This window comes from Anoplopoma fimbria, chromosome 8 (assembly GCF_027596085.1).
Source record: "Anoplopoma fimbria isolate UVic2021 breed Golden Eagle Sablefish chromosome 8, Afim_UVic_2022, whole genome shotgun sequence".
Classification (NCBI taxonomy): Eukaryota; Metazoa; Chordata; class Actinopteri; order Perciformes; family Anoplopomatidae; genus Anoplopoma; species Anoplopoma fimbria.
This window is the reverse complement of record NC_072456.1, coordinates 12,499,156-12,642,816: the sequence shown is the minus strand read 5'-3', so window position 1 is coordinate 12,642,816 and position 143,661 is coordinate 12,499,156. Positions and strand designations below refer to the sequence as shown.

The 143,661-nt window shown below is 39.6% G+C and overlaps 8 protein-coding genes across 9 annotated transcripts in view; 4 read left to right on the top strand and 4 right to left on the bottom strand.

The window, feature by feature from the left end:
* Positions 1–6,423, bottom strand: part of mknk2b (MAPK interacting serine/threonine kinase 2b) — a 13,305-nt gene extending 6,882 nt beyond the window's left edge. The window contains exons 1-10 of the mRNA XM_054602472.1: positions 6,316–6,423; positions 5,510–5,753; positions 4,886–4,976; positions 4,542–4,643; positions 4,335–4,432; positions 1,604–1,683; positions 1,321–1,394; positions 1,034–1,138; positions 756–811; positions 451–546 (exon numbers count right to left, since the gene is read on the bottom strand). Coding sequence (XP_054458447.1) covers positions 451–546; positions 756–811; positions 1,034–1,138; positions 1,321–1,394; positions 1,604–1,683; positions 4,335–4,432; positions 4,542–4,643; positions 4,886–4,976; positions 5,510–5,560 — 753 coding nt within the window. The 5' untranslated portion in view covers positions 5,561–5,753; positions 6,316–6,423. The remainder of the gene's footprint in view (positions 1–450; positions 547–755; positions 812–1,033; positions 1,139–1,320; positions 1,395–1,603; positions 1,684–4,334; positions 4,433–4,541; positions 4,644–4,885; positions 4,977–5,509; positions 5,754–6,315) is intronic.
* Positions 6,424–11,776: 5,353 nt separating this feature from the next.
* mob3a (MOB kinase activator 3A) lies at positions 11,777–17,601 on the bottom strand. The gene is made up of 4 exons (XM_054602387.1): positions 17,371–17,601; positions 15,154–15,723; positions 13,487–13,689; positions 11,777–12,481 (listed from the first exon to the last, which is right to left on the bottom strand). The coding sequence occupies exons 2-4, from the start codon at positions 15,569–15,571 to the stop codon at positions 12,452–12,454; spliced, it is 651 nt and encodes a 216-aa protein (XP_054458362.1). The 5' UTR covers positions 15,572–15,723; positions 17,371–17,601; the 3' UTR covers positions 11,777–12,451.
* A 146-nt stretch (positions 17,602–17,747) lies between these two features.
* LOC129094382 (tyrosine-protein kinase ZAP-70) lies at positions 17,748–30,969 on the bottom strand. The gene is made up of 13 exons (XM_054602533.1): positions 30,898–30,969; positions 25,932–26,358; positions 24,519–24,679; positions 24,269–24,407; positions 24,075–24,156; positions 23,918–23,940; positions 23,796–23,835; positions 22,770–22,974; positions 22,437–22,643; positions 21,670–21,862; positions 20,695–20,835; positions 20,487–20,599; positions 17,748–19,493 (listed from the first exon to the last, which is right to left on the bottom strand). The coding sequence occupies exons 2-13, from the start codon at positions 26,334–26,336 to the stop codon at positions 19,376–19,378; spliced, it is 1,827 nt and encodes a 608-aa protein (XP_054458508.1). The 5' UTR covers positions 26,337–26,358; positions 30,898–30,969; the 3' UTR covers positions 17,748–19,375.
* A 1,668-nt stretch (positions 30,970–32,637) lies between these two features.
* Positions 32,638–74,374, top strand: adamts10 (ADAM metallopeptidase with thrombospondin type 1 motif, 10). Of its 2 annotated transcripts, XM_054602391.1 has the most exons (27): positions 32,638–32,724; positions 37,871–38,272; positions 42,842–42,981; positions 43,140–43,349; positions 46,082–46,250; positions 46,659–46,861; positions 48,011–48,094; positions 50,496–50,641; positions 51,852–51,895; positions 52,442–52,547; positions 54,529–54,675; positions 54,924–55,065; positions 56,266–56,373; positions 56,513–56,658; positions 57,889–57,952; positions 58,062–58,164; positions 61,446–61,579; positions 63,809–63,932; positions 67,270–67,350; positions 68,208–68,371; positions 68,490–68,616; positions 69,136–69,265; positions 69,796–70,000; positions 70,744–70,920; positions 71,031–71,196; positions 71,628–71,687; positions 71,783–74,374. In XM_054602391.1, the coding sequence occupies exons 2-27, from the start codon at positions 38,170–38,172 to the stop codon at positions 71,890–71,892; spliced, it is 3,393 nt and encodes a 1,130-aa protein (XP_054458366.1). In that variant the 5' UTR covers positions 32,638–32,724; positions 37,871–38,169; the 3' UTR covers positions 71,893–74,374. The 2 variants fall into 2 exon arrangements, with proteins under 2 accessions (XP_054458366.1, XP_054458367.1); XM_054602392.1 differs by lacking the exon at positions 71,628–71,687.
* Positions 74,375–76,022: 1,648 nt separating this feature from the next.
* myo1f (myosin IF) lies at positions 76,023–94,625 on the top strand. Its single transcript, XM_054603046.1, has 29 exons — positions 76,023–76,153; positions 76,275–76,430; positions 80,223–80,351; positions 81,714–81,803; positions 81,917–82,011; positions 82,152–82,239; positions 82,349–82,438; positions 83,523–83,654; positions 83,770–83,904; positions 85,549–85,681; positions 86,140–86,336; positions 86,487–86,567; positions 86,718–86,804; positions 86,965–87,051; positions 87,533–87,700; positions 88,004–88,089; positions 88,581–88,662; positions 88,788–88,894; positions 88,980–89,078; positions 89,181–89,325; positions 89,886–90,000; positions 90,088–90,257; positions 90,441–90,586; positions 91,442–91,588; positions 91,665–91,813; positions 91,972–92,034; positions 92,213–92,420; positions 93,344–93,504; positions 93,620–94,625. The coding sequence occupies exons 2-29, from the start codon at positions 76,428–76,430 to the stop codon at positions 93,694–93,696; spliced, it is 3,270 nt and encodes a 1,089-aa protein (XP_054459021.1). The 5' UTR covers positions 76,023–76,153; positions 76,275–76,427; the 3' UTR covers positions 93,697–94,625.
* Positions 94,626–96,363: 1,738 nt separating this feature from the next.
* On the top strand, positions 96,364–99,129 carry acer1 (alkaline ceramidase 1). The gene is made up of 6 exons (XM_054603520.1): positions 96,364–96,477; positions 96,665–96,779; positions 97,141–97,279; positions 98,362–98,499; positions 98,589–98,726; positions 98,952–99,129. Exons 1-6 carry the CDS (start codon positions 96,385–96,387, stop codon positions 99,127–99,129), a joined length of 801 nt encoding a protein of 266 aa, XP_054459495.1. The 5' UTR covers positions 96,364–96,384.
* Positions 99,130–103,478: 4,349 nt separating this feature from the next.
* On the top strand, positions 103,479–118,678 carry mllt1a (MLLT1 super elongation complex subunit a). The gene is made up of 13 exons (XM_054603094.1): positions 103,479–103,569; positions 108,001–108,181; positions 108,957–109,039; positions 110,221–110,364; positions 111,470–111,595; positions 112,759–113,048; positions 113,192–113,519; positions 114,093–114,183; positions 114,298–114,409; positions 114,828–114,927; positions 115,449–115,517; positions 116,457–116,528; positions 117,560–118,678. Exons 1-13 carry the CDS (start codon positions 103,558–103,560, stop codon positions 117,686–117,688), a joined length of 1,737 nt encoding a protein of 578 aa, XP_054459069.1. The 5' UTR covers positions 103,479–103,557; the 3' UTR covers positions 117,689–118,678.
* Positions 118,679–126,244: 7,566 nt separating this feature from the next.
* acsbg2 (acyl-CoA synthetase bubblegum family member 2) lies at positions 126,245–142,392 on the bottom strand. The gene is made up of 15 exons (XM_054602463.1): positions 142,233–142,392; positions 138,398–138,533; positions 137,710–137,828; positions 136,007–136,278; positions 135,027–135,115; positions 133,660–133,780; positions 133,026–133,106; positions 132,787–132,936; positions 131,953–132,129; positions 130,937–131,118; positions 130,139–130,381; positions 129,806–130,023; positions 129,475–129,614; positions 128,641–128,887; positions 126,245–127,786 (listed from the first exon to the last, which is right to left on the bottom strand). Exons 1-15 carry the CDS (start codon positions 142,237–142,239, stop codon positions 127,668–127,670), a joined length of 2,301 nt encoding a protein of 766 aa, XP_054458438.1. The 5' UTR covers positions 142,240–142,392; the 3' UTR covers positions 126,245–127,667.
* Positions 142,393–143,661: the final 1,269 nt, after the last annotated feature.

Here is a 143,661-nt window from a genome sequence, read left to right as displayed (position 1 = left end):
GCCCTTAACTCAGTCCACAATATTTGCAACTGATAAGCAACAGGACGTTGACGTTTAACTGAGGGATATCTATCCCAGTGTTGCTGATACCTCAGCACGATAAGGGAAGGTAAGCTGACGGTGAAAGCTGCCTGATTGGGACATTCAGGAAGCAATCCATGACAGTTCAGAGAAAACTCCCAACACTGAACTACTGTAACCTCAACTGAACACAACATATTCCATCTTCCAATCGGTGAGCTGCCCTGCAGTTAACGCCACTGAGGACTGCCCAATAGGCAACCAGCCAGTAGGACCTGATTAAGTAATTGTTTTTCAATCTGTATCTACCGTCTTAGCTACACTCCTACATTGTTTGCATGCTTTTCACTTCCTTAGCACTGTCCCATTCATAAAAGCACCTCAAACTGTTTGGCAAACCAGACAAGAATAATATGCAGGTGGACTTACAGGAGTGAGGAGCTCAGGGGTGGAGATGGGTGAGCTGTCGCTGTTCAGCTTGATCCCACTGCCCAGGTCAAAGTCACAGATCTTGACCGGGGAAATCTGACAGAGAGATACAAGTTCAGAATCATTCAGTTTAATCTACATTTTGATAAATTCATATAATATCTACTTGTGGGGCCAAAGATTTATACAGTTATTTATCATTAACAGGGTTCATATCTGCATGATTTTAGAGCCCCTCATCGCACTTATCTTATTAGTTGCCATTTGAACTGAATTTGGCTTAAAAATGTTTGTGGTAAACTCACCTTATCTGCACTCTTACAGAGAATGTTTTCAGGTTTCAGGTCTCTATGTGCCATTCCTAAAAAAAAAAAAGATAGGAAACCAATCAGTCAGTTTCAAAAGCAAGGATTTTTTTTTCAGTGCCAACAAATGGGGCCTTGTGTCCCATGGTCAGTTTGAACAAGAAAGAATGAAATGTTCTGTAACTACAGCATTAAAATCCATTTCATGGTTGTTGAGCCTTTTTGGTGATCATGAGGAGCAATAACATTTTTACGCCATTTTGTACTCGTGGTCTTACCCTTATTATGCAGGAAATCTAGTGCGCTGGCAATGTCCTGCACAACAACACTGGCTTCCTGCTCACTGAAGTACCGTCTCTTGTGAATGTGTGCCAAGATCGACCCTAATGGGGACAAAATGATGTGACCATATCAGCTCTCTGTACAAGTAAAAAGCATAGAATTACTGCTTTTTGACACACTGACACAAACAATGGTCTAAAGACTGCGCGCATGCATTACAGTGATGTTTCAAAATAAACAAAGATCTGATGCAGGCATCCTGCAGCAGCTATAATTCACAAACCTCCTCTAAGCTTCTCAAACACCAGGTAGAATTTGTCTTCCTCTTCAAAGAACTCCACCAGCTCCAGGATATTACTACAGAAAAGAAGAGAGCAGTATGAGCGTCTGTCAACAGTCATCTAGTGAGCATTTAAGTTGATTTATGCACTCTAATAAAGTAAGAGGACTAAGAGGCTTTAACAGACTAAGATTCAGCCCAAATTGGGTCGGTCAGTCAGTCTGTGGTACCGTCTCCATACATTCATCAGATAATACTTTGGTTGGTCATGACAAAAGGACATTACCTGTGGCCCTGGCACTGATAGAGCATCTCAACCTCACGGAAGACACGGCTGCGGCTGTGACCCGGTCTCTTCTCAATGATCTGTAACAGAACACAAGTTCAGTCACATTATCTAAATATATATATGGACAATGTTGGCAACGAATCTGACTTCCATATTTTCCACAACAGTAGGATGGAAATCATGACCGATACCGATTAAAAAGCTGGCTTGATATCAGTGACAATGGGGTATATCTTTTCAATTTACTTCTGTTTATATACTATATATACACACACACGACCTAATGGAATTTCATTTTCCGTTCAAGTTTTGAACACGTTTCTGCATTTAAAAGGTTTACAATTTTTTTTACCAATTGCTGGTGCACAATTTATTATTTTAATAAAACTTTTTTTTTTGTAATTTATATCTATGTATTTGTTAAATTCATAAAAAAAATGCTCTGCTGGCTAAAAACAGAGCCAGTCTGTGGTTGGTTGAAGGCCATCCACTCTTCACCACAAAACCCCACCCGTGGTTGTGTTTACTGTATAGCACAGGGTGTACATTCCATATACCGAGCTCTGGAGCTCGTTTCCTTCCAGACCAGAACAGCATGTTCCTCCCTTTATCCCACCCTGTGACACAGCTGTAAAGATAGTTTAACCTACTTTCAGTGCTGCCTGCCAAAGCAGAGACAACAGAATGCAACAAGCCACGGCATCTCTATATTTAGCACTTCATGTGTGACCCACATTTAAATCTTAAATGCTCTTAAGGAGCCTTGCGTGTTCTTTGAAACACCTCATAGGCTAATCCAAAACCGTTTACGATAAACAAAAAATTATCACTAAATATAACTTTGTGCTGCCTTGAACTAAACCACCATGGGCCCACCAGCTGCACGATGCCCTGCCAAGAGAGACAGAAAGATAGACTGCTGACACAGAAGCAAAAGGCCTGAATTTTCCAGCCCTAGCTGGTTATTGTCTGCCAGGAGGCTGTGTATGTTTCTCTTTCCTGGTAGCTGGATTACAGCTGCTATTGAAGCCCAGTGGGGCCAGAGTTGCAGTGTGTATGTCTAGGATTAATAGACAGACAAGAGGCCTGTGAGCAGTCCAAAGCCTCTGCACTATTCCAGTCTGAGTCAGCAGCACAAACAGCCCCCCCAATCAGCTCCCTGATAATGACACGCAGATAAAAAAAAAAGTAACTGCACAACATAGCTGACAAGTGCATTATCAACACGATAAAAGATCAGAATTACATAAACCTGCTGCAAAACAAGGCCCACGCCAAGTCATGCTGCATGTTCAATCAACAACCAAGTGTTGGGAAATGCTAACTTTAAGGAGAAGGACTTGTGGGCGAACAAGAGCTTCATATAGGCATGCACTGCACAGACCTCTGCTCACCCTTGGTGCTCTGAGGCTTTTGTTGCAATTGCAACACAGGGAGCTCACACATACTACTCACCCCAGACTGAAGGGGGAGGGGAGAGACAGGACATCTGGCAGTAGCCCCCTCAGACTCCTAAATGACCTCCAATAACTGCCGTCCCTCCTCCCCCAGAGCTCTAAAGTCCCAAGGGATCTATCAAACCATCCCCAGGTAAACTACGCTAACAGAACACAGTCGCATGACAGAACGTGTGCTCCGATTCCTCGGAAATATTAATTAGTACGATATAAACACTTGCCCTAATGGGAACAAGTCTTAACCTGTCAACGCCTATTCTCAAACTTTAACAAAACTCAAGTGCAAATAGGAAATAATTAGAAATTTAAAAAGAAATGCTTGTCGCTTATGCCCACTGTGGGATGAGTAGGTTAGGGGCAAACATTTTACAAAAAAGAAAAACAAGACAAAGTTCAACTTTCAAAGAAAAATCTTTCACAATGTTTTGTTTCTAAAATTGAGGAAATGAGCAGTATATATAAGAAGTGGAAAAAAAAGGAAGTCCCCAGGAGTCAAGACACGTATTCACAAGGCAACAGCCCAATTGGATGCAAAAAAAACCTGCACAGAGTAAGGAGAACAAAGCAGTGTAAACACCCTGGGTCACAACCCTCACCAAGCGCCCCTCCTTCCGCTCTATGTGAGTTTTGTTTTGGCACAGTAACCAGTACATTATGTTCTCACAACGAGCGTCCTCTGTAGGCAATAGGAGTAAAGCAAAAGGGGTGGGTGTAACCCTCCCAGCTCTGTGATAGGCTGGCCATCTGTAAAAACATTGAGGGGGAAGTGTATAACAGCAACTAGTGTTGCACACTCAGAAAAGAAAAAAAAAAAAAAAAAAAAAAAAGAAAAAGAAGGAAAGAGTGCAGCAGTAGCACAACACAGATGAGAGCCTGCAGACATCCACTTTAGAAAGCTGAACTAAGAAGAAATAGGAACAGAAATATCCTTCCCCTCAACAACATTTCTAAAGAACGACCAGAGCAAATATGTCAACATAGACACACATCCCGCAGCAGGGATTTCTTACATTTAGCACTTAAACCGCATGTAATGGCACGGGGCTCCTTTCTGTGCAAAGGCATTTCATCATTCTACTCGTGTCTCAAATTTAATCAAGCGCAGCCTTAGAAATGTAACGCCTCCATATTGATCACTAGCCATGGTACCCCTCATATACAACAGGCAAGTGCTATGTGGCAACCACGACATTCACAGACTCGTGAGACAGAAGCACTGACTTGCTGAAATCAAGATGTCATACATTAAGTGTGTGAGAATGTCCGTTTACCTTGACAGCATACTCCTTGTTGGTGATGAGGTTGAAGCATGTCTGCACTCTGGCATAAGCCCCCTCTCCAAGCAACTCTTCATGGAGCCTGTAGACATCTGTAGCAGAGTTTCACGTGTCAGCAGAAGCTCTCTAAATGCACTATACAATGTTTTGTGAAGTGGTTTTTTTTTTCTACATAATGATACTGGAAATAAAAGCTCATACCCTCGAATCGTCCAGAGAAACTGTCAGTTGCCCGGCAACGCTTTTTCTTCTTGTTTCTCTTCTTGGCATCGGGGATGTCAATAGGCTGGCTGGAGGGTATGTCTGTCAAAATAGGAGAGCCTACATTATCATGTGCTAGCAAAAATCTACCCAAAGAAAGCACCAAAAGGGAAAATTTTATATGTAAGGGCAATCAGGGTGTTGAGAACAATGATGCCAAATTGGCAAAACAAGCCTCAATTAATGAACAGCGCAATTCTTGCAACTAAAGCATTATCGATTACACTGACAAAGTTCACAGATAACAGTTACAGTTTAAAAAACATTTAAGTTAAAATACTCACCATGTCTTGGGGATGAATCAAAATTAAATGACGAATCTATAAGATGGGATCCATTTTTGGTGAAGTCGTCCGACTCAAAGGGATTCTGGCCCTAGAGAATAATGATTTGAAAAATATGCTTGTTAAGGTATGCAATCTTATCAATTTATATATTTAGCTGAGCGGATCAATTGTTAGTCATAACTGAAAAGAGCCCTTGTTATCTCTCATCCTTAAATCATAAAGTAGATAGGGGTTGGAAACTTTTAAAACTATTATGAATGCTTGATGCAAAGCCACCAGATAATGCCAAGGCCTACAGCAGTGCACCATAACATAACACAAACATAGATATTGCTTAATGTGAAAGCAAGCGCAACAATTCCTGCAACAGTTTTAAAAACTCTTAGCTGCCCCCCCCCCAAACTCATGTAACACTTCCATTACTGAGCATACACTGCAGCCAGGCCACACAGCATATTTGATAGCCATAAGATGTGGGAGACCAACAGATGTGTTTATATATAGCGAGGTGAGGGCCTCCCATACATGCTGACAAATGTGCTGTGATTATAGAGACTTTCCAAAAAGGCATGATGATGATGATGATAGAAGCTCTTCATCCTCATCAGATCTCACACTCACCTTGAAGGAGCGGTGGAACCCAGTCACCTCGGTGATCTTGTTTTGCACCATATTTGCTTCGATTTGGGGATAATTTCTTTTTTGGCGGATTCGGCGGCAGCAGTGGTTCTTTGGGAGGATGGTGGGTGGTGGTGGGGGGAGATCAATTTACACTTCTCCAAAACAGAAAGACGTTTCAGAGAGAGGCGTAAGTGATCACACTGCGCTGTCTGCTCAGGTTGCTGCGGCGTTTTATACGGGAGCCCTGTGGACAATAAAACACAAAACACAGCGTTACAACCACCATCATCATCATCATCATCATCATACACCACAACGTACAGAAAAATCAGCAGAGTAGTTTTAATACATGCTTTGCTGTATGAACTTGAACACTCGCTGTGTTCGTCACGTGTTCATCACAGAGTGCAACAACAGTACCAGCTGACGTCACAGCGCCACCATGTTTTGCGAAACCGTTCAATCGGTTACAGCCGCTTAACTCAGCCGCGTTAAGAGGACATGACACACACACACACACACACAACTCACGTACACACTAAAGTAATAGCAGCAACGACATCGTAAAGCCATGCCGTTCTCAGGTTAACAGTGACGTGTGCGTGCTCTCCGTTGGCCGCTGCCGACGTGACGCGAACATTAAAGAGCTCACGAGCTGCGACGGGTTTAACTGTAACGTCAAGAACCAGCCGTTAGCGTGCATTGATGCCGTGACGTCACAGTGTTCCGAGAAAAAAAAAAAACGGTTACATTTTAAATTGTCAATACAACGGTCTGTGCGTTCTATATTTTTTCTTGGTACTCACCCCGTTGTTAATTTTATAGCTCCAGCGTTAGCGTCGTTGTTTGACCCGCTGCTTCAAAAGCCGCAAAGGACGGTCGACGGGGGGGGAGTGAGTGGTCGCCTGATTGTGAGTGCGTGGAAGGTGGTGAAGGAGAAACGACGCAGGTGCTTTTATAACCTCCCCGCTCGACTCCTCCTCGTCTCCTCCTCGTCTCCTCCCTCCTCAGGAGCTGCAGCGACACGCTGGACGCGTCACGTGCTTTCTGGAAACGGATATGCCCGGGCTGGGTTCCGTTTCGTTTTCTCCGCAACCATTTTCACCACTTCGCGATGGTTAAGAAGCATAAATAGCTGCTGGACGTGGTGCAGAAGTCATACAATAAGACATACCTTCATGGAGTATGTCATTTTAATTGTTTAATATCGACTGGGGTGAATATTTGACCGTAAATCGGGAATAAGTGTGGGACCATAAATGGTAACACACACGAAATGGTACGCATCCAGTGAGCTCTGTTTTGTCCTAGGGGCCTTACCACGGGACGTGTTGGGGAAAAACACGGCGTGTACGTGCACGTCAACATGGTCCACCCCCCCCCCCCCGTCCCCCCCACGGCTGATCCGAGAAAATAGATGTCAATGGAGGAGGAGGGGAGAGACGGGACGACTCGTAGACAGACCAGATCCACCAGTTTAAGACTAGTCGGCGTTCAAAACATAATAATTATGCTTCTGTCAAAGGAGGTCAAGGCCGTGATGTAGTATGATGAAAGAACTGATTTTTTTTTCTGTTTTAAATATATAAACAAGGAGCGCGTTTTAGTATCACATACACAGTCACACACACACATACACAGTCACACACACACATACACAGTCACACACACACACACACACACACACACACACACACACACACACACACACACACACACACACACACACACACGAGGTCTCTTCAAGTAAAAGTCCTGCACTATAAATGTTTCCTGAAGTACAAGAAGCATCAAAATGTACAAGTATTACTCCAACCAGTCATTCTTCCTTGCAATGTAAAATGACTCCCATTGCAAGGAAGAATGACTGTTCTAATACTGAATTGTTATTACCGATTACTGTGAATGCAGCATTTTTGATGTGGCTGCTTTAAGTAAAGTTACATTTATAGTGTTACATACCGTTTGGTAGTTAGATGACCATCAGATTTTATAAGCTGAACATCTGTTTGATATGTTACATCTACAAATATATACAGAATAATCAGTAACTACAGGTGTCAAATAAGGTCTGGTAAAAAGTACAATATTTCCCAATATTGTTGAACTATGAAGTCCCTTAAAACTGCAACTTCAGTGCACTAATTACTTTCCACCACAGGATGCAACTAGAAAATATTTTACAATATTTGAATTTCATCGGACTAACTTTAATGGATTTTATGTCTATTTTCCCAACAAGCAAACACACACAGGCAACTTTTGTGATGTGTGGGAAGATGCAGACAAAGCATGTTTTGGAGTCATGAGGAGGCTTTTCAGACGAGGGTGAAGATGAAGATCATGGTTATGATAAAGAAAGAAATCCAAGAACTCTGATGATGTAGAAACGTGTGCTCTCTGCATCTATCGGCTAATTGTGAGATGCCAAAGCAGTATTGGCACAGACATGACAAATCCATACAGCATTTTCAGGGATTAAAAGGCAATGGTTATTTGACAGAGGCACAGTAGTGAGATGGCAAAACCCTTTGTTATCTCTTATTAATTAGTTCATTATTTACAAGAATCCCCTAAATGAAGTGCAGATACAGATATAAGAAAAAGACTACATGTTGCAATATATGCCAAGAAGTGCAAAATATTTACTGTTCTTTATTGAGATTGATTGTTAACTATTTATTACAGCACATAATCCTGCTCTGTAAATCATGGATGTATTGTTTATCAAAGGTGTCCAAGTTTAAACCATGTACGGGTTGTTTTCAGGACTCAACTGTCTTGTGACCGGAGGCTTTCTGCCTCGCCTCCTCCTTTCACCTTCTAATCCTAAACATAAGCCCAATGGCAGCAAACATTACGCAATTTGTTAGCTCACTGTCCCTTAGCAAAGGAGCACATGGTGTAGTCGCAGGTTTAGTAGGAAAACAAGATCACACGTCGAAGCGTCGAAGTCACAATCGGTCAAAAGGAAGAGGGGTAGGCTATCATAAATAACTTCAGGTGGCAACAACTTCTTTGATGTTAATGGCACTCAGTATCAGGAGATACTTGTGGGGGGTTAGTCAGAGGTTATTCCAGTGTGAAATATGATAGAGGTGCATCTCTGTTGTTTATGAGGACACTGTAGTTCAGAGGTTATTCTTTTACGGTATTACGATGTATTGAGATAAAGCTGCAGATGTAGATACATTTGTTCAACAAATATAATGTGTTGTTGTTATCTGTCTCTGTGAGTATGTGCATCTGCATCATTTCCACTGTGTTTAATGAATAGCATTATCATATACTTAGTGTATCACTTTCCAGTACAGTAAGCTGCACTGCAATTGAATTCAACACGTTTCAAAATGTTTCACCATCCAAACCTCTGTGGGCCAGTCAGCATAAATTCATGCGGTGCATCCGAACATTGTTCAAATGAATACAACTTTATTTTTAACTCTACAGCTGTGGCCCCAGATGTTCCTGAAATACAAAATCATGAACAAGACAAGTACAGTACAATATTTCTATTTGATATAATGCTGTAGCCATAACAAATAAAGAGTCAGTGTAATCGTCATGTGGCTTTAATGAAGATCTAGAGAATATAGTATATTGTGATGCTGTCAGAAACCTTGAATCTACTTATTAATTAGAGGTGGAAAAACCATAAGAATCTACTTATTAATTAGAGGTGGAAAAACCATAAGTTTAGGGTGGTGATAATAATAACTCCTAAATGCTGCTATCCTCATATAAATAGTCAAAGCCAACAGCTATATGACCATCTCATAAAGAGTTACACCAAAAATGCTTTGTTAATGGCAAGAAATGATTTTGATTGATGTGTTGAAAAGAACTTCAGTCTTATCCAACAGGATTTGTTGTAAAAACATTGCTGTATATCCATTGTAAACAGTACAGTGCTATGCATGCTACATGCATAGCACTGTACTGTTTACATCAGTGCCTGTGAAGAAGAATCTTGTCTTAACTGCAAATCTATTCCTGAAATGCACGTCTGGCATGTCCAAATAAAACTGTCAAAGGCCAAGAAGATAAGTGTGCTAGAAGCAGCCAACCTTTTTACACAGTTAAAATGAGTTGCATACTTTTCTCCAGTAGGAAGGTTTCAGTGCCCCAGGGTGCTTATGGTACCCTTTCTAAGAAAACTTTCTAGAACAAAATTCCTAGAAACAAGTAGCCTCCAGTCTGGAAAACACTCAAACTTAACCACTAGAATAACATATTTGCTTTAAGTATTACAGTAGAAAGACATCACACTGGAGCACTGAAATGAATCCACGATTCAGCGACTCCTTTAACACAGAAGAAGATACCAAGGATTTTGCAACAGCCTTTGTTTTATTCCAACGTAGTTCCAGTTGTGCTCTGGAAAACCTTTTGCCCTCTTTTGTTTTGCACTGTGCTGTGGTGACATAACCAAACATTACACAGCATTTTCAAATGAAGATTGTTAACTTTCCAATGGTCCCCTTCTTAAATAAGTCCTTATCTTATTGTAACATTTGTGCATCATCTTCAGCAGTGGGCCCCTTAAATCATGATGACTGCCTCCTTATACTAGCTGCATCTCTACACGAGGCAGCTGACTCACAAGCCAAAAGATCGTTATGGGTGTGTGCCCATTCCAACATTTGCTGAGTCACATTATCTCTCTAACCCTTTTTCTCTACGTGTAAATGATCACACTGTTTCATCAAAACAACAGGCAGAAATTGCCGTGTAAACCCTGACAGAGTTGGGTAAGCTCCCGTCTGATTGGCTGCAGCCAGAAATCCTTCCCTCTTTGTACTCGGCCTCTTTCCAGTACTTTCCTTCTGGTCTTGCAGCCCCTTCTGGGGCAGTCCGGTACATTCCAGAAGAGGAAAACACAGCAGAGGGAGCAGGGAACAAAAGGCGGGTACACACGTAGCTCATGCTGCGGGTAGGACGGCAGAGGGGGAGTTTAGGAGGAAGTGACTCTGCTGAGGGACAATCCTGTAAGAGGATCAGGTTTCAGCAGGCAATGAGGTCGTTTCAGCGGTGGATGTTATTGGAGCAGATAGTTACATCATGTTGGTTTATCAAGATTTGTATTAACATGTCAAATATTATTGTTAATATACTGACAGTGATGGGAAGTAACTTAGTACATTAAGGCGTACTTAAGTACAATTGTGAGGTTTTTGTACTTCCCTTGACTACTTTCCTTTTATACTACTTTATACTTCTACCCCAATACATCTCATTTTTATTTGACAGGTTTAAATAACTAGTTTTTTTTGCGGAATCCCATTATAAATACAAAATATCATCAATAAAGAGTGTCTGGTGTATTATCATAGATTAAACAGCATACAAAGTTAAAGTACTTAAAAGGAGATGCATTATTAAATATTAAACAATCAAATGTGATGAAAACTCTCCACAGATGTAAATCAAAAAGCTTAAGTAACTAAAGTTTGCTGAAAATCAGTGATCATAATAGTATTCTCACTGAAAGTTGTTAGTATAAAAATATATAGCACTCTGAAAGAGGCCATGAGTACTTTAATACTTCAAGTAAATGTAGCTGGTAATACTTATGTTGCTGTTACTTAAGTAAAATTTTGAATGCAGGATTTTTTACTTGTAATGGACTATTATTATTATTATTCTGGTCAGAATACTTTTTACACATATTGGTGTTTCTTGTGTAAATGATTGCTGCACATTATTTACATGACTGCTTCTAAACCGGACCGACAATGTTAACAATGTTGTTCTGAAGCCCATTCATGACTGTTGACGCAGTCATGCGGGGCCAGGCTCATTCAAAACAAAAAGTCTCTGTGTATTCATCACAGTACGGTCTGGCCTGTTTCTTGCATAACCAGCTTAATCGTACCATTAACCCGAATCAGGTCTAGAAAGGCTTCCACTTCTCCTATTCATGACAATAACTGGGACATTGGGCAGATTGCATAAAGCCTACAACATTAAACTGTAGGATTACAGTTATGTCCTCACTACAAACGGTTTTGGGTGTCTGACGCCACCCGGTGGACAGCTTTACATTTAGTCTTTTAAACGTGCTGCCTCCAGAGTTTTGGCATGTGAGGTTCGAGTCTCGTGTGACCTTCAGCTGCCTGGCGTGTCTGCAACAAGCACTTGCAGGTTTGACATCTGAGAACCTTCCAGGTGGCCAGGGGCCCAACGTGTGCAATGACTCAGACTTGATAATGTCTGAGTCACGAGCAGGCCATTACTGTACTATTAGTTCATTTATAAATGTGTGTATAACTTTTATATAAATGGTACCAAGCACCAGGTTTATTTAAATTCATGAAATGGTCTCCAAAATATTAAAAAGACTCCTAGAAACAGAAAAAAAAATGTATTTTTCTCATTGTAACATTTGTACATAAAACCTTCTCTGCCTGATAATAATACCAAATTACTGCAATGATTGTTCAGATGTCTGTCAGTAAAACAGACTTAACTGTTTTACAGGAAACCCTGGGACAATAATCAACAGATAAGGTGGGCAGCAGTCCAGTACTATTAGCTTCAGAAAGGAAAACCATTCAGTTAATTTAAATACTGATTGCCAAATTTACTTTATAACAGAATGTAGGATCATTTTAAAATAACATTATGATTTTATAGATGGACAGTAAGAAAAATATCATACTAATTTAAGATCATTTTAGACAGACAGAAAGACCAAAGCATCCTGGAATGATTGAGATTCAAATAAAATAGAAAAACATCCACACAAACATATACCTCTTAATACTGTGATAAAATGTTTGAATGCCTCACCTGACAAGGTTAAAACCTACAGTATGTGGCTAAAATAGATTACAGTACTTAAATATAAAAATAGACTCTTTTCTGAATTTGTTTGTTCTCTTAGTCTTCTAGATGGACGGATGAGTTCGTCTGGCGTGTCGACCGGCCACCTGTGATCCCTCAGTGGCACATCCGAGAGGTCATCTCTTTCTGCAGACGCAATGAACACAGAACAATGAGTTAGAGCAGTGAAAGAAATACTAAAAGAATGATTTCTAGATATTCTGAAAACAATTCTTGTCTCGTTTGACATAAGTGATTTTGCAAGCCTTGTTTCTTACGTGAAAAACACAAATGATTGTTGCTTGCAATTTTCTGTTAATTTAAGTCCTACAGAGCTCTTGCATGGGTCACAAGTCCAGTGCTTGTTTTGATTAGATAAAAGCCTTAAAATGATTGCAAGAGGAAACAATCTAATGATACCAATCCCCACAATTATACCTTTTTATTAATAATCATTAAATATATGACAGCTTTACCCACTACTTTACTATTTACTGTCTATATGAGCTTAGAATGCCTCGCCGGCTGTACACTGTAAGTATAAGCCTGCCATTGGCCATGTATCTCATGCTGCATTTGACCCCTCTTTGGATCTACTGTGGAATGGTAGCGTCTCTTCATCCTGTGCTTAACACCACCAAAGATGACTGTAATTGGTTTAAAGAAACACAGACACACCAGAATGATCATGTGTGGAGCTAGACCATGCTTTAGCGCTGAGGGAAGGCTCTGGAGATAGGTCTGGCTATGTGAAACTGTTATTAGTTTATCAGGAATATATTAATATTGGCATATATATCGGCCGATGAGTAATTTTGTAACAGTGCCTCAATCACATTTTTTGTCCATCGGAGGATGCTGACTGAGGTTTTTTTTATCAATTGTTAGATGTACCACTAAGTACTTATCAAAAGGTTTTATGTAAAAGTTCATGTACAGTTATACAGTTCATACAGTTCCATGTCTGACACTTAATTTCTTTAGAAAAAAAGATCCATCCCCTTTGTTGGTTTGAGGACCCCTAAGAATTACAACCCTGGCTTAACTACTTTTTGGTAGAGCATTTGATATTCCATTATTTCAAAACAAATCAAAGCTTTTTTTGTTTTGCATTCAGCTCCATGTGAGATCCTACCCTGTCTTTCGACTCACCAGAGGCTCCAGTTCTTTGTGGTCCGTGAGGTTGAACTCAGTGACAAAGTAATAGAAATGCTTGTAGCAGGTGTTGACATGAGCCTCGGCCCCCATCTGGCTCACACGGTCAAAGTGGTGGATGTAGACATGGACAAACACCCGGAACAGACGAGACAAAATCTTCTTAGCGACCTGCATGAAGGTCTTAGGGAAGGGAGTACCTGGGAGTCAAACAGATGGAGACGGGAGAAAACCGCGGTCAATCCAGATGACCTTATGCTAATTGCTTCACAGAGAGGAACACATTTGAAATAATTATATATTTAATGCAACGTTTAAAGAATATTTTAACTTTTCAATGTGTTTCTTTGTCCTCTGGAGTTGCTCAGGTTGGATACCAGCATGCTAAAAGGACCCAGCCAGTATCACTTCAACCAACACAACTTGGTCTGAGGGATAAGCCTTTGCTCTCACCAAGTGATTTATCAAGTACGTCGTTTTGCTTTGACTAATTTAATAATATTTCAGGAATTTGTTCCAGAGGACACACTCGTCAGAGGTCGTTTCTATTCATAGCCTCCTGTACATTGTGTGACCCATTTTTAAATCCATTGCCTGGATGTTTCTGTAGTTAGTCAGACGAGGAGCCACAGCACAGGGCATGCTCACATGCACAGAGCTACAGACTGAGATAATAAGACACCGAGAATGCCACAGCATCAGATTAACTAGTAGGGTTTGCAATGTGCAACAATGTAGGTAATGTATTGAATGTGGCCTCGCAGATTAAATCTAAAACATATTTTGGTTACTGAAAATCCTCAGATTTTAAATGTCTTCACTCTGCATAATATGATCTGTATCTAATTTTCCTTTGTATTAATTACACTTTAATCATTTAAGTGGCTTTTGAATTTGGTCTTTCTTGTGACTGACATGATGATTCCAATGAGATAAATCAATTAAGTAATTTAATAAGTAAAAATACCCAAAATTGTATTTAATTTAAAAACTAAACAATCTCTGTTGTATATGTCGGCCAGTTGTGAACAGTTTGACCAAAGACATTTTCATGTGGGTTACTAGAATTATTTCCCCCCAAAATCAAAATAATTCAGTATTTTTGTGTGAGATAAATTCCAACAAAAAATAAGCATACCTTTGTGTAACATAAATACATTATTTTTAGCTTTCCTTTTTTGTTAAACTCCTTGCAACCCCAGGTTAGGAACCACTGGATTACAGCATCTCAACTGTCTCAATCTGAATCATTAATAATTTAACACCACTGGGGGGTTGACTGTGGTTAATCAGCAACATCCCATTGCATGGCGTTATTTTGAAATGTGCTTTATAAATAATATTGACTAGACATTGAGATTTTGTGATTTGGGATGGACACTGATTATATTTAGCTTAACTGAAAATGAAGGTAATGGCCGGTCACTGCTGTATTTGTGACGTTTGTGTGGACATTATAAATGGATGGTGGGGTTCATTTGCACACAAGCCGAGTTCACTACCTGATTTGAGCCGACCCCTCCTTTACAGTAGGATTTATTGTGTGGAGACAACTAAAATACAAAACCAAAAAGGCATGTGACCTAATCATGGATCTCTGTGTGGAGTTTCTAAGGAACCAAAGTCTTCTTAACATACATCCTGTAGCTAATCTCAACACTTACCGACGTTGGTGGGGAAGATGTTCTCATTGTTGATTTGTACCTCGATCCAATCCATGAGCAGGCTCATGTATTTGGGGGCTGACAGTGCCGTCGGCCTCTTGTACTTGTGCTCATCCTGCCAGCGGTATTCGTACTTGGGCCCGCCGGACATGACGGGGCAGGTTTGATCGGTGCAGGAGTCGCTGATGGTCCCGTAGATGAGGTTGATGCGGTTGAAGAAGTCGACAACGTGGACGGCCACCCAGTCGTTGAGGTCCTCGCCGTGGGGCAGCTGCACGGCCTGCTTCAGGTCCAGCCCTGCGTTCAGAGACGCCTGTGCCTTCTTGTGTAGGTCGAAGCGCTGTGTCCCGGGCTCAAACTTGCGCTTGGGCCGGAATGTCCTGTCTTTGTTGAAGACTTGTTTCAGAGCCATGGACATGGTTGCATGTGGTGGCACCGGCCAATTTGTTTGAATGATTCTGGTGAATTATTTACAGTTGAAATAGAAGCGGTCAAAAGGTTGAGTAAACAACCGGCAGAAATGTTGTTATGGACACTCTTTCAGTCTTTGTTTCGATTCAGTCTGTGATCCTGCATATGATTAGAGGAGGGGAGGGAAAGAAAGGGACAGAGTTCTATTAATAAATGTTCATTTTCACTTAAGTGCATACTTTCTGTCGAGCCTTATTCTAGGGTACCACTTGTTCTTTATGTTTTACAAAAAAACTGCAACATATGGCTTCAATTAACATGTTTTCTAGGGATGCACTCATCCAACTTTTTCAGTATTTATACTGATACAACACCTGGGTTTGGCTTTTGGGTATCAGCCCACACCAGTGTTATAAATACCACTGTTACATTAATAAGCTGTATGCTTCACTATATGGAAGTGACTGTGATCATTCTCTTATGTGTAAAGCAAAATCAGGCGAATAAATAAACATGTAACAAATAAATACATAAATAGAATTGCAATAAATAGATTGTCAGCATTGTCACTGATATCCGATCGAGCCGTTTGAGTCAATATCGTCCCATTAGCCGATATTGGTATTAGCATTGGTGCATCCCTACTATTTTCATCATTATTTACTTTTCTGATTATTTTATCATGTAATAATTTAATAATTTCTTCTATAAAACGCCAGAAATTTTTTATTACAACTTCCTAGAGTCCAAAACCTAAACAAAAGCAGCAAATCTGTCTGATCCAGGTAATATTTGGCATTAAAACTTAAAAAAATGTCTTAAATGATTAATTGATAAGTTCAATTGATCTAATAATCAATGAATAAAGTCTTCTTTTCAGCTTTATTACAATCTTATGAATCATGTAATACATCAGAGCTGGCTGGGAAATTGCACAACAATAGCATCTGTGTCCCAGTTTTTGCATTGTCTTGGGCCTCAAATTGCTCGTAGAGATGTGGCAGTAGCAGCAAAAGTATAAACCCATCCAATATAAATCCTAATAATCTTGAGAGGTGGCATAAAAGATGGGGGGGGGGGTATGTCAAGATGAAGCCTTACATGTATGGTACAAGAACATAAATAAGTGTGAGAGCTTATGATCGGCACCACTAAACGCAGGACATTTTACTGCATTAATATTTCATTTTCCACTACATGGTGAAAAACAAACAAAAAAAAAGGCCAAAATCATTCATGGCAACTTGAGTACATGTTTTTCTAGATAATCAAAGGTGAGCGACAAGTCTGAACAGTGTCAGCAGCCTGCATCAGAGAGGAAGCATCGCCTCAAAGTGAACATGAGTCATTTCCTATTTCAGGTACTCATTCCGCTGAGAAAAACCAAGAATCTGCGGAATGACAATAAAACCAAGTAAACCCGTGCGTCACCCACACAACAGGGCACTACCGGGTTTGTTGGTACCTTTATCTAAGCATTAGCGCCCTTATCGTCCTAACATTGCGGACTTTATGTCGGTTTTTTTCGCACACTTTCAGGGACAACGCAAAGCCCAGAGATTAACCAGCAGGGCACATGACGACTGTACGAAGTTTATCGTTACGTGACACGCTAACGCTGTCGGACTTGTTGCTTTGTAAAAAAAATATATATATAATAAATAAAATAAAAACAGCCAAAAACACAACAGAGACAGGAGCAACCCGCGTTATTCACACGTAATTCACACCACATGTTGGATAAAAACCGTGTAAAAACGACCATTATCTCGGGCGGACAGTTCAAAGCCACTTTCACCAACTTACTTGTTCCGCCTTCCTGTTCCGTCAGTTTCTCTCGATCTGTTTTTTCATTTGTCGAATTTAATCTAATTAACAAACACTAGCTTTACGTCGACAGCATGCGTAGATTACATTATGGACACGTTGAGCGGTACATGTTGTATAATTACTGTTAATTTAATAAGCATGTCACTTTAATAAAGAAACTATCGTCTGACTCCTCCCTGAGAAACGAAAAGTACACCAGCGTCGAGTTAGAGCCGCTGGCGTCAGCTTCTGGTCAGGACCTTCAAAATAGTGTTCCCCTTTGACCAGTGTGATGTAATGCCACACTCATTCAGTCACTATTAGGAAAGCACCACACTGAAATAATAACATCAAGCACAATATATGTACTGCTTTTTATTTCCCCCAAAATAGTTCACATCTTATACTAATATCCAATAAATGAAATGAAAGTTAGTTACTAAAAATGTCAGGTTTGAGGTACTGGAAGGGGTGATTATCATTTGCATTTTCTAACACAACCATTCTCTGATTGCTGTAATGATGATCTCCTGCACACGAGTTGGAGATTTCACACAGCCTGAAAGCTCACAGAATATGAGAAAAAAAAAAGAAAAAAATATTGATTAAAAAAAAGAAAAAACACAACACAGTACATTTGGGACATTTAAAGAGTATTACTGAAGTCAATATTATTATATATTTTTGTCAAATGTTAAGGATCTTTATCATGATTTAACACTAACTGTATCTGTATTTTTAAAATGTGAGTACACGTTACTGCTAGAACTTGCTTACTTTCTGACACAACTATTGAATGCATGACTTTATCTTGTTATTCATTTGAGATTCCTCTATGCCCATGAATTTACACATGCAGTTTGAAAGGCCTGATGTTTTATTCCGTAAAAACTTTACGCCATTATTTTTACTAATCCATCAACTTCCGGTGTCGTGTGCCCTTCAGTTGTCGCCCTGGCAGCTCAGAAGTACTTCCTCTGAATCAGTATGTGACTGTAAGGCAAGGGGAGCCTGGCTTTTACTAAATAACACGGTCAATACAAACCACTCTAAATTAAACCACTTTAATCAAAGGCGCTTAAATTATCCAAGATTAATATTTAATTCAAACCATATTACCCCTTTTATTTATATAGATTATATCTACTTTGTCCTACACAAAGCTATATTTCTTCTGAAACTTTAGAAAACTTTTTTCACTTGTAGCTTTAATTTTGGGAGAATCTTTTAAGTAAGGCTACATAACATCTTCCTTGTGCTTTTCCAATGCAGATGGTCCAGTTGTAGTGTTCTGCACATGTATTCAAGGCATGTTTCTAGGATGGTATTCCCCATATTCTTTTGCTACATGCTTAATATAGTTACATATTTGGTTTTATCTATTCATCTTGGGGCCTTTTGAAACATGTGGGCCATCCCTCTGTAAGTCAAAAGTAGGAGTAATAAATTATTATATTGTTACATTGTTATATGTTGGTTTGTTGTTTTCAGTCCGAGGTGTCTAAAAAACAAAACAAAAAACCCCAAATAATGCATGTATGACCCAATTATGAGCTAAACTTATAACCTGCATGTTACAGATAAACTTTGTGTTGAAGTAAACCAAATATTTACCATTGATCGCTGACTTTACAAGTAACTTATATACACTTAGATATTATTTAAGTGTACAGTTATATTAGTTTGCTTCTACATAAAAAAGATAAATTGAAGTGAAAAAAAACTTGCACATGTAACACATACTCCCATTATATATATGGAGGTTGACACTTAACATTCAAACCACGACAGTAACAAAGATTAAGATCCTCCTTACATGGCAGACACACTTAAGTCCAATTTGCACATTTAATGTCAGTGAGGCATGTTTAGCTGTATGAGAACTGTAGTCAAAGCTTGTCAGTGTGTGCCGTTCATAAAAAGCTCTTTGTTTTGTTTTTTTTAATGGCCAGTTGAAAGGATGCTTTGTGAAGCACTTGGACAGAATGTGCTCTGTTTCTGTCTACTTGATAGGCTCGTCGGTGGCTGAAGCTCCCTCAATCTTGGCCTTGTTTGATATGGAGTAATGGTAAGACCTCATGGACTCCTCAACCTTCTTGAAGTCAGGACGGTCCTCATGCCTGGTGAGAGAGGAGGGGCGGAAACAGTCATTTGAAAGGTTATGATTAAAAGGAAGAATCTTAAGAAGTCGCAGATCTGTCTTGACACTGACAGAATCTCGATTTGCCTTTCTGCTGACTAAGGAAAATAATGTCGTCCAGACACAGCAGTCAGGCTTTAGGCCTAGTACAATAGCTGCTGCAAATGCTGTTGTTGATGACACTGTTATGATAAGATCTGCCCAAAGCCTTTTTATTCTGTTGATAACATTTTGGTTAAACAAATGTCTTTCCATCCAAGTCTCAAATCTCTCTGGTAGATTTCAGACTGTTTTCAAATCAACTCCCCTGGCAGATAAATGATCAATGTTAACCCCCATGCTATTCACTCTAAATAGAAATCAATATTTATTTTCTGACGATAAAGTCTTGTACGTCATCAGCTCTACCGCAAATCTTCTCCAGGTTACAATCTGCTTTTAACAACCTCCACACCTCTTTTATTAATCTTAAAAAGAATAATGAATAAAATAATGTATGCATTTCACAAGAGAACCGAGCTTTGTTTCTCCGAGCCGTAACCTTAGTGGGAATCTATTAGATACAATACAGCATTGTAAGTAAATTGGATTCTTTTACTTGAACAGAGCATGTTTTACTTCATTTTAAAACAAAAAAAGCTTTGTTTTCATTTATAGTGCCATGCTATTTATCTTTCTGAGATATTTCACTTTCTTGGTGCAATATCCTCAGACAAACATTACACCAGAACACAGAATACATTAGTTAAACTTCTTGAACTGATAAATACTGTTTTCTAGTACAATGCTGAAGTTATAGACATTCATTCCTCTGAGGGGCTTTAAAGTTCTACTGTCTAATATATTTAATAATAACTGTTTTAATGAGTGTATGTGACTGAATTCCGTTGTTGTATGTTATATTTATGTAATTTGTGCTCAGGTCTGTCTTTTAAAAGGGATCTGGATCAAAGTCAGACGATCGGTTCCTTACTTGTATGTCCAGCATTCTTTCATTACTGTATACATTCGCTCTGGACATGCTGCTGGACATTCCATGCGGTTCCCAGCGTCAATGAAGCGCGTTACATCTTGTCCTTTCATTTTCTAGACAAAATTGGGACATCAAAAGATCTGTTATTTAAGCTAATATGTACAACTGATAGATGACTTTAAGGGTGCTCTGCAGAAATACTTGGTACCTTGTAAGGTTTCCCTCCGTAGGAAAAGGCCTCCCACATGGTGACACCAAAACTCCACACGTCACTTTTACTGGAGAATTTGTGGAAATTTATACATTCTGGAGCGTACCACTTCAGAGGCCATTTACCGGCAGTACGAGCCTGTACAACACAACATGTATGACAACAAGCAACATGTCAGCCCACTTCAGTATTAATAATTAGAGCCATCATTCTGTATTTAAAGATAAAAGGCTGTGGGTGCTTTAAGGGTGGGCAAGCGGTGCTGCAAGATTTGTTTATTTCCCTTTTTCTTAATGCAACTCATTTAACATATGAAAAATCAATCAAAACAGAAGAAATAAGCAATATATATTGTTATCACTGCATGTAGGCTAATTTTACTTTTGAAGAAACCTCATCTAAATACCATACCAAATCTGTTGTACAAAAAGTTCAATATTTATCTGTAAATCAACACTGCAAAAGCGCCGTAAACTCCTCCCTTTTTTTGGATGAGAACAGGCCTATATTATTTCACTTAATTCTATTTTGAACCATACGTTCATCTACGTCACAAGTTTGTGTTTGGTGGCGGGGGACATTGGGTGATGGGTTTGCAAAAGAGAATATTTCTCAAACAATGAAAGTCTTATTGAATTATACAGTGTTATAGTGTTCAGTTGTATATTATTTCCTTGGAGTCTGGAATTCCTGGGACTTTCTGATCCTTACACTCCCTCTAGTTGTAGATCAATAAAACAGTGAAAAGGGAATCAGTTCAGTGTTTACTTTAGTTTGCATAGAGCTGGTAACACCTTTTGGTTTGTATGTGAGCAGGGGAGTTCAGTAATTCCCAGAAAAGCAATCAATTTAAGATATGCTTTACAAGTTTGCCTAAATTGTAACGCTGATAATCCCTACGCCCACTTCCTCTAGTGGTCGTGTCACTTTATCTTGAAGTGCAACAACATGAAGAGAATCTGGTGATCATACCTTGTAATAGTTGTCATCTGCTCCGAGGGCCTTGGAGAGCCCAAAGTCACTGATTTTGGCAAACTGTTTCTTGACCAGCAGGACGTTTCGAGCTGCTAAGTCTCTGTGCACAAAGTTCTTCTCTTCCAGATACTTCATTCCCATCGACACCTGGTGCATCAGGTCGACAATGTTGTCCGCAGTTACAGTATCCCTATAGGGTCAAAAACACTGATCGTCACAGATGGAAGTCATACGACAGTGAAGGATATGTTCTCCTTTCCGTTTAGAAATTTTGTTTTTCCTTATTTAAATCAAGGGTCTGATGATAGATAGTGTTGTATGTCTCCGGTTCACAACCTTGGGGCTCTACATAAATCTGAAGAGTCACAAAATGATTGAAAAGATATGAAAGAAGAAAACTAAGAAATACAAGTTGTCATCTAAAAAACATGTTTCATTTTGTCTCTTGTGAAATACCGGATACTATCAACACATGAGGCATCCAGTAATCCTTCAAATGAAAACTATCTCAGAAAGAAAGAAATCACTCTTTTGAGCTCCTCATGAAATTAAGTAATGTTCAGAGAGGGGTCTCATGTGGACACCGCTACATTTTAAGGGGTCACATGCAAAAAAATAAAAATAAAATTGTTATTTGGGGCTATGTACACAAACTTGACTTGATTTACAGTCCTTGCTTGGTATGATATAAAGTTAGAGGAATAACTGTAACCAAAAGTATAATAATATTGACTATTTCTACATCATCAGAGGCAGTAACTCACTTATTGTTAGAGAGGAACTTGTTGAGAGGTCCGGCGGCGGCCATCTCCATGACCAGCATCAGATTCTCAGCGTTGCACAGACCCAGCATGCGGACGATGAAGGGGTTGCTCAGCTGATGCATGATCTCTGCTTCTCTCATCATCTCCTCCTTCACCAGCTTCTCGTTTTCATTCTTCAGCACTTTGATGGCCACGTCAATCTGGCCACTGAGAGAAGACAAACCAAAAACATTTTCGATGAATGTCTGCAAGACCATGTGGCATCTGGAGGCCATCGGCTTCTTTAGTAAAAACTTTGATACAGTTTATGTTTCATAATGTTTCAGTCCTCACGACTCAGTCTTGAGGACTCCTTTCTTGACGCAGCCAAAGTTCCCAGAGCCGAGCTCCACTTCGTCGATCAGCAGCTGACTCCTCTGGATGTTAAACCTCCTCATTTCATTCGGGTTGTGGTACGGGTTGAATCCATTGCAGTCCATCGGCAGAACCTCACGGTCTGCAGGCACAGTGTTGACTGGCTCTGAGGCCGCTGCAACAGCTGACAAGTGAAGGTGCAAACCACATAGAGTAAAATGCAAATGTTGAGAGGTTCGTATGTGCTGTATATGCTATTAAACAGCGGGTAGCATTTTCAGCAAGGTAGTAGGCAGTATGATGTTTGTTAATTATTGAACAGATTTTTTTTGTTTTCTTGTAAAGTTAGATATGCTGCTGCAGTAACTGTCAAATAATAGCAAGCAGTGGTGTAAAGTACTAAAGTACAGTTTTTAGGTACTTTTTTTTATGGTAGCATTTCCATTTTATGTTTCTCAATACTTTTTTAAATACATGAATCTGACACACAGTATACAAAATACGGTGCATTGTTTCGAACTAGCGAACAATATATAAAGTACTTTAAAATCAACATCACCACCAGCTACAACATTAAAATGCTGTTCATACATACAACCTTAATAACAATTTTGTATTAATATACTGTAATATACTGTACATTTACTTTTGACACTTCAAGTACATTTTGCCGATAACGACTACCTAATACTATTGTACTTTTACTTGAGTAAGATTTTGAATGCAGGCCTTCTAGTTGGCATTGCGTATTTTTACAATGTTGTATTGCTCCTTTGAGTAAAGTCAAATATCAATTATATCATTTTGTTTTGTGCTGTTGTTTGTACTTTTTTGTTCAGCTTTGTGTATTTTAAAGGTAAATCTAGGGACATCCATTGCCGATTGTTTGGGCTAATCAGTCTGTGGTATGTGTTAATCCACATACAACAAAAAATCTAAATGAAATGAAAGTTATTTTTGAGCAGCTATGTGCAGGAAGAGCTGTTTGTACTTCAGGTGTCTCACCTCGAGGTGGCGGTGTGTATCCATTTGTGCCGGCACGCCTCTGAAAGAAAAATGTTCAAATTAATCTCAGAGAAAGAAAAAAAAAGCTGATCTAAACAAAGCAGGATGTTGTCATTACTCACCGTTGCAGGAAGACTGGGTGTCTCTGAAAGATAAAAAAAAAAAATGACTTTTACAAACTATTCCAATCATAGGTGTAATGATCAACTACATTGAATGTAACAAATAACCCACAAACATGAACTGGAAACTCAAGAAAATAAATAACATGTTCAGTACTTTCAGCAGCTTTTCCGTTAACGCACGACTCCCCAAGATGAGTCACCAGGCCATCAGCTTTCATCTTCAGGTACTCAACCAGCTAGAGAGATGGAGATAACATTACATTTTAGGGGGAAAAAAGAAGGCTTTCCTTCAGCTTCAACATAATCATCACATAATGCAAGGAAGGAAGAGCATGGTGGAGGGCCGACCTGCCAGATTGTGTCAAACTTTGTTCCCTCTGGCATGGAGTATTTCCCTGATTTGTCTTGGAGGATCTGGTAATGGTACATTGTTTTACCGTATACCATGGAGAGAGCAAAACTACCCGACTCTTGTCTGTCTCTCACTCTGTCAAAACAAAAAACAGTGTTGCTGAAAAACTGCACAATGACCTTTAACCTAAGGTTGACAAAGGAAAAGACGAAAACATGTAAAAAAAAATCTCCTTGAGCAACTTACAGAAACTTGCCGTCCGGTTGAGCTCCAGAGTAAAGCCGCCTTTCACCTTCCTGCCGAGTGATTTTACCGTGATACCAGGGCATCTTCTCGTGGGCTGTGGTAGCTATCAGTTTCTCCAGCTGAGGAGCTTGGCTGATGATGGCCTGCTCCATGGCTTCTCCCTGAGCAGAAAAAAACCCAGCATGGTTCCATATCCCGATATGCACAAATTAATTCAGCAAAGCCTGTAACAGCGTTTGCCTCTGGACATATGATATCCTGCAGAGATGTAATTTTCTATGAAAGAGGTTCACATCCCTTTTTGCATGCAAAATGTACTAAAGCAAAATGTACTTAAAGCAAGTATGCAGAGAAATCGCCCCTGTGAACTATGATGAATTACATTATAACATCACTCGTACTGATGCATTGATGTATAAAAAGCACTTTACAAGGGAGGAGAAGCACCATAACAGTCATAAATGTGACATAAGTTCAAAACCACACTTTCTTTTCCGCATCTCAAGCTGTGCAATATGCTGGTAAAAAGAGCATTTTACTTTTGTAGCTGGTAGACCTGTAACTATTTTTTACTACTTTATATGCGGTCAAGTAGTTTAGTCCAGTGGTAACCTTGTGTTCAACCATCATCCAGTGGGTCACTAAATAAGTCTGACGGGTCATTTGATCATTAACAACGTAGGAAAGACAAAAAAAGTATTTATATAAATATTTGTTTACTTTTCTTTAACCTTTTATTCCTTTCTATCTTTTGTTAAATATCTGGTAATTTTACCTTTTGTGGCTTAAAACAGTTATTTAAATGAAATAATTAAATATTTAAGAAGTTTTAAGAAAAATGTTTGGGAAATGTAATTTAAGTGGAAAACAAATGGGGGGCATGTGACATCATAGACGTGATATGAAATATGTGAACTGACTTTCTTGGATATCTAAATATTTTATATTTTGACATCTGGAGGGGAAAGTTGTCTTTGGTGGAACTGCTAACTACTATTATCCATCTGAAATATGACAAAAACAAGCCAAACGGCTGGAAAAACTTTTTCAAGTTTAAACTTGATTTAATGTGTTGTATTTTAAAAGTTTATCATATTTATGTGTTTTATTTTAAATCTTAATCTGCACGGTAACTTTATCATGTCTAATGAATGAGTAAAAAGTTACATTTCCACTACATTTCCAGAGGTATAAAGTAACATTGAATGGAAATATTCAATCAAAGTGCAAGTACCTTAAACTTTTAATTAAGTATAGCAATTAAGCAGATCTAATTAGTTATGTTACACCACTAGAACCGACCTAAAATAATTACTAAATGCATGTCTTGCATATATTGATTATGGTCTTATTTGAACCTCCTAGAGACTGCAAACTGTACAACAGTACCCAACGGCCTCAGCAGAGCCTCACCTCCAGGTTCCAGGTCTGCTTCACGTACTCCCTCAGCATGTTTTCTCTCAGGTTGTCGAACACGCCGGGACGTATCGGTGTTTCAGGGGAACGCAGACAGGGTTTCTTCAGCATGCACACCAGCCCGTCAGGGTCTTTGCTGTAAAACTCACAGAGCTCTGCGGGCCCACAGTGAGACTTCCCTCCAGTTAACCAGTAAGTCCCGTTGAGCTTCTTCTCCACGGGGTAATGGTGAAACTCCAGGTTCCACACCACAGACAGAACGTAGCCTCCCAGACTGCGGAGACACTGACGCAGCAGGAAGATCCCATCGGCCATCCCGGCCAGCTTCAGGTGCTGCTCGGCATCTGAGCGACTGATGCTGCCGTAGTAGAAAGGCAGCTCGGCTGCCGGGTCGATGGACATGGTGAAACCTGGGAGAGACTAGCTGGATGTAGAGGATGGAAATTAATTAAAGAGATAGAAAGGGAAAGCATGTAACAACATCCGTATAAAAAAAACACTCTAAGTTTGTGACCTCTGACCTTTTAACCCCTACCTCCCCCCACTGTCTGCTCAAGCAAGAACAATTTCTCATCTACCAAATTACAAAATAGGATCTACATGCCAATACTGTTGACAAATACAAAGTGACAAAATAGGTTTTCTTAAAAAGCAAAAAACATCATCATCCTGTGAACCTCAACATCTTGTCTTTTCCTTCTCTTATTCAGGACTGTCAGCTCTACACAGACGAGCTGTGATGTGCCATATATGTGGATGATATTTAGCCAGAAGCACCCACACGTTGATACTGCATCAAACTTGCAGACGAACAAACTGGTGACAAAAGCCACAACAGGAAGTTGCAGTCCGCCCTCACAATCTTCTTTTCTCCAACATCATGTTCTTCCGTTGAACAGGTGCTTTTTGCTTCTAGATCATTCCTTCTGCTTAAGGGACACAAGTTTGTATGTTTCCTTTATGGGAGGAAAACTTCAAGAAGGAAATTTAACTACATCTTTAAAACAACTTAAAACTTGGTGTGTCTGTTCTGTATCTGATATAGGGCTTCAGTAGAGGTGTGTGCGCTGAGGGGAAGACATCAATATAAGATTAAAATCAAGCTGGTTTTGATTGCAGTTTGGAACAGTCATGTGATAGCAGGTGGAAAATTCAACGGTTTCTGTCGGTTCAAAACATGTCAGAGATCACAGTTCGTCAGCTCACACCACGCAGAGGGGAGATCGTCTAAATATGCAGACACGCTTGTAATATTGTCATAAGTTTTATGACAAATCACATCAAACTACAAATAAATAACAGGAAAAGATTAAAACTAAAAACATTTCAACCATAGTGTGTTGGAAACTTATCAGTCAATTATGCCAATTTGACTTAGTTAGATTTTACAATCTCCCTCAGTTTCCAGAAAATGCATGTCATACATAAATTAATGGAAAAGCTCCGACTCACATTTATTTAATTGAACCTGAACAGTTTGACATTTTTTCTGTAAGAGCCAAATACCTTTTCAATTTAACTCTTCCAGTTGTTACACAATGTAAAGTCGTAGAGAAAAAAAAGTAAGTGAGTGAAAACCTCAGCTTCCTAGCTACAAAGCTGAGTTGCTGCCCACATCCACAGTGGACACGCGATACTGTTGCCACAAGACATACAAGACCCACCACAACAAAGACCCCCAGACCCGACTATGTGGACAAACGAATACCCCGCACGTCTAGAGACCAACTGGGATATCACAAGAATGCATGAGTACCTCATAACCTTTTTATTTCTTTAGGATATTTCAATAAATATAGTTCAGTTTGAATGACTCTTACTTAACTTTGTCGTTGTTATGTTAAGGTCATAGTGTGCTGTACTACAATATATTTATTGGTGTTTAATTGATAAATATTGACTTAATAACTTAACTTAATATATATATTAAATTCATTTATAGAGCCAACACTTGGTTCCAACGTCTCAAATGATAGATTTTGAGTATTTTTATGATTAGACATTTCATTTATTTTAGACTGATCAGCTTGAACTCCAAGAACTGTGATTGGCCTTTTTAACTAATGTATAAACAATTAATCGATAACAGATTAATCAATAATGAGAATCATCCAATAATTATTTGCAAACCTTATGTCCTGTACACCATTTATTTTACACACTGCTGTAAAAGGACACGACCAAACCAACCAAAACATTGATCGTTTTCCAACAAGACATGAAAACTTCCACTTATGACAGCAGCAGAGTCTTTGCTCAGCCTGTGTTATTTTCAAAATGTCATTCATATGGCTTTTCCACTTAACTTATATATCATCAAACCACAAAAGCAAAGGTTGGAGAGTGATGAGGTGACACATGACAGCTTTAAACCCAGTGTTGCATCATATCTTTCTTTTTGTTTCGACACAAAAGATAATCTAAATGACAGCTAGCTAAATCTAACAAACAACTTTATTAACAAACTTTATTGTGCATGAAAACATACTTTTGTAAATGAGGTGTTGCAGAGTGAGCAGATGGTGACCCAGTGAGCAGTGGAAAAAGTAATGTGAGTCACTGTTTTCAACAAGCAGAGGATAAGTGACACACGCCAAAATCTACAGGCCTGAGTGTTTGTTTTCCAGAGAAGGGAGGGTGAACATTTTCTGGCATGATTTAGGTCAACTGAGACCCCTCACGCACAAAGTAAATGTGATTAAATGTTATTAAATACTGAACCACAACCAACCAAACAAAAGTAATCAAGTCAAAGTATCAGTTTTTTTTGTAGAGACGTGACTGTTCCAGGTCGATCAATCTTGATTAAAACCTCAGGCACACATTTTTTCTTACCAAGTAAAATAGTTATTGTGATAAAGCACAGCTAAAATTGGGGTGTCCAGCATGCAAATTGTAGTCGGGGAAACATAACTATAAGTAAAGTATTAGCAACTAAATGTACTTAAAGCATAACACAAGCATAACTCTCCATCCATGCTAGCAGCTATGAGAGACTGCACTTTGGTGCAGCTGTGTTTCGAGCTAAACGCTAACATCATGATAACATGCTCACAATCAAATGCTGACATGATGATGTTAGTAGCTATAAGGTTTACCATGTTAGTTTAGTGCATTTAAACATTTCATGGCAACCATAGTGGACCTGTTGACCAGCAGACATTGCCCTCCATAGAGCCAATGTCAGAAACAGCCTTAAAAAACAACATGTGTGGCATTTATGTAGAGGATCATTAACCCCATCTAATTATAAATATTACAGAGCGGATGATCTACTGTCTTTCAGTGTAACATGACACCCAAACCTCTCAAAAATGTCAAGACTTCAGTAGCACGCTAGCGTTAACGTTACAGGATCAATTAGGGGTCATGTAAATAGTGACCTCTTTATGCCAACACAAAACACAAAAAGCAAAGCTTCCCAACAGCGTCAAGACTCAGCAGCTCATCGTGAGACATTTCAACTCTTTAACTCTTGTTTATTATACATGTAAATACCACCATGAGGTCAGTGATTTAATTTGCTTCTAACCACTAAAAGCTGTTTTTCTTTTGTAGATTACGTGGTTCATATTGAATCCAGAGCCTTCCAGTGATACCTATTCAGCTATTAAGGTAATTTTAGTTCATGATTATTTTGGTTGCGTTATCAGGAAGTAAGCTTGTTTTTATGTTAGTCACGGCATTCCTACTTACATACATCATTATTTGAGACTGTGTAGGCATCCTCCACATACAGATATTGTGCCCTTTAAAACCTCATACATGAACAGATTTCCCCCCAAACTGCCCTTTGTTTCATTGATGATTAAAAAACAACTAAAGACATAGGCAGGCTTGGATAAGAGGCTCATCTTAGTATCAGATTAGGGGCCACATTTCCCTACACTGAAGCATAACTTCCTGCGTTTATGGAAACAAATGACATGCAAACTGTTAGTTTGAATGTCATTTATTTCCATGATTCAGATTATAATACTCCAAAAACAAAATGAGCATGTTGAGATTCATAGCACTCAAACAAGTGTCATTTTCTTAACATTTAATATCGAAATATTTCATCGTACAAACACAAGCACCTGCACGGTTGTTTCATTTCTGTTAATAAAAAACAATACATAAAACCCCTGCAGCAATCTTTTAGTGGGACCTCATTGTAACGCGGCATCTAATCTGAAATCTGAAATGCAATGTTCAAATTGTCCGTAAACTCTCTAACACTTAAACTGTTAATTCACAAGCACATTTTGAGCATAAATCCCTCTCTCAGCCGTCCAGACCAATATCGTCAGACTGCGGCTGGGACATTTTGCAGATATGCTTCAGTCCAGGACCAAAAATACATCCAGTAATTTCAAGAAAAGTTACAGGCGATAAAAGACACACGCACAGACCTCTTTACCCATTTTTGGTTTTCTATTTCAAGGCACAATGAAAGCAGCTATTTATATTTCTGAACATTTAATCTTAACTTTTGTAAGCCAGCGCAACAATGCCTCAATCCAACTGTGGTGCACACACACTTTTATTTTATTTTTACAGCTCAGACACAGCTGTGGAAATAAAAAACACCCATTTTAACAGTTTCTTTGCTTAAATTCAAAGGAGAAATAAGAATATAAATATCATAGATTATTGTAGGTTTACAGACTCAATTTGGAGAAAATGACTGTGTTAAGTTAGGTCACTTTCAACACAGCCAGCTGCTGCTACTAAACTACTGTATACTGAAACTTGTAGTTTCACGTATGTGGCATTTAATAGAGAAAAAAAAAAACAAGTTAGATTTCAACATGTACTTTAGGTTTTTGTTGATATATTGCATTATTTCAATATAACTTTTCCCCAGGCCTAGTCTTAACTTCCTGAAATCATCACCTTCTGTATTATCTTTTTGTTTTTAACATAAAAAATACAAAACACGTCTGCTGTTAAATCAAATATAACAATAAAACCTACTTACAGAACGTTTCACTGCTACACAGCTAAGTAGAGCGATGTTGTTGCTTTAGAGACAAAGATATATCTGTTGATCTGACAGCAGTGTAGGTAGGCGCTGTGAACATGTGGGGGTTAGAGACAATGACACACACACACACACACACACACACACACACACACACACACACACACACACACACACACACAGATACATACACACACATACATACATACACACATACAAAGACAAATGCACAAACCAAGTTTTTACTTTCTAATTTATTGTGTTGATAAAACAAACCAGATATAACTTGCTTAACCTGGTCGGTGGATGTTTATCTTTGGTTTCCAGTCTTTATGCTAAATTAAGATAACTTCTGTCCTTGTTAGTTTTACTTGATGTGAGCTAGTGACGCACAATGACCATATAGTGACATTAAAATAATTGTACTCTTCCTTATTTGTTTAAGAAGTTTGTTGTACTTTCATCACAGAATAACCATTATGGCACGTACACACACTACTCTAGCACCTGTGCATTAACCACAGTATCAATAGCAGAGAAACTATGAGTAACCCCCCTAACCCCCCATACCCATACACTCTGAAACCCCCCACCTCTCCAGCTGCAGCTGCTTCCTCTGAGTCGTGGATCAGGCAGCCAATCAGCAGGATCCCTCTGAGTCAAGTCTGAAAGCAACAGACAGGACAGGAAAAAGTGTCCCTCCAAAATAAAAGCAGCAGTGTTTACTGATAGTTCGGCGGTGGGCTTTCTTTCAATTTCTCAGTCAGACATTAAGGATTTTTTAATGGGTTAACGTCTCTGCAAAAGAGCTTCTCTACCAAGAGAACAATGTGTAAGTTTTGACATCAGTTGTGTTTGCATTTGGATTGTATGTGTCTCCTTTTTACATTAACTTTCAATCATCTCAGCACAACATTTAGAAAAATGATTAACTGGTAAATTTCACTAATAACCATACATAGGTTTGAGTTGGTGCCATTTGGTGCCATCCATTCTGTTTCCTGGGCGTCACTTGGATGATTTTTAATCCCATATAAAATGGATTTATGGCTCTGTTTGCTCCTCTGTTGTGGAATTAATACAATGTAATAATGACACACTGTTATGATGACTAATTTGTAATAACACTACCTCTTCTCTGATTAAGTCAATGTTATCATTTACATAATATTGCAGAACTTAACATTAAAGGAAAAATAATGTCCCACTAACAGAAACATGTTGGTAACATCACTCATACACACTGTGGTCGATATTGCAGATATTCTGTATCTTCACTGACTACCACCTACACACAGCATGGGGATAGGCCTGGCATGTGCAAGGAGGAAATAAAAAAAATATCCAAACCAATTGGATGGTATATGGCGCAGCTAACTAAAGAAACACAGTTTGTTAATTGACAATAAATGAAGACTTGGTTCTACTTAACACAAATCCAAAATTTGTGTTTTTGTTTTGTCTGCATCAGTGATTCACACATTGAGGTTTTTAAATAGACTAAGTAGATAAATGTAATGCTAAAAGTCCATAGGGGTCTTAATCAAGTCATATCAATAAACCTGATCATAAACTCTCAGTTAAGCTCTATATTTAACCCCCCAAAAAACCTTGAAGATACGACTTTTATTTTGCAAGTTGTAACCGGAGTTAAATAAGCATAGTTCGGGTGAGTCGACATCAAGCTGTGTCTCTCTTCTGGTTCTGAAGCTGGAAAAAGTTGAGTCTCCTCAGTCACCCGCCGGCACCGCCTCCTCTCTGCTGAGCTGCGGAGGACACAGGACAGACTCACTGCGGAGACTTCTGCAAAGGGACACGGGGAAGGTAAGTCACCGAGCCTGGACACACTCTTTGCGTTTTCATGCACAACTCTGCAGGAAAACGGTCATGACATGATGCTGGCAGCAGGCTCCTTTTGACTCTAAATGCGCTCATTTCTCCATAAATGTTTCTGCAGAGTTAGATTGTCGCTGTTTAGTCTTTTAAGCTTTTTCATTGTGGTGTCCAGGTAGCCGTCATGAGTGAAGGGTGGCCTTGTGTCGCCCACCAGCTGGGGGAGCAACATGTAGCCTCCCAATGCAAAACAGCTGCAGTTATTCTGCAACACAACTCTGGACTATAATCCATAATGTATGACATTTCTTTTGAGGAATTGATGAATTATACCTTAAAAATGTTCATGCTCACTTTCAGATCCTCCTTAGAAATGTAATGTAAATAGGCTAGATGTAGGACTTGCACATAGATACAAATCTGTGGTCCTTCAATAACAGCAGAAATAAGTCATTTGATCAGCTGACTTTGCAGAAATCTGCAGGTTAATGTCTAATAAATCATCGTAGTTGCATTGTTGATCTTTGTGCAGCATCATTCGTTTTTTGGGGTAGAATTAACATATCCTCTTATTCCAGATACTATAATTTGATATATTTTTTTAATTTGCATATGCTGACATATTATGAGATTAGTTTCTCAGGGTTTTGGATTATCACCATCAGCCAAACTAAACACATACATGCACACTAGAGATGCAAAAAACTAGTTTTTCTTCAGATACTTCAACTAAATGATACAATACCGTGTGTGTTTCCACCCAAATTTAACTTCTGTGAACATTTGTGTGGAACTCACTGGGTTAATCTTTATGTAAGGCAAGATGAGGCCAAACGTGTTGGCAACCAACCATAAATGCTGATAAGTGATAGCGGTAACACTCCAAATTTCATTATAACATTAAAAAAGAAGCGGTAGTTAATATCTGTCACATCGTCATGGCTGCTACCTTTTAATAAAGTCTGTAACCATGGTGATACAAATACCCCATATTGGATCGTTGCATCCCTAATTCACAACTTTCCCCCATCACACATGCACACACACATTTACTGGCTATCTTTTGAACTACATGAATTTCTTAATGGGACAGATAAAGAAGATAAGAGCAGAAGCAATTAGTTTAAAACTAATTGACAGCTATTTTGACATTAATTAAAGATATTTTTCAAGCAAAATAATGCCATACATTCATAGTTCATCTTAACAAATGCAAGAATTTGCTGCTTTTCTTTGTCTTGCGTGACAGTATACTGAATTTGTGGTGTTTTGTGCTTTTGGGAGTCATAAAGAAGACACAAAACTTTGCAGAAATCAATATGATAAAAGACAGAAAGAGAAAACCTTCCACTACCATATGTGCTGCGTTCCCAGTGCTGCTGGCTGACTCACTTCGTGTCGAGTCAGCTCTTGCTCTCACTAAATATTGTTTCAGACTCAAGAGGCACATTTTCAGAGTTAGGGGAGCACATCCGAGGTTCTCTGGCCTGTTTATGTTCCCACTTTTCATCTGCTCACTGTTTATTTGGGGAAATTGAGAAAGGAATGCCTGCCTGCCCCTTTCTCTTTCTGTCTTTGTACCAGACAGAGAGAATGAGAGTTTAGTCTGAGAAATATCCCCCAGTTCTTTGTATTATTTCTATCACCTGTTCAGGGTTTCATGTGGAGACTTCTGGAGGGAGTAACTGCTGCTGAAGCCGACTGTAACGCTGCATCTGACTTGTGACATTCGTCTCATTTGATCCCACAGCCTCATGGTCTTATTAGAAAAAGAGAAGCCGCACCGCCATTTTAATGAAATAATAAACTGAACTTAAAGCTGATTCATGAGCTACTCCCTGATCAAAGTGGAAACAGGGTGTATGTATGTGTGTGTGTGAATGGGGGGGGAGTGCTAGACTCGGAGCTAAGCTGAGGGACACTTAGCATCTGTTCGCTCCACAGTCCACACAGACTTTACTTTGAGCCGGTCATATGGCTTTGATTAGTGTGCTAGTTTTCGGATAGCTCCACTCTCCCTGGCAACAGTTAAATACAAGGACAGCATAGTTAACTCTAGTCTTCTCAAAGAGAAAAAAGCAACTCACTGTACATCCCTTACACTACATTAAACACACCACTTACTAGTGGATGACAAGATGAAAATATGACGTGTCAAAACTGGATCCACTGGCTTGATTACATTGCAAATTTGGCCCACCCTTAAATTCCCACCTAATTATCCAGAGCAGTCCAACTTTTCTCTCCCTTGTTAACAACGACCCCTTTCTTCTCCCCTCCCTCTTTTCTCTTTTGCAAATTGTGATTGCATTGGAAATTGTGTGGCCTGTCTGTAGCTCAGACCGCTTTCTCTCTCGGCCGTGATTGCAGCTATATGCTTCATATTCGTAACTAATCCAAGAAAAACGCTGTGGAGAGAGTCAGCGTATGTGCTTGCTTGGCCTGCTGACAAACATGCATTTTTTTTATTTTGCTTAAAAGTGCCCAGGGGGAGAGTTTCGCACATCAGACCGCAGAAGATGTACAACACAGTCACCTCGGGTCTTCTCTTAATTTGGCTGCATTTTGGTGCGGTTTGTAATGGAGTTATAATTAACCAGTAAGGCAGTGAATGCATGTTGTTGTGGGGATTTTTTTGAAGGCAGTCCACATATCCTTTTAAGCAGTTGTACTTAAAAAGCACCAAGGGACAGCACTCAGGGGACCGGTCTCCCCCTCTTTCTCTTGTTTAAATAAACAAAAGGAGAGTTAGTGGTAATGAAAAGCACTTGATATCAAGCTACAAGTTTAATAACTCCACAATAAATCGAGAGCGGGAGCAGAAGAAGTAATGAAAATGGAGGGAAGTTTGGCTTGTGCAGGAAATGACTGGGAGAAAGCCTGAGGGAGGGGAAGAGAGAGAGACTTTCAGTTGTTCCACGTATGAGGCAACAGTACTAAGACCCCTTAGTGTTTTTTTAAGCAAGCTCTCCTTTTACTGTACCTTCCCATTGCTGTTTGAAATGATTTAAGAGGCACATTAGGGCTCTTTTCAACCCATTCCTGCACTCTCCGTTCAGGGTATTAACACTCAAGAATGGCTCTCCCAGCTGGCTCAAAGAAGCTTACACTCTGCTGTCTCTCTTTCATTCCCCCCGGGCTTCGCTCTCGTTCTTTTTCCTCCTCTTTTCAGGAGGCAACTTGTTCCCCCTGCTCTCGTCACCAAAAGGTTTCCCATCTGCTTCCGATTACCTTTGGCTGCAGTTGGTTAGCCGCCAGCCATCTGGGCCAGTGTGGCGTCTCCGCTCGCTCTTCTCTCCCCAGACGGCACTGAGGGAGGGAATGGGGGGGGCAGGGGGTGGGGGCTTGGACAAGAGGGAACTGGGTGGGCAGACTTTACTGGAGAGTAGCAAGGGTTGGGTTATTTTAGCTGACACTGCAATCCATAGCCAGGAAACTCAAGTCAAAGAGAAGGGCACCCATGAAAATCTGACTCCTGATCCTGGCTCTGGTCTGTTTTTGTAATGGGTACTGTGGAGTCTGAGGAAGTTATTTTCCATTGTTATTATAAAGCAGACTCTCTCTTATGTTGGTTTTTGAAAGTAAAAAACAGAGTAACGCTTAATTAAAAATGAACTCGGGGCTTATGTTTAGCTCTGGACAGTGAAATTAGTAGTGTGGAAAATGAACAAAGAAGCCAAGATTTTAATCCATGATGTCTGGCTGGCTTAGCTGTTACCTCCAAATGATCATTGAGTGCTGTCATTTAAACTTCCCTTTCTATTCAGCAGCTAAAAAAGGAAAGAACAATTTTATCCCTGTTATTTCTAGAAATGGAAACAGTAATTAACGTCTGCTGATGGAGGAAAAACTTTGAATTTCACTGCCATTGTAAAATACTATGCAGAAGACATACAACTGTATGTCAGGACAAATCCCGGTCCCAACAGATGACGTATCTGTCCTGTATTATGTCTCACCATGCTGAAATTAAGAACTGAATGTCCAACAGTTTCCTGCAATTGAATGATAAATCAGAGAGTATTATAATTACCCCTCCAAGACACAACCCTTGCATTGTTATTCTGTTTGGTTGCCTCCTTGAAAAGGGAGCCTGTAGTTCAGGTACATCCTCGTCTGCGATCTGTCTTTTGAGGCCCAGGTGACTAAAGTCCTGTTTCGTTCAACATCAACATTTAACCAAAATCTTTGAAAGCAATGTAAAGAAAGAAAGAAAAATGGTGATTTTAAACATGAGAATGATGAAGAAAAAAGTGAGGCAGTGCTTGGACTTGAAATTTAGAAAGCCAAACTAGAGTACCAGAGAGCACTGAGAAGTTGTTTTTTATGAAAATCTCCTGCTCAATTTGTATCTTGGTCACCTTTAAAAAAAGAAATCTAAGGGATCTGTATCAAGATTGTTGTTTATTTTATGTGTATATGTTAAAACATGACCCTCAAAAACCCAGTATCGCTTGGGCTATGATTATCGCCGTACTCTACCCTTTGTATCACATGTAAACAAGCTTCATATAGGCACTCACACATCTATCTGCTAGCCAGGACGCCAGCCAATTAGTAAGCTGTACAGTCAGGCAGCCGGCCAGCAAGTCACTCAGCCATACAACCAGCCACCACAGTCAGCCAGCGTAGCAGTGATGGCAACCTGCTGCTCCTCTCAAATTGGCTCATTTTACCCCTAGAGCCTCTGACATAATACCCACTTCAAGCCCTGTTTGGGCATTAAGCACAGCTTTTTACAAGATCAATGGCTTCCTTTGTGTTTGAACTCTTTCCGGTGGGCAGGCAGCTTAAAGAGCGGGGCCCCAGGTTGGGACCTGCTGTTGTCTCTGGTCATCAGAGTGAAAGACATGGTGTTTGCCCTTCGCCAAAGCCAAGATTGATTAGCTGAAGGAACAATGTGGGACTGGGCGGTCCTTCACTGGACGCTGAATATGAACTGGGCAGATTTGTCTTGCAAGACTGGGAACTACATGGGTCAATGGGATCTCATGCTCTCTCTCTCTCTCTCTTTCAGTCTGTGTTTCACTATGTCTCCCTTGTTCCTCCCTTTTGGAGCCTAAATCCTTCTTTCCCCTCCCTTTTCACTCCCTTTCCTGGCCTTCCTCTCCCTCACTGAACAATTTCTCTTCTACAGGGCTACAGAGAGGAGTCTAAACCTGCCACTGCTGCTGAGCCCCTTGCAAAATCTGTCTAGGTTCTTTCAACTCCTATGAGGACTCGTCCAGGATCCATCACCACTCACTGACCAACACACCTTAGAGGCTGCCATGTCTGTCTGAACCCACAGATCTTCTTGCAGCCATGGCCCAACAGAGCACTGAGCTGTCCCATTGCTAGGCGACGGGGCATCCGAGAGGGCAGAAGACATGTTGGGACAGAGGCCCGGGGACCACTGCACTGAATTCTGTTACTATAGCAAATACTGTAGTAACCATGGAAACGCTATGGAGGACTGGTCTAGTCTGCATTGTCATCGTCATCTCGGTTGCCGCAGAGGTCGAAGAAGATCACAGAGATGAGTTCGCCCAGTCACAAGGTGAGAGGAGGCGATTATATTCTCACAATATACCACGGCGTGTTGTGAGCTATTGCTTTTATTAACAATCATCAAGTATGGCAATAAGAAAGTTATAGACATAATCCAATCTAAATATTTTCTTATTAATCAATAATAATGTTCACTATAGAATAGGCCCTCCTGTACAGTCTGCCTGCACAGGTTGACCTTTTCAAATCAATCAATGTTAAAAGAGTCCAGACCTGAGTTAGAAATAAACACACTATTAACATCGCATACCTTATTGTTTGAGGTCTTTATTAATAGTGGGAAAACATTATTGGTTTATTGTCTGTGATCCTAGCTTTATACTGTGGGTTGCTTTAATTATTTTCAGTCTCTCAAGAGCAAGAGTACTTTAATGTATTTTATGGTCGAGGCGCCCAGAGTGAAATCTGGTTTTCATTTCAGTAAAAGGAAAGAAAACTCTACAATGCTGCCCATGTTTAGAAATTCAGAATAAATACCCTTTTTAAATTTGTATTTAATGTGTGCTATTATTGTGATTTAAAGATTAGCATGTGTTCCATAGTTACTGTAATTGTTTTGGATTGTAATTCACATGCACAGTGCTCAAACAAGAAAAAGTTGTGTGAAATGAGCCGGAGAAAACTTCTCAGCTCTGACCCTGCTGTCTGACCGGCTGAGGCGCACTCCAGGCCTGTAGGTCCGGGCTGCTGAACTTGAACTCTGCTTCCACAAATCATGTAGCTGCGGCTCAGCCACGTGCCCACCCCCCCTTCACCTCTCACCACACAGTCTCTCTCACACATACTGAAGCTGGAGCAACCGAAATCCCCCTGAAGGCAAAGACATAAAATCCCTGAGTGTCCGTGTCTCGTCACCCTGAACAAGGCCGTGATTGTGTATTTCCTAAACTTAACCTCTAACCCTTCACAGCCAGCTGTCTCCAATAGTCTGCCACGCTGCTTTCTTTAGATAACCCACCCCTCAAACCCTGATGTGGCTCATTCCATCAGAGACTTTTCTACAGGTACAGACAGTTTGGTCTCTAGTTTCGGTCACTACTTAATATTTTATATTAACAACAGATTGAATAACAGCATGCATTGTAAAAGGAGTTGTTTGAAGTAAAGACAGAACAGTTGCCGACTTGCTGGTGAACAAAGTGGAGCATTTAGCAGTTAAAGAGTCAGATCATTTTCTCGGGAGTTGGTTGAGACCAAAAAAGAGAGTGGCTTACATTCATCTGGTTGACAGAAGGACAACGCAAAATTAAAGCACATGTTGCTTTATGGCTGCTGGATGTGGAAAAAGCCAACAAGTGCACCAAATCATCTGTATAAGGTGATTATATGATATGTTTAGATTCATTACCTGGCTGCAGGGATTTGCTCTCATTCAGTCACAAGAGCATTAGGAAGGTTGGCCACTGATGTTCACCGATGAGGCCTAAGTTCCAGCTCATCCCAAATGTGTCGGGGTCAGGGCTCTGTGAAAGCCAATCATATTATTTCACTCCAAACTGGGAAATCAATTTCTGTATGAGCCTGGCTTTGTGCATGAGTCCAGCCTTTCTTTTGTCACACTGAGTTTTAAGTACGTCTGAGTCGTCTACTCATGTTCGCCACAGTCTCGAAGTACAAGTGTAGCGTGGACTAATTTAAAGACATATCACCATCACATTGTCACCTGGAAGCTCTTAGAGCCAGACTAAAAGGATGCAAAAGTAATCGGACAAGGCAGTGTACATACGTTTGGCAGTGTATATGCATGTGTCACTTCCCTGTGCATGTCACCCAGACTGCACACAGGAGAACATACAGAAGAAGCACAAAGAGACTTCTCACAAGATTATAATCTAAAGACGAGCACTCCTTTTACCATTTCCCTCTCTCGTAGTTTGTACTAATTAATCAGAGGCTTTTCCTCCTCCTGTAGTAGCCCTTTTGTCTGAGGTGCCATGAAGGTGTGTCTGGGTTGTAGGGAGGGAAAGTTTTCCATCCATAGTATTTCCTTCAACTATTTTCATTTGTTGATAACAGAAACCAGGCTGATGCCCTGCTCATGGGTGGATGGGTGTATTTATCAGCAGGGACGCTTCTGTATGAAACCTCTTTAACCAGGGAGTGTCTAATGTTAAATTTAGCAAGCATGTTTCCACTGTCGAACATATTTCGCACTACTGGCTGCTGCTAGTTCTCTGTAGACAAAATTTGCTCCCCGTTGAGAGATAAAACATCAAATATGTGTATGTGTATTTGTTTATTCTCTCAGGGCTAACAAGAGAAGACAGGGCAGGAATACTCACATTGCATGTATAGTAACAGTACTACTCGCATTTATAAATGGGTAAATGGCATGCTGATAGAAGCAGTTGTAAAAACTCCAAAGGCATTCCTCCTCCGTCTTATTAAAAGTCTTTAAATACTTCCGCTCAAACTTTTCTTTTTAAACTATATACTTAACCATTTTACAAGTTTTCATTAGTCCATAGTTTATTCTGTGTGAGGTCTCATTCATTTCTTCCTTGGAGGTGATGATATCTACTTCATTAACACCCTCCCTTCATTTTCCCTCCAGGAGCTTTCCTGTGCTTTAAAGGTAATGGTAACACCACCTGCCTGATTAATTGCTGTGGTTTGTGAGAGCAGGATGGATGTGTTGTGGGAAAAAGCTCAGAGCTCATGGGAAGGTTAGGGTTAGTTTGTGACAAACAATTTAACGTTTAACAGGTCCTTGATGGTTGAAGAGGTAATAGCATGCTAAAGACCGAAGCTAAAGACCTTTTATTAGGTGTTCGTAGAGACCGAAATGACTAAAAAATGACTTTATATTGGATTTTAATTGTCAGAAATACAGCTCTAAATGAATGCTTATATTTCTTTGCATCTTCTGAATATGTTAATAGGCAACTGGTAGCTAATGTTGTAGCCTTAACTAAATTAACAAAGCAGTAATGCATCACTCGTGTTTTTCTGCTTGTTGTCTGCTTGTATTTTGTTTTTGCACCCATGTAACCAAAAATAAATCATGATTTTATTCTCACACCAGCAGTTAGTTTCAATTAAGCATTATCTTTCTAGTAGCAAACAGTCCTGGCACAGTTCCATAGTTGGACCATTATCTACCCAAATTATTGCTATTCTGTCACTGTGTATGTCATTTGAGATGTTAAATGAGTGTTTCTGTGATCAGGTCGTGCTAACCTACAACGCTAAACTAGCTAGCGTTATATGTCTTAAGATAATAAGTTGCTAATTCAACATTCTAACTGTCCATGTTAAGCTAGTTAAGTTATTGTTGGACTACTGTGAATGTTATGCAATTATTTTTTTTTAGTCTGTTTACTATATAGCCCAATAGATACTAGATATTTTTTGAGGCAGATGACGCTATCATATTTAAGAGTGAATTGGTGAATTAAGTTTTAGTTTTTTCGGTACCATAGTTATTCAGTGAAGCCTAACTGTAATGGTTCAGTGAAACAAGGTTTTGACTCAAAGGCTCCACTTGCAGACAGAACAGGCAAGTTAAAAGCAAAATTGACTAGAAACAGTGTTACAACAGAGCAAGCAACCAAGTCCAAAAGAGAAAGCAAGCAGGACACAAGAAGGGCTAGGACGCTATGCTTTAGCACAATAGATGATCTTGCAAAGTAGTATGCATTTCTGTTCTAAATCTTTTTTTCGTATATATAACCATCGTCGAATTATTGGTTATTCACGGATTCATAAGTACTTTCAGCAAAAACTTAACAGGCCATCCAACCTTATTGAACCCTTACGGGAAATGTGTTTGGCCCTACACATGGCTGTGCACGTACATACCGAGGGAAGAAATTAAACATGAAATTATAATGCCAAAAACGCTGAGTCATTTACCATTTTGGAAAAATGAACAAGGCCACCAACCATTTTTTTTCTTCTCGTGACTAAAAACACTTGAAAGCCAAGCATGTTTTGCACTAAACTCCCCGTTTAAGAAAAGAGATCCATGTGAAGGCAGCATTTGTAATTGTGCACGCTGTTTGTTAAAGCCAGACCTTTTTTTGCTGCCTGCAAAGCGTTTTTCCCGGTACAGAGCTCTCCAAGTCTGTACCAGGGAACTCTGATCTCTGGGTATTTACTCTGTGTGGGAAGGGGCTGCGACTCCAACAACTGAGGCCAGAGGTTTGATGAAAACTGGGCTCATTTGCTGGTGACCTTTCCCCGTTAGTTAGCTGACGTTGGCTGTTTGGAGCTGTGTGTGTTTGGACAATAAATCTCCACCAGGCCTCAGCACAGACTGGGACAGACAGGAAGTATACAGTTTCAGGGTAACCATGGCAACATCCCCTTGGCCTCATGCGGGAGCGGGTTCTTGGAGTGGAGGGACCCTGACAGTAATGGGCCAAAAAGTCTGCAAGTTTTTCTTTGCCAACTGGGTTACTCTCTCCATAAAAAGCCCAATAGCGTTATTCAAAACAAGCAACTTTCAAATCCTCAACTGTTTTTAATTAGAGTCAATTAGGTTAAGCAGTATTTTGGCTTTAATAAGTTAAACTCTGATTTGTTTTTTATGCCCTCTTCATTTCTCTCCCTCTAGCTGCCTTCCTGTCCAATCTAGGCCGGTATGAGATTGCCATCCCGGTACGTGTAGGACCTAATGGAGAGACGCTGGATGCAGAAACGCCGCAACATCACAGAAGACGGAGCCGCAGCACTGAAGACAGACTGCCTGACTCTGTAATGCTTTTTTTAAATAGCTTTCCTTTTATTTTTCATTCTTCTTTTGAGCCCGTTTGTCTTACATTTATACACATCTTTAAAATACTCTTTAATATACTTAACACTCTGACACAAGAGCATTTATTAACTGAACTCTCTCTTTTTCAATTTTTTAGCTCTTCTACCAGCTGTCCACGTCACGCAACAACTTCCTGCTGAACCTAACACTGCAGGGAGGCCTTCTTTCGCGACAGTTCAGGGTTGAGTACTGGAAGAAAGGTCGATTAGCCTGGAGTCATCCTTACTCTCCCCACTGCCACTATGTAGGACACCTCCAAGACCAGCCGCACTCCAGCAAAGTGGCCCTGAGCAACTGTAATGGCCTGGTAAGACTGAACCTTCAAGTTTAATCCACATCTAATATGCATAGTGAGGTCAGCAGCAGCAGCAGCTCTAGCTCAGCAAATGAGGGATCAGTAATACTTTATTTGGATCAAAGCAGGACATTTCTAAGAAACGTTTAGTACTCTGCTTTATGCTTTGCCCAAACCAACCAGTGTGGCCCCCAGAGAGTGAAATGACCTGAAATGAAATTACCTAATCCGAGGAAGGATTCATCCTAAAAAGGTGCTTTATTTCATGTATTAAAACGAACAAGGTCGTATGAGCAAATGTTTTTATACTGCCACATAAGGCCACAATGTATTCATCATAGAGAGAGGTGATGCTCAATGAATTGTACAAATTATGATATTAAGCACACTTTCAGAGTGTCTGGCATTTATGTTGTTGCACTAAGTTGTACTAAATTGCACAAAGGGGATGGAAGTTGTTGTGTGAGGAAAGAAAAAAAGAGCACTTCAGAGAGAAGTGCAAACCCTGTTTTCTTTCTCAGCTCTGCAAACCTTGCCAACCACTATGTTAAGGGGCCATGATTGTCGGTTTGAGAGAGTTACCTGCAGCAGCCCTCCTATTCAGACGTGGGAAGGGTGTAGGGCTGCTGTTAGACAGTTCAGCATCTTCAGCACTTTGTTTGAAGTGTAACCCTGTCTACCTCTAACCCACAATGCATCATGTTCTGGCATGCTCCCTTGGGGCTGTTTAAAGGCAGACAAGGAAATGTTTGAGATTATTAACTGATGTTGTGGTCAACAAAGCAGGTTATGGGAAGCAGTTCTTTCAGAAAAAAATATCTGAACTGTTGACCTTTTTAATCTTCTGTATATTTAAACTGTTTTCCAAGGTGGTCAAAGCATCAATTGCTTTGCATTTATTTCCCACTCTCATGAAGTAATCAGCTTGTTAATGCCCCAAACTAAGAGATCAAAGTTAGTCGTCCCCCCCCTCTCTGTGAATCACTGGACCGGATCACTTAATTGTGATGCATCATTTTGTTAGCTGAAATAATTTTCCTGCATTCACAGCACAGTGTATCAGTGTATCCTCTCACTACAAACAGCGGGCTCCACAAAAACAGTTGTATACACAGCTGAGGATTAGATGTGTTCACGAAGCGTTAATAAGCAGCACACGTAATTACTGTTGGTCAGACCAGCATGAGCACATTCACCAGTGAGCGGGCGGTGTGTCCAGGGGAGCATCACTAACTATATTATGAGATTAAAGGCACTTTGAAAGCCGCCGCAGTGATTCGAGGGGAGACACTGGCTTTGACTGGGCCAACACATTTGAACCCATTTCAAAGGAAGTGTTAGTGTATCGCTCTCTGTCTCACTCTCATTTTTCTCGCTCTCATTCACTCTTTCATGCTCTCACGTGTGTTTGTGTGTGTGTATGTCGGTGTGTGTGTGTGTGTGTTTTTTGTTCTGTGGGGTCCTGATCCTCCTCTCAGATGGGTCCCACAGAGGACCCTGTGAGCGGGACAGTGTTTGTAGTGGGACAGTCTGAACACAAAGTGATGTGATCATAATGCTAGGCTTATATACCTCTAATAAAAAAACTCTAGTTATAAAAGGCGTGTCATATTGTCTCTGAACTGTTGTTGAATAGTCTGAGATGAACGCATTTACCTAATAATGACATGTGGCATGTTATTGTTCCTTTATGTCCATGTTTATATCAAAGAGAGAGGGATTTTTAGTTGCTAAAATTGTAATCATCAAAAGTTACCTAAGAAATGAAACAAATGCTACTGTAAATGGGAGAAAATGTTGTATAAATATAATATACTGGTTATTTGATAAAAATAGAAATTAATAAAGATTATATTCATATGATTATATTCATACAATATTGCTTTTTACATTTTTTTTTTAAATCTTACTATGTAATAGTGTAATACTTGACAAGGCTTTTCATTCAATCACATCTTTTTTGTTATTGCTGTCATTAGTTATTATCGTATATTTTTGTCACACAGACAAAATAGACTAAATTTGACTTACTAATTCACTTCTTAAATCATTCAAATGAATTCTAAATACTCTACATATATTGTGTCTTTACCTGTTGGTAATTTCCCCATCATCTCCATTGGTATTTGCGTGTGTCATTTCTTTATTAACTTTATTTGATTGTTATTGTGACCAAAAATCTAAAGTCAGTGACTCTTACTACTGTGGAACAAAAGCTTTTGCCAAGATGCTCACTATGGAGTCAAGATTTTCCTTGTCAGCTGTAAACTGTTGTATCTTTTTCCAAATATGAAGCTTCCTGGTCAATACTGACGAGGGCTTCCTCTCAAACAAACTAGGTAGAGAGTTATCATATATGAAGGGCAAAAACTGCAACAACACTAAACATTGAGCTTAAAATCTGCTGCATTTAAAGCTCATAGGTTGTTAGGAAGTCTCGTTCTTTAAACCAGTTTTCTGACCCATTAGCACCAGATCCCTCAGAGGACCTCTGATTCACTCTGTTCACCTCAACTTACCCTGACTGCTTTGTTGCTCATCCCTCTTTGCCAATATCAAGAGTACAAGTAATTCAGTTTAGTCGTATCATTAATGGAACATTTGGAATAATCTACATTTGTGGCTGTGCTATTTCATTTATTTACATAACAAAGTTATTTGTAGTGTGACGTTTGTGATATTTGTACCATGAAAGCAATGATTCCTGTTATTCTACTCTATTCTACGTTTCTGTTTCTCTGCAGCAGGGGGTGATTGTTGCAGGGGGAGAGGAGTACCTGATTGAACCCCTTGTCTCACCAGATAACCAGACCAGAACGGAGAGGGGGGAGAGAGCTGAGGGGCGCCCCCATGTGGTTTACAAGCGTTCATCGCTCCGCCATCAGTACAAGGGCCAATCCTGTGGAGTAATTGGTGAGAGTAGAGATATTCTGGTCATTTTAGTAGCAACAGTTTGGTCCAGACTGGACGTATAAACGACCCTAGGTTTATTTGCATAGCAGCAGACAGCGGAGGACTGTGGTTGTGTCCATGTTCCAAGTTGTGATTGGGTGTGACTGAGTCTGTGCTGCAGGGCGTTGCTGAAAGAGCAAAAGTATGTTCATAAAAAACATATTTTGACAAATGAAAGAAAATAAATCCAACTTTGTAATGATGAGCTTTTGTCCTGCTCTTCATCAATGGAACGTTTATTCATGCATTACTCTGGTTTGTAAATTAAAGAAGAGCTGATAATTAATGTCTTGGCCAGTTAAGTACTTCTGGGCTTTTTTGGGGTTTCTTCTAACTATATGCCATCAAAACCTGTGTGATCTTCCTCAGATGAGAAGCCAATGAAAGGTGCGTCATGGTGGCAGAGAACTCTGAAGACGCCTCCCCATCATGTTGGTCGCGGCCAGCTGCCTCTCAAGCGCTCCGTTAGCCGGGAGCGCTACGTGGAGACGCTGGTGGTGGCCGACAAGATGATGGTGGGTTACCATGGTCGCAGAGACATCGAGCAGTACATCCTGGCTGTCATGAATATTGTAAGTTTCACAACAAAAGATATACCTGCACACTGTCTTAGAAAAAAGACACTTTTTCCAGTGTCTTTGTAGTTATTCTTGAGGAATAAAAAAACTAATTATGAAAAGCTTCATGCCAAAGTGATGTTGTGTTTTTGTATAGATTGTCTAAGGTTTCAGCAGCAATCCATGGTCAACTATGGTTTGGTTTCTAAAAACATCTACATAAACAGGTTTAGTGCTTCTCTAATGCCAAGGATTGGTGTTAGAAACAAACTTGTTTAGCATTTATAAGTCAAAAAAACTAATTAAGTAAAAATTAATTGGTTTTAAGTTTATTTTATGACATGACACATGTTCACAGACAGAGAGAAAAGCAAATGTGTAGAACTTTTTGTATTTCTCCCAGCAGAAGCCCCATGTTTTAGTCAGACGGGCTTAGGTTGTATGTCATCATCTGCACTGTTTCTTGTCACTGGGGATCTTTTCACACTCAGTTTATCACTTTAAACCCATACACACATGTGTTAGGAATGTATTTAATGAAGGGTTGGTTACCTGCTATTGCAACATAGCAGGTTGCAATCCAGACTGTTACTGAAACAAGCAGCATCTCTTTAGTGGTGTGGAACAAAGTGGGCCAGATTACACCAGACTCCAGTAAAAAGTGTCTGAGTGCAGCTTTAGTGCTAGTAGTGGTTTGACTCAGGTTGTTTTTTTTTACTGTTGGTGCTTTAGCTCCCTTATAACCATCGGCACCTGTGGTGCACGTACTTTACGGCTCTTTTAAGGTCCTCAGACCAATCTGTCTCGTAGATAAGTGGTTATGTTTGGGTACTCCCCGGAATCGATCATGGTAGGGCTGCAAGAAAGGGATTGCTTCACTACTCAGAAGTTGTCATTATTAACAGATAATGCATTAGGCCAAAAGAGAATCAGAGAACAAACATGCTGAATCAGCTCCTTTTTTTTTTTTGTAGTTGTAGTTTTTCATACATTTTCAAGACTGACATTTAATTTGCAGGGTCTTTTCTAGGCCGTTACACATTAATTCATGATGGTTCTCTCTGGTGTCTATTTTCTAATGTTGTCTGAGCTCTAGTGTTATGTGCTCAACTGGTGTATCAGCTGTTTTTAAGACTGGTCTTTTCTTGTTTCCCTGGAGGTCAGGTTGCCAAACTGTTCCAGGATTCTAGCCTGGGGAATGCAGTCAACATTGTAGTGACACGGCTCATCCTGCTCATGGAAGACCAGGTGAATAGACTTTGTCAACTACTGTTATAAGTTGTTCCACCGTCTGTGTATGTGATTGTCCTCATTACCTCTCTGCACAAAACACTCCCCTGACCAGCATCTATGAGCTCCTTATTGTATCAAATTATTGGCTTAGGTGTCTTTTCCTTTACCATCCCAGTGGACCCTTGGGTGTGTAAGTGGTTCTTGTGAAATGTGGCTTTGAAGAAAGAGACAACAGGCTGCAAGGAAGTGAAGAAGAGGGAGATGTGTGAGGAAAGGCGGAAAAGTCAGGATATGTGGAGGGTTTTGTACCTGTTCTACAGAGCAGCTTTGTGACAGTCCTGCTGATTAATCTGGTGAACAGTGACCTCTCTCACCATTGCCATGACTCACATCCAGGGGGTAAAAAGGTTGATTTAGACACTTTTGTGTGGACTAAAATTTCTCCGCAACGTTTGGATGTATTGCCATAGAAGTTTGTATGGACAGTCATGGTCACCAGACTCTGAAACCTGTTGACTTTGATTTTCTCACTACTTCTTTAGTGCCACCATGAGATTGACTTGGTACAGATATTCATGGTGTCCACAGGATGATTTGTAACAACTTGGGTGGTGAATTTTCATGTTGGATGACCATCCAACAAACTTTAATTTGTCCAATACTTTGATTTACGGCTAAATGCCTGCAAAAAAAGATGTTTACATCAGCTTAAGCTTTACTTTGTGCTTGATGCTACATAGCATGCTAACACGCTCTAATAGGGTGAACAAACATTAGGGCCTACTAAGCATCACCATTTTAGTATTGTAATTGAAAGCATGTTAGCATGCTCAAGTTAGTATTTAACTCAAAGCATTGCTGTGCACAGCCTTACAGAGTAGTTGGCATTTCTGTAGACTTGTGCTATAAGTAAGTGAGCAGAGGTTAGAAAGGGAGCAGAATTAGAACCCACACCTGACCACAAGACAGAGGTTGAGCTCATAAAAAGTGCACGACCTTACCAGCAACGCACCGGACATGACTGGGACATCTGGCTACCTAGTAACTGACCTTATTAGCCCGCCATTAACAGCATGTGGTGAGACGGATGAATCTGACTGAATTAAAGGGGTATTACAGTGTGGCTTTGGGGTTTCCTCCATTGCTGTCTTATTAGGGCACATTTATGACTCATACTGTTCAGACTGCCTCAAAATTAGCCCCATAATATACAGCTCGGATGTGTTCGACATCTGACAGAGTAAAGAAGTAAATGTTAGGATCATTAGCGGTGGGAAGTATTATTGTTGTTATTCATTCTCCATGGGCCGTTGAGGTTGAGGTCGGGACAGGATCGAGAGGACTCTCGGCGAGCGGTTCTGCTGCTGGTTTCCAGGTCTGAAAACGGCAAGCTGCCCCTGGAAAATAAAATCAGGCCAGCAGTGGGCCCAGAAATGAGGGACTGTGGGATGAGACAATTACTAGTTATGTCACCACATGCATTCTTGGGTTACGAGTTCTCGCCAGCTGTGTCCAGCAGAGAACTCCCTCCTCTACTTCTCCTCTCTCATTCTCTTTGCAATATCATAATACTATAAAGCGCCTTCACTCTAATCCTGCCTGCACAGTTGCTTTTCTATTATACAGAGGGAGGTTTCTTAAGCTTTTTAAGTCTGTAATCCAAATTTTTGAAATGTCTTCTCACCATGCATGACATGCAGTGTCTAATGAAGTTTCTATCCAGTTATTTTCAATTAAGTGTTAAATCGTAAACAGACTTGCATTTGTATAGCAACTTCTTGTTGTCTCACCACTCAAAGGGCTTTAAACTACATGTCAGCATTCACTCATCCATACACTGATGGCAGAGGCTAACATGCTGTGTGCAACCTGCCCATCAGGAGTCTAATTCACATTCACACCCATACACACGCATATGGAACTGTTTTAGGACCAATTTAGGGTTACGTTTCTTTCCCAAGGACAAATTGACATTGGTTGGAGGAGGCGGTGATCAAACCGACAATCTCCCGATTGGATCACAACCCGCTCCAACTCCGAGCCACAGCCTTGTTCATTTATGTATTGAGGAAATTCTCCTACTTCTTACGCTGACCAAATCATTATTTGAAACATATAATGTAACAAAGCTGAAAAGAAGACTTTTTTTCTTAGCTTCTGTAAGGTTAACATTTTTGAGATACCTGGGTTTCACAGGACAATAAGACAGAAACACTTCAACACAGAAATATTTGGGCTAGGTCGTTAGAGTTTTTGTTGACGCTGGAATAACCTTATATCATTGAATTAAGTATGTTTACAATAAATAAAATTGCTGGAGTTGTAACCTCAATTTTTGTTGTGTTTTAAGATTTAAATACATTTATTTTCCTAATTTGCTTTTGACTCTGTATTGCCTCTCTTGTCTCTCTTCCAGCCAACACTAGAGATCAACCACCATGCAGGGAAGTCTTTAGACAGCTTCTGTAAGTGGCAGAAAAACATCCAGCACCGGAGCAGCTACGGTAACGCCATACCAGACAACGGGATCGCTCACCATGACACTGCCGTCCTTATCACCAGGTCAGAAATACAAACCGGCATACCTTTCCCACAGGAGGAAGAAATGAAGATCTGTATCTCTGTTCTGGAGATTTCCTTATATATAAATATAGGTAATTTAGAATGAAGATGTTGTTAGTGTGACTAAAACAAAAAGTTTGGTGTCGCAAAGTGTGGGTGCAAGGTAAATAGCTGTGCTGTGTTTACATGTATGTACCACCCTAACCACCCTCCTACTGCAACTTCTTGTAAATAAAAAAAAAATGTTTAGTCTGTTTCCCTGTTCATGAAAGGGTTAAACAGTGTTTCCTCTTAGCTGAATTCTTACATTCCCAGCCTCTATCCTCATAGGTTTTCACTTAGCCAAGTCCGAAAGAGTTGGGCTGTATCTTGTCCTGTCTGACGTGACGATAGCTGAGGCAGCTCTGCCCAGCTCAGCATCTAGCATCTGGAGAGAAAACGTAAGAGAGAGAGATATGAGGAGGGAGTGAGAAACAATGACAGATTCATGTTAATTTGAAGAATCAGAAACAGCCCAGAGAAAATGGAGAGGACAAGAAAGAGGGAAGAAATGAAAGAAAAGCTGCTTTGAATCTGACAGCGCTGCTCACTCTCAATTTTCTTGTCGTTTCTCTAACTACGCTCTCTGTTACTGATGCTGCTGGTGGAAAACAGAGAGAACAGTGGTAGATGCATTTTAAGCAGATAAAACACACTGATGCTATTGACTGAGGAATGTGCAACAGCAAACAACACAACCCTGGTTTGGTCAGAGTCATCTGAGTGCAATGGGGCCGGGCAGAGTTGCAACAAATTCCTTCCTTCCAAACAGAATGTGAACTAAGCTTATGTAAGAGTACAGTTAGATGAATGTCTAGTAGTTTGGTTTGTGGCTTTGTGAGAACACTTGGGTTTTACGACAGGATTTATCAAGCAGAGGATGGAAACTGTCCAGACAGATGACACTACAGTGACCGTCCATGATTTCCTGCTATTGTTCTTTTAAAACTATATCTGTCTGATATCACTGCTGTCCAGTGTCTGACCGTAGCGTCTGTGTGTGAGTGTCTGTCACCATCTGTGAATTTACTGCATGTCCATGTCAAGCATGTTTGTACCTGTTAGTTTATGTAAGTGTAATTACATCTATTGGTGGTGCTGCTTATCTGTTTTTGTGTGAGCATATGATTATTAGTTTAACAGCCAGGTCAATTGTCCTTCCTGTCTGCAGATACGACATCTGCATCCAGAAGAACAAGCCCTGTGAAACCCTAGGTACACACACACACACACACGCACACATACACATATTTGTACTTTACATACATTATTCTATACATACACTATACTTACATACACTATACTTACTGTACTTACTGCTGACATAAAGCAAAGCCTCACCCATAAGCCTGAACGTAACCCTCACATATAAACGCCTAACCTCAACCCATCCATACTCTTTTTGTAACCCTTAAACCAAGTCTGAACCCTCAAAATTTGAAGGTTAAGCCCAAAGTGAGGACCGGCTAGAACATTTCAAGATCTGAAATCAAATAGGTCCACACAGCTGATACAGATACAAATCAGGCATGGCTTATAGGAGGTTCTGTAAATTTCTTATAGTACTGATGCCTTTACAGTCAGAGGAGATATATTCGTGTGTGTGTGTGTGTGTGTGTTGTGTGTGTGTGTGTGTGTGTGTGTGTGTGTGTGTGTGTGTGTGTGTGTGTGTGTGTGTGTGTGTGTGTGTGTGTGTGTGTGTGTGTGTGTGTGTGTGTGTGTGTGTGTGTGTGTGTGTGTGTGTGTGTGTGTGTGTGTCAGGTCTGGCTCCTGTAGGAGGGATGTGTGAGCCAGAGAGGAGCTGCAGCATCAATGAGGACATCGGCCTGGGAACAGCCTTCACTATTGCCCACGAGATAGGACACACGTGAGTGAAACACACACGCAATGAACTTGGCATTTTCTGAAAGTTTTTTCTTGTTTTTTTATGAAACACACATCTATTCAGTGTCATCCATATATCTTTTAATGGACAGCCTAATTTCTGATTCTCAATAAATGCCTGTTGAGTGATATAAAGTACAAATAGTTTGTAACATTATTTAACCAGGCGGAGAGTAACAAATGTATCGATCATGTGATACTTGTCCGTCTGAAAGAGGTATTAATCCTGTTAAACAGTATAAAAAAGGGATAACATGTTAGAAACAGAAAATGAGTAACCTCTCTTGATTTACTGCTATTCCAAAATGGTTTCCACAAGTTTGCATGCAGGGATCATGCACATTAAGATATGACCCAACTAAGACTGAGATGTTATTAATCCTGTGTTCTGCTGTCAATGCCCCCTAGATAAAATACTGAAACCCTACCAGATCTATGGTTGTTGTTCTTAAGCTGACGTTGAAACACAAAATGTGTCTTTTCTTGTGTTCTGGTGTGGGATGATCCCTCTCCCTCTGCAGATTACACCTCCAGATCACCCGAGAGAGAGAGTCTATGTTATCTCTAATGAGTAATTTCAATCCGTTGAGAATGTGTTTGTAGCTGTATATTCTCTTTGAGTCACACTATTTATATTTGGAATTAGTTACATGTGGGGTTGGTGCGCCACCTGGAGATGCTTCTGTTTCTTTTAAATCTGGATCGCCTCTAGATGACTTGCCATTTAGTCTGCCTGTATGCGTTAGCTGAATGCAGTAAAATCAAGAGAGGTTACTCGTTTTCTTTTTCCTGAGAAAAACATTGGGGTTGGTTTATTTTTGTGGAGTGTCCTGTAAAGGAGTGTCCCATTGCATTATGTCTGCACACAGCCGCGAGAAGTATTAAGGCAGATGGTGGATCATTCGGGGTCCTGCCTTTAATGATTAACACAGGTAGCTTTTGAGTACTCAGACCACAAGGCTTACTAGCCAACATGACTGGACATACAGTAGTGTGCTGATGTATACAATCTGTTTCCTCCGACCTCAACACAATAAGCGTTTGTTTTTAATTGTTTTATAAATTGTTTTGACATCACAGTGCAGCATTAGATTAAATGCAGGCCTCTTTGTGGTAGTGGGTAACCACATGAAAAGACAAAACTGATCAGGACCGAAATGACTCAACTGAGGGATGAACATTTCAGAACATTTATATTTCAGGCTCAAACACAGCTATTGTGAGTTATCACCGTCTGTCATGAATTAAAAAGCATTAAATGGACCACTTACATCGTGTTACTTAATACACTTGGGTAAACTATTATGATAGATTGTCATTTTTATATAATTTTACCATGTCATGTTGAAAATGGTACATTTTGAATAGCTTCTTAAAAATAATGTTTTTTTTAATCAAATATCTCAAACATTTACTGGTTCTCAAATATGAGGATTTTAGGTTTTTCATTGCTGTAAATGACAGTAATTTAAATATCTTTGGGATTCGGACTGTTGGTTAAATGCAGTTAAACAAACATTTTGAATAAGTTACGATGGGACTGCTGTTTTTCAATATTTTATAGACAAAACAATGAATGCCTTAATTAAGAAATAATCGCTGTTCTATGATGATAATTACTAAACATGATCATAGATTTTTGATGGATGAAATTGAACATTTGTTAGAGTTGTGGTCTTTACTTTTTCACATTTTGGCAATCTGCCACTTAAATGTCAATAATCATATTCATGATTCAGATATCCGTCCTGTGGTTTGATGTTAATTCGAGTCATTTTGTCAGACAGGACTGACTGGCACCCAATTTATGACCAACCAACCAAACTGCCATAACATGTCTGTTCCTTAGATCCCACTCAATTATCCGCAGTGATCTTTTTTCCACTGTCCGTGTCCCTGCTGCCACAACTATTACCGGTCCACGCGGTCTCAAAGTGCTGTCACTGTATCATCACGGGCTTTAGGTTTGGGATGAACCATGACGGTATGGGGAACGCTTGCGGGCCACGCAGCCAGGAGACTGCCAAGCTGATGGCTGACCACATCACCATGAAGACAAACCCATTCATCTGGTCCGCGTGTAGCCGGGATTACATCACCAGCTTCCTGGAGTGAGTCAGCCTATCAGATATCTTCAACACCACAAATAATTTGGTAATAAGGGGTTTGAGAAAGAAAAATTCCCTTTGATGTCAGAGTAACATTTTTGGATCTTCACAGTAGGAAAATCCACCTCAATTTAATTATCTGTACCTTGTTCAGTGTTTCAATAAAACTGAATTACCTTGATATGAACCATCGCCAGTTATTGTGTATTTTAATCTCACTCCTTTTTCTCTTTTGTTTTGTTGTGCTTCAGCTCAGGTATGGGCTCCTGTCTGAACAACGTCCCCCCTAAGCAGGAGTTTGTGTACCCCACCACAGCACCGGGTCAGGCCTACGATGCAGACGAACAATGCCGCTTCCAGTACGGCGTCAGATCTCGACAATGTAAATATGCGGTGAGTGCTCTGTCTATATTTTCCTACTTCCTACTCAGTCTTCTTTCAGATTACTTTTCCTCATGTAAGCGACAGCAGAGCTAAAGGCTAACTTCATCAAACATGCTCAAAATGACAACATTTTGGAAGTTTAGCAGGTATATAGAGGCAAATAGGACATTAGTTTATAGAGATATTTCAGTCTGGACCAAAGTGGTGGCCGACAAACCAAACGACAGCGTGGCATTGCCATACATAGAGTAATATTACTCACAATTAACTAATACACACGGGGATACCAAGATACACTAAGAAACAGAAAGGCAAAATTTCTTATGGTAGACAAAATTATATTGTCTCGTGTTATATTATCATATCATTACATCATCTAACCCAAATGTCTGGTTGGAGATCTTCTGTTTTCTCTTTCTCCCAAGTCCTTCAAACAAGTTGTCTACCAGAGAAGACTGACTCCAGTTTAAAGCCCGAGACTGTCTCAACCCCCCAGCAATTACAATTCTCACCTTTGCATTTTATTTTAAACAAAATAAATTATAAACCGTAGTAGTAATGTTTTTTTTTATATCCAGGTCATAGAACATCTTGAAGTCCTAGGCCATTGCAACAAGAGCAAAGATTTTAAGAAAGGTCATCACTTGTCCAAGAGACTTTGTCAATTGTGCCATAGATCCGAATGGATGAAGCCTCTTTGATGTGGTAGAAAACACTGAAATAATAAGCACATTTCCCTTGGGAATTTAGTACTTCCAGTTTTTTATTTTGTATTATGATGGAACCAGGCTAACTGAATTCTTCTCTTTCAGCTGACTGAATCTCAATTAAAACTATTAACCTCATGGCTCACTCCTTATTTTATTTCTCTTTTAGGTCAGCCTCCTTGACAACGTGAAACGTCTTGCAATACCTTGGCTGAATAGCATCCAGTTTATTGCGTGGTCAGCTTTTTTTTTGGTCCAGGTTCAGAGCGAATAGACATCTGGAACAGCATACAGTTTTATAGACTCATTACATAGATACCATGTGGTCAGAGCATATGAACATAATAAAACATAATCCCATGTATTATAGGCATCGCTGTAGCAGAAAGGAAGGTGAACAAGAGTGTGTCTGCTCTTGTGTATTTATAATGAGCTTATATTAACAACACTCTGACAGCTTGTTTCTGTTTTATGTTTTTATTCACCTTCCACACACACACAGGAAGTCTGCAGTGAACTTTGGTGCATGAGTAAGAGCAACCGTTGCATCACCAGCAGCATTCCCGCTGCAGAGGGAACCATCTGTCAGACCAACACCATAGAGAAAGGGGTGAATACTAAAATTAACTTTTTTCTTATATTATTATTTTTAGAGTTATGGCAGAATGGGCTTACTAACTTATAGAATAATACAGTCACTGTTCTACACATGTTCTATCCGGACATAAATATGTGTGTTTGTTCTGCAGTGGTGCTACAAGAGGGTGTGTGTGGCTTACGGGACACGTCCAGAGGGCGTGGACGGGGGCTGGGGTCTGTGGTCACCCTGGGAGGAGTGCAGCAGGACCTGTGGAGGGGGAGTCTCCTCGTCTATCAGACACTGTGACAGCCCTAGGTATGGGTTAACTGAGACCAGTCTGAAAGGCATCACTCCTGTGCTGGCTGATTTCATTCTATTTAGCTGCCTAGAATATATTGTAGTTGTGGCATTGTGCCAAACACCATACTTTACTGGATAGGTAATTACTTTTTTCAATGACGCTCTTATGTTCAAAGAAGGAGTTATTGGTCCTTCTGTCCATGCTGGCTGATACATTAGTAGAGCGACTAAACTGCAAGAGATGGGGAAAAATGATAATAAAGTTCAGCTGTACATGCAACTTACACAAAGAAAGGACACATCCTTTATGAGACCACAAGGAGGAAAAGATCGAGTTGTTGAAGCCTAATATAAGCGTTAGCTAAATTTAAGAATACATTTTTACACAGAACAAGTGTGATGTCTGCTTAAAAAGGTCAGAATGGGAACACAAGCTTCTATTTTTGTTATGTAAACGTATAGAAAAAAACTGGCAAGCTATGAATTATTGAGGTATTGATGCAGTGGGGCACTGTGATGGGACTAGATTTCTATCTAGAAATAGAAACATGTTCTACGTTGCATAAAGAAGAATGATCCTAAGCAGTTCAAAATAATGAGGTACAGTATAAGGAAGAAAAAAAGCAGTTGTGTCAGTCAGTACCCCAGGTTTGAGATTTAGAATTACTATCAACAAAGCTGAAATTTGACGTGTGCATCATGAGAAAATTACTCATCAGTTTTATATATCTGATGAAACTGTAACAACATGCAAACTCATAAAAGCACAAGGGCTGTGACGCTGTTTCTAATGTTCATGAAATAATTCTGTCTGAATCATCACCAAACAAACCAGCAGACTCGCCTTTTGAATCACAGTCAACAGATACCTCATCTTGAATTGATTAAACAGAGCATGAATTGACCTAAATCTGAGGCCAACGGTGTTCTTTTGTATCTTTATTTTGTTTGGCTCCAGTCTGTTTAAATTTGTTGAAAGTTCAGCAGAGGCAGCCTTTTGACGGGGCCTGGCTCTGGCTTCTTCTCAGTTTTCTTATTTTATATTTTTTTATGTAGAGGTGTTGTTGTGATAGTCTGTGATAAAGCAATAAAAAGAGACAGACAGTGAGATTGGAAACACACGTGAAGGCAGACAAAGCAGAGATCAGGAGCCAGTGTTGTGTGGTGATGTGATGGAGGTTAGATATTTTCAAATCGTTGTCAGATGTGACTGAATGGCCCGATTCTCTTTGTGTTCGGTTGTAGGCCAACTATTGGTGGAAAGTATTGTCTGGGGGAGAGAAAGCGCTTCAGGTCCTGCAATATCGATGTGAGTATTGCTGTTCTTCATCGTCAACATACAGTAAAATCATTTATATTATAGCATTCTCTGCTTGCATGTTTTTATATATTCATATGTGGATGACTATGTGTTGCAGGAGTGCCCTGCAGGCTCTCGGGATTTCAGGGTGATTCAATGCTCTGATTTCGACAGCGTTCCTTTCCGGGGAAAGTTTTACACCTGGAAGCCATACAGAGGGGGTGAGTGAGCAACCGATCTCTGTGTGTTTGTGTTTGTGTTTGTGTTTGTGTTTGTGTTTGTGTGTGTGTGTGTGTGTGTGTGTGTGTGTGCAGATTTCCTATTTGCCCTTTGCATCCCCCTCAGCCTAATGGAGTTTTTAAGCATCTTTCAGTTCATTGTCTTTTATATCCAGCAACATAACAGTTTCAGTTGAACACTTTTTCTTGCAGCAGACAGATATTTTCAGCAAAAAAGCTAAACCAAATGCTACCTGACATTTTCCCTCAGAAGTCTGATTAGATTTACATTTAAATGCATAACTAATATTAACCCATGATGATAAATCACTGTCAAAGGGGAATTTTGTCTTGTATTTCACTTTTGTTAATCATGTACACATTATTATTAGTTCTTATACAGTAATATACCTTAAGTAAAATGTTAAATGCAGGACATTTACTTGAAGTATTTTGACATCGTTGTAAAACTACTTTTACTTTTTCTGGCATTTCTGCCTCTTTTTGATAGCAACAATAAATCAAGTGGTGACAGTTAATGCTGGGAGAGAGAAGAGGGATGACATGAAACATGAAGTCCGCAGCCAAACTCGAACCAGCGGCACTGCTATTTCATAGTCGGCATCTTAAAACCCCCAGGCTGCCAGGACACCTGCTTCTAGCTCAAATTACTAAGTAAAAGATAATTTCATCAGTTAACAATCAGATAAAGCACACAGCAAGTTAAATAAATGTGAAATGTAAGTCTTCTGTGACACTGATAATTTATCACATCATTGTTTCACTTGTTTGCCAGAATTTTCTTGAAACAAAATACAAAGCTAGAAGTTGATATAACAGATGAAGATGAACAGAAAGATTTGAGCCAAGAGTTAATGACTGGAGACAAACGGGAGTCAGGAGACAAAGAGTAGTGTCTGTGTGTTTTTGTGTTTGTTTGTGTGTGGAAAGAGAGAGAGGAGAAAGTGAATCGAAGCTGCAGACTCACTCCTGTCTGGCCCACAGATGCTGGCTGCAGAGGGCCATGCATTCCCACAATGCCTTGCGAGAATTCCTCGCTCCTGATGAGCACCACGCTGGACGTGAAAGATAAATAGTTTCAACGACATAACTGCCTTTAATCTAGCCCTCCAATAACATAATGGCTTACAGAGATGGCCGGCCAGCCAATTCTAACTTCAGGCAACAAGTGCTCCTTTCATCAAGTCAGCTGATTTTTACAATGGAAATCCCTTGCAGCTGTTAAAATAGGAACGGTGCCATAGACTCTGCCCCGCGTTAAGGCCAGATCACACCACCGAGCCCCTTCCCTGTCCTCTGCAGCCCTCTCACTCTGCTCAAATTCTTTCAGCTTTCTTTCTTTCACTTTTACCCTCATAACGCAGGGAAGACTGCTTCTTTTTCTTCTTCTTCTTCTTGCAGTTTTTCTTTGTCATCACTGCTCTTGTCTCTCCGTCTTTCCCCTTACTGAGTTAACCATTATGCAATCTCTCTTTCTCTTCTCTCTCTCTCTCTCTCAGGCGCCCAAGGACAGTTTCATTAAAAGGGTCTGTCGTTGAGGCAGCTTTTTTTTGAAAAAACAAGCCGCTCCACCTTGCTTTCCTCAGTCTTAACAGCCTTCACATTCAACCCTCACACTCCATACAACACACCCTGCAAGCTATGATTGGCCTGCCAAAGCTATGCAACATGGGAATTGTAGTTTTCCGTGGTCTGAACACTTTATCGTCTGCAGACTGTGCCAGTACATACTCTCTCCTCTCTCTCCTTCTCTCCTTTCCCGGTACACACTGTACCTGCTTCAGGGCTGCCAGCACAAACAAACACAGCCCAGACTGATGTCAACAGCCACTCAAATAGTGGAGCTGTTGGCGAGCTACAAAGATGAATGAAGGATATACACCACTTGGCTGGAGAAGACCTCTAGCAACAGTTTGTGTGTACGTGTGTGTGTTTCCTCCTGACCAAGGCAACCTTCGGGGACACATTTCAGACTAAAGACAGGAGGTGAACAAGAGTCAGGAGACCGAGAGTAATGTGTGTGTGCGTGTGTGTGTGGTTGTGTGTGTTAACTATTTAATTAAAGCAAAAATGGTCAAAATGTTCTGGAAGCAGGCTGTCAAATATACATAGTTTTGAACCATTGGTTGTATAAAATAAGTTATTTGAATATGTCACTTTGGATTTAAGGACATTTTTAATATTCATTTTCACTATTCTCTTCATTTTAGCGTTTGGTAATTATCATTAGATCAAGCAATAATGAAAATAATCGTTAGCAATTCTTGCCATTTATTGTAGTGGTTCTCATCCTTGAGTTTGTCATCTCAAAATATTGTTTTGGGGTGTTGCAAAACGATTTAAAAACGATTTTGTTTGGAAAAACAAAAAGCATATGTTTTGGGACGTATCGTTAACGTATCCTGATCAACAACCATCTCTTTGATAGATTTGTTAACATGGTCTTTATTGTCACTTTGATATTTAAAGCAGGTTTCATGTCTGGTGTCAGTGGTCCTTCATTCGTGAATCAGATGTTCAAAAAGGCTTAAAAACTGCAAATTAAACAAGCAACATGACGTGCAGAGCTGCTAGTGAACCTGTGACTTGGTGCAGGAAGTCCGTTTTGCCCTGCAGGAGTTTGATTGCTGTCTCAGTCACTGTTACAATATATTTGGCACGGTTTGGAATATTTGTGTTAGCTCAGACTGCAAATTGCTGGCCACAAGCTAGCAGGCCAATAAAATATCAGTTGTCGGAGTGATTTCATAAAAGCGTCCATCCTTTTTCCATGGCATACACCAGGAAAAGATCTTCTTTCAGGGGCATTGGGGAAACAAACCTCATATACTGACAAGCTCAGTATAGTTGCTGTTTGGACGATAATAGCAGGCAGAAGTGAAATTTGTATATTTCTTGAAGGAATTGTCTTCTACAATGACTCACAGTAAAGGTTGAAGTAAAATCTTGACCTTTGGGACAGGATCCATGGAGTCACTGTTTTGGACATATTGATCATGTCACCTAATCTTTATGATCTTTTATAGTATCAGAGCGATGTCATTGCTGTTTGTCCCAAAGTTCATTAAAATCAATACAGTAACAAACTAAATAAAATAAAAAGTTTCTTTTTTTAGATTTTATGCTTGCCATCTGTCTTGTGAAAATGGTTTTCATCCATGACCCTGTGTGTGCGTTTATAGTTAATATAATTGTGCAGTTATACAATACTGTTCAATCCTGTGCACAAGTTTGAATATGTTTTTGGCCATGTTTGTGTGCAGGTGGGGTAAAGCCCTGTTCGCTCAACTGCCTGGCAGAAGGATACAACTTCTACACGGAGCGTGCTCCAGCTGTGGTGGACGGCACGCCTTGTCGGGACGACTCTCTGGATGTGTGTGTTAACGGAGAGTGTAAGGTGAGATAAGATCTTTCTGTGTGTGTGTGTGCGTGTGTTTGTAAGCACTCATGCAAGCGTTTGATTGAAATACGATACACTCATTAGACATCTGCATGTGAGCAGATAGTTTAAGCTGAAGCAGCACAATATGACTGAGATAACTTTGTTTATACTCGCTCTCTAGACTCTGGACAGCAGCCACTGTCTAGATTACACACTGACTGCTGACGATCATCACAATCAGCTGCTTAACTGAGAAATTGTCTTAACTTTGGCAGCAATCTTAGATTCCCATTAGCGATGCTCTCTCTTAATCTCAGCTGTTAATGAAAACAAAACATGTAACTGCTGCTCATCCTGAAGTGAAGACCTCATCGAGCTCCAACAGGTTCCTGGAACCAGATTTAACACCCACATGACCCATTTGTTAAAGGACGTGGACCAAAAAAAAGTAATGGTAATAGCGTGCAGTTTACGTGGATGCTGTTGATTCCCAATCTGTTGTTCCACTTGTTGTTTATTTTGGATCTAACTCTTCTCCAGAAAGTAAGTCAAAGCTATGGGCGGGGAGACAAAGATGTGAGCACAGAAAAAACAAAACTTTAGGATCTTCAGCTTGTTGTTTTGTGGTTGTCTGCTTGGTGCCAAAATATTTTTTTTAGCTCCCCCTCTCCTGCCTCTTACCCCCCATGATCTCGCTTTATTTTAAGTTTCTCAGAGGTTAGGCTGACCGAGAGGGGCTGAGCTACTCAAAAAAGAGGATTTTGATTATCAACATATCCTTTCTGTTTCTCCCTCTGCTCTGCTCCGGAGAAACTCATTGACCCTCCAGCTCAGCTGTTAGTCTGCACTGCAGGCAGGCTTTCATTCACTGCACTCTTATTATCTCTCTCTCCTTTTATCTTTCCATTTCTGACTCTGCATCCATTCCTCTCATTTTTTTCCTCCATTTCCCTCATTTTTACTCTTTCACTTCCTTTTTCTTTTGGCTTTTCCTGTCTGCAATCCAGTCAGCTCCTCTCTTTCTGTTCTATCAACTCTCCTGTTGTATGCTTTATGCACACATAAAACTTCAAACACACTGTGGAGAAAGCTCTTTCGCTTGTTTGCTGCTGCATGCTGCTTTCAGTTCTAAGATTGGTGTCTGATAATGAGGAGAAGGGAGAAACAGAATGAGAGGAGGTTGTATTGGAGATAGAAAAAGGACCTGGGAACAGATGGTCTAGCTCAACACATCAAGCCGCTGCAGACGAAAGGTCTGTCAGAGCCCATTTTTTTCCGATCCCTTAGACAAAATATAGAGGGCCAGATTTATTATGAAATGGCGGTGTGCAAATGTGTGCCGCAGTTTTCAGGTGCAGTCAGCGCCTGGACTGCACCTGGTACTAAACCTCTAGATGCACTCTGCGAGTGAAGTAGAGTTCATAAGTGCAGTTTAAAGTTTTATTGGGATTTCTATGAAAGAAGAGAAATGATAACGCAATGTTCTTGAATACAAAATATTTTCTAAGGTCAACTTTACCTGGAAAAAAAATCGTACTTTACGTAAAATATTACTCCGAAAATTATGATATTATCATCATAAGCATTTATCTGATGGGAAACAAAAATAGATGATGCAATGTGCCATCTCTCACTTTAAATTTAATGCTAAAAACTTTTTCATATATATTCTGCATTGAGATATTGGTCCTGGGAAAACCTTGTCTGCATGTATGAATAAGAAGCCTCCTACTCGTCTGGACCGAAATCATTTTAACCTTCAATAACTCACCCACATTAGAAAGCCATCAGATAACCACAGGATGAATCACAGTTTCAACTCTGGATTTGGTTTTGAACTGTAATCAATGCAAAAGTAATAATAAACTTAAGCTTCATTATCCCTCTCTACAATAAGCAACTGCCATATGAATATATGAGTGTGAGAGCAGTCGCCATTCATTCTCTACACTTTTGTTTAGGTTTGGTTCACTGTTAAAGAGTTTGAGTAAAACCACCTGCTTCGCTCATCATGAAACTTATTTATGTCGACAGCTATGAGTTTAGCAACCTAAGAGCATTATGTCTGCACAGGATCAGAAAACACATCTGGACTTACCATCTGATATTTCTGTGTTTTGGAAAAGTGGTCTGGAAGACATTAGAGGTAATCCCTCAGCCCAGCCTCTGACACTTCTCGACTTACTGACTGTGCCCCTTGACCCTGCGTGACCCTGCAGCTCACCCGTTTCTCCCTTCTTACAGCACGTAGGCTGCGATCGGGTCCTCGGTTCGGACGTTCGCGAGGACCGCTGCCGGATCTGTGGGGGTGACGGGAGCAGCTGCGTGTCTGTGGAGGCACTGTTCAACGACTCGCTGCCTGAAGGAGGTACAGAACTAAAACACTCAAGCACTCGTCATCTCATTAATTTTCTTTTGGTGGTTACTGCCACAGAGGTTTCAGCAGATGGAGATAAAGATTTTGTCTCTTTTATGATTTAATTATCAGGGGGAGAAGAGTGTTTTAAAGTGTATTTGGAAAATGCTGTGCTCTTCTGAGAACCAGATTAGGTTAATGTGAGGCATGAGAAGTTATGCAACATAATTGCACTGCTGTCCAAAAAATGTGCACATGCAACATTTCGATTCTAATGCTCTGGACTGTGAATGCATTTTGGAAAGATGCCTTTCAATGTGAGTTACGATCCCCAGACATTCAAAATGTATCGCATAATTGTGTGTTCTCATGCAAACTTCGTCCACAGCAGCATACTGTTAAAGTTATTTATTTCATAAAGCCAACAAAACTCCACAAAGCTGCAGGAGATGTGCTTAAAGATCAATGATGTGTATATTCAACAGTTGAGAGTACATGCAGCCCTGATTTAAAGCTGGCAAAACAGATTGTTACAGTCACTAGTCTTATCCATCATTGTGTCTACTTTAAGCAGTTCTTCATGACTAGAGGGGACACATTTTTTATTATGTGTTATTACGATGTCAATGAATTATTTTATAGTCCTATTGGAAGGCCTTACAAGTTCAATCAATATAGGATTTGTATAGGATTGACAGGAAGATTTAATTGTGTATCATCTGCATATAAATTAATCAAGACATTTTGTCTACTAGTTTCGTAAACCAAGGAAATCATACAGGTAGAGAAAAGAAAAGGGCCCAGAATCAACCCTTGAGGTTCATTGAAAGTATGTTTTTAGACGACGAACTTAAGATACCAGGTTTACCAGTCAAATATTCAAGGAATAAGATGTTTGATCAACTGCCAATGTAAAGTCTAGCAGGATTATGGTAAAGTCAGACGTGAGCTACAAAGTTGATGTTGTTTGACACACATTTGGATCTATAATAAAAGGTCTACACATCTTTAGATAAAGATAACACTAGTGTCTTACTTTTTTATTTTATACAAGTCAAGTTAAGTAAACTCAATATCACATGTTAATGTACAACAACCATTCCTGAGCCAACCCATGATCTCTTTATAAGGGAAAAAAACTCTTTCTTAGCACAAGATAAGGCACAAATAAATATACACATATCCATACTATATGTTGTACATGTATACAGATATTTATCCACCAGCCACTTAGTGACACGTGGCAGACAGATTTAGGTGAGGTTCGACCAGTGTGGCTTGAGGTCCAACTGCTTTTGCATCTATTCTGGGAAACATTTCTTCCCGCAACACCAAACCTCAGAGTTTCTCACCCAACTGTCAACACCAGTCACCCCCTTCCAGGATTCCTCAGAAGTGACCCACCCTGAGCAGGCAGCCGTGCTCTTTACCACAGTGACCAGGCCGGCCTGTCAACCCCAGCTGAGGTCTCAACTACCCTCAAAATATCTGACTTTATCGTTGGACTGAAAAATCTGTTTGTAAAGCTGAAGTCGAAGTGTAGGTTGTTTAGTTGTGTGTTTTGTGCTCTGGGGATGGTATCCACGGTCAGTGCTATTTTTAAAGAGGTGCTCCAGTGATTTAGTGTTGCCCTTCCTTAAAGTAGTGGGTCACCACCTCCACCAGCACAACATACAGTTTTCAAATGTCTGGTTTTGTTAAAATAGCATCCAAGAGCATTAGAGGTAGGGCACTGATGTTGGGCGAAAAGGCCTGGGTCTAAAGCTTTGTTTATACTCTGGCTTGGCACTGCAGTGTGAGCCTCCGCAGATGCCGCAGCCAAACAAAGAGGTTACATTCTCAATTTGCATCGTTCTCTGAAACGCCAGATGGCGTACAAACAAAATGTACTGTTAAGACGCAAAAGACGACAAGAGTAACTGTTAAAAAACCTGCCATAAACCAACCTCCAGAATGCCAATTGAGGATTTGAAATAACTGTCAACTCATATCTCATATTCATGGTCTACTTTATTTCCTTCATTCAACACTGTAAAGACACAAGTTAAATATTACATGTTTATAAAGAAACAGAGGTTGGATATCTTGTAAACAATTTTATATGGCTGGCAAAATATTTTCTCAAATGAATATTTTTAAGCCTACCTGTTTCTAAGGCATTAAAAAGCAAATGGGCCTTCTTTGTATAATCCTTAGACAGGTAATAGTGCTTATATGAGGGAACTATTTGTGAGATTCACAACTGAAAAGCTCTGATCAGGGGCATCTAGTTACAAAAATGAACAGTGCTTGATCAAGCGCAGCGACGACTTGCATAGCTTTCACGCATGACGCACAGTCTGGGATCAAGTCTTTTTTTGATGCACGTGCCTCGCACCGGCTTTACTTTAAAGCCCTTCAATTCGCATTCTAGTTCATCCCAAAGAGGAACTCAGAGTTGGGACTAGAGGCTTATTCTCGACACAGAACGATTTATCACTGACAGAATCCCTTGGACATTTCTATAACAAACTTTTGATAGTCTGAACTCCTAAAACCTTTAGCCAGTGCCTCTCATCTCTGCTCAAGTGATGTAAATATGATCTTGGATTAAGGCAAACAATTAAACTGACACTGTAAAACAGAAATAAAAACACATGAATGACAAATGGAGTTACTTACATCCCAGGAAAGTAAAAGTTGGGGTTTCTTAAAGATGCTGCATTATTTAACTGACTTTTACAGCAACGTTATCAGCTCCTTTGCTCTTTGTTTACCAAACGGGTTCCTGATTGTGACCAGAGGAACACACTTTTCTTGCACATTTAATCTTTTTGTGTCTCTGAGGCCAAAAACCTTAAGCTCTGTCCCTCCAATGTTCAACGCCTCCATCTATAAACCAAGAGCAGGGTCAGTCCAACCTCGCAAAGCTCGAAGGAGAGGTCACAAGCCAAAACCTCTCCTTTCCTCTTGTGGTCAAAGCTTTGAAAGGAAATATTTATTTCCTTCATCTGGTGAGGCTGACCTTATTTACAGGGCTGCATTGGCTGGAGAGCAGAGCAGAGCTGAGGAAAGTAAAGTGGATTTGAGATGAGTGTAAAAAAAAAAAAAAAAAAAGAGGACAAGAGACCAAAACAGATGGGGTGGGGGGGATAGGGATGAAAAGAGAGGAGAAGCAGGCTCAGCTCTTGCTCTCTAGCAAAGAGCCGAGCAGCTGAGGCCAGCTGCCCAGGAATGCAGCTGGAATCTGAAGCCGCAGCTTAGTCCACCGGCATCCCACTGAGCTAAACACTACTTATGCGTTGCACTCAACCCCCCAGTGAATAAGCCTCCCTAACCTTGCTTTAATTTTTGACTTTGTGTGTCTAAGGTTATGAAGAGGTGGTCAGAATTCCTAAAGGATCTGTGTTCATCCACATACAAGAGCTCAACATCTCCCTGAACTACCTTGGTAAGATGATATTCAAGCTAATGTTTTGAGTAAATGCTTGTCAAAGTAAATACTTCAAAAAAATGAAAGGAACCACAAAGCTGCTACCATATTAACTGCTCGAGTTGTATTTTCTTTTTATGCTTGTTTGAATGTCCCAACACTTCCTGAAATACTGAATATCAGTTTACTATCTCTGCATTCAACAGGCCTCTTTTTCACCAGACCTGTTTAAGCAGGAAAAGCACAGGTGTTACTAATAACACAAGGATAGCTCATGGCCATTCAGGTGCTTCTGTTTCAGGATCCTGCCATTGTTCATGCTGGCTCAGGTCTTTCTCATTTCCCGATTTTGTGCCTCCTGGATTCCTTTCCTCGCCTCCCTGCCTTGTGTCTTAGTCCCGCCCATGGGAGTTGTGAGCAGAGGAGTCAAGGAAGAGACGAGAGTAGAGTGGAGTCGAGGCAATAGGCATTTAACAAATGAAACATTCTCACAACTGATCAGCGAAAAACTGTTCTGCAAAGGATACACCAGTGTTTCCTCGATGTATTAGAGCTAATACTTATATTCTGTCCTTATAGTAAAGTTGATGTCTTCGCATAAAGTAAGTTTCATAACTCTAAACAACATGTATTGGTGACTAGCTTGATAACGAACAAAGTTGCAAAATGTAACTAAGACAGACTTGGAGCTGGTTGACGGTGTATTATTTTATTATTTTTACTTTGGACCAAGATAACTGTTCTTTTCAGTGTTTGTGCTAGCTACAGCAGCCTTAATACTTCACAGTACTGATCTGAGACAAAACAGTATTGGTCTAACTCTCAGTAATACAACAAATAAGAAAATATCTTTCTCCATCTCCTTTGTGTCCCAGTGCTGAAGAGTAAAGGAGACCAGTATTTCATCAATGGGAAGCTGACCATCGACACGCCTCGCAGGTTCGATGTTGCCGGTACGACCTTTCACTACAGGCGGCCCACTGATGGACCAGAAACTCTCGAAGCTCTGGGGCCAACCAACATAACCCTTATTGTCATGGTAAAAATAAAAATAAACCCCAAAACGGGTCGTTAAAGAAATGTCACGTTCAAAAATGTCACGTTCAAAAATGTTCCCCATCATGTAGTGTTGAATGGTTGGTTGTATGTATGTGTAGGTTCTGGTGCGGGAGGAGAACCCAGGGATCCACTATCGCTTCAACCCCCCGCTGAACAGGGAACCTCTCACTGGCTTTGCCTGGCACTACACCTCATGGTCACGCTGCTCAGCTCTCTGCGCTGGAGGTAGACACACACACTAACACACAAGACTCCAACTTTAAGTCAGTAAAATCCACTTTGTTATGAATGACAGCTTTACATCATCAGCAGGCAACTCTTTCTGGCACGACACTAAAGCTAGTGTGCTGTTGAAAGATCCAACAGTTATTGTACAATTTTTGTCTGTGATATGCCTTTTTAACATCTGGCCGGGGACAGATGAAAACTAGCGTTTTAGGCCAAAACTGGCTCATTTAAAGATTGATTAATAAATATCTGACATCTTCCCTTTGATGATATATCTGTGATGCCTATTACTGGAAATTAGTATCTCATTTGGGGGATTCACATTTATTCTAGCTGCCAGTTAACTGCAAATGTGCTCTTAACACATGAAAATGTTGCATTGCAAATATTGTGGACATTGATATTATTTAAAACACTGCTTACCCCCATAATTAACCTCAGAACAGGGTTCAAAACACCTAACATGAAGATCAAATGCTGTAACGCTCTTTGGTGCCTTTGTCTCGTGTTGGTCAGGTGTGCAGACGCAGCAGGTGGTGTGTAGGAAGCAGGCAGACCATTCAGTCGTCTACAATCACTTCTGTGACAAGAAGAACAAACCCAAAGAGAAGAGAAGAACCTGCAACACTGAGCCATGCTCCCCATCGTGAGTAGGCCCTTGTTAAAACGATTTTCCTCATGTATAATACAAATGTATTTCTTGATTATTTTGAACCTTTGCTTTAAACTTTTTCTTTACTTCTAATAAAATTTGATTTAATTTAATTTGAGTTATATTAGCTTTCAATTTATAATCACTGTTATACTGACAGTATAATGATATCTGTATAGTGATTGTTCAGGTTTCATTCTACTATCACAATTTGTAATAACTATAAAAAGATATATACTTTACTGTACATACTTTATAATGAATCTTTAGGCACATTCACATTCATTCATAATAAATTGTAGTCTTTATTAAGTCTTATATACTTTTTATGCATAACTACACTTGCGTGTGTGTTTTAACTGTAATGCTGTCTATGTAAGCACACTGTGTTTACTATTTTTGTGCGTTGGTGGGCTTTTTTCCTATTCAACCTGTGATTCCTGTTTATACAGTATAATGTCCACACTGTATTATGTAATGCAAATAAGGAAACTAAAAACAAAAAGGCCCCTCTATGTTGCTAGCTGGAGGACAGGAGAGTGGTCGGAGTGCAGTCGCAGTTGTAACGGCGGCCTGCAGTCACGGGAGGTATTGTGTAAGAGGAGGCTCTCTGTGACGGAGGAGAAGGTCCTTGATGACTCAGCCTGTACAACCCAACGCCCTTCTCTCACCGAGCCCTGCAGCAACCACAGCTGCCCCCCCGAGTGGATGGCCCTGGACTGGTCAGAGGTAGGCAGACGTCAGAGGTCTCCCATCTTGCATGTTGTTTGAGGTTTTTTTTAAACTCATGGCCGAATTTCAAGCCAATACTTGAGTTTTCTGCTGATTTTCTCTCAGATGAAACGATAGTTTAGTTTTCAATTGAACCTAAGAACCTCGAACATTTGCCAGAATAAGGTAAGAGACCCTCTCTGGGAAATACACAACGAAGGCACAGAGCAGACACATGAATCACAGTGAACAAGTTGTTGCAAACATAAATACATATTGTTACACTTGTCGTATTGGAATTCACTGACCTGTTTTTTATCCTGACCCTTTGTTTAAGGAATCCGTTGGAGTTTTAAGGTGGATTTTGTGTCCTTGCAGACATGTAAAGTGTACTTTTAAAACTTCAAACTATGGCAGGCCTGAAAGCTCAATTTCATATTTGTTCTAACAGTTCTGGATGAATTGAAACCAACCTAAAAGCTGTCAGAAGTGCTACACAGTGTTGAACTTTTCTCTGACGTCTTGTGTAATGTACCAATAGCAAACACAGAAGAGGAATTATGTCCAGCTGACTAACAGGAACTAGGCAGGCTCTTGACTCTTCTTTTGCTGCCCTCTGCTGAGTGAATTAGGAAGATTTCTTCTTGCATGCTTATGACCGCAATGACCCCCTGCTGCACCCTCCCATCGCCTCCATCTCCCTGCCCTCCCGCCTCATTTTTTTTTTCTCCCTTTTTCTACTTTTCTCGCTCTGTCTGCAGTGCACGCCCAGCTGTGGTCCTGGCTACAGGCACCGTGTGGTCTTGTGCAAGAGGGGGGAGAATGGTGACAACCTGCCAGAGTCCAAATGCCCCAAACATGGCCGGCCCACCTCCAGGGTGCGCTGTAACCTGCAGCGATGCCCTCCCCCTCAGTGGGTGACGGGTCCCTGGGGAGAGGTAACACAGGCTTGTAGTGTTTCTTCTTGGACCTATTCTTGGTTATAGTGGGACATTGTAATACAAATCAATGTCCGTATTTGTCTTAAATACAACCCCCAATGTCTTAGTGTTCTGCCAGGTGTGGTCTGGGTCAGGAGATGCGTTCGGTGCAGTGTCTGACCCCCACCGGCCAGCCGTCCAATGAGTGTCTGGAACATCAGCGGCCAGCGGCCATGCAGCAGTGCAAGAGCAAATGTGACCTCAGTCTGCCCATCAGTACAGACAACCCTGAAGGTCAGAGGTCACATCATCGCTCATCCTCATGTGTCATAGAAGAACATCAAAGAAATGTTCCTGTCAAGAAATGTGATCTTATCAAATTTAACTTAAAATGTTCTAACCCAACACTCAAAATGTAACAGATATAAAAGTCTGAGCTGCCAATGGAGCTCATGAGCTTATGAGTCATTCGTTAGTCAGCCTTTTCTCATTGTTTACAGTTGTAGTAAACACAAATCTTAATGTTTATACACAAATTATTATGTTTAAACATTGGTAACCCAACTCCAATGGAGTAGAACATACACATCCATTCAACATGTATGTCTATTGGAACATTTGCATCCAGAATAATAAAACAAAAACTGTACAAATATACACAAAAACTGTTTATCTGAGCTTTCTCAATTATAAAGAAGTTGATTAATTAATTATTTAATCCACAGGCCAAATGTCAAGAGGATTTATGTCATTCCATACAAGTCGTATAAGTCTGAACAATAAAGGTGCATAAAAGTGACAATATTCTTGGTATTTTGATTATAAAAAAAGTGGTTTTAAATACATTAATAAAGCTGTTTCATGTTTGTCTTCCCTGCAGAGTGTAAAGATGTGAACACTGTGGCCTACTGCCCCCTGGTGCTCAGGTTCAAGTTTTGCAGCCGGCCATATTTCAGACAAATGTGCTGCAAGACCTGCCAGGGACACTGACCTGGACACTGTGGAGCTCACAGCATCCAGTTTCTGGGTCCTGTCCACATTCACAGTAAGCCTGAAACCCTGAGCCTTGTAACAGCAGTCCTCACACATCCTCTATCAGAGGAGTGTGAGATCTAACTGGGACCCTGTCGGACTGACACCTGGTCCTGTTACTGTTAAAGAGGGACCTTTTTTTTCCAGACAGTTTCCAGCACAAACCAGACGACTCTCCGGGCCGAGCTGGGCCAAATCAGCCTGAGCTGAGTTTTACATTCCACTGGAGGGAGGGCTGCTTAAACCTGGAGAGACAGAGAGATGGAGAGAGTAACTTCCCTCCATCATCTGTCTTCCCAATGATCCCTCTGTTGTAATATTTTGGTGCTACTATATTTCTCTTTGGCCGCAGGGCTGGTCGCACTACTCTCTTAAACCTGTATGTTAACAGGTTATATTTGTTTAGTTATAAAATCCACTTTGTAAAGAAAATATTTTTCCAGATATCTTTGCCCATGAAGAGGAATATCTAATGCTATAAAATGAAAGATTTGTTTCTATGTTATCTAGTAGTTGTTACTTTAGGCCATCGCTTCGTTCCGTATTAACGTATTCATCAAGTCCTCGCTGTTAATCCGCTGAAGTATGAGCAGAGTTTGATTTGCACAGTGTCAGCAGTCAGAGGACTAATGTGTTTTATGTTTGACTTGATGTCTCTGTGGAAGCTATAAATGTCTCACTGCAGTGAAGCTGCCATAGTCTTGCCATTTTAGTTAGTTTGCTTAAATGTTATCACCTCTTCAGTAAAACAGACCTTCATGCTGCACAGGACACACAGAGACACTGCCTCAGTAACATGAGGGAAGCCAGTGCTGACTGACGTTTTCAGATTAATGGATGCTATTTTGTGGCTGCAAACTGTTGCAGCTTGTGCATAAAATCTTCAAAAAGGAACTTTTAACAGCTTGGCTCAGTGTCATTATCTGTAAATTCTTTTGGGGCTACTGTGAGAAGATTTCTGCCACGTTTTATTCTAAATTAGAGCTCATTTAAACTTATCTTCCAGTGTGAGAATAGCTGACTTTTTTGGCCACATGGGCCACAACATTGACATATTATCACCTTTTAAGTTGATAAGGTGAACTTGTTAGCAATTAGTTGCTTACACATCTAGCATTTTATGCTTTCATTCATATCCTCATTTCATGTGATATAAAATATTGTTTATGGCTGCTCTAATGAATCAACAGACTTTGTGTAAAGTTGGGTGCTGAATTCTCTAAAACTTCAAAACCCCTGTGTGAGCCCATGTCAGCTTTCGCCCGTCTAAAGATAGTATTGTGATTATGTCACCCTAACGGTCCGTTTCCATGCTATTGTTCAGGAAATGTGTTCCATCTGATCAGACTTTTTTTATATGCGGTTTCAGCTGTTTCTCCATCCTAAATACTTTTAGAAATGCTGCCTCAGCTGCTCAGAGATCAGTCATCACTGTGACATCCACTGTGTTCTGATGTGACAAGTTTCTTCACAAACGTTCACACTCCTTACAACTGAAAGCAGCTCTGTGTAACACTACATCATTTCATTGTAATGAAGCTACAGTTTGTCTTCAAGGGGATTAGCTGCAATGTGTTTTTTTTTTTTTTTGTGGTGCTTAGGTTTTGATTGGTGCTATTAGTTCACTGTTGTTGTCATTGTTATCAATTTAACAATTGTGCTTTTAATTATTTTGGAATCAATTTGAGCCTTTTGTAATAATACCAATCTGCAGAGCTGGACCCCTCGCCCAAGAGGACCCTCTTTTGGTTTGTTTGTTCATTTCTATCAGAATATATGCTTGTAATTTACACTCTGTCTTGGTTTAAGTGGCTAGTTGTGCCTCAAAATTCCCATAATGCCGCTTACCATGCAAATTGTAGAATTATATCAAATACTGGAACAATTTCTGAATGGGCACTGTACAAAATATTGGTATTTCCAAGCTTAATTTACAATTTGGAGATTATTAAAAAAACAACTATTTTTGAGGTATTAAACAAACGTTTTGGGAACACTTTAACAAATTTTGGCCACTCAAAAGTCATAAAGTCTGCTAATCCATCCACGGCAGCATAGAAACAATATTTAATTTTAAATGTTCATACAGTTCATTTGTATGGCATCAGAGTGTTCAGCTTACTCAACCCTGCAGTTTTCCATGTTGAAATACCATTTGTATAATTTTCAGTTGCACATAAAGTTTCAGAAGATATATCTTTTTTCAGTGTCTCAAAGGCATTTATTTTCTCTGTATCTACCTGTGCCTATAACTTAAGTTCACACTGAGAGGTGAGCCTGTTTATCTGAGTAAATAAGAGGGACAGTACCGGTAGTTGTTGTTTTTGTTTTGTCACATGCTAATTATAACATGACATGTACTGTATGTTTTCAATACTTTAGAAGATGAATCCATTTCCCCCCATGTACATCTTTTTAAAAGGAAATATTAAATTGATTAAACGTGGTGCATTGTCGATTCTAAGAATTACTATTTGGTCTGTCCTCGGGTTACTTGTAATTGTCCTTAAATAGCAGACTTCAATGTCCAGACAGAGGTTGAGATCAGGTCATCTATTTTTGGATCTGATAGCTTTCATGGAAAAGATGAAGCAAGAACTTCTTAATTTCCTCTGAATGGGGCTTAGACGTCCCTCGTCAATTGGTCTATGATGACAAAAAAGGGTCAGCTGATTGCGTGTGTTTGTACATTTACTGTGTTTTCTCTCTTTTACTTCCCTACACTTTTTATCTCAAGACGAACACTGTTTTACAAAACAACCAAACAACAAAACTCGGTAACGACATGCTAATTTGTAAAAGTCTTATTAGTCCAAAAAACCTTTACATGTTTAAATTAAGCGTCCCAAAATAGCAGCATTAAAAGACGGTTTTGACCCGTTGTTACTGTATGACTTTAGTGACTAGTGGTAGTATCACAAAAGGACATATTAGTAGACGGCAATAAACCTCACCGTAAACAGATTGAACAGATTATTCCCTTGGTTTTTGAGACAACCAACTACTGACAGATGTATACACGTGACGACATTAATTAATTCAAATAAACTGATCACAAAGGGAAGCAAAACAACCACAGACACAAAAAATCTGTTTATGTTAAGTTAAACAACCACATGACCCCTTCCTACTCTCTTTGATTCCGGCCCCCTTGCTTCTTCCACCCCACAACCATCTTCAAACTCTACCTTTTTTTTTTTATCTCAAGCTACACACCTGTACATTTTTGTGACTGCATCAAACACGGTGGTAATACCATATAAAAACCTGACAAAGTACTTAAAACTGCTTCCGTGGTAGTCTCTGTTACGTTACATGTCTACTGACCGCTTGTTCGTGTGAGCACATTCTGGTAAGAAACACAATGGGATCGTTGTTTCTAATTACATATTTTCAGTCTTGTACTGTTACAGTTTTATGGCAAAATGAGACTTTCTTGACATGCATAATTTACTCTTTAAAATTGATAAACTTATGTGTAATTCATGGCACACTTCAAACAGGATCAAAAAATAACTTGTCTCTTATCAAGTATATTTTTTCCAAAGTAAGGTCCACCAGAAAGGGCGATACTTTGCCTCTCTATACCAGCCACCCACTGTCACAGCTGATGACTGTTGATCATGTATAATGTCAACTATTGTCACAAATCAGGGCTTTAAGTATGAGTCTGAACACATTGTTTTACAAATGTGCCCCATTCAAAAGTCTATTAATCTGCCCCAATGCATGAAACCAGATCCACATTGATCCACTGAGAGTTTACTGCAAAACCCACACAGTTTGACACCTACACACACACACACACACACACACACACACACACACACACACACACACACACACGCACACAGCCCTGTGAGCACGGTGTACATCTGTGTGAACCTACATCAGTTATTATGGGCGTAGGAAGCAGCAGGCTCTCTGACGACACAAACACAATGTGAAGTAACCACAGCCTGGGTGGAGCCGGCAGCTTACAACTGAAACACCATAATTTGGCAACAGATTGCAGATAATTATCACTTTGTGCCTGTTGATGGCATCAACTCTCGTCTGCTGCTGTCATGATGAATTGGATGGACTAATTGTGCCGTTTAACCTTCAGATCTGCTGACATAGAGGCTGTCATTGGCCTGTTAGGTCGCTATAACTTCTTCATCGCTCTGATTACTTTAAATATGACAGAAATACAGAAGTAGCACCTCGACTTTGTGTGGTGAGTGTGTACCTCAGTGTGTGTATCAGTTTGTGTGTGCAGTTCTTGTTTCACACACTGTATCTGTGGGAGGATGAGGAAGTAGCTTTTTGAATGTGGCAGTGGATGTCTTGTACTGCAGGTCGCTGGCTGCTGTTGGCTCTGACCGTCTGACTGCTGTGATGGCTGCAGTCTGAAGAGGTCAACCTCTGGATTTTAACAACACACACACACATAAACACACACACTCTCTGGACAGTGGACACCTGAGGAAGAGAGGAGGCCCGCTGGAACAATGGTATGGTACCACACCTTCATTTGCTCTCTCTAACACACCTTCCGACAGCTGTAACGTGTGTTTATGCTCCTAAAACTAGACCTGATGTGTCTTTTCATCACATACATTTAAGATTTTCATAGTTTCACCCTTGATACTTTGTTTCCCAAAAAGAAACAGCATTTAAAGCTGTTTTCTTTTTTGTAAAAGTTGACAGCAGCTCATGATTAACTACATTTCATTTCAGTAGTTTCCATTTGGCAAGCCTTGCATGAGGGTATTTCAAGCTTTAAAGTCAGTTTTGACATGATATAAGTGTCCTAAAAAGGCAATCTCTTCAGGGAAATCCAGCTCCTTCACAGCAGCAGCAGAGTGAGTTTCCTCTTTTTCAGGACGATCCCTTTCATGAAGACTCAAGACAGCACAAGTGAATTGATATTATCGTTGTGTTACTTTGATTTATGGTTGTATTCTAGATAAAAATGTGGATTTTAACTTCGTCAAATTTAGACTTGAAGTGTAAACAGAACACAAGTACCATATTACATACTATGAGGTTGTTAATGGTAAAATCCTCAGTTAAAAACATTATCTTGAATATATGGTGAAGATATTGTAGTGTAATCTCAGTTTACAAGATGTATTTCACATTGAGTTAAACGGCTTTGGCAGCCCCCCTGTGAGCAGCAGGCAGTGGCAGGAAGAGAACCGGTAGCGTGTACAAAGTTTATGGGGTTTCACAAGAGGCTGAGATGAGGTGTGAGAGGGGGAAGTGGACTGCAGGAGAGGCCTGCAGTTTCTGTCACAACACTTCCTACTCACACGCAGAGTGGTCCAAACTCAGTCTTATTGCTGAAGTCATAACATGCAACCAAAAGTGGTGAATTTATTCATTCATTCAGTAGATTTAAAGGGAAAGATTTCCAAAAATGTCTAGATAAATGATACTGCCGGTGCAGTTTTCCTATATCACCGTATTATTCTTTCAAAATAAGAGTCCCAAGTGAGATGCAGGCATAGGCCTAGTAAAGAAAGATCTGAGGAGGCTGCTTGTGCACAATTGTCTATTTAAATATGACTGACATGCTCACAGTGAGGTAGCAGAGGTAGCGTCACAGGCAGAAATATGGATGTTAAAATGTCAGCTCACACAGCTTTGTTTTGTGAGAAAGTGTGCAGATAGTTCCGTTTTTTATGCAGCAAGGTTTTCAGATCTCCACTGGTGCGACTTCTGCCTAAACCGCATTATGTTGTTACCTGGAATTCTGTTTGTGGTTCTCAAGCCATCAATTTTTTTTATCTAATCAGTAAAGTTTCTCTAGTAACTGTTCAGAGTCTAAAGAGTAGAAAGGGTTTCTCAATGGAAACTGGTCACAGTGACGTGAAGGGATCTTCCCATTATTTAAGAATTTAATTCCCAGAACTGTTGAAACAGTTCTGTCTGGAAGAGGTTGATGCTGTTGAGTTTTTAAAATGTATGTTTGATGCTTTTGAGTGACAAAAAAAATGGTAACAGGTATAGGTATTTTTTTTATTACATATGTCACAGTCAAAGATATTTTTCACAAAATTTCCCTGCAGTAAACTTTGTGCAACCATTTTATGTTTTAACTTTGGTAAATGTTTTAATAAAACTAAATAATAAAATATCAGAAAATGATTTGGACAATTAGGACACCACTTTGCACGCCAAGGAAGTTTACAAAAACATTTCTTTAAGTAGAGATTTAAAGGAAGTCACTGAGGTAGAAAACGGATTTCAACAGGTAGACAGTTCCATGACTGTTTTAAGTCAAGAGTAGAAAACTCTGTGCTGGTTTGATTGGCCACAAAAGTTTAAACATATACGACAAATTTCAACTTCAAACTGTTTATACCTTTGATCCTTACACATATAGGTGAATGGTAAGACACCATCTGTTCCAAAAATCATGTCTCACTGTTTGTTCTTCTTGTATACAGTCTTTGGTTGCAAAGTGAATTTTAGAAGCAGCGCAATTGCATACAAAGTTAAAGGAAATTACACTAGGCTTTCTGTCTGAATGAATCTCAAGAATCACCAATTGATAAGAGTACAAGTATTTCAATAGATATCCTGCGACTCTTCATGTTCCTGTCATGACATGATGAGTTGTGCCCTGTTTTGATGTTCGGCTAGTGATTCATAGAATACAAACAGATTTATCCTATAAGTCTGTAAAATATACTTTCTGTATATCAGCCCAAAGGGTGTGAAAATAAATAAATAAGGATATTTAAAACAGACAGGGTGATAGCTTAGCTGCATTTGATTTCACAGGTTTTAATTAGATTAACACTCGTGACTTCTGTCAGAATTCCCCCTCAAAATTTAGAATTCAAATCTTTTTATAGATTTTAATAGATTAGTGGTTTCATGTTACTGTTTTTGAATACTTTTAATTAGGTTTAATGCTGAATGTAACAAAGAAAACAAATTACAAAAGAAGGTAATTAATGAGAGAAATCTTCTAAACCATCAGCATAAGACATGATTTTGGATGGCTATGATGCTAAAAACCACCTGCGCTGAAATTAAACAGATGTTTAAACATGTGTTGTGATCCGCAGCTCTTTCCTTTTGCAATGTTTAAGAAGGTTTTTTTTCCTTCTGGTGATTGTCGGTCTGAGGTGGAACCTGTAGAAGCCTTGAGAAGCTCTAAGTTGAAGCCCCAGACCACATACCAACCAATATAGCAATGACTAAACATGTTAGACACACATCAAACAGACCAGCGTCTTTTAGGGAAAACCAAGCCACAGAGAACAAGTTCACTTAAGAGCTCTGTGAGAAGGTGTCAACAGAAAACAGTGTGTGGTGAAGAACCACACAGTAGGGAAGAACGCTCTCCTAATAACCCAGACATTGTTTCTCAACACAACAATCATAAAGTTAAAGCTGTTGTTGATGTGATCAGGTATACCCTTCATATTTACGTATACTGTTGGGTTATAACAGGTGTGTTTGGCTAACTGCTAATGGAACTACTAGCACACAGACTGCTGCAAACATCTTTGCTGCTGCTCTTTGGCTCACTTTTATTATTAACTAATCGATAACAGAACTACCAGTACACATACTTCTACTTCAATGCAACTCAGCCGCTGCTAAGCGGGCAGACGGTCTGGTGAGTTTAATTTTGTTTTTGGCATGATTGTAAGATGTCACCTTTACAACAACCTCGAGAAAATTGCCTGCATTCATCTCTGCTGTTCATGTGTGTTTTACAAGGCCTTACAGACCATTGTTTTTTTCTAGACAAGGGGGTTGGCCAAGTGTGGGCTGTATTCATTCAATCACACAACAGTGGTCGTTGCAGACACACATAGTGGAGATCTGCACGCTATTGAGTGCACCTGTTTAGTTTGAGCTAGTTTCAAGACACAGATTTCAGACAAAATTTGCTAAATTAAACCAGCAGAGCCTGAGATATAATGATTAGTATCAAGTAGGCCAAACCCCAAAACACTGGATTCAAAATAGAATTTTTCTTTTGACCTTCTTAAAATGCCCCTGCCTTTCAAAGACTTTGTATGACAGGAGTTTTGCAAAAAAAAAAGGTGCAGTCTCCAAGCCCAAGCCAAGCTTCTTCAAACATACTCCTCATGTCGAGTAGACAACACTTCATGTGTGAAACCAGTGGTGTGCCTCTTTAAACCTGGTACTATCTCCATTCCCTTATTCAACTTACAGTAACAAGAATGAATGTTTAAATAAATAATTAATTCAAAGAAAAGTGGCATTTCAACCCCATGGAGAATTTCTTTCTTTCTCTCTCTTTTGCTGTGATTCAGGCAAAGTACCACTGGCAGAGTCAAAATGTTAAGCAAAGTGGAGTGGACGACATGGTCCTGCTGTCCAAGATCACTGAGGATGCCATTGTGGACAACCTCAAGAAAAGATACATGGACGACTACATCTTTGTATCCAACAAACTGCTGTTTACATTTTGTATTATTTCATTTTGGTATTTTGTTTTTAATTCTGATCTTAGTGGGCAGGAAGTGATAATGTTTGTGGGACAGGAGGTTTAGCCATAATCTGTCAATAATGAGACTCTTTGACAAACCTCACCCTCATATCTACCCTAACCTTGTATAACTTAAAGGCACCAGAAAATAGAGAAATTAACAAAAAAAGTAATCTTAATTTGGTGACAAAGGGGGGCATCAGTGATGTGCAATCATTTCCTTTTATGTCCAAGACATTTATACATAGTCCACAAATGTCCTACACTGTCACACTAAAACATCCATATCCACAGAAATTGTCAAAACAAAACACAATTATAAAGTCAAACAATCAACCAAACAAGGGCATAAATACAATGAACACACTCTTCCTCTTCTGCATTTACTGTGTGACTAAACGGCTCACTTCCGTCTTCTTAGAGCACAGCTGAACTTCAAACCCATATTTAGAGACAGGAAACAAGTTCACATCAAATATGCAAGCAGCAGCAGCTGATCTCACCTCAAGTAAAACTCCACTGCTGAAACAAGTCATGATTTGTCAGGTTTTTACATCATTTATTAACTACTAGTTCCTGCATTGATAAAAATCAACTTCATGACCTCAGTATTTTCCCCCAGATTAATAGTTTGTAATTATCAGACAGACTAGAAGCATGACCTAGATGCAGATGCCTGTTGGTTGGTCCCACCACAACTATGTGATGTGATTAGCAAGAAATTTGGTTTGGTGATCCTCTGAGTTTTATCTAGCGTCACCATTGGATTTTTTTTAGTGAAATGTCACGACAACCGTTTGATATTTGCCAAGAAATTACGTACACACATTCATGTCCCCCTCCAGGATGAATTGTAATAATTTTGGTGATCCTTTGACTTTTAATCTTGTCAAAATTAATTTAATTCTGGCCAATTCCTGCAAAAATTAAAGACATTCCCATCAACTTCAGTTGTATTTTGTACTTAGAGCTTATTAGCAATTTTCAACCTCCTAAATTAAGAGGATGAACTCAGAGCCGAATCAATTGATTAGTATAATGATAAAAAGTTTCTTAATTTCATCTGTTGCGGCTATTTATCTCTGTATTTTTGTTGTTGGTAAACAATGTTTGTTAATGTTATTAATTTATGTAGAAATGTATGTAGAAAAAAACCAAAAACTGAATATATTATGTATCAATCTTAAGTATCAAATATTGATAATCTTATTGGTCTCAAAACCACGATAGCTCTATTCAAAATATACCATCCTATTGTACCAGCAGTGATCCACCAGCATATTTCTCCACCATATTCCTGAACTTCTCCATTCAGACATACATCGGCGCTGTGTTAATATCAGTCAACCCATTCAAACAGATGCCCTATTTCACTGATAGAGAGGTCGAGCTTTACCAAGGAGCTGTGAGTAAAACTCTTCACCATTTTATCGCCATGTCCTGTAAAATGATGATGCAGTGGTTTACCTTGTTGTTGTAAACTCCATTAATGTAACTTCCTCCTTTTTGTCTCTGTAGGCCCAATATGAAAATCCCCCCCACATCTACGCCTTGTCTGATAACATGTACAGAAACATGATGATCGATGGAGAGAATCATTGTGTCATCATTAGGTGATCACAAAAGCCCTGTTTGTCTTCTCAGTGTTTTGATTTTGTGTCTTACATTCCATTATTTTAGTGTTGGTAGTTTGAGTAACATTTAGTTGGTTTTTTTGGTGTGTTGTGTCTTTTTTTCATGGTATTTTCGGTAGCGGTGAGAGTGGTGCTGGAAAGACAGTGGCTGCCAAATACATCATGAGTTACATTTCCAAAGTATCCGGAGGAGGATCGAAAGTTCAGGTAGAGAGAGAAAGCAATGATTTTAATCTTCCTGAAGTGTGCTTTATACTGTCTGTGCGTCTTGTTGTGTCTCACACCGTGTCACTGTGTGTTTGTGTGTTTGTTGCAGCATGTAAAAGACATCATTCTACAGTCAAATCCTCTGCTGGAAGCCTTTGGTAACGCCAAGACTGTCCGCAACAACAACTCCAGTCGTTTTGTGAGTAAGATCTTTGCTTCCCCACCTGCAGACACGACTTTTAAATATATTAAGAAATGTACTTTGGTCCACACTGAAAAATCTCAACAACTTCTGGATGGATTGCCATTTTGCACAGATATTCATGGAGCCCAGAGGATGAATCCTAATGTTGTGATCTACTGACTCTTCCTTTAGCGCCACCATGAGGTCTCAGAGCTGATAGCATGACTGTAGACTCTTGGTGTTTTTCTTTCAACGGGAAATAATAAAATAAAAAATAGAACAACAGAACAATCTGACAACAGACTTAACCGATATTAAAACACCATCTCACCCACAATGTGAATGTCCGTAATACTGAATGCCCAGCAAACAAACACCAAAAAATGGAAAAGAAATATATAAATGACTCAACTATTAAAATCTGATTTCTTGTGTTTTAAGTATCACAGAGAAATAACAAATACAGTTTATGTTATCCAAGAGATCATAGATTCAAAATAGAAATACAACCTACTTTGAGTGTTTTGAAAGTATGCAGTGACTTTAGAAAAAGGTATATAAGGATTTATAAAAAAAAGTCTTTAGGAGCCGATTAATCTATGATATGACATTTTAATGTACCACAAAAGTATTCTGCATTTCATACCCTCTCATTTCTCATCAGTGGGTCATCATGTGGGTTTAATTTCACACCTATAAACCACATCAGTGTGCATGTATGTAGCTTCAGCTCGCGGCATTAATAGAGTTTCCTGTTACTGTTGATGTAGCATTGAGTGGTTTTGTGTTCTGGTCAATGCAGATAGATGTGTGTGGTCTATTTCGTAGCTACAGATGTAGCAATGATTGAAGTCATGTCTGAAAAACTGCTGTATTGTTTGAGCACTCTCATCTTGAGAGCAGAAGTTTAGGCAATTTTGCATAATCTATGCTATCTTTAACATTATAACATATTTATTGTCTAATAATTTAGTAGTGTGTCAGGATCATAGGGTCCGGAAATTCCTCTTCTCACCCTTGTACTTTGCACCAGAGTTGACCAGATTTGACAGATTTATCTACTGACTGTTTTGTCACTTGTGATTTTTGCATCTACCAGGGGAAATACTTTGAGATTCAGTTCAGCAGAGGAGGAGAGCCAGACGGTGGCAAAATTTCAAACTTCCTGCTGGAGAAGTCGAGGGTGGTGAACCAGAATGAGAATGAGAGGAACTTCCACATTTACTATCAGGTCAGAGGCTGAAGAGAGGCGTGCACATTCACAGATCAGTCGAAGCCGCCTTAAGAAAACTAGCACATGTGGATTCATGTTTAAATGCTCTTCTTCCTGCACTGTTGTCTTCCAGATGATAGAGGGCGCCAACGATCAGCAGAAAGAGGGTCTCGGCATTATGACCCCAGACTACTACTACTACCTCAACCAGTCTGGGACCTACAAGGTGGATGGGACCAATGACAGCAAAGACTTCAGAGAGACTATGGTACACATACACCATACCAAAGAAAATCAGTCAGGATCCCTCTTGCATGGTTGCAAGATCAATTGAATGGGCCTTGCGATAATGAGAAAAGAAGAAAAACACACAAATATATGCTAATTTCTCCGACCTATGCTTCTTTCTCATGCATTGCTAGATAGAACCTCATTCCACCTTTAATTATTCAAATCGAACAATCTGACAGGTTTGTAGGGGAATATCAATCGTTGATGCAACTGTTCAGACCTATAGATCTAATGCAGGCTGTGGCACAGGGATGCAAAATTAACATCGCTAAATTTGAAGGTACCAGAAGCCAAAAAGTTAAGGAACCACTGATGTACTATTGATGTGAGATAATATGATTAAACAAAAACAGATTTAGGAGCTTAAGTAATAATGACTGGTTTTGACACAGGACCCCAAGATCAACTAACCCACCTTAATGGTGTTATGGTGTGTGTTTATGTTGGTATTAAGTAGTTCAAATTCCCATACCAAGCTATAATTGGTTGGTAATCAAGTCTTGAAGGAACCTTTGGAAGGAACACAGTGGCTTTCACAATGCTATTATTACTTATGATCTGCATCATGATCATGGAAAACAAGCATCTCTGACCTGGACACATTATAGGTAAACAGTTTAAATGGGAAGCTCACTCAAATAAAACTGTAACAATTCTTTCTAAATAAATTTCACTTATAACATATATTCTTATCAACCTGTAGTGAGATATCTCCTATTAAGAAGTTAGCTAGCGTAAACTACACAGACTATTTTAGTTTCGCAGACTTTGAGATCTCTGGGAGCGGATTAGAATTTAGTTGGCAGTGCTAACAGCATTGACAAATAACTTTTTTAATTAGTATCAACAACATGTCTTTTGTTTCACATACCTAACTATGAGCTTTTACTTGGAACTAATTTTAAAAAAGACAGAGTTAAAGTAAAACGATATTTGGTTAGAAAATGAGACCTTATTCTTCCCTTATTAATTTATTTAACTAGAAACATTACAGGTATGACGATATGTGACAACTGAAGATATCCATAGCAACAACACTTGGAACTGTAGCGATATGCTAACTGTTTGCTAAATCAACTTTCATTAGGAAAATAACAGTTAGCTGTGAGCTAAATCTGACTACAAAATAACTTTAAAATGTTTTTTCTTACTCTTTTTTCCTGTTGTAAGCGGTCTTGTATACAATTAGTTGCCAGTTTATTAGGTACACCTAGCTGAAACTAATGCTGTGTGATGTTGTACATCCCTCCAATAAGTCCTACTTCAGTTTAAATGTTTTTGCTAACGCTAGCTAGCTAGTTAAGTTAGTTAAGGTTAGGTGTTGATTCAGCTTCATAGCCATTTAAGTGGCTGTAGTTTGTGGTGCTGCTGAACCATGTGCTGAACTGTCTGGTTATTTTTTGCCCCCATCGATTTAATGTAGTACTTCATAAAACAGTTTGGGCATTATGCAACAAGATAACGCTTGGATTTATTGAAAGGGTGCCAATCCAAAAGTAAATAATATTTAAGAAAACTAAGTAAAATATAATATACTTTAATTTGCTTTTGATAATCAAAAAGTTCCACTAATTGTTGATGAAATTGCCCTCACTGTCTGCTTTTGTGGTGCGGTCTCCAGGAGGCCATGCAGGTGATTGGGATCACAGGTGACGTCCAGGCTCAGGTCCTGCAAATCGTCGCAGGCATCCTCCACCTGGGAAATATCAGCTTCATAGAGGCGGGCAACTACGGGCAGGTGGAGAGCACAGACTGTGAGTGAGACACATGCACAGAAATCAGGCACACATGGATTCACTCATCCATGCAGGTGCACAAACATTCCCACCTGACATATAAAATGCCCCGTTTTCGACCCAGTGGGTATGAGTTAATTAAAGCTCACCATGACAAAGCACTCCCATGGCAGACACGGAACTGATAATTGATAGACTCTGTGCACATCAGTACAACCTTGTTTATCTTGGCCTTTGTTTGCTGCCTGGGGATTCCCTGCACAATAGATAATTGGTGTTTACATCTCTCTAGGATTGTACAATTTAAGCTCCTGCAGACTTTTATTCAGTTACGTCTACATTTATTGCAAACAGAGAGATTATCAGGCAGTCTGTACACTTTCAATCTTTAAGCTCAACATATCTGTATCTTTATAATCAGCCTAATTTAGATATATCTGCATTGATTAAAAATAATTTGCTTTTGTTTGCTCTAGTGCTTGCCTTTCCGGCCTATCTGCTGGGCATTGATCCCAGCCGTCTGCAGGACAAGCTGACCAGCCGAAAGATGGAGTCAAAGTGGGCTGGAAAGTCTGAGTCCATTGATGTGACCCTGAACCAGGAGCAGGCCACATACACGCGAGACGCCCTGGCCAAAGCCCTCTATGCACGACTCTTTGACTACCTGGTGGAGGTAGTCAAACCTTTTATATCAGTAGCAACAAAAACAGATTCAATTAAATGAGGAAGCATCCTCTTTTTACTGAGATACCTACACAAGTTGAGATAAATGGATTTGTATTTTATATTTCCCTTCTGCCTTTAACCTGTCTGTCTTCTCCAGGCCATAAATAAAGCCATTCAAAAACCATATGAAGAATTCAGTATCGGAGTACTTGACATTTATGGCTTCGAGATATTCCAGGTGAGTCTTCTGACAACTTGCAGGTCCATAATATTTATAGGCTGCCGCTAAAATAACAGATGTTAGTTTTATAGATGGAGCAGCACAGCAGGATTTGTTTTACTGTGGGGATAATGTGATTTTGACTGGAGTGCGTTCTTCCCCTGGCAGAAAAATGGCTTCGAGCAGTTCTGCATCAACTTTGTCAATGAGAAACTGCAACAAATCTTTATTGAACTGACTCTGAAGGCTGAGCAGGTAACTACAGTACTACTTCCTTGTCTCTTAACCTTTACACTATGCTGGGTAAATGGGGTTCTGTTTGATCGAGATAGTGTGCTTCTATTTGATTTAGGCTTAATATGGTTGTCAATATTTAAAATCTCTTTTCTTTCTATGTCTGCTAATTTTCTCTCAGGAAGAGTACGTTCAAGAGGGCATCAAGTGGACTCCCATTGAGTACTTCAACAACAAGATTGTGTGCGACCTCATTGAAAATAAATTGGTAAGCCCTTAGCTGCATCCCCTTTACCAAGAGACCAATGATTAAATAAAAACAGGGTACACTGATCAATTTGAAGTGGTTCAAACAAGGAAACAAATGTGCTTCTCCTGCAAGGATCCAGCACTTACTAGGGGCTCTGCCTCTGTTTTCCAAAAACAAAGACAGAAAAAAGGCACTAATCCCAAGGTCAAAGACAAAGAAAATATGTGAAAATACCATGTGAAATTCTTTTTATTTTACTCTGTTTTTCGGAAGCATAGGAAATTAAAGAGTTTTTGCTTGACTTTAATTGTTTTGCTTTATTTTAAATAGGACATTGTCAGTATGTTTATTATCTACATAGCACCAAATAGTGACTCTCTATTCTGTACGTTTGACGAGGATCTTTCATGATATTCCCAGACACTTTCAAATGTGTCAAATTAGTTGCAAGTGGTGATTGTTTACAGTGAAATTCATCGAAACAATCCTCTCCTTTCAGAACCCTCCTGGTGTAATGAGTGTGCTGGATGATGTGTGTGCCACCATGCATGCCAAAGGAGAGGGTGCAGATGGCACTCTGCTGCAGAAACTGCAGGCCGCAGTGGGAACACACGAACATTTCAACAGCTGGAACTCTGGCTTTGTCATACATCACTACGCTGGCAAGGTAGAACATGAAATATGTCAAACTGATTGTCAAGCAGCAGAAATACTAAAGATAGATTATGTATTTTTTTATTTGAAACAGGAGAGTTCCTGCCTCTATATGTTGGCAGATGTATGTTATGATTGAGGTTTTAGTGACACCAAAAGGAAGTAGACACATTAAACTGCAAGTTCATTTGATTTCAGAATTGTGAAGCAAATAACCTGACATAAGTCTCTACTAAATAATAATGTTTGCCTGGTGTATTAAGTTTACATAGCAGTTATAATGTTATCATTTTATAATGTTATAATATCGTCTCAGGTGTCATACGATATCATCGGCTTCTGTGAGAGAAACCGGGATGTGCTGTTCTCTGACCTCATTGAGCTCATGCAAAGCAGTGAATAGTAAGTCTCTTACATCAGGGGTTCTCAACCATTTGTAATTCAAGGCCCACTTCTGATTGTTGACAAAAACATAACATGACAAAAAAGAAGGAACAAAAATAAACTGGGCTGTAATTATCTGCTATGTCACTGTCAGCCTCAATGACCAAAAATGTATATTCTGCTTAACCAGGCTCATCACTGCCATTAAGAATCCCAATTTAATGGATTCAGGGTCAAATTTCTTCACCACACACTTTGTAGCTTTCAAAGCGCTGGGTTGTCTTCCTCGTCACTTTTTGGTTAAAAAAACAGTACATTTTCTGTCAATGCATCTGAGGGGTTGTGTAAATGACTAACTTCAATATTTTGTAATTGAATCTAACAATTGGCAGTACCTCTGCTGCGCACAAGATGTTGCTTTGAGGCCCACTAGTGCGTAGATGTCATGAACCTTTTCTGGTGTCAGCTATGGTATGTTTATTAAAAATCCTATGAATTTATCACTACAGTAACTTCATCCAAGGCTTGTTCCCTGAAAACCTCAACACAGATAAGAAAAGCAGGCCAACCACAGCCAGCTCAAAGATCAAGGTAAGAATTTAACGTGAGATTAACGATAAACTAGAATACTTACATTTTTTTTTTTTTAATATGATAAAACTGAAAAAAAAATGGGATCTAACAATGCATTCATCGTGCACTGGTGTTTCCAACAGAAACAAGCTAATGATCTGGTGAAAACGCTGATGAAATGTACTCCGCACTATATCCGCTGCCTCAAACCCAATGAGACAAAGAGACCGAGGGACTGGGAGGAGAGCAGGTCAGCATCCTCACTGTGACAAACTTATACTATTACACTCATACCACACTTCTTGATGAATGGACAATATTCCATCTGTTTTCAGGGCCAGACATCAGGTGGAATATCTAGGACTGCGGGAAAACATACGTGTAAGGAGAGCTGGATTTGCGTACCGCAGAGTCTTCAATAAGTTTCTGATGAGGTGAGTTTAATTATTGTTGAAAGGATGCATCTTTTTCCTTGTGTTTGTACTGGAAGAAGGACACAGTTCAAACACACTCTCATAGCGACTTGTTGTATCTAGGTATGCTATTCTGACAGCTGAGACATGGCCATGTTGGAGGGGTCCGGAGCAGCAGGGGGTCCTTCACCTCCTCCGGTCCGTCAACATGGATAACGACCAGTACCAGATGGGACGTAGCAAGGTCTTTGTCAAGAACCCTGAATCGGTAACAACCTTTTTATGTACTTCCGGCTGGGTTGTATTTTGTCTCAATATTGATCATTGGTGGAAAGTTATTAAATGCATTTACTTAAGGACTGTACTTTAGTGCACCTTTGATGTACTTGTTCTTGTTTCATGCTACTTTATTGTTCCACTCCAATCCAGTGGGAAATATTGTACATTTTATAAGACTATAACCATTTACAAATTAGAATCTTACATAGGAAACAATGGATGAGCTTATAAAATATGATGCATGCATATCAAATTATTAAAATTAGCTTAACCTAAACAACAGTATAATGCTTCTTAAACATCTGCTATAATGATCTCATGATATGCTTTTGTGTTATTGCTATTATTATTTAAAGGGGCTATAATAGATATTTTTGTAATTTTACATAAAGTTACAGTTTAAAGCACTTCAAATGACGTGCTGATACATTTCTGTTTCTAACAACGATAATGAAGCTTCAGAAAATCTCTGCAATACTGTAGAAAATGAAATATATTCAGAAACATATGACAAATATAAAGTCCTTCCTCATGCCAAATGCTCCACAGCTTTTCCTGCTGGAGGAGATGAGGGAGAGAAAGTTTGACACTTTTGCCAGGATCATTCAGAAATCCTGGAGAAGATACATTGCCAGGAAGAAGTATGAACAGATGAGAGAGGAGGGTGAGTTATAAAGACAAAATGTCGTTGCTCTCAAAATACATATGTGACACTGTGATTCTGAATGTTTTTTTCATCCTTGCAACACAGCCTCAGACATCCTGTACAACTCAAAGGAGCGGAGGAAGAACAGCATCAACAGAAACTTTGTCGGAGACTACCTCGGCCTGGAGCAGAGGCCCGAGCTGCGACAGTTCCTCGCCAAAAGGGAGCGTGTTGACTTTGCTGATTCTGTCAACAAGTTTGATCGCCGGTTCAAGGTGAAGCTTCATGAAGCTTAAGTTTAGTTTTATAAAATTTGACCAACAAGAACATTACTGATGTCAGAGATGTGTCAAAGTCTTTCCCCTTTAAAACAGTTATAAGTAAGACTGCCCTTTGTGGACTTCCCCTTTCTGGCAATGCTCAAAGTTCTCACTTCTGTTTTTTTCCTCACAACCCAGTCTATCAAGAGAGATTTGATCCTGACCCCCAAGGGCATCTATCTGATTGGTCGAGAGAAGGTGAAGAAAGGACCTGAGAAAGGACAGATCAAGGAGGTTCTGAAACGAAAGATGGAGTTTGGAAGCATCAGCGGTGTCTCTCTCAGGTAGTTTACTAAAACTACATTAACCACACCCGGCAATAGTAACATTAGTGGTTTATGCTGCGGTGGAAAATAAGAGAACTAGCGTGCTGTAACCACTGCGTGAGAAGTTACTGTTGCTGCATGAGTAAATATAACATGTTTTGCTGAGCTGAGAATTCACAGAACTTGATCTTCTTTTCAGTTCTTTATCAGCTTAGAACTTTGCATTTCACAAATTTCATTTTTGAGGTACTTTTGACTCTATTTGAATATTTCCATTTTATGCTACTTTATACCTCTACTGCACCACATACAGAGCATAGTATTGTTTATCTATTACATTTTCCTGAAAGGCTAGAAGATCATTTTCAGATGAAAAAATGATATGCAAAGCTAGTAAAATACAACACAATGTTCAAAGTTATCCAATACATCACAAAATATTAGAGAAAAGTTCAAACTAGTTCCACATCGACCAGCTGCAACACAAAAATGCTGCTCACTCATTGATGCATCAGTAATGTAATTTATCTTTGAAAATTTGTCACAAAGGCCATTTTTCCTGCAAAAACAAGTACTTTTACTTGTTTACATTTGTAAAGTTAGACTTCAAATTCATTCAGCCGTCACACTCAAACTGAAACTTAATCTCTTTTCAGTATCGCGTTTTAACTTCAACTTAAGTACAGCTTGACACATCTTTAACATCTTTAACTATTACTGCCATTGAAAGACATTTCAAAAGTTCAACATGTGAAGACAGTGTAAGTGTCTTTACATCTCAGCAGTGTCATATAGTTTCCTCAGAAAATGTAAGTCTACTTTTCTTTGTATCTTGCCTGAGGAGCTCTTAATGGTCTGGTTTTTTGTCTTCAGTACGAGACAGGACGATTTCTTCATCCTACATGAGTGCCAGTACGACAGTCTGCTGGAGTCCAACTTTAAGACAGAGTTCCTCAGTCTGCTCTTGAAACGCTACGAGGACGTGACCAAGAGAAAACTGACAATCTCTTTCACTGACAGGTAGAGAAACCTGCATACTCAGACAACATATTTTGCAATAAAACAGGAATCACTAACACACTTTGTTCCCACACAGGTTGGAGTTCAGAGTGAAGAAGGAGGGCTGGGGTGGAGGAGGCTCCAGGGTGGTGGCCTTTCAGAGGGGGCAAGGGGACTTGGCCCAGCTTAAACCTGCAGGGAAGACCCTCACCATCACAGTAGGGGACGGTCTACCCAAGTCCTCCAGTGAGTTAAACTTAATATTCATGACACTGCAGAGCCTTTAAATAAAGAAGAGCAAAACAAAACTTTACAGGGGGAAGAAAGAAAAGATGAAATATGTTACTGTGAAGATAATCTTGTTAATTTGGATGTTAATTGTAACCAAGCATGTATTTCATCAGAGCCGACCAGGAAGGGGGCTCCACAGTCTCGTGGTGGAGGCAGAAATAATGTTGCCAGCAGAGGTAAAGACACAATTCTACCTTTATTTCATTGTTATGTTCAGTATATTGTCTGTATATCTTACTTCAACTGATACTTACAGTTACTTAAGTAAATTATTTAACAAGTTTTATTATTTTAACAAGTCTGGAGGTTGTTTGGGGGTTAATCTTTACTTTTTTACACTTTCTTGCTCCTTAGCGCACCAGAATGGAGCAGCCAGTTTTTCCAGAGCCCCTCCCAATCAACAATCAAATATCACATATTCCGCCCCTCAAAAACACGGGCGGCCACCCAGCACAGCTCCGCCCAAACTGGGCTCGCAGAAGGCCCCCAGAGTCCCGTCACACTTCCAGCAAAACCAGGCAAACTTGGACTTCCTTAATGTGCCTGACCAGGGCATGTCAGGGTAAGAAAGATGTGTGTGTGGAGCTAATTAGTCAGTTAAAATCAGTGCAGAGGAGCTTCATGAGTTGTCAAGACTTGTCAGGGTGAGGCTCGACACTTACTGAGCCCAAACAAATGAATGAGCTTCATTGTCAGAGAGATAAACCTTTCAGAGAGTTGAAGTTTCTGTAATGGCCAGGTGATGCTTCAAGCTAAGAAGTTTGTTTAGTGTTAATAAATAGGGCAAAAAACTGCCGTCATAGGGAGCAGCAAAATAACGTACAATAATCCCTTAAATGTAGGGATAGTTTACAGACAGTCTCTCTTAAAAGGCATTCATGGTATTGCACTCGTTTTTACACAAAAAGTAACACGTTGTGTAAAGAATTATAAAGAGAGTTTGAGTTCAGATTGTGCTAACAAACACATGGCCACTCACTGCTTGAAGTGATATACATTTTGTTGGTTTCTGAAAGTTACTTATAATTGTCACACACAGTTAAAGTCCCCTTAATCAGAAATAGTGATTGACATTACATTGACTTTAGATCATTTTACCATTCATCTCTAGACATATGAAGTGGCCAGCTCAAATTGTCTTGAGCAAGGTTTTGTACCCAGGCTGGATTTTTAGTCATTTGTGTTATTACAAATGTTGATTGACAAATGTTGATGTGTGTGTGTGTGTGTGTGTGTGTGTGTGTGTGTGTGTGTGTGTGTGTGTGTGTGTGTGTGTGTGTGTGTGTGTGTGTGTGTGTGTGTGTGTGTGTGTGTGTGTGTGTGTGTGTGTGTGTAACCCCAAGCATTTAAAGCTTTCCCTAATGAAGATATACAAACATAAACATGTTCTCTGTGATTTGACTCTCCCTGTCTAACCATTTAGCCTCAAGCAAACTTCACGAGCTCCTTTTATCCCTTTGTCAAACCGCTCTCTCTTTGTAACAGGAAGCAGAGGAAAAGGAGCATCAGTCATCGACCTCCTCCGGCTCCTAAACCTCAGCCTCGACCCCAGGGGCCCCGCTGCCGGGCGATATATCAGTACATCGGCCAGGACACGGACGAGATCAGCTTTGATGTCAACGACGAGTTCGACCTCGTCAAAGACGGTGTGTGGATAATGAGAAAGCAAGACGGAGAGTGAATAGAGATCAATACAATACATAGACAGATTTGAAACAGTGATTCCTGATATTTATTTCTGCTTACTTATTTTCTCTGTAGATTCATCAGGCTGGTGGACCGGCAGGATTCATGGAAGGGAAGGTCTCTTCCCTGGTAACTATGTAGAAAAGATCTGAACGGGGCTCGTCTGTCCTGGTGGACTTTATGTGTCTTGAGAAACATGTGTATGTTGTTGAAAGCAGCATATGCTTTTTGCTAAAGAAACTGCCTGTGAATTATTCATGGTTGCAAGTAAGATCTTCATCCACAATGGAAACGGTTTAAGGTTGGACCTCGCTGATATTAGAGACACATAGTATATATTGTTTGTAGGAGCAGAGCACAGAAAACATTGTTGTTATGGTCATGGCTGTTCAAACACAGGTCCACTGCAAAGAGCTGCTTGGGTTTTGTCTGTTGTCGTTCTGAATGTTAGCAACAAGATCTAACTTTTACTTCACCATCAATCCCACAACACATTTCTTTGAGCTGTTACTTTAAAAAAAGAATAATCATAGTTAAAGTTACAAAAAAGTGACCTGAAAATAAGGCATTGCTTTTTGGTGTCTACAGTGTCTTTAATTTTTTTTCTGAAGTTGCTCTCTAGAGAATTGTCCTATACTGCTCAGTATTCGTGATGAAGACAACAGCATGAAATCAAGTGATAATAGACATTTGCAAATATATAGAACTTGACTGTTATGTTTGCACCATAACAAACCTGCTTCAGACCAATCAAAGACATTGACATAGCCAATACTTTGGACCTCACTTAAAAAGTTGTTATTATTATTATTACTAATACCATTATTGGTATTTCATCAGATCAGTAAAAGAAATATATTTTCATATTTTTACCTCAAGGACTTTTGCACTGATTTGGTGCTTCCATCAGTAAGTTGCAAAATATTTCTGAATTACAAAACAGAAAGAGGTGACTTATTTACTTTACATTTAGCATTTTTCTTTTGTATTGTGTGGTTGATTTTGTAAATCTATGTAATTCCCTAACAGTCAATCAATATTTGTTTTTATATGGATAAATAAAAAGTTTTACAACTCTGAATTGGAATTTTTCTCTTCTCTAATATTGTATTCATTTAATTTACTTTTTTAATGAAATGATCAAATTGTGAAGTCAACGTTTATGTTTTTTGTAAAGAGGACATAAAGAGAGCAAAACATTTTTTAAACCTGATTTTCAAAAGGAAAAGTGCAGTTTGTATCTAATGTAAAATACAAAGCATAAACCCAAATATTACATTGTTATAATAAAAGTTGTGTGTATATAAAATTATGTTTTCTGTTGTAGTTGAGCGTGAATGTAGCACATTGACAGGGTTATAAGTAATAATATACTGTATATCGATAGAAGTTTAATTATCAAAAAGTATAAAAAAAACTGTCAAATCAAAGTTTCATTTAAACTCGGAACATGGTATTGCTACATTTAAAATATCTGAGTATATCTTCCACATTGTCTAATAGTGCAAATATGATTATATGAAACAGAACTGTGTCCTTTCAAAATAAAAGCAAACACGCGCGCCATTCCTGCTCTTTCGCACTCTCGAAACGCTCGTGCTTTTATTTTGAAATTTGCATCGCTGGAGTTGGCCTGAGCCAGCGGCGGATGGACCAGTTGAACCTCTCTTCTGCCGTTACCTGTGGCACCTGTTTCTACAATCACTCTGTTCCAGGTCCACTGTATCTGATCATGGTATTTAAATAAAAATGTTCTGATTCTAAACTATGAAATCGATCTATGAAATGTGGGATAAAAATGGTGCTAAAATACTCAAAAATGAGGCACTGATGTTGAGTTCACAGTGCTTCTGGCCTCACTTTAATGCACACATTCACACATGAATTCGGGTAAAGGTGCGTACATTCTAGTCATTCTCCCTGTCTAACATGTTGGTCCAGAGATGCGAAACCATTCAGCATGTTTATCTGTGACGTCACAGTCTCGTGCAACAGGATCGGCAGCGTTTCGATGCACCTGTTGTAACCTCTGGAGCAGAGCAGCACCGACTGTCTGAAGGCAGGGACAGCAGCAGCATGGAAGGTAAGCTCCATCAGTTTCTGATGATAAAACAATAAATGAACAGTTTTTTAAATAAGAATTAATGAGACTTTCAATCTTTTCTACTAAAAAGGATGTGACACTGTCACACCTTCCACCAGAAATAATTTGAATATTCCTGTTGATGTTCCTGTAGTGACTGTACTGTTTATCAAATACACCTATACAGTCTATTCCAACAGTTTGCCATAACATTTACTTTTGCAATGTTTATAAAGTGTCGGAAACGTCTAAATAGGATTTTATTACCTTATTTTTGTTTTGTTGAACTAGACTGCATTATATTGAGAGGTGTTTTTGTCACCCCTATTTAAAAACATGAGAGGAGCTGATTAATAGAATGTAGTTTAGTTTAATTTACTACATTTTGTATCACATCACAGGGATCACGCAGTTAAACCCTGCAGTATTTCACAAAGTACCCACATGAATCAGTAGAATACGCCTTTAGGTAAAATAATCAGTTTAACTTTTAGTGTATTTATCTCTCTCTCACATCACATTTAAACGGATATTTAAATGGCGATCATAAAGGCTGAATACGAGTACTGTAGAAATACAACACTGCAGACTGATTTCCATAAACCACCTATACCAACACACCGACAGGCCTCCTTGATAGACGGCCAGTTTATCTGCAGTGGAAACAACTGACACCCAAGTCTCTAAAACTGCAAAGGTTGTTTCAGAAATCAGTGGTTTCCTTCTCTGTCTGACAGGTGTCTACTCCAGTGAAAAGATGGCAGGAGTTTTCTCCTATCAGAGTTCAGAAATCGACTGGTGTGAAGACAACTACAAACACTCTGAACATGTAGTGGAGTACTTCAACACTGTAAGTACTGTATCTCAGTAGTGCAATACTATTTATCTTAACAGAATACTATCTATAATCAGCTATAGTCTTTTTTTCCTTTTTGGATAATAAATAAAGGTCTAATATCCATGATCTCACAGTAAAAAAAAGAGGGACTGGTTGTTTGATTTATTGTTTTGTTGATTGATTGATGTTTTCCCTGCAGATGAGCAGCTTTTTTTTCTTCATCATATCTCCCATCATGCTCTACCTTCTGCACCCTTACGCCAAAGAGAGAAACTTGGCGATTCACATGGTCTGGACCATGATGATATTTGTCGGTTAGTCTTCTTTTTTTTATTTCTAAATTTTGTATATATTTATTTGTTGCCATTTTATATACATTATCTAATTTAAATCTCAAGAGATATCTTTCAGTCACTGAGCCTCATGCTAGAACCATTCCAGGTTCTAACGTCTAATATATATATATATATATATATATATATATATATATATATATATATATATATAAATAAATAAAAAAAAAAACAGGTTATAATCCACTGTTTCACAGTATCAGAGGCTTCTTCTGACAATTTAAGACTTTATATACTTTATATCTCTCTTCTTTAGTCTCTATATGTCTTTGTTTTGTTTTCTATAATATAAGGAAAAAGACGGTTCTCTCTTTTGTTTCAGGGATCTTCTCTGCGTACTTCCACATGACACTTAGTTTTGTTGGACAGATGTTGGACGAGCTGTCTATCCTGTGGGTGTTGGCGCTGGGATATGCTGTCTGGTTCCCCCGCAGACTCTTCCCTTTTTTTATAAAGGACAGGTAAAGCAATAAACCCAAGAACATATGAGTAAATCCAAAGTGTTTGTTTCTGTCTTTATTCATCTCCATGTGTTACTAGGGACACACGCAGCTCAATAATCCTTTAATAAGACAAAAACAAACGAACAATGACAAATTGTTTCTGAGGCACACTACGCTGAAACCCAACCTGTGTTGGTAGTGGAGCCTGTTTGACAGCTGCAACTGGTCATTGTCACAAAAGACACAATGTGGTGCTGCTTGCTTCACCTACATGTGCTAGAAATGGGCTCTTGCTGTTGTGAAATAACGAAGCTCCACCCAACCTGTGTCATATTTCATACCACAAGATGGGAAAAATGAATGAAATTTGAAAAGATTCACACAACCCTCCCACTAGAGCCTCATGTTAATTTTCCAGTTTTTTAAAGTCATGAGTTGGTCCTCCTGAGTGATGGATTACTGAAAGGGCCTACCTGTCACACACAGAGGGGCCGTAGGGGTCAGGGGGTCTCTTTTGCAACCTTTCATGCATCTTCACTGTTTTCGACCGCAGCTGTTTTCAGTGATACGGCTCCAAAATATCCTCTGTACCTGTTCTGCACCAACAGCAGACAGATATTTAGCAGCTGATGAACAATATATTTCAGTGAAGCAGTGGTGTCCAAATACAGAGCTAAAAATGTATATTTATATTTACAAAAAATTCGTCAGGTGGCCAGAAACATAACTTCAAATGTATGATAACTAACAAGTTCACCATGTCAACTTAGAAAGTGATGATAAGTCAATATTTTGTTTAAAACTTGCTGCCCCCAGGTGGCCAGAAACAAATCCCAGCTCGCAGGCTTGAGGAAATTTCAGGTTTTGTGTAATAGTATGTAGTATTTTGAATAAAATCTGTGCAGATGAGTGTCTGCTATGACAGGAAGCTTTGGACAGAATTCATAGAGCCTGTCTTCATCTCATCCATGGATTAAATACTGAAATTTAGGGGCAGGCTTTTTATCAACAGCAACACCTCCAGAGTTCTGACGTGAAATGACTTCAAACCTTCGAGCCCCCGCATGACAGCTTACATTTTCTCTCTCTGTCATCCACAGGTCCACATTTTCAAGCCTCGTCCTGGTGGTCACTGTCATCTCCACATTGTCATCATTCGTCAAACCTACAGCCAATGCCTATGTGTTAAACTGCTTTGGCCTCCATTTGCTTTACGTTGTGGTTGTCGAGATGAGATGGTATGAAAACTCTGAGGTTTCGGTCATCTGTAACTGTTTTTTGGTGCACTTTTGATTCGTTATGATAAGCATATTTTTCTCCTTATCAGCTGCAATGACCAGAAGGCTCTGCGACTGGGAAAGCTGTCGGTGGCTCTGTGGGTGCTTGCCATCTCCTGCTGGATTAGTGACCGTTTTGGCTGCAGTTTCTGGCAAAGGATAAACTTCTGCTACCTGCACGGTATCTGGTAAGTCCTGGCTTAATTGTGTCCCTTCCCTTTCCTTTCCAACCGTGTTTCCTTTGCCCATCATTCTTCCCAAACCCCTCCATAACTTCTGTCTGGTCCAAGAACTGAGCTAATCGATCACTGGAGTGAATTAGTAGTTTCTACATGTTATTTCTAGGAGACAGGGTTGTTTTTTTTTTTCAATGACATGCTTGTGTATTGATCTATAATATCTGTATCCTCCAGGCATATTCTGATTGTGATAGCTGTGGCCTATGCCAGCACCCTGATTGCTTACCTGGATGCCAACTATGAGATACCGTACTCTCTGCCTGGACTGCAGTACTGGCCCTGTGATAAATGGGCTGTTGGATTACCTCACATTGTCCTGAAGGGCACATCCAAAACACAGAAACGGTGCTAACAAAGTTGAAATAATTTATAACGTTGGCAGAACATTTGTATTAGTACACTTCATTATTACAGGTGTACATGAATGGGAAGCCATCAAAAGGATTTCATCTAGTTACCTTTATTCAGCACCACCTTCTAACCTTAAAGACACAGTAATCTGACCTGATCACTCCCAAATTGCAAAGATTAACAGATTCTGTGCCCAGAGGCCCATTATGTTATGATCTATCCATGTTTTACACCAATAATGATTGTGAAGAAAGAGCTTATACAAACTAATATATTTAGTTGAGAAACACCAATTACTTATTTATCATCTCTATATCAAAGTTGAAAATATAGTTTATTTAAATATACCCGTTATGTTTATGTGTTATCATTGATGAAATGTTATCATATAGGTTTATGCTTTAAATATATAAGCAAATGCTAAACATTAGGTAATATTATTTAAATTAAAAATATCTAAATTTTTCTTTGGAAGAGGTGAGCCTTCTAATGGTAAAAATTACAATTAAATTAAATCTGAAAGCAGCAATGAACAGGCCCTCACACCTCCTGAAACGTCGGCGGATACTAGCTTCCACGACCACTGAGCGCACGAGTTAGATGTTATTTGGATTGTTGTTATAGTGGAGTGCGTGAGGCTGTAAATGAAGTGTTGACAATTTTGTACAACCCCCTGTGTCTACCTTGTGGCGCTAGAGAACAATTAATCATACGTCATGTTGTTTAGACCACACTATGTAAATTTCATGTAAATTGGATGATATTTTCACAACAGGATGACTTCCTGTGGTCAGTGGGTGACACTATGCCTATGAATCAATATTGGCGTGCAGATTTCTCTTTCATGGCAAATCATGCAAATTGCCCTTCTGGCCATTGCAATGTCGCTCCACAAAAACAATTTTAAAAAAAAATAGAAAAATTATACTTTTTACTGCTTTAAAATGCCTAAAATTATGTATTGTACCATGACTTATGTGACATTAATTCAATATTACTGTTGATTCAAAAAGTAATGTGGATGCCAAATTTCATGAATATCGGGGAAACTGTTTCCCAACTAAGTTCTTCCACCCATTAGGGGCCCAATAACTGCAGAATTGTGCAATTATCGCCTTCTCTGAAGCATGTGACAATTTTTTGTGACTTTTTGAACATCTCAAGCCCCTAAAAAATGTGATTGTGCAGTAGAATCATTTTTAAAAATGGGTTCCATGCATTCAAGTGTCAGGGACCAATGGAGCCCCTTTTGTGCTCCTGAAAATCAAATACTGTTGCAAACAGTTGACTGATGATGAACTTCTGTGTGTAATGAGGCGCGGTTTCATTTTCACAAGATTTCTGTCAAACATTAAGAGTTTGCAACATGATTTGTTTCAAAAAATGTCTAGTCATCCTGAATGAATGAGAACATTTTAAAATTTGTGTGTATTTCTGAAGAGTTTGTCTTTGGCAGTTAAGCATCTATCTTTTTGTTTATATAAATCAACTGAGGTTATTTATTTTCAAGCTATGAATGTACATTTAATTCTGTACATGGTGGAATATATTGAAGTACTGTATGTTTTTTTATGGTTTTTTTATGATGAACAATAACAACTGTAAGACTTTAATGCAGTTTCTTTGAGTGAAGCATTACGGTGAAATGCGTTTACATAGCGATACCTCAACATTTGGTGGTTTCACAGGCATACACTCAATTTTGTACAAATACCTGTTAAATAAAAGTGAATTAAAAGCACTGTAGTTTCTGACATCATTTTCTGTCAACATTTTCTAACATTTCAGTACTCAAATCTGTCAAAATCAAATAATTGTCTGATATATTTCTCAGGAAAACTAGTTTATGCCCATTCAGGACCTCTGAAATATTTCTCTTGTATGACGTACCACAACAATCACATGTCAATCTATTTCTTTAGCATGAATAAGTCATCGCTCAGTTGTTAAAAGCCCTTTTTTCCAAACAGCTCTTGATTTTGGGGATGTTTTGAGAATATTCAGCTACATTGTGCTTCCATTCACATGATCCTTCCTGATGGAAACAATAGACACAACAATAGAAAATGCAGACAGGCAATTTCTGGACAACAATGCTCAACAGTGACCTCCTGTGGTTGATGAGATATTGAAAAGCAAACAGGGCTTTTTAGAACAGTAATCTTTATAAATGTAATAGGGACAGCCAGTTGATATAATAAGAGAAAGTAACAAATAAAACAAAACATTTTAAATGGCAAGATGTCAGAATCAATTATCAGTAACTTGTCCGTGCCTCAACTATGGATATATTGAAGTATTTAGAAATCTGGATAAATGGTTCCAAACCGAGGGGTTGGAATTCTACAAATGTGAGAAGGAAACAGGGATGGCAGTGTCAGTCAGTCGGCCACCACTTTGATACTAACTGAAATCAGATGATTGCTAGTAAATTCTGTACAGACAGTAATGGTTTCCAGAGGATGAATGCCCCCAGCTTGTCAAAGATTTCACTTCTCCTGGGAAATGTATCAACATCTTCTAGATGGACTGGCACAAGATTCTGCACCGACATTCACGGCTCCCAGACAATACATCCAAAGGACTTTGGGGATCCCCTGACTATTCGCCACAAGAAGGTTGAGATTTTGAGTGAAATACGATTTGATGGATTGACATTCAATATTTCTTAAATGTTTGTTTAACCTAACAAACTGATGACATTAACACCAGCCTAAACTCATTCTTTGTAGCAAATGTTTGCATGCTAACATGCCAAACTGCTAGAAAATGGTTAAACTTCCTTATCATCAGCATGTTAATATTGTCATTGTGAGCATACATGCATTCGTTTGCATGTATGCTCACTCTTTCTCTTCAGGTCTCTTAAAATCCTTCAAAGGTTGGGAACCACTGCTCTAGATTTATTCATTCATAGATATAGATATTCTTTATTGTTTTGGTTTTATTGAGGGCCTTGAAAGTTAGAACGCATCAATATCTTTGGTTGATGATGATAAGCATGGATAAACATTCTTTGTTTAATAAATTGGACTTCTTGATTTAACATTAATTACAAAAAAAACTCCGTTATGTGCGTGAAACCTGTGGGGCATTGCTTGATTTTGTATTTCTCCCTCTCCCCACATATTGAAAAGGAGGATTTAAAAGTTGATGTCTCAATATCAGTGGGACACCCTTGTGTCTGACAGCCAGGTGGGACTTATTTTACTCAGATTTGACTGAGAGGCAGACTGGATAAATTTGAACGGCAGGGGAAGAAGGGGCGGCACCGAGCCAGTGAGAGAGTGGTGACCTTCTGTCCCATAGCTGAGGCCCGATAATCTCACATCAAAGTCTGAGCACCACAGAGACTTGACTGCAACGGGCCCTCACTCCCTGACTCTGTATAATAAGAGAGATGTCTTTAAGCTGAAGAGTACTGCCTTCCTTTCAGATGAAACATTTTACATTTTAAAACAGGCAGAGTAAGAGCAACCTGTGGTGTTAGAGGTTATAATAAATGAATTCCGATATACCCAAATTTAGAAAACATCAATCTCAATGGTGAGCATGGTACAATAACTGACACTTTATGATATATGTTACAAAAACTAACATTAGGATACAGAGGAATAAGCTTTTGTTGCAGACTTCCATTTACTACGGGTGAAGAGGATGAAGGAAACTGCACTTTACAGGTTTTCACTAATCACACTGCATTCAAATGTTTGCTTTTCACCTGCTATGAAATACGCATTCAGATACGTGCCTTAAGTAAAAGTTGCAATACTACACTATAAAAATACTTAATTGAAGAAAGAAAGTCCTGCACTAAAAATAACTTAATTTTTTTGCACCCCCCCCCCCCCCCCCCCCAAAAAAAAAAACAATTAAGTTTCCCTTTTTTGTGAACTTCTCATAAAAATTCAGCATACTGACAATTATTAATATAATTTTTTGTAAACATAGGAATATTGTTAATCATTTAAGATAAAAGGTCGATTATTAGGTATTAGTTATTGATATTGCATTGGTCAGACTAATAGCAAAGGCTAACTTAGAAAAAAGCCATGCAATCGAACCCCGATTAATCAATTAGCATCATGTGCATTTTACAATTGAAACAGAGCTGTAACCATTGGGACAAGCTCGCTGTCACTCGAGAAAACCTCCAGAAAATGCTTAAATTGTATTTGCAGTTCGGCGACTGTCCCGCCTCTCGGACGTTTTGATTGGCTCCTTTCAAGAGTGCTTAAATTCCCCGACTCCTGATTGGCCGAGAGAGCTTTCTGTTTTGGTTGCCTGCCAGCAGCCGTCTGGAAGGGGAGGGGAGCCGTCTGCCTTCCGCTTCTGGGCTGGATTGACACACAATGAGGAGCAGAGGCTGGGGAGACGCTCCAAAAACGCCGCTGTAAATAAATACAACAATCACTGAGGCCAGAGAAACATGGAAAACCAGGTACGGTGGCTTTTGTGTCTCCTCGTGGATGCTGAAATTTTCACGGAGAAAAAGCCAGCCGGCTGCGCGCTGGCAGGGCAGGAATGAATCCTCTGTTCAGCTAGCCAGGAGCAGAAAAAAACGCTCCTGCTGCTAATGAACTCGTAGTTGTTTGGCTCTGGAGCTATGCTAGCTGTGGCACTCATACATCGGTATTTACCGCTAGCTAGCTCCAGTCTACCCCTCCGCTCAGCCCCGCTGTGTAGCCGTAGCCACAGCCGGCCACACAAAGAGATGTACACCTTGTGTTCACTCTGCTCCGCTGGGTTTGAAACGCACATGCACATTGTTGAGCACCATGCAGAGCAATTTGAGGCGAGGTTTTAGCTGCAGCTAAGCTAAGCTAGTCTACCTATCAGGAGAGGGTCGGCCGTCGGCTAAAGGCTAAGGAGCCGCTACAAGGCGCCGGGGGAAAAGATTTGTCCTCTCCAGGTTGGGCTGGAGAGGCGGGGTGGTGTCTCCACTGCCAGCGGCCTGAAACCTCACATGCACGGCTAATAAAGCCAGCAAGAGACCACACAACTTCTGTACCATCTCTGCGCTATCTGCCAACAGTTGGTGAATGTTGAAGGCTTGCCACATTTATGATTGGAGACTAAGATGCATGCAGCATGGTGGAGAAAGCTGACAAATGATCATCTGTGTGCAGACGTTTTACTTGAATCCAGTAATGATGACCACCCATGCAGTGTCTGGTCATTACAGAGCAGAGGACCCAGAAGTTCCCTTTGCTTCTTCAAATGTAATAGTACTGCATGTATAAATGTGCACAGTTAAGATTTATGTCATCCCCAAAAGCTGCATCATTTATTTAGCAGAAAACAGAAATGTGGGTAAACCAAATTACATATCGGCCTACTGTGAGGGAGATATTCTTTCAAAATGGGTTACTCTCTAAACGCCTGAGGTTATTCAGGACTATATTTCAGATGGCTAGGCCACACACACACCCATGGAAAGTAGCTCAGCCACTTTCTTGGAGCCAGTCCCCATTCAGCGTTGGCCCCTTTGAAGTTTTAACTAGATCTGTGAGTGTTCATCCAGAGGAAGTCTGTTGCTACAAGCTATACAAATAGATGCAGTTGTACTTCTGTGATGAATGTTAACTATGTGAAAGATTTGCGTTCGGTTTTTCATTCTTATCACTCCAATAGAGGCACAGTTGTCAGTTTATTGATACACATAGCTGAAAGTAATGCTGTCTAATACAGCAGCCAGTGACAAATAAATATACCTTCAGGTTGTAAAGTTGAGTTGTTTAAATGTTTAGTGGTGTTGATTCAACTTTATAGTCATTTCAGAGACTGTAGTTTGAGGTCTTATGGAATTGTATTGCTTTGTACTAGAAGTTGTTTTTCATTTCGTGATATAACTTAAATGAAAATTAAGATGTATTGCTGGGCATTTAATTAAACTGCATTCATTTTAGAAAGTCCAAACTTACCTGCAGTTGTGTCTGTGAGATCCAAAGTTGAGAGAGGGAATCAAGTTCAGTCTGTAAACGTTGTATTTAGCTGTATTTATTGCACATTAAAGCATAAGGACACAGCCAAAGTGCTTCATGCGTGAACAGTGAAGCAGCGATGTGACTTTGTGTGCGAAATACTGAGATCTTTGCTATTTTCTAGTTATGAGATCTGCATCATGAACTCTGCAGTTAGGATGACAGGATGACTGACCATGCAGCTTTTGATTATCCCCACACACTCACCTTATTTACAATTCTGACTTGTTTTCCTTGGGTGTTGCAGTCTGTTTGTGACTCCCCTGTGGCTCTCTGGGATTGACCTTTTTCCAAAACAAGTAACTGTTAGATGTAAGCTTTGGTGTGATGATGAAGACTCTAGCTGGAACCTGCAGCTTCATCAAAACACAGCTGCTGTCAAAATATTTTGTGTGTCTCATTCGGGAGAAGCTTTCTGACTGTTACAAAAAAATGTAATCGTTTATTAGCTGGAAGAGATTAACATGGTCTCGAGGGTTGTTATTTACATGTCAGCTGGGAGTTCATTGTTTTCATCGGGGCCAGTGTGTCTGCCAAAATTTGTATTTCCCCTCCATTGGAGCACTGTGATGAGGAAAGAGAGGGAGAGCATGCTTGCACCATATAAATGTGCTGCCACATGTAGTTTTGTCCGTCTGGTGTAGTAGAATAGAATGATTGTAAAACGTAATCATTGTTTTTGAGACCTATGTCTCCAGTGTTTCATATTTTCGGACATTGTACTGCAGTTCAGATAATGTCCATCTTCAACAAGGTGGTTTTCACCAAAGTTTTAACTTTCCCAGCCTAACATTTCCTCCCGGGCTCTTAAGGTTCTGATCGTTAGTCAGAATTATAGTCAGTAGTGAGTTTCTGAGACTCATGTTCTTCATATTTTCAGACAGTTGGACAAAGCTCCATTCATTCACATCTACGTCCATCAATATACTTTTCTCTTCTTGACTGTCTTTCCGCCAAGGTTATGTCTTCATTTTAGTTTGATTATTTGTTGGGAGGATAACGTAAAAACTTCAAGCCCAATTTTCATGCTACTTGGTGGAAGGGTATAGCAAGGGTCAAGGAAGAACCCATAACATTTTGGAGCGGATCTGAATCACAGGGCGGATATGTGCGTTCGTTTTTACTTACGAATACGGCCTTGGCGGACTCTAGAGTGCCCCTCTAGACTTAGTGGTCGATCAGTAGAAAATAAATAGTTTAATGAATCGCTTCACTCATAAATGCCCCAAAAATTGTTTTTGTTAATTTTCTAAAATGTGAGGTTTTGCTGCTTTTTTCTGTTTTCTTTCACTGTAAAAATAAACAATTTGAAGATGTCAATTTTAGCTCTCGGAAATGGCAATGTTTTACTATTTTCTGACCTCTTATAGACAATCAAAACAATCTGTAGTTGGGGCCGTTGTATTTTCTCTGTAGCCGCAACTAATGATTTTTCTAATAATTGATAAATCTGTCGATTATTTTCTTGATTAACTTATTAAATTGTTTTCTATATAAGATGTCAAAACATGGCGATAAAATGCCTGGTATGATAATCTCAAACCCAAGTTGATTGCTTAAATATCTGGGGTGGTCCAACAAACAGTCCAAAACACAAATAGTATGTAAATAATGTTAATGTCACATAAATGGAAGAACATCAGCAGAAACTCACAATTGAGAAGCTGAAACTACTAAATGTTTGGTATTTTTTGCTTTAAAAAGTCTTAAACAATTAATCAAATATGAAAATAGCTCGTTCTTAATTAGTTTGTCAACCAGCTAATCAATTAACCAACTCAGCTCTAATTTTCTGATTTCTCAGCCTCTTGGGCTCTTAATTTTCAGATTGAAAGGAGAAATTTCACATTTGTTTTTGCCATGCTGTGTTTATTGTTCCCTTTAATTTCTAATATAGAGTCACCGTCTTGCTTTTTAGCTCATCATCACCCTGATTTTATGTTGTCCATATCAAAATCTTGATTTTGTGGAGTTGTGGGGGGGTGGTTGTTGATGATTGGAGGGACTCTATGGCTGCTCACTGTGGGTGTGGTGGAGTCTGGAGTTTAAGGGCATTACTGCCACAGAATGGCTGGGCAGAGTGCCAGGCAGGGGAGGTGTGTGTGTGTGTGTGTGTGTGTGTGTGTGTGTGTGTGTGTGTGTGTGTGTGTGTGTGGGTATGTGTGTGTGGGAGAGAGAGATAGGGAGAGAGAGTTAGCCAGGGAGTGCCAGACTAGCTCATCTCAATCCCGTCTCCTCTAATCCCCCCACTCAGTCCCAGCTCACGAGCTGCTCTGTGCTGGGGCCAAATCCCCACATTCTTCAGTCCTCCCCTGGACATAAAGTGCCTTTCTGTCCCCTCTCGTCTCCCCCCAACCCACCCACCTCCTCGTTTCCCTCTGCACTCCCATCTCCATGTCCTCCTCTCTTGCTATGCCAATCCCCACCAGCACAGTGTCATTTACTTGTCCCGTCGCTGTCATTGTTCTCGGCAGAGAGAGGTAGCCCAAAAATGTGCCCCTCCTCTGGACAAACCTTTAGAGATCTGTCGGCTCGGGCGGCTAATCGGTCCCATTCCACAGGGGGCGTCCCAACACTTGTCCAGCTTTGTGTTTGTCCAGACCAAGTGTTCAGCCTCTCCTCTTGAGTGAAAGGTCCACATACTCCAAAATAGAAATTCAGAGGTTTTTGTTCAAGGTGGAATCAGAAACCAATGAATAATGGCCCTATGGTATAATCTCACTACCAGATTTGCTCATGATTTTTAATTTTGACTTCGATCTGAATGACTTTGCCCTTGTGGTTCACATTTAACCTACTTTTGGCTTATGTATATTCTCCCACGGCTACAGGCCTGGTATAGCAATAAACAATATTTGATTATTTTGTCTGTGTCCGTCTTTTTTCAGTGCACGGTGCAGGTGAAGCTGGAGTTGGGCCACAGAGCCCAGCTAAGGAAGAAAGTGACATCGGAAGGCTTCACCCACGACTGGATGGTGTTTGTCCGAGGGCCAGAGACCGGCGACATCCAGCACTTTGTAGAGAAGGTTGTCTTCCGCCTGCACGAGAGCTTCCCCAAACCCAAGAGAGGTGAGACGGAAGGATAACAATATTTGAACACCTTTTATTTTAACAGCGTATACTTGTACACAAAGGTTATCAAGTGTTTTAGATACCGCATTTAATGACAGTAAGTAATAAATACAGCAGGGGATAGTATAAAAACTGATTTATAGGAACTAATTTCACTTATGTTCAAACAATGAACACAAAAATAGATAGAAGAGAGTGCTGAATAAAAACATAGAGGGAGGTTAAAGGTCAAAGATTACATTTTTTTCCCTCACTTCTTGTTCGGGATTCTAGCAGGTGTAATTACGTTTTTTTCTTTCTATATTGAACTGTGTATATATGATCATTCACAGAGGTCAAAGTGAGGGCAACAAATAAGGACACGGCCTCCACAAATAGTGCACTAGTGGATATATTTGTGCAGGATAATAATTAATTTGTAATTTGTCTCTGACATTTCTGTCTCTTTTAAAAATTGGTGCACTCACTGTCCATCTTGTACATGTCCAAAGGTCTTCCAGGTTGGAACTCATAGGTGATTTATTATTATGTGACACTGTTTTGTGTTTAAGTGTCCTTTAAAAGAAATCTAGGACTTGATTGGACAAAATGATTATTAGCGTGAATCTTTTTTGCTGTTTTCAATCATCGATCTGTTGTTCATCACATTGAATGCATGTTAGTATAACGTTTGCTAAGACTGTTCTTTTATGTTATAGATATGTACCCTTATTAAAGCATCTCTATGGGTAAGACTAGTGAGAGTAATGCCATTGATATGTTTTGTCTGCAGTATGCAAGGAGCCTCCGTACAAAGTGGAGGAGTCGGGCTACGCAGGCTTCCTCATGCCTATTGAGGTTTACTTCAAGAACAAGGTAAGACAGGCCGGACACTGATAATAAACCGCGTAGTTTCTGTATTTATAAAAATGATATTTAGGCTGTGTGGAAAAAAATTATAAGAATAGCTTTAAGAAATACAAATGATTTAGGCTTCAATATGGTTTGAGTTGTCTAAATCGATTTTTTACATGTTGTGGGTGTTTTTATTATGGAATCTTTACAATTAATGTTGATCTAGTACTTTACCTGAAATATTTTCAGACTGAAGGAGGCCAATCTGGGTTTATATTGGGAAAAACAAGTTTTTCCAGCAGAAATGTAGCCGTCTTAACCAGGTTAATTTCATAACCTGGTTAAAGAAAACGGTTGTTCCTTGGTACATGTTTCTAAAATCAGGTTATTGTCCAAAGCCAAGAATAATCAGATTACTGTAAATGCATGTAGACTGTTTCAGTACAATGCAGGGATGGTTTGATACTCTTGTTTGACATTTGTTTGTGAATGGCTTCACTTTGGACACACTCTCCAGTAGTCCTTAAATAAGCACTCAGTCAATCAGAAAGCACAATTGTGCTAGTGAATCTTTTACGAGAGGGACATTTCTCTCTTTAAGTGAGAGAAATCAAACGAGCACACACTATTATACTGGCACCGTCAGCCATTAAAATGAATGATGAAAGAAAGAAAGCCCGCTTTACTCTCATTATAAGATGAGGATGATGTTTAAGAGGTATGTGCACATTAGTGTACCGCTGTCTCCTGCAGCTCTTTGTAATATTAAACCTCTGGACTGCACCCAAAAATGTAACTTCCTCCTCTTACGTGCATTTAACTACTTATACATTATAGATACATCTGTCAAGAAGATCAAGAAATACTTTTAAGGCAAACAAGAAGAGTGTAAATATCAGCGGACATTAATCCATCCAGAAGACATTTTTGTTTATTAAATCTCTCACGCGTGTCTTAATGCGTTTTCTTTGTCTTAAATTGTCCGCTTCTCTACAGCTTCTTCCGGGAATGTAGATTCTTATCAGTGTGTCGTCTCTGTCTGTTTTATTGACTTCCTGGGTGATAATTCATTCATTAAGCTTTCATCTTTTGTTGTGAAATGTGTCTGTGTAATACAGAAAGACAAACCCAAATAGGTTTGTTTCCTGTGTGTGTAAGAGGAAGTTTAAAACAGTTTTCTTTCTTACGTTGTGTTCTTTCAGGAGGAGCCAAAAAAAGTGTGTTTCAACTACGACTTATTCCTCAACTTGGAGGGCAACCCACCAGTCAACCACCTGCGCTGTGAGAAGCTCACCTTCAACAACCCCACCAAAGAATTCAGGAGAAAGCTGATCAAAGCTGGAGGGGTGAGGCTGACTTAACACAGGCTGGTTCACTGGACTGATGGCTAAATGATTAACTAGAGTCAATAGCAGATACTATAGTTGTCAATAGTAATGAATTAGCAACTACCTCATGATGTATTATAGCATAAGCTGTGAAGTGTTTTATCCTCAATAAAAGGTATCTGCAGGTCTTGAAAAGTCTTACAGCATTTCACTTTTCACAAAAAAGGCTTTGGAAGAAATACAAAAATGTTAAGAGTTCATTGACAGTAGATAGTAATGTTAGTTGTAAACTGTTTTCATATCCTATTATGGGCCGTTGGGGGATGTTATACACTAAGTCAGTTTTAGCAAAAGCTGAAATTAACCTTTACATTTTTTTTTTTTTACACTGATATCACTAATATCACTATATGACCTACATAGGTAAATGAGTGTATCAGCGAGAAGATTGGCTATTTCTAGTTCATAGTTGAACTTAATCCTGTTCATCTCTGCCACTGGGTCGGATTTCAGATGAAATCATGCAGTTTCCACCAGAAACCCCTTCAGCTCAGACTCCAGCCCGCCAGCAGCGACCAGCCGCCTCAGAGCGACACACATTTAGATCAGATTAGTTAATCCATCAATCCATTTTATGTCACTTATCTGTGTTAGTGTGTTAATTTAATAATTATATCACAAAAAATTACTGTTGTATACTGGGAAAAAATGTGTTATGATTATTGGTTAAACTTTGCCTAATGAAGGTCTGAGGACCAAAACGTCGTTGATAGAGTGAGTACAAGTGATTGACAGCGTCCAGGATCAATTCTTTGGTCACTGAAAACTTTTGCTCACTGTTATTTTAAAGATTGAATGTTTGAATGTTTCTTGCTGAAATGCACAGTGGGAGTCGTTGTCAACTTGTCACTCAAAGTTTTCATGTAACTTTCATTTTTGTTTCGAAAGAAACTGATATTTTCTAGAACATTCATTTTTGTAGTGATGATTTAAGCTGTAGACATTGTACAACTGTGAGTCACGTAACATTGTGCCTCGTACACTATTCAATAATTAACACTACATACACTGTATAAGATCTACACAAAGCTCCATAACTAATGACTTAACTTTTTAATTTCAGGTATTGGTGGTTCCAGAGGGGGCTGAAGCCGTGTCGAGGCCCAGTCCGGACTACCCCATGCTCCCCACCATCCCCCTCTCTGCCTTCTCAGACCCCAAGAAGACTAAGACCTCTCATGTGTCAAAGGTTTGTTGAATTTCCAACAAGAAAATACCATCTTAGTTATCTCAGTAGCTTAGCACTGTCAGCTTGCTCATTCATTTGGAGTAATTGACCAGAAACTGTCACAACTCAGTTGATCATTACAGTCAATTTTATTGACATTTTCTTGAAGGATATAGGGGCAAATGTCTAAATGAATGTGCAAATCATTGAATCAGTCTTCAGATCACACACTGAGTCAGGCTCCTAATCAAAGCCAGCTTTTTTTGAACATCTGTGTGCAGAGTAACTCGGCCAGCTTATCTGCCACAAGACAGGACATCTATCGGGAGAAAACAGGAAACTGATCCCGTTACATTTTCCATTGTTGCCACCGTTTTGATATGAAGCTTTCAGAGATCGGTACATTTGTTGTTTAATTTTCAGTCAAGCCGGGGCGTTGACAGCAGCAGCAGCGATGTATAAATACTCTCTATACTGTAGTGCAGAGTAGTATAGTATCTCTGTTTTTCCTTGTATTTTCCCCTGTTTGTGGCTACGCTAGCAGCACTGCTCCAGGTTTGGCAGTATGTTAGATGGTCCACCACTTTGGATCCAGGCAGAAATATCTCAACAGTTATCAGATGGATTTTCATGACATTTGGTACAGACAGTCTCAATCCCCCAAAGGATTAATCCTATAGACTTTGGTGATCCTCTAGCGCCACCATGAGGTTGACCTTTGGATGGTTTATGAGCAAAAACAAATGACATTCCCATCAGCCTCAACTTACTTGTGTTTTGTGCCAATTAACACATGTTAGCATGCTAGCACACTAAACTAAGATGGTGAACATGATAAACATAATACTGATAAATGTAGCTTGAAGCACCACTTTGCCCAAGTACAGTCTCACAGAGCTGCTAGCATAGCTGTAGGCTCAACTGTCCTCTTGTTATAGTGAAGAGAAGGTTTAATTAGCTGTTTATTTTTTTTAAGACTGATTACTGAGAGAATTGTTTTTGCTGAAGTTCACACTGACCAAAGTGCTTAGTTTGACATCTCCTCCACAGTAAATAATGTGATTACAGCACAGACCAGATAGACAAGGCCTTGACGAGGTCTTTGTGCTGCTGAGTCTGTTTCCTTCTATGAGTGCTTTAAGGGTAAATTGTCAATGACAGTGCTTTTTGTTTTCTCTCTCCAGGAACCCAGCAAAGAGGGGAGTGGTGGCAGCAGCAAAGGACCCAAACCGCACAAATTGACCAAGGAGCACCGGGAACGGCCCCGAAAAGACTCTGAGAGCAAAGCCACGTCGAAAGGAGACAACGAAAGAGACGGAAGCAGCAAGAGCAGCCGCGATCCTTCCTCATCCTCGTCTTCAAAAAAGCCGTCTGAGATCAAAGTGAAAGATGAAGTTAAGGTCATACCCAAGGCCGCCTTCAAGGAGCCTAAACTCACCCTGAAGGAGACAAAGATGGAGGGCATGTCCCCTAAAGGAGGGGGGCTGGGGGTGGAGGTGGTGGAGGGGGGGGGAGGGGAGGAGGAGGAGGAGGCGGCGGAGGAGGAGGAGGAGGAGGAGGCGGAGGAGGCGGAGGAGGAGGAGGAGGCGGCGGCGGAGCAGGAGGAGGAGGAGGAGGAGGAGGAGGAGGCGGCGGGGGGCCTGCAGAATCTAAAGTCCCAGGGAAACGACCCTCCACCGTCGAGTCTCCCAAACCAAGCGCTAAGAAGCAGAAGAAGGGCAGCTCGGAGGCGCCGAAGGTACCGAGCGGCGGGGCCTTTACAGGAACTTCTCCTCGTGTCTCGTCCTCGTCCGCAGCCAGCCAACCGTACGCAGAGAAGAAACCTCCCAAGGAAAAAGGTCGCTGGGCCAAAGGCAAAAATGACACACAAGAGCCAAAGGAGCCCAAGAAACTTCCAGAGTCGGAAGAATCGAATTCAGAGGACGAAGCATCATCCAAGTCAGAGGTAGGGCGGCTTCCCGGAGTGCTTTTAGGAAAGGATTGTACGATTTATATACATTATCATCATTCATTATATTTCAAATTTAGGAGCTAGAGATTATTATTGCTCAATCTATTCTTGTTTAATCGGTTGATCCCTTGTCAGAAAATAGTGAAATGCCTGTTACAATTTCTAAGACATGACATCTAACATCACATCAGATGAAGAAAAAGCTGCAAACACTAATAAACTTTAATGTATTTTTTTGCTGTGGTTATTAAAATATTTGCTGGTTAGTCAGTCCGTTTGAATATCAATTAATTAACTAATTATTTCAGCTTCAGTTTCCGTATATGCAGATTTGTATTTTTACACAACTTAATTCATTAATAGATTTGAAAGTATTCTGAGAGTATACTTCATTTAAATCCATAATCTTTGATCTTTAATGTTGTTCAGATTTCCCAAAATTTGAGTCCGGAAAAAACAGCACAATAATCATGTTGATCCTTATCTCAACCATTACTCTTTTTTTATCACATTTCTTTCATCCATTGTTTTCCTTCTCGTCATTATTTTTTTTCTTATCTCTTACAGCAGTCGGCCCCTTCCAGTCCTTCCAACTCCAGTTCTAGCTCTGACTCCAGTTCAGATTCAGACTTTGAGCCGGGTCAGAAACAGGGGCAAGGTAGAGAGAGTCCATTCACCTTGTTACAGCGATGAGCATTAATGTTAAAGAGTTTGATGAACAGGTTGATGAAAGTTGTCTTATAGTTTGTGTGTCTCTGTCCTCCTCCCCCAGGCCCCCTTCGATCGATGGTGGAGGAGATCCAGTCAGAAGAGTCAGATGATGACGACAGCAGCTCGGAGGAGGAGACGCCCGTCAAGACAAACCCCCCCAACCGCGACTCTCGGTCAGTGTCCCTGAAGGCCTCGTTTTTCTATTTACAGTAAATTTTAGTGCTACAGTTCAACTGGCTTTATCACATAATCTGACATAGCTCACATTTGATATGGTACAGACCGACGCAGATTTTATTAGACCTGTTTCTCACAGTGTGACAAGAACTTGTAAAATGTTCGTTCTGTCCTTACTGCACCTGTTTTTTGTCTCTTCTCAATATTGTTTACTCTCGTTGGTTTCTTAAGTTATCTGTCTGTCGTTAATCTGTTGTGTCTCCTTCACCAAATGATAACGGGCTCTATATTAGCAGCAAATAATAATCCTAATCTCTGACGCACGCATCCAACTATAATGCTAGTCAGCATGACGGTGTGACCTTTTAGTCAGTCTGTCTGTGTGTGATTGACCTCTGACCTCGCCCCCCTCAGACTCAGCCTGGACAGCGAGAGTGACAGCAGTGACGGCTCGCACAGCCCCAGTCGAGACCCCGCCCCGCCTCCGCAGAAACACAGCTCATCCAATAACAAAGTGAGTCACACAGACCTCATTTTACTGCCTGCTTTCATCGATGTATCTACAGGGACATAAATAGTCTGACCAGAAAATAAACGCTAAAACCAAACATGAACATGTACAGTTTTGTTACTTCTTAACAATATTACTGAGTTTGTCTTCGTCCGGTATTCTTCAGTGTTCAGCTGTCAACATAATCCTGGGCCAACATGAACAGGACTTTCCTAAAGCATTACGTTGTGTATGTTTGTAGTTTTGTGAGTAAAATTGACTCAAGAAATGTTTTTTGTGTGTTTTTGATTAAACGTAATAGTAAAAAAGTCCAATACATTCGTTTAGACCAAGATGACTCCTTTTGAATTTTCTACTTTTAATGTCTTGGTTAATGCCCAACATACAAAGCCTAAAGCAATTCAGACAGACAGACATTTCTTACATGTCAGTCATGTCCCAGATAGTCTCATGGTCTTACATCACTGCCTGTCTCTCTTCTTTGTCTCCCTCCTTTCCTTTTTCCTTGCTCTCCTTTTCTGTAGGTTTCAGGCAGAAAGAGTCCAGATTCCTCGTTTCGCTCAGAAAAGGTGTTGAAGAAGGGATACGACAAGGTAGGAAGGGTAAATCAAACTTTTTTTATGCTTTACCTCACATACACATACATGCAGTATTTTGTCTACATTCAATGAGTGCATTAATGAATTCAAGATGGAGTCATGGACAGTGAATTGATCCAGATGTGCAGACAGACTCTGGCCTATGAACCCTTGAAGGAAATCTCTTTTTTTCTTTTGTGTAACAAGATGATTCATGAAGTGATTAAAATAAACTTTGGTTAAGTGATCCTATATCACGCCTCCACAATAAAACATATGGAGAATAAGAAAAAGGTTAATTACCACAGAGATTTAAATTCAGAGGAAGAGATCTACTTCATAACATTGAATAAATGCACCGTAAGCACCTCCTGTTTGTTCGGTATTTATTGCTAGATTCACTATTTTGCACCAAAATGCAACAATGACCTTCTTTTCGGTCATACAGACAGAAGAGAAGATTGTGGCAGTCCAAAAATCAAGTTTTCCAAAAATCCTTATGTCTAATTAATGTTCGATTTCTGTGCCTCTGCTGTCTCACTCGAATGACAAGCTAAGATTGCAAGCAGGTATTAGCGTTTAACAAAACCAGCAAACAGTCTTACCTTTATCTTCAATTTTTCTCCTTTAATTTCGATTCCTAAATAATAACTTTAGGTTGGATTTAGATTAGATCAGATCGGTCTTTTCTAACATGTAACAAAAAATCAGTAAACAAAACAAGAATAACCAATAAAATGAGCAGAAAACCTATAGAGCAAAGTAAAATAAATATATAAATAAATATTATTATTTATAACATTGAAAATGCTAATCTATTTAGGAAATGCAAAGGGTCAGGAAGATTCATTTTTCCCATGTTCATACACAAGTAAAAATTTCAGTCAAAATGTCACATCTCTATGACTGTCATCTTTAATACTATACTGACCATGTCCTCTGTAAACTCTGCAGGCCTACACGGAAGAACTGGTGGACCTCCATCGCAGACTGATGGCTTTAAGGGAGCGTAACGTCCTACAGCAGGTGTGTGTTCATACCTCTGTTTTTTTGCTTGTTACTGTCATAAAATTGAAATATGGCATTATGTCTATCAAACTGATCAATACTTACTGGAAAATGGAATGGCACCAACTATTTGTTCTATATCAATTTGATATGAATATGAACCGAAAGAATTTGAAGCATACATAAAAAATGGTGAGCCATGAATTGACCATAGAGAAAAAAGGTCTTTATTTAAATTACGTTTCTCCATTAATAATTCGATCTGAAGCACAGAAAATGTATTTTACTTTAAATATTTTCTCTTACCTTCTATAGGTAGTAATCTTAGTAATAATAGGCAGTGATATCCAGACGTCATACTGATTGTTCGTACAAGAGGCTGTTAAATGTGTTTTTTGTGGAGTTGTAGTCAGCACCGTCAGACCTGAACCAGACACTGTCACATGCATGTCACACACACAATGGCAGCTGCTGTCCACACACACACACACACACACACACACACACACACACACACACACACACACACACACACACACACACACACACACACGTACATATCATGTTGTCGTTGTGGAAGGCCTTTACTGTGAGGTGAGATGTGGAGGAACAACCTTAAAAACATTTGCTACAACTAACGGTTTTATTGTGAACATTCAATTGAATTTCAGTTTTCAATGACAGAAAATATAAAAACACGTTTGTGTATGCTGTCAACTATAATTCATAGACGGATAAACAATCAGCAGGACAGACTTTTATAAAAATCAGCCTAGAAAATTGAGATTGCTATATCTCTATTTGTTGCTGCTGGGAAGTACTGAAGGAAAAATGTGCTTGAATAGTGATGATAAATATTTCTAGGCTTTATCTAGCCACTGGTTTTATTTTATACTTGATCATAAATGAAATATTAAATTGCATTCGGTGTGTTATTTAAATGGTGATAGAACTTTGACTTGTTGAACTTTGTAAGCGTCTTTTTATAAATTGTTGACCTGAAGGTCAAAATGATTACGGTAAATGGTAATTGATCATTCCTCTCTCAGATTGTGAACCTGATCGAGGAGACGGGCCACTTCAACGTGACCAACACCACCTTTGACTTTGACCTCTTTTCACTGGACGAGTCAACCGTCCGCAAACTACAGAGCTACCTGGAGGCGACAGCCACGTGACAGGAAGTGGACACCGGCGTGGGGAGACCGGCCTGTGGATGGCGGCGGCGGAGGTAGACTCGCCACCACGTCCCCCTTTTTTAAGTTAGGGGACGAGAAGCCACATCATGTCGCAGCTGTTTTCACAGGCCTGACTGAACCATTGAACAACTACCACACAAACAGAATCACACGAACAAACACAAGCACACATGAAGACACACCACCTTCACGTGACACCGGGGAGGAAACTGAAGGAAGTGGTGGAGGAGGTGTGGAAGGGAGGAGGAGGAGGGGCGTGGCTGAACTCAGTCTACAGTCAGGATTTTCACTACACATGTCTTTTTTTGAGTCTGTGCAGAGCTGTGGTATGCACCCCACACCCCCTCCTTCCCCCTCCTGCACTCCCCCTTTGCGAACCCAATAATTCCCATCCTCCTCTTCCTCCCCCCTTCACACGAACACTCCTTACTCGGCAGAACACTTCAGTCCCCTTCCCCCTGTTGTCAGCTGGAGCTCATTTCTCTCCCGACATACTCTTTGATTCGTGTGTGTGTGTGTGTGTATGTGTATGTGTGTGTGTGTGTGTGTGTGTGTGTGTGTGTGTGTGTATACATGCGAGCGCTGCTGAGGTTTAAGAGATGTTATCTTTGTGGGTACCGACTTCTCTTTGTGCGTGAAGCTCGAGTACAGCTGGATTCCCTCCTTCACACACACAACAAATAAATACTGATTCAGGTAATAATTTACTTTATCCCCCCTATTTATAAGCAGTATTTAAACATTGATACATGATTTATATAACACACTATAATGTAGTTGTAAGCAAATGTAAGTAAGTATATTAGCAACTTCCTCTTACGTTGAGGTTGGTTAATGAACTGATAATGAAAGACAATTTAATTATGTTTTACATTAATAAACACTTAAGATGTCCTTTTATGTGCCTATAACCACATTACAGTGTGTTATAACCACTTTTAAGCATTTACAGTGCTTATGAATGCTAAATAGAGGGGGGCGGGTGGGGGGGGGGGGGGTTAAAGTAAAAGGGTACCTAAAATTGTGTATGTTTGTCTCCTAAGGTCCTTGCACTTAAAGCCTCGGACATACTTACCGTGGACAGCTGTACATGAAGATGCTGAGACGTGCTGTATGAGTGTGTGTGACTCTGTTTTGGTTGAGGTTTCTCTGTTGTCTGAACATTGAGTTTCCCCTCTACTTCCTCGCACTGAAAGCTGAGCCCTGACCTCCTACCAACAGCCCCCCCCCCCACCCCCACCCCTCTCACTCCATCCCTCCTCCTCCCCCTTATTCTCATATTGGCGTGCATGAAAGGGCTCGACTGCTCACGGCCAGAGCAGTGGAGGATCACTCCTGAATTGCCTTCTAAGTGGCGGGTACTAGGGTAGGGTGGGGATGGGGGGTTTCAAAAAGTCGTGAAAAAGTAGCCATACTTGTCTCCCAGAATCCAAAAATAAGGAAAAAACAAAATAGGGGCCACGCTTTTTTACATTTTATTTTTCTACAAGTGCATTTTGTGTATTTATTCCCAGACTGCGGTTAAGATAACCTGTGAGCTATGAATGTAAATCGCTTTTACTTTTCTACGGCTAGCTACAGCCCCACTCTAGTGCCTTTTTCTGCGACTTGCAGTGTGAGGGGGGGTGTGCACTCTGTTAGCCATGGTCACACAGATTGAAACCCCCCGCCCAAAATACTCCCCTCGGGGTAACAAGTGTTATATAGGTGTTATAAAGGGATGCCTGAATACCCAGTATTGTCTTAATGGCTTCCATCCCTGCTTCTCTTTTTTTCCAGTGTCTTTGTAGTCTGTTGTCATTTTATCAGTGACATTTTTGCTAATTAGGCCCTCTAGAAAACCACTGTTTTCCCCCCTGATGGTTGCCATTTTTTATGGTCCTGCTTGCTGAGATTAGGTTCAGTGTTTTAAAGAGGAAGCGTCAAGTGACTGTGATGGTTACTCACATTAATTAGCTCCAGCAACAGTTGCTTCAGCTGTGTCGTGTGTTTCATGAGACGTTTGTCGTTGAATAGGGTCGGCGTTCCCTCGTCAAGCGGTTTGAAGTATTTTAACAAATTTTGAATAGTTTGATACAGAGTAACCAGGCGCTTGAAGAGCATCAACAGAGGGCACAAAGGCAGACCAATAAGCTGAAGAAAACCCTCCTTGTGTTTTCTTTCCCTGAATATCTGAACTGTATCTCTTTGGGGGCATGAGTCATGAAGCACGATCAGTGGGTTTCATTGATCACTTTAACCAGGACCGACCGATCCCACAAAGCTGGCTCACTTTAACCAGTTTAGATCACTAAACCGGCTGCTTCACAGCAGTTTCACTTTAGAGGATTACATCAAAACCTGTAAGCGATTAGTAACAACGAGCACAAAGCAACATGTTTACACACAGGTAGACTCCCCTCGCTTTACATGCTTACTTTATCAGACATTTAAGATATTTCTGTAGCGCAATTCATTTTTAAAATTTGGACGACAGCAGAGAGGTTCATCCTCAGCGTTTAAAGCCCAGCATATTTCCACAGTGCTTCTAGCATGAAGCACAAAGCAAGTTGCCCATAGTTATCAAAGTTGATTCAAATTTACAGTTGCATATAATTAAACTGAAAGTCTTTAATCGGTACAGCGTAGTCTATTGTGCATTAATGATACATCAACACAACTCGGAAGAAGATGAAGTGACTTCAACACAGTTTTTCTATCGAGGCAAAGTGGACATGAATAAAAATAAATACCCACTAATATCTTCATTAGATAATAATATCCACACACGGAAAATGACTTGCTAGTAGATTAAATATACATGTTGAGTCCATTGTTTTTAACATCAGGACACATCAGAGTGCATTATCACACTTGTTGTAGCCACTGTCCAAAGAAAATAAATGCTGATAGTTGGCTCTTGTCTGGCGAGTCAGTGTGGAGTTTAAGATTTGTTGCCATGGTTGCATGTAGTTTAATGTACCTGAAGAGCAATTTAACTGTAATTGAAATTAATGGATCTATGTTTCAGGTGTCCAGATGTTTGACCTTGTTCAAATGGATACCTGACAGCCAATAGGAGGTTTCTTTTCTTTTCTGTTGAATAATGAGCAATAATTAAGACGTGTTTCCTTAAACTGCTTTATGTACGAATTTACTCTCAATCTCCTAGCATCAGAAACAGTGTAACTTTATAGTTCATCAGAGACATTTTGTTAATCCTTTTAACTCACTTAAGATTACTTTTTGCCGCTGCGCTGACATAGATTTTCTCAGATATCCACAGTTTCATCTTCTAATTGTCAGATTGGCTTTGTGTAACAAACTCTTACCCACCATTGGTTAACTGGGAGTTAACAGAGATACGAGCCAGCTTAGTGAGACCGGTTTCCAGGATCACTAATGTTGTGAAGCCAGAAAAACCCCAAAGAAAGCCAAAATGAGGTGAACTTGCTTCTTGATTCAGGCCCCTGTTGTGTTAGTTCCTGTGGCCCCTTTAGGCTTCACACACACACCAGCCCACTGTGGTGTAAACCTTCAATGAGCAATTCCCTCCCTCCCCTCCTCTTTTTTTACTCTTCCTGCCTACAGTGTTTTTTATTCTGACGCCTCGATAGCTTTAATACTTCTCTCTCTCTTTTTCTGTTGCCTGCCTGACTCAGCGACATGTACACACTCCCTCGGCCCTTACTGTAAACGCCGTCTGAGCACGGAAAATGTGTCTAAAAAAAAAAAAAAAAAAAAAAAAAAAGAAGTAAACCTGGATTCCTGCCGCCTTATGTGCCCTGCAGTAACCCACCCCTCCTGCCCTCACTTCTCCCCCCGTCCCACCCTCATTTTCTCTAGGTGTGCCTCCGTCAACAGAACTTCAGGCCGTGATTACTGAGAATGAACTTTGCAACTTGTGTGAATGACGTTTGTGCGTCTGCGAGTGTGTTTGTCAGCGATAGGAGAGATTTTAAAAACCAACCTTCCTGTCCTCTTCTCTGTGCATCGATGTGGGAACTTTTAAGTCCTAGTTCATGAACTCTGACCTTTGACCAGGCACTCATTCAGTCCCTTGTGGTGGTTGAGAAGGGGAGGTTACGTGGGGACTCGAGAGAGAAGCCCCACTGTCTACCCACAGTCAATGTTTTATTTATGGACCTCTGCACTTTTGGCTGTGATGACTTCAGTACTTAAGTAGTTACCTGAACTGTATTTTTAAGGATTTTATACAATATTTACATGCAATACGATATGAATTGATACTTTTTTTTTTTTTTTTGCCAACCTCTTTTTTTGTTTGTTTCTTATTTAATTGTCTTCATTTTGGCATGAATTGTCACTATCATTAACAAAACAAACATGCCCGATGGATCTATTTTAGGTGTGAAACGTCATGGGGGATGTTCCCTTTATGTTTTTGTGTGTCATTATTCCGATGACAGCTGAACACCAAGAAGCAGGTGTAGGAAAATGTTTGCTGGATGAGCTAAACTTCAGAACGTGGACAAAAGGAGTCCAACACTTTGGTTCAGGGAACTGAACTGTTGAGCTTTTTTTTCTGTGTCATGTCCAGTCATGATTTGATTGTTTATTTTCAACTCTTTCAAAGTCTTTTCCCAAACATAAACGATCACATAATTTTGTTATCTTATTATAACTTGAGCCTGAAGAAATGAATCATAGGAAACAATAGAGTTGTAAAATGGGTTGGAGCTGTTTTCAGCGCTGCTGGTACCGGAAGTAAAATTGCCATTCATTTTTCCCCACAGACAGAGTTTCGTTACTCAAAGTTGGAGCACTTTTCCTGCTTGAATCAACATGAAACAATCCGGCTTCAATCATTAAGTCCAAATGATTTAGAAACTGCGTTAGAAAATGTATAGTTAGTTAACTACAACTCCCAAGGAGCATTGCGGCTAGAAACATAAAATCAGTGGGCTTAAATTCTATCACATACTCTGCTAAACGCGGAGAAAACGCTGATTGTATATTCTCTTAAATCAGTTCACTTTTCATTTTTGGGTCACTTTTGGAAGAATTTCGCCAATATGACGCTGCGTTCTATTAAAATTAAAATTTGCCATCCCCTGTTTGTGCTATATTGACCCAGAATGCTGATATCTCCTGCTGCGGTGCCGTGCCGGCTGTGCCTACATGTACCAGTATGCATTGCTCTTTAGCAGCGATAAATAAACAAATAAACTCCAAAAACGTTAATGAAGAAAATATTCTACTGAAAAATACAACCATGCACCTTCTGAATTCAAGTTTTCCCCCTTTCACCAAACTAAGACAGTGACTTGTTAACTTGTTGTAAAAAAAAACACTCCATTCAAACTGGACAGAACAAATTTAAACTCACCAGATCCATGAGTTAGTCCTTCCACTGTTCCAACAACCATCAACGCTGGTTCGGTCGAAATAAATCCTCAATTCCCAGAGTTAAGATGTGAAAATATGCCGGCTCTATATCTGTTTTCCCTGCTGTCGCTCTCTGCCTTCCTAGCGCCTCGCTGCAGCGGCTCTTTGGCAACTCTCACTCTGTCTTTGGAGACAACATTTAATAATTGTCATCCATAATGCCCTCTGCACTCAGATTTTGGGGTGCTATTTTTGCTGTTGGAAACGTAACACAATTGAAAAGAATAAGGGAGTTTTTGAGCAGCTTTGCACCCCACAGCTACTTAAGCTGGAGTAGCACTCTGTAGTTCTTCTTTTGCCTCCAACCACGTCACTGTTATGTCACTGGATGCAGGAAGAGCAACAGACTTTTCAGAGAACAGAGACAAAGAGAACAACGACAAGAGCTGCAGGCGTTTTTCACTCTATATCTCTAACTCAGATGGATAGAAATTATGTAGAAAATCTGCAACTTCTCCTGTTAACAACTGCAACAACAAACCGTTTGCTATATGCATTGTGCCTCTATGTGGCTCTTTCTCCATGGCATCAACTGCTGAGGCTCATGGGTATTCTAGTGCTTAGAGAGGCCTGCGAACCAAAATGACGAATAAAACACGGTTTCTCAGAAAAATTGAAACTAGTGTTCCTAATTGAAACCACTATAACAAATGCCTTCACCGTAAGCGTCCTCTGTTTCTATGTTGCGCAACATTGAAGACATTAATGAAAGAAATAAAGTGCAAATGGGAATAAAGATTGCAGAGAAACACTTCCGGTCCCTTTCACTTTGCAACCCTGTGCAGGTCTGTTGGAGTGAAACATTTCAGCTGAGACTAAATTATATATAATACATGTATAATACAGCAAAGGTAGAATATCTACTGTGTGGATCTTTAGAGGATGATGAAAAAGCAAAAAATATAGAGAAAATGGTTGCAAATATGTGGAGGGGGGTGGGAGGGGGCATGTGCAGACGGGATGTTTCCTGTGTCAGTGGTCGTCATAATGTGTCTGTGACAAGGGTACAGGGATGCCTGTATTTATAAAGGTTTGATTTTTTTTTTTTTTACTGTGGGTAAAAGGTGGGAAATGTCTGAAATGTGTTCCTTATATGTGGTCCAAGAAGAACAAACTGGATGTGCAGAACAATTTGGTATTTTTGACAAATAAAAACTTGGCATTACAATGCCACCATGTGGCCATATGATGCAAGTTGTTAACAAGGACAAAACGTTATTTTAATGTTATTTTTTATTTTTAAATCATATTATTAATAAAGTCATTAAGTACTGTTGTCCCCGCGTGTGTCCGCTCATCATTGACCGTTGTGTGACCCGGTCATGGCTGTGTGCAGGGGTTCACGTAAAGTTCATGTGATGGTCAATGCAGTCTGCGGGGTTAAAAGGACACGCAGCGGGCCGGGTAATAATGCTCATGATGCATTGACCATCTATCGAGGAAAGGTCACTATATGGAGGGACATTTATTGGCAAAGGCTGATCAATAAATTGTACTGTGACGCAGCTCCACATTGAGGAAACCTAATGTGGGTTTTTTATTATAATATATAATTGATATATATATATATATATATATATAATATTGTGGGCAATGTTACACATTTATCACCAAGACTTCTGTTTGGCAATCCTGGATATCAATATGATCTTTTGTGTTTTGCTGAAATATATTTGTCAGGTTTTGAATTACAGAATAAACCAAAAACAGTCAGTTTCTAGTTTAACTTTAGAGGATTTTTATTATTTGGTTAACCAATTGACCAATAAGAAAATTAGTTGACAACTGTTTTGATATATTATTATATAAAATATAATGTGCCTTTTTTTTATTTATGTTTTACAATTTTCAGATTCTATTGGCAAAATAATAAATAAGAGAAAGTGATCAACTTATATATTGATAATGAATATTATCTTAAATCGCAATATAACTTTATATACACAGTGATGTATGATTTTATCAATATTACCCACAAGTTTACCCTTTATTTTTTTTTGCATTTTTTTTTAAATATAACAAAAAAATGGTTACAAATAAATGAGAAATGTGTCTGAATTTTGACTTCATTGGAAATGACGTGGACCTAAATAAGAGTCCTGTTAAGGTCTTTCACAGCAGACATTTTGATCTGTAATTACAGGAGAAACCTTGAGGCGTGTTACTTAAAACCTTTATGATTGCTCCAAAACAGGAAGTTTGAACGTTCAAACCGTTTATTGTGAAGATCTGAGGTCCTTTCATCATTTTACCTTATTGCTGAAAAACTCAAAGACCCAGAGCAGCTGTGATGGGAGGTAAGTAACTGTCATTACTCCGAGCAGCTTCTTGTTGAAGCATTTCTGAAGTTGTGTTGACTCAGTTCTTTGTTTGTTTCAGGCTGTGGGTTTGGGGTAATGTTGTATTGGACTAATAACTGCTTTATTTTAAAAAAAAATGTAATAGTGTAACGTAATGAAATATACTACATCAGTACTGTGAAACTTGAGAATTGAGGAAACACAACTGCTAAACAGTTGAAGTCAGTCTTTATTTCTGAGTATCTCTTTACATTGTTCAGGTGCAGTGATGATAGCAACTTCTCACTCATGTACTGTGCTTGGGTACAATTTTAAGGTACATGTACTTTACTTGAGTATTTCCATTTAATTTAACTAAATACTTTTACTCCAATGCATTTTAATAGGAATTATTGTACTTTTTTCCATCATTACATCTATTGATAATTTTACGATTCAGAAAAATAAAGCAATATATAATCAACAAATAAATAGTTTTATTATTATAGATTAATACAAAACTTGATTGCTCCCTGGGAAGAAATTAATCAGCTACATGAATTAAAATCAGCCACAACTTTCAAGTGTTGTGCACATTAACAAATCAATAATTATAATTCAATAATATACAATATTCTGAAATGGGACTCATTCTGCAATATGGGTTTTTCCTTTTGCTATTTTAAGTATATTTTGCAGCTAATACTCATAATTTTACTAAATTTTGAATGCATGACTTTTAATGTGTAACAGTATTTATTGTGGTATTGCTACTTTAACTTAAGTAAACTATCAGCTTGATCTAGCCTACATTAAATAGGCCTCACACACTGAAAAAAAAGACACAGCAGAGTTCAGCACATCAGCTTATTCAACTTTTATTCCGTAACTGAGCAAACACCCAAACATTCACATGTCTGCAGACAAACAGGCCTGCTTCCTTTTTCTCCTTCATCTAATTTCCATATTTCAACCGTGATATTGTCAACAACAGCTCTTTCAGGTCAGGTAATTCAAGAAGCACTGAATCACCGTCATTTCCTTATTTATCTTCATTGACGCATGTTAAAATTACCCTGAACTTCAGTTATTTTTAGCAAACCATAACCGCCAAACCCACCTTCACTGTGAATTACTGGACATACCTGCGATATGCTTATTATATACATAATTACTTCCTATACAAGATCAACTCTTTGGAGTCCAACAAACTCTTTTACTTCCTTTTTAAAACTTTTTCTTGAAGATGTGCGAAATGTCTTCAAGGAGGCTAAAGACGTTTAGTCTCCGGATCAAAACCTCAAGCATTTGTACGTGTATCTGTATAAGGGATGGCAACAGACCTGTTAATATACTTGCCATAAAGCTACATATAATCTAAATTATTTCTTTTTTTTTTTTTTTTTTTTTTTCCTTTGAGTGCAGAACAAAAATGTAGCAATGGGATTCTGGGATGCTGAATAATCCACTGTAAAATAACAATAAAAAAACAAAACAATTGAAAGATGATGATATACGCAAAACATATTTACAATATTCCCGAAAATTATGGCAGATCTACACACAAGAAGGACTGTTGGAAACATTTCAACAGGAACAGGCAGTTGTGTAATAGTCTGCAATGAGTCGTCAGCATACAGAACAACAGAGTCTGACTTTACAATTACAAAAGGCATAGATATGGCTTCAATGACATGTTTTACAGTATGAAAAACAAGATTTGGATGCTTAGTTATGAGATTGTTTTCAATGCCTTTGTAACTGCACCTAACTCTGCAGAAAACGTGTACAAAATAAATTATTATTTTCTTGGAAACCCAGCTGACAAAGACGGGAAAAAAAAGACACCAAATACATGACAAATGCCAGTAAACATGCATATGATTGCTGAATGACAAATGGAGTGTTTGCTAGAAATGTTCTTCTTTGAAGCTCATTTAGCCCATGTAAACTTTGGCAAACCAAAAATAAATTAAGAAAAACATGTTTAATAAGTAAAATGATTTAAAAACATCCTATAAACTTATTTTGGATCCTGTCTCTTATCTCAAGTAATGCAGTAAATAAACAACTTTTCTTACATACAGCTGCTGCTACTTCATTTATCGGATATTACTGTTCAGCCTAGTAATCCAAATAGTCCACCTCAGCTTATTGACAAAATCATAAAGCTATTTAACAATGGCTTCTTATTTTCTGCACAAGGGAAAAATGGTTGGATTAATGAATTTTGGTGTGTCTGCATGTTAACTCAAGACAGTCTGGATCTCCCTGCAGGTCGATGAGCAGCTTTATTTAGGAGGCAGCGGGTTGTCGGGGGTCGTTGGAGTCGCCAGCTCCTTATAAAAGTTCTCAATCTGCTCCTTGTACATCTTCACCACCACCGGCCTCTTCAGCTTCATGGTAGGGCCTGCGGAACAAGTAAGGAATTCAGATTGTTAAACACTTGTTTTAAGAAGCGACATGATTAGTTTCAACTGCTCACATGATTTAGTCTAAAACCTAGTTGCTTTGTTCAGTGGATGTCATCTACACTCCACTAGAGGTCGTTGTTTCTGAGGTTTAACTTGAACCTTCAGATTATTACTATATGACATATTGTCAGTTTGTAAGTAATGTAAGTCACTCATAGAATCTGCTATTCTAATTTAGTCGAATTAATTTGACTCTTAATAATGTGGTCGTTTTATTGATACAGTATTAAGATGTACTACTACTACTACTACTACTACTACTACTACTACTACTACTACTGTTATGCAGAAAACAGTGAAAATGGCCCATATTATTATGTCATTATTACAACATATTATATCAATATATCAAAAAGAGTATTTGTCCTAAAACACAGGTATTCTATTTAATATGACAAAGTCTTTGACATGAAGAATAGTAACAAGTCTTCACACTTGAGTGAGAGAAGGTTTGAAAATGAATCGGCAACTATTTTGATAATCAAGTTCAACCACTCCAGTGATCTATAAATAAGTCAAGGAAACAGTTTCAGAGGAGAAAATGTACTCCTATCAACCCATAGAGCCATGAACCATGTGAGACTTTGTATTAATCTAAACAAGGTTGGAAACCACTGAGTTAGAAAAAGCCCTTTCATCAGAATGGGTTCAGGAAGTTTATTTGAAGCATTAGACTCTCCATTATGAATACCACACACTGCTGGTTTAACAGAATTACAGAGTGAACTGTCCTCTTTCTGCAAAATAAAGATCCCCTAGTTAGCACACCCTGTGTTCCCATCTCACTCACCCAGCTCTCCTCCTGTAAGGGAGAAGTCATGATCCAGAATGATCCACTTCTGAATGCGCTGAGCGTTGGAGGCTGCCTCCTCGTTGACTTTGTTGATTCCCTTCTGAACGGCCGCATGGATCACTCGGTCTCGGCCGCCTGCGATCTCAGAGACTCGCGTTGTGTTGCTGCCCAGCTTCCTGCAGAGCTCAATAGCTTCCGGTGTCAGCTCGTCCTCTGGGTCTCCTGACTCTAGGTTTACCTGGCACTGGAGAGGAAAAAAAACATAATTATATTCACATTTTTTCAAATATATGTGTATATATTCTTGTCCATGCAACTCAAACCATTAATACATATACATTTTGGAATTGAGGTATGATTTCCTTAAAGCCCTCTAGATGGCAGCATCTGAAAAGAAACATCTAAAAAGCCAACGCTTCACTTTCTTATGCTGCTCCTTTTCATCAGTTAAGACACGATATCTATATTGTTTCTTTCTGATAGTAGATAAAGGTATAATGATAGGATGTTTACAAGGCTCAGATAAAGAGTTCCTAACAAGTTATATCTTCAGTCTCCATCTGATCCCCTTCTCTCTGTTCAACAGCCTGTTACATCCTGTGTTATCTTTATGTATACAGTTTCTGTTCTCATTACGGTGGCTGCTGTCCTCCTCTTCAACTTTGATTAAAGTGCACAAACAGAACAGAGCTTGCTGGAAGGTTACACAAGGGGCCGGATATATAAACGATACACATGCACAAAAGAAAATGCTTACGCCATTTCTCACACAAACTGGTATTTACTAAAGTAAATTACTTTTCGACTGCAGCCCCGGATTCTAAGACTTACCTTAATGGTGAGCAGCATAGATAGAAACTTCCTCTTGTCTCCGATCAGCATGGCGTTACTAATCAGCGGCACGGCCTCCTTCACAGCATCCTCGATAGGAACAGGAGGGATGTTTTCTCCTCCTGCCGTTATGATCAGCTCTAATAATCCAAGACACACACACGCACAATTAAGTCACATACTTTGTTGATTACAGATAAAGAAAAATGTTCCTAGGCTTACAGAGATCTATATTCCTGTAACAGGACACTGAGTCCATATTTATTTGGAGACAGTAAAGGAGAATCAAAGTATTTATCTTTCTCTTCTACAAGGAATATAGAATAATTACCTTTAATTCTTCCGGTGATGTAGAGGAATCCGTTTTGGTCATGTTTGCCCAGGTCACCTGAGTGCAGCCAACCCTCCGCATCGACAGACTCCTCCGTCTTGTCTGGCATGTTGAGGTAACCCATGAAGACGTGACGGCCCCAGAAGCAGATCTCACCGTTTCCCTCCTCGTCTGGGTTGTGCAGTTTCGTCTTGCACCCTGGGATCTCTTTACCACAACTGCAGGACAAAACAACATTTTCTGAATTCACCACGTGCTTTGAGTTAGCACTTATTTGTCAATGTACAGGTCATTCTGTGTCAAATCAAATTGAAAGTCAAAAGAATAGTATACCTGGTGAGCTTGAAGGCTTCAGCGACAGAGATTGTGTGAGGTCCGGTGCTCTCACTCATGCCGTACAGCTCGTACAGAGGGATATCTAGGCTGAGGAAGAACTCCAGCGTGTCTTTGGTTATGGGAGCGGCTCCTGTGTAGCACTTGCTGCAGCGGTCCAGGCCCAGAGCCTTACGCACCTTTTTGAACACAAACTTTTTGGCTATTTGGTAGCTCAATGGCGTTCGGCCAGCTGCTCCGCTTCTGAGGACAGACACAAAACAGCAAGTGTGAGAGTTTTGAGCAACAACATGCAGCTTAGGATATAGGGATGTTGTTTCACACTGAAATATCTCAACAACTATTGGATGGATTGTCATGAAATGGTGTACAGACATTCATGATACCCAGATGATGATGGTGTTCCTCTGACTTTTTCCTCTAGCACCAAGAGGAGGTGAACATTTGTGATTTTAAGTGAAATATAACAAATTTTAGATGGATGCCAAATATGTTGTGCAGACATGTTGCCCTCAGGATGAATTGTAATAACTTTTAACTTTTCATTTTCCCTCTAACTTTAAGCTCAAAGCACAACCTAACAGAGCTGCGATAATTGACGTAGACTCTTTGGTCTTATTATGTAATGACTTAAGGCAACATCTGTCCAACAAATAATAAATGAGACACAATGTCATCATAACATTAAAAAAAAAAAAAGCAGTTTGGTAAAAAAGAGAGAACACAAGGATGGAAACAGGAACAATAGCTATTTTGAGCATGTCTAAATAAAGCTGTAATTTCATTACACATACGTACTGATTCATTTTGGTCAGATTAGTCTGCAGACCAACATCTTTGGCCCAGGCAGCCAGTTTCCTGCGAACAGTTGAAGACTTGGCTCCGACCGACTTCATCTTCTCCTGCATCTTTTCCCAGACACGTGGGACGCCCATGAAGGCCGTGGGACGCACCTCCTTCAAAGTGTTTACCAGAGAGCCCTGATTTAAAGAAGAAAACAGAGTTTTAAACACAAATGGTGCATGCAGTTTAGAACTCTTGTGGAGAGGAAATGAGCAGAAAGGTTTAAAAAGGCCACCAAAATGTTCTTGGAAACTAATCCATGAAAAATAAAAAGGAGCTTGAACTGTATCACATTCATATGTCCACCCTCAGGATATGCTGATGAATGTGTAGGGGTGGTGGTGAGGGTGAAATGAGAGAAGCCCTAAGGCATGAGGAGCCCTGAGAGGCAGCAGCTCAGCAAACCAGACAGATACAATGTTGCCATGAAAGGACACGTTATGGAGAGATGCACATGATTAGTGTTCAAAGATCAGAGATAATGAACATCCACTAAATTGATCTTTTCTGTTTTGTATGCCCCTAAACTATGAAAAACCCTCCCTACTGATCTTAGAGTGGCAAACTGAAATTACATTTAGAATCTTTTTACTCTGGCTTTCTATTTGAGATAATCATAATTCATCAGAACTGGTTTTTTATTATACATTTTTTTAATTTCAAGATTACTGTTTGGTTTGGTAAACATATAATTTGCTGTTTGCGCTTGAGTTCTGTACTAAACAGTTTTAATCTATCTGCATGAAAGGAGCCATACAAATTAATATTAATATTGAAAATAGTATTTAAATCAAGACAAACCGCTTGAATGTTATTGTCAGCTGCTGATGATTTCAAATTGCCTTTTTTCTTTCCATGAAAATGTTGTTGAATATTTGAATTTTTTATCTTAAATCTCTGCCGTTAATAATTGGCCATATGTTTTGTGTGGTTCATGTGTTTGTGTACTAAACACCACTGTTGTATCTCACCTTCAGTGCATCTGGCTGGGCAAAGTAGGTCACCCCTCCGACCTTCATGGTGACCCAGATGTCGATCATCTGAGCGGCGATGTGGCTGAGCGGCAGGTAGCTGACCACCACCTCCTGAGAGTTGGTGGCATCTGTCAGACCCACATGGTGGCAGGTGGAGAGCGCGGTCCATGTTATCTGAGGGGAAGGAGAGAGCAATACGTTTAATGAGGTATCTTTATTGTTTTATGTATGGGAGGTCATAAAGAGACATGCTGTTTACAAGATAAAGATAATTACACAAAAAAAGATGTTGAACGTTAATGACCAGTGTTTATAACTCCTTTCAGTGAACCTTGACAAGAATAAAATACGTGTATGAAAACAAGTTTTTTTAAAAAGCCAGGTGCCATGTTAATGAGTCTATGGTTTAACAGGACTACAGCAAGGGGTGGAAGAAGTAGTCAGAACTTTTAAATAAGCAATACCACAGTGTAAAAATAATATGTTACAAGTAAAGGTCCTGCATTCAAAATCTTAAGTAAAAGTACATGTGCATCAAAATACACTTAAAAAAAACTTTTAGAGTACAAGTAATCTTTATGCAGAGTGGCCAATTTTGGAATAATTATCACTGGATTATATTTTGACAGGCATTGATGTGTAAGCAACACTAATGTTGCAGCTGGTAAAGGTGGAGCTAATTTCAACTACTTTTTAAACTGCAGGGGTACTAGATCTATAATAAAACATACTGTTTAATTTGATTTATTAATAACCTGAATATTCAAAGTAAATTAAGTTATAAAATTAACTTTAAAAATACTTCAAACACACTTTGCTTGTGTAACTTACATTATCATGGCTGAGCATGACTCCTTTGGGCTGGCCTGTGGTCCCTGAGGTGTAGATGAGCGTGCAGCACTGGTTGGGTTTCTGGCTGGAGATGATGGCGTCGAGGGGTGCGTCGGGCTCATCTCGTCCGAGCTCCATGAACTCCGCCCACTGCAGTGCACAAACAAAATCACTTAGATGATGCTAATTTAACTAAACTAAATCTTTCCATGTTTGCCATGAACAGATTGTGTACTTACAGAGTACAGATTTGGTCTTTTCTCTTTAAGTGCATCTTTGTACTGGATGATGGCTTTCAAGTGCGGCAGCTTGTCTTCAACCTGTAAACAAACAAAATATAATCCCATCAGTACATGAAGCAGACTGAAAAAATCTCTCGGTGTATCCTAAATCCACACTGCACACTAATTCCAAATATGTTTTTAGTATGTTGTGTGTTCCCATGGACAAAGTCACGAGATAATATGCGACAAAAAAAACCCATGATTGTTTAGTGTGCTGTAGCTGTACACCTAGGAATGCAAAAGAAAAAACTAAAGTAACCTCTGCATGTTTGGAAAAACATGTTTCTGTCTCGTTAGGTCATAGAAGGCCGATGCATTCATACATGACATGTGGTATGTCCACTTGTATCGAAGATTTATGGTTTCTTAATAGATCACTATTCACGTCTAACAGATGCCACCAAGTAACACTTCTTTGTCTCTGAATTATTAATAACAATGTCAATAAATGGTGGCAACAAAATGAAGAAATATACAAATATTCTTGCATGGAACTTTTTGCTGACCTAATTACATCTTTGAGCACAATAAAACCCGCATTCATACATTTCATTCATTGATGTTTATATGCAACTCATTCTGATCTCACCTGAAGGATCTTCTGCAGCTGTTTTTGATTCTCCACCACAATGATATTGGCCTTGCTGTTCTCTGCTACGTACTGGCATGCCTCAGAAGAGTTGGTGGTGTAGATGCCAACAGCAAACCCACTGCAGCAGACAAAACAACAGTCAGACTTCCAGCAGTTCACTTTTACATTTTCACAGGGTCAGGTGAAACTCGCTCCCATTCCTTGTGATGATAGACCTGACCTAGCAGCATTGTTGTTTTTGATTTTCCAGCTAAATGACCTGAAGTCTTCAACTGAGTTAATAAAACTTAACCTGTGATTTGGCTCATCAGGACCTGTTTGACAAGTTAACCAGAGTTTCCATACAAATCAAGCATAACAAGTTGTCATGCATCACTCAGCAGTGAGCAGACTCTAGGCGTGGGAATACACAAACAGTATGTGTATTGCAGTTTCAGAGAAACTACATGTACTGATCTTTGAATAAATAAACGTATTTCCCTCAATGCACTCTTGCTATCAGGCTTCCAGGAAATTGTCATCATGATCACAGATCAAATTGGGAAGACGCCGTGAAAAACCCAATGTCCTGTCACAGATGTGTGGTCAGGTTTTGGTAACTGAGATTTCTCGGTCCCTTTTAGCTCGCTGAAGGACCCACAAGGTTTCTGTTTTCTGTTGGAGCCTCCAGCCCTCAATATGCATGCAAGCACCGCAGAAGAGGCTTGTGATCACTGTTAACTAATTATGATCAGCCTACAGATCAGTGGAAGAAGTATTCAAATCCTTTACTTATGTAAAATGAGCAATACAACCATTTATAGATACTCCATAACATGTAAAATTATTTTATAAAAAAAATTGTACTTAAGCAAATAAGTATTAACAAATGTACTTAAAGTATACAAAAAATAAATGAACTTGGCAACTGTGACTCAAAGGATTGTAATAAGGAAATGATTGATGTGTAAACAACATTTTACTGTTATAACTGGAAGAGGTGAAGCAAGTTTAAACTACTTTTCATAGGTTTGGGTAGTTTAGTTCAGTGGTTCTCAACAGAGGGGTCAGGCCCCTCTGAAGGGTCATAAGATAAATCTGAGGGGGCCTGATATGATCACTGGGAGAGAGAAAAAAAAGGACATTATTATCCTATAAATGTAGAAGAATAAAGTAGCATAAATGAAAAATACTCAATGCCAGTACTATAATGGTAAATGTACTTAGTTGCTTTCAACACTACAGTTCATAAGCTCCCTGTTGGGCATTGTGCTGTCACCTATTAATCAAGATGTCTATCAGCCAAGACGCTATGTGCTGAACTGGATGACACAGAGCTGGCAATGAAAAAGCTCATTCCTGACAAATTCAGTGATGAAACTCACCCAGCCAAAATGGCAGCAATGTCAGAGATGAACCACTCAGCCGAGTTGAAGCCCAGGATGCCGACACCGTGGTAGCGCTCCAAACCAAGCTGTAGAAATAAAAAAATAAATGCTTTTTAGGTATAAATAACATTTAGTAATCCCAGAAATAATATTGGGATATACTTCATATCCATTTTCAGAGTACATTTGTAATTTATAGGAGCCTGTTAAAAGCAACCGATACCCACACTGCAATGAGCTTTTTAAAATAACTTTAGTCTTTCACAACAGTAGTTGAGATACAGCATGTGCTCGTGCAGATTGAAAATCATGTTGCATGTCCAAGAGTGTGCATGTGTGGAGGTTCCAGTTCAGGTAAGTTTGAATGTTTAAGTGCACAGAGCCACATATAAGTATGTCTTTATGTGTGTATGTGATGTACTGCTGAGTCTCCATGATGATAAAGTGTTGAGTTTCACAAACAATGAAGTGCTCTGTGCAGAACAAACAGCTGAGGCCTGTCCGGAGCTGCCTCACTCAGTTTAGACTTGCTTAGACTTGCTTTAAAACAATTTTCACAGAAGTTGATTGTTTAAAATAAAAAGGAAATCTTAGCCATCTCGATACTGAAGGGGAATTTTTGCTCGGGGTGAATAGAAACTAAATGGAGCACACACACTTTACACACCCTTCTCTACTATTTCAATATTTTGAAAATGAGATTACTGTGAGGAATTTCTCTAATTGAGCAACACCAATTAAGCATTTAACCTGAAAATGTTGAACTGTTCTGGGTTTGGTTTTGCACTAAACCAATATATTATATTATCTTCATATTAACCACCAGTCTCTGTGGGATTAGTCATTTTTTTCTATACATTATGATTTCCCAGAGACATATCCCAGCCATCCAAAAACCAAAGATATTCAATCAATGATTATGTCAAACAAAAGAAAGAAAATCCCCATATTGAAAAAACTGGAGTACTGCCATTTACCTTAAGGAAACTCTTGGCAGCGGTGCGACAGGTCTGGTAATATTCTCTGTAGTTCAGGCTCTTCTGCTGTTCGCCCTCCTTCCAGCTCAGAGCTGTATAGTCGGCATAGCGCTCCACAGCTGAGGTGAACATCTGGTTGGTGGTCAGAGGGGTCTCAGCAGCCAGACCAGAGTCCCCCATCCTCAGTCTCACCTCTGCATCACCCTGTGACGTCCACAGGTCGAGCCCTCCTGCTGCTTGCACCGGCAGGGTGTTTGGACGCTGGGTGTTCACTGGAAGAAAAAGATATTCAGAAATATAAGGAAATAGGTTGTCGAGGGATTTCAGTTTTTCTCAAATAAAAAACAGGCAGAATCTCCATGCAAGTTCCAAAAGACATACTGCATTAATTGTACTAGAGGAGATGCCACATAACCTCTAGTATTTTATTAAAATTACAAACTAGCCTTTATACTTCTGATTAGCTAGATGTATTTTTCCTAGAAAGTAAATGTCACCATTACATCAACCCTAGAGGCTTTATAGCTGTCTTAGAGAAACAAATGTTCTCACATGAAACACAAAAGGTTATTTTATTCAATAAAAAACCCCAGAAAAAACACAACATGGGATTTCATTTTTATGTTAACACTGTATTCAGCAAAGTCTTGTGGAGATCCTCATACAGGTTGTTAACGAAAACCAATGTCAACCAAACTTATTTGAAAGAGAAAATAAAAGCAACCAGTAAAAAAAACCTATGCGTTTGCAGAACAACTTCCTGGTTCAAGTTTGAGCCACCAGACTGGCCATAGTTGTGTGCGCACACAGTTTCCTGTGCAGTGAGGGAACATTAGCAACATTTCCAGTGGTCTAACCTTAGATAATCAAACTGTGGGCTTGTTTTCAACCTGTCTGGTCCTCTTACCGACATGTTTCTCCCCCTGTGTAACCTATTTGTAGCAATGTTGCAGTGTCCGGAGATCTCAGCAATTGACTTAGTAAATACAAAATTAACATTATTGATAGAACCAATAGCTCGTGCTACAAAAAAGAAATGCAATAAACTAGATTTTCTTTGATTAGAAAAGCAGCTTGTGTTTTTTAAACTAAGAAACAAACGTGTGCCATTGCTAGATGGATGTTTTCAATATGCCACGGTGTCATATTGCACACAGATTAGCTAAATGATGGTAGATTTATGACATAACTAAAACAGCTGGTTATCAGAGCTGAAGAGAGAACAGGATGGTAAATTTTTATGGACTGTACGGCCAAAGTTCAACTCAAAGACATTTTAGTCAGTAGGGAAACTGAAAAATGTATATAATCTAATGAAACCGAAGAGTTATTATGAATGTTCTCGTTGGTTCAAGAGAAACTTAACAAATATCATGCCAGTACTTTCCCTCTGTGACTAAAGACAGGAAGAAATGTCATAGAGCGGACTGGAAAAAGCAGGCAGGAAAAGGGAAGTCAAGTTGTTCTTCTAAAGAATGTGGAGTTGGCTCACTTTGGTTTGGCCCACTTCCTCAGGGAAAAAGTTCAGAGAAAAAACGCGTTCACTAATGCTGACTTCAGCGACTAGAATCAACACAGTGACTGGATTCACTTTAAAATGTATCCCAGTCTGTCTGAGCATTGCTTATCAAAATTGTAATCTGGCTGCACCCCCGTTACGACTGTTAGAATTCAGGAAGGGACAAAGACAGTAAACACCTCACCTGTTTGTGTGTTTGAGGTCTGTTCAGCAGGGACCTCCGTAGCCTTGGTGCTGCTGGCAACTACTTCATGTGCACCATTCTCATCTCTTTCCCCTGCAGACTCTTCCTCTGAGGACTCACTGAAGAAGGAAAATACATGTCACTTAAAATATAAAAGTGGACTGTCGCATCCTCGGGGAAAACCAGAGGCAGAAGCCTGAACCTGCTCGGAGTCATTTGGGGGAAACTGTAGCTCCCCAGACACACAAACTCATCATTATTCTGAAAGTACATATTAAACCTTCTTGTCAACTGTATATCTTGGTAACATTCACATTAATAGTCTCAAAGTCAAGATTATAGTATTATTGCATTCAATTAAAGCTCCAAAAGTGATTAAAACCACTATGATTCCACTGACAGGAATGTAATCATATACACAATGACAATGCACAATTACTAACATTATGTGAATTACAACTGAGCGCTTGAGCTCCAACCTGGGTGGCATATTTTGCTGTTAAAATATTAACTCTAATTCTTTTCTAACTTATTTTACACGGTGTGATCCCTCAGATTCATCCTCTAGATAATCCTTTATCCTTTATTAGTCCCGCAGCGGGGAAATTTGCAACTGCTGTGTTGGGAACCGAAGCGCTCGGGGACACATTGGTGCCAAGGTGTCCTGGAGATGTTTGTGTGGACGTACTTTGCTGTATCCACAATGACGCCATCGAGGGAGACCGCTCTGTCTTCTGCACCGCAGGATGACTCCAGGAAGCCGCCTGCTCTGGGAGGCTCCATCACCACGGCTTCAGACATGGTGGTGGGCTCACACACGGTCACTGAGAGGACAGAGGAGTCACAGGGTTTGTTAGCTTCTGTATACTTTACAAGCACATCACTTACCAGCATCAACAACAAATAAAGTTAAGGCTGCAACCAGAGAATGGTTTGAATTTTGCTTAGAAGTAATCAGAAGAAGAATTTTCTGTCAATTGACTTTTAGCCTTATTTTAATACACTCATGATTACCAATGTTTGTAGTTTTTTTTAAATTGTATTGTTAATTTGTAATCCCAAGTCCTCTTTGTAGCATGTATTCAAAACATCTGAGAAAACAGATTCTTCATGTTTATATTTATTCACTATATTCTGAAGATCATACGACTAGGAACTAAAATATTTGTTTGCATCCTATTGACTAATATGTAACTGAGATATGAAGTTTTCTGCTGTAAATATAGTAACAATATGTGAAGTTATTGACATATCTGATAGTGGGGCTTGAGCAAGGATTTCCAATATTTCTGGGTAGGGTGCTTTTTATTTGATAAGAAATCTAGACACATTCTCTTTTGATAAGATATCTTTTAAAGTCTAAAAATAAAAAAAGGATTGCTCCCTTGGTCTAATTGCCAGACAGTAACGCAAACGTGTGACAGCCGGCAGCTTCTAGTACTCACACCTGAGTGTTGTTGGCACCATTTCACATTACTTTTTCTAGCAGTTGTAGTGATAGATAGAGATAGAGATATAGATATATACACATACATATACACACACATCCATTCGTATTTTTAATTTGCACATATGCATATCACGCTGACATGTTGTTAACCTTTCTAGCTGACTTCATGAGCTGCTAAACAAACATAGTCTTTGTCTATACTACGACCTTATCTGTTGACAAAATTTGGTTGCATGGCAACAGTGTGTGGAACATATGGAGCAAAGCTAGTAAAATAGGAAGTCTTGCCACAGAGAACGTTGTCCTGCTGCAAATAATGGATTGCCTTTCATTGACGTCTTGGTCAACAAAACACCAACATTTCCATTTCTCCACCCATTTCTAGAGCATCTAAAAGGTGATCAGTTCCATATTAAAAGAGCTGGATGGAGAATTCTTCTTCTCACATTACCTCATTATGGGCGACACGTTAAAGCCTCCTGAACATTAAACCATCACCACCGGGCAACCGTCAAACACACCGCTCCATGATGCTCGCTCTCATTCAAGCACCTCTCTTTGGTAATTTACAGGTCTGAGCTGTTGCTGCTGCTGCTGCCCTGTTCATTTAAGGGGGCTGAAAACACATACCAGTGGTTTCATCTGCCTATTGTGGCAGCAGCCTATCATGACTCGCCTGTCAGGGACAAATGGGCTCCAGAGAGGTCAGAGAGCAGGAACAAAAACCCTTTCTATCACGCAACCAACCACAACTTACCAGGTAAACAGGTAAAATGGCCTTTTCCATGTGTGAACTGTTTCTAAAATGGCAGGAACAAAATGACCAGCATACCCGAAACTGCCACCACTGTTGTAAAAGAAAAGCAATCCTACTTAAGTCATGTGACGAGCAGCCAGCTGACCCAAGGGAGACATGTCAATGAGTCCTACGGAAGCTTGGAGGGTCTTTCAGCCAAGGTGACAGATGTCACAGCGTGATCTCACTGCTGCCATTTTAGTTGGCTTTTTACTTCCAATACAGCTGCAGATTCCTCAAGACACAGCTGTAAGTGGATGTGGGTTTCCAACAGCATTAAAAGGGAGTTGAGCTGAGAGTGGAGGCAGGCAGATATGGAGTGAACTGGGGTGTGGTTTTGCCAGGAATCCTAAAAGCCACCCATCAATTTATTTTAGCTTAAAACACCAGACTTGAAAAGCTCTTAGGCTATTTCATGCTTTCCCCCTTTTTAATTTCCTCTCAACACTGTGTCCATTTTGGTCTAATGAGGTTTCATCACATGACTTCATGATGTTTACATCATGAATAAATGCCAGAGATGCATGTCTTTGAATTATCTCTGGTGTGATGACCCCCTGCTTCTGGTCAGGCTGTGACAGATGCTTGCATCAACCATTTCTCATCTCAAGTGTTACTGAGCTATTTCTCCATGAGATGTCCGATAATTGAACTCCGGCCTGGTTAAGTAAACTAGCACTTTCAGATTTGTATAAATAGAGAATAAACTTCCTGCTATGCTGTGGTTTACCGATATCACCCTCATCATCCGTTTGTGGGCTTCCCCTTTACTTGAACTTCCAGCCCTTCTTCCCAAAGAGACCGTGGTTTATCTTCAAGCTCATTTAATGTATTTTCAGTACAGATTAACCTGCTGATGGATTTATTATTTTGTCTATAATCATCAGATTATCACAAAAACCAAGGTGACATCTTCAAATCTTTGATCCACAATGCAAAACCAAAATATATTTATCTTACAATGATATTAAAGAGAGAAAAGCACAAGCAAATGTTTGGCCTTTTTTGTCACACAACAAATTGATTTAGTTCTCTACCACACCCTTCTTATTTTGCTTTCAGACAGGAGGACGTTTCTCTTTCCTTTTCTTGTGTGGTTTTGTTAAGTTTCTTTGTCATGTGCTAGCACAGTTAATGCTCAGGATGAATTATCTAACGGATTTAGCACTGCGCAAACTGACATCATGATTGCAACTGCATTCATGCAATCAGGAGAGGATTATGAATGGAGCAGAGCAGGCACAACAACAGCTGGTCTATTTAAAAAGGGAAAACAGTTGCAACAGTTGGAAACTTAAACCTTTTTGAGTTTCGTCACAGATTCATGTAGTAGTGTGTACTCCACATTAAAAGGACAGCAGACAACTATCACAACCCCATCTTCAGACAAAAACATGAATGCTTAAAAAGGGGTCTCCCCAAAACAACACCACCCCGCCTGCAAACTTCAGTTAGGTTAATCTCCTGTCAAACAGTTCAGACAAAACCCCACCCCTCCCTTCTGGTGAGTCTCTCTATTGTCATGCATAGTCTCCACTTGTCCCAGATACCAGCCATCTCCACTTGACTGTTTGAACCTAATGATGTCGCCCAAAACACAACAGAGATGAACTGGATTTTCTATCAATACATCCTCTTATTGATCTGCGTCCTCAGACCAGCTGCAGCCTCTGAACAGTCCCCAGCAGTGGTTTACTACTGGGTGTAGTCATAATTATCCTTAACACACAGCTACCACGTCAAGCTTAACATCTTTTGATCCAGTTTCAAATATTTGTAAGCCAATGCAGACATTTGTGAAGAAAAGAAGGGAAAAAGCATCCCTTTAATATTAGCTGACATCCGGCCAGACTCCCAATTTACACAGATCTGCTGGTTGGGTTACACCCTTTTTTACAAGCCAGCAGATGTCCACATGTTGTAAAGAGACACACATTTCACATATATTGAAATTCACAGATTCAATATTATGTACTTAAATTAGTTAAATGCTCAAATCAGGATATAAATGAACTCTTACATTAAAACAGTAGAGGGAGTGGTGAAGAATTATAACAAGGAATCCGGCATACAACCTGAGTATGGAGGGGATATGAATGAATATAACATCCTTAGCATCATACATAAAACAAACTAAATACATATAAGCCGTTTTCTTAGGCATCATTACCAATGCTTTCTTACCAAACCTGATCTGTCTGGGTGAAAGCTGGAGTTCAGGGCAAGAGGACTACATCTGATCTACATTAAATAAAACATTTCAATTGCGCTACTCACATTGCATTGTTGGAGAATATTATTTTTCCCCCCCCGGTTTGTATTTCAGGTTTTCCTCTTGAATCGTCCACTTTCCCTTATCTGTAAATGCCGTCTCGCCGTTTAACACACAATAACCCACACAGCGCAGCGTTTCTACAACTTGAGCAAGATATCATTCATTTTCAAACAGCAGCCGGCTCGGTTGGTCCCTCCCCCTTAAAAACCCCACCCAGGCCGGCCAGCTTCCTCCAGAAACACCCCCCCCCTCCTCCTCCTCCTCCCCCATCACCCAAAACCAACCTGATTGGTTAAAACTGCTCACACCACAAGATCCACTTTCCATATAAGGCCACGCAAGCCAAATGCATAAGGTGTGGGAAGTGGCTCTGGGGACACACACACACACACACACACACACACACACACACACACTTAACAGATGATGCTATGAAACTCAAACCCATCCCCCTACAGAGTTTCTCCACTGCACACACGCTCAAAACACACGTCGCAGCTCTGCTGGGTTACTATCGGACAAACCAGATTACAAGTGCAGCTGTGCAGATTTGACTAAATAACTTTCCACTGACTCAAATCATTCTTTTTCACAATAGGAAGATGCACCGTCCTGTGACCTACATTCATAAAATGACATATTTATTTCCCCTTCGTTCTTCATTTTTAAGCGATTCTAAATAATGATTATTTTCATTCTAAAATCAATCTGCAGATTATTTTCTCCACTTGTCAACTAATCATTTTGTTGACAAAATATGAAGAAATTGTGAAAAAATGTCAAATGCCAAATTATGCTCAGTTCATGACATAAAACTGACAAAAATAAAAATAGCCACAGATTAATTAACTAATTGTTTCAGCTCTACAAATTCCCCCAAACTTTCAAAATTGCATAAAATAATTACAGGAACTATACTAAACTACAAATCTGATTATGCACTTATTTCTGTTTCACACCACTTTAAACTTCTACTCCTGTTCAATTCCAATTGGATTCCTTTTTCCTCCACTGCAACTATTTCACAGCTATAGTTAATAAACTTTACAAATGTAACATATGGTGAAGTCGTAGAATATGAAGAACTGTTATAGATTAAATTAACCAGCTAGCTGCATAAAAAATTGGAGCTGAAACAATTAATCAATTAATCGATCAAAAGCATATTAATCAGAAACCATTGTAAAATCTTTAAGTTGATTTATAAAAAAGTCAAAACTACATTTTGATTGTGAGGATTTGCTGCTTGTCTTGAATTAAACTATACTGAAAAATATGGAGGTTTGTCTAATATAAAATAGTTAAAAATCAGCTCAACCAATTGAATTGGTGGACAGCCATTTTCAGGTCTCTCCAGAGATGCTCAATTGGGTTTAGGTCAGGGCTCTGGCTGGGCAGTCAAAGTTATTTTAGCTGTGTGCTTCGGGCAAG

Bases quoted from the DNA above. Each gene is read 5' to 3' on its own strand.
- mob3a (XM_054602387.1), bottom strand. From the start codon at position 15,571: ATGTCCATGGCTCTGAAACAAGTCTTCAACAAAGACAGGACATTCCGG. The intron at 13,690-15,153 runs GTAAGTGTTGAG...TTTGACTCCCAG, and splicing joins CATCTTCCCCACCAACGTCG to GTACTCCCTTCCCTAAGACC. The intron at 12,482-13,486 runs GTGAGTCGAAAG...TTGCGTCTGCAG, and splicing joins ACAAAGAACTGGAGCCTCTG to AAAGAGATGACCTCTCGGAT.
- LOC129094382 (XM_054602533.1), bottom strand. From the start codon at position 26,336: ATGTCCATCGACCCGGCAGCCGAGCTGCCTTTCTACTACGGCAGCATC. The intron at 24,157-24,268 runs GTCGGCCCTCCA...CCATCTCTCTAG, and splicing joins AGTTTGACACAATCTGGCAG to CTGGTTGAGTACCTGAAGAT. The intron at 23,836-23,917 runs GTGAGTAATGAC...TTTTTCTTTCAG, and splicing joins CACCCAGTCTTCCTGCAACG to AGGCGTGCCGGCACAAATGG.
- adamts10 (XM_054602391.1), top strand. From the start codon at position 38,170: ATGGAAACGCTATGGAGGACTGGTCTAGTCTGCATTGTCATCGTCATC. The intron at 55,066-56,265 runs GTGAGTGCTCTG...ACACACACACAG, and splicing joins CTCGACAATGTAAATATGCG to GAAGTCTGCAGTGAACTTTG. The intron at 63,933-67,269 runs GTACAGAACTAA...TGTGTGTCTAAG, and splicing joins CGACTCGCTGCCTGAAGGAG to GTTATGAAGAGGTGGTCAGA.
- myo1f (XM_054603046.1), top strand. The intron at 83,905-85,548 runs GTACACATACAC...TGCGGTCTCCAG, and splicing joins AAGACTTCAGAGAGACTATG to GAGGCCATGCAGGTGATTGG. The intron at 92,421-93,343 runs GTAAGAAAGATG...TCTTTGTAACAG, and splicing joins CCTGACCAGGGCATGTCAGG to GAAGCAGAGGAAAAGGAGCA.
- acer1 (XM_054603520.1), top strand. From the start codon at position 96,385: ATGGCAGGAGTTTTCTCCTATCAGAGTTCAGAAATCGACTGGTGTGAA. The intron at 96,478-96,664 runs GTAAGTACTGTA...TTTTCCCTGCAG, and splicing joins TAGTGGAGTACTTCAACACT to ATGAGCAGCTTTTTTTTCTT. The intron at 97,280-98,361 runs GTAAAGCAATAA...TGTCATCCACAG, and splicing joins CCTTTTTTTATAAAGGACAG to GTCCACATTTTCAAGCCTCG.
- mllt1a (XM_054603094.1), top strand. The intron at 108,182-108,956 runs GTGAGACGGAAG...TTTTGTCTGCAG, and splicing joins CTTCCCCAAACCCAAGAGAG to TATGCAAGGAGCCTCCGTAC. The intron at 116,529-117,559 runs GTGTGTGTTCAT...TTCCTCTCTCAG, and splicing joins AGCGTAACGTCCTACAGCAG to ATTGTGAACCTGATCGAGGA.
- acsbg2 (XM_054602463.1), bottom strand. The intron at 133,107-133,659 runs GTGAGATCAGAA...GTTTGTTTACAG, and splicing joins AGCTGCAGAAGATCCTTCAG to GTTGAAGACAAGCTGCCGCA. The intron at 127,787-128,640 runs GTGAGTGAGATG...CTTGTTCCGCAG, and splicing joins CCTTACAGGAGGAGAGCTGG to GCCCTACCATGAAGCTGAAG.